Here is a 139,311-nt window from a genome sequence, read left to right as displayed (position 1 = left end):
CATGTTTTCACAGAAACTGTTAGTACAACTTGACTGGTGCGTGGCACGTAAAACCGTGTGCCGGTATATAGGATTGCTAGGGTTGTAAGTAAGACCATGGGCTATAATATTTCTGTTTGGAGGTGTCAGGAAGAGGACATTTGTGTCATATGATAACACACTTACACATTTTAAATGCTGATTCTGATATTTTGCTTTGATCAAATTGATTTTTTTAAACAAATGGAGAATATGTAAGAAGAGAATATGAAGTGCTGTGATTTTTAAAGTACACATTTTGCAGACACTGATGAAAGCCCCAAAACTGGGTTGTAAAAAAAAAAAAAAAAAAGAACTAAAAAACCAGCTTATGCTCATCGCTGGTTTTAGTTGTTTTTAGCTTATCAAAGATGGTCTTTGATGGCCCTGACCCAGTTCTTGCTGGTCTTTGATGCTTTAGCTGGGTGGGGCACCAGCTGGACATGCTGGTGTGACCAGACAGTCAAGCTGCACACATTTATCTTTATGCATATCCCATGACAGCAGACTTAACTGATTTGTGCCCTTTCCTTTTCATACTTCCCCCTCATGACACTGTTATTTCTCCGTGCTCAAAGGACATTGATTTGGTTTAAATTTTACTTATAGTGCTGAATTTTTCACCAGATTTAACATGTATTTGCAGTCGGCACAAAGCACAGGCCTGTCACTGCGCAGTAATGTTGACTTAAGGTGTGCTGAGTAGCAGCAGCAGAGGGTCTGCACGGATCTGCATCCTGATGCCACGTCAGGACTGCATACGTCGGTGGGTGCATCCTGACTGAAAGGCCGCTCGACCAATCAGAAGGCGCCATGGAGGACGGTGGTTGGCTGTGAGTCATCGAGGACCGGAGAGATGACGCTTATTTGACAGGCGTCCTCAGCTACCCGCGTAGCTGTAACTGGCAGCCAAACTGTAGACATGTGTGGTGAGTACTGAATAAATTCTACATGTATATCATCCGCGGGAAGAATATCGCATTCCTTACTCACCGAGACGGCAAAAAAAAATCAAATCTGAAATGCTGCTAGTATCGTTGGGCTACGTTAAATGCGCGAGTCAGTTGAAATTAGCTCAGGGTGGCTAACCTGAGTTAGCGAGCAGAGCCTGGTGCTGCTGATAAGCTAACCAAATATAAACCGACCGCTGTTTCATTTTATTGTGTATGCTCTCTGTGTGTTTGAAGTAAACAGTAGTCTAAAATGCTATCTGGGAGTAACGCTAAAATGTTTCTTCCTGCTAACGCATTCTACGTGATTTGCGGTCACGTTACGTCCATCACGTAACTTTCCACTAAACCTCTGTCACTCCCCTCTGTTTCTTGATTTAGCGTTAAATGTGTGAACGAACTATGAGTTAATATATGTAATTATGATTTAATTTGAGTTTTCAGAAACGTTTTGTGCTTAAAAATAAAAGCGTGACCTGGTTGGACGTAGCACTGGTGTGTTTCATGCTGCACTAATATTAAACATTTATTGAGAAAGTGCCCGGAAATGATTTGCCTTTGTCAGTTTGGGAAATGTAGTTGAGATATCATGTTGTCTTGTAGTTAAGATGTTTTTCTTGTACACGTCCCTGTCCTAAATTGTCCGTGACACCTGATAACTGATGCCTCTGTGTTCTTTCACTGTCACTGTAATCTCACCCATCAGACAAGATAGACAAGTTTGGTATTCTTAGGATATCAAATGCTTTTTTTATTCTATTATCTGTTGTCACAAGATGTCACTTTGCTGTTTGTTAAAAAGGTCACTTGTTTGCCTTCTTGCTTCAACTCTTTTCCTCTGTGATTTTTTCCCCCTCGCTGCCTCCCTCCATCACCTGCTCTTCTGAATGAATGCTCTGTTGACCCAGCCAGCCCCCTGGCTCTATATTTGCATTTATCTGTGAGTGCTTAGCTGTGTTATAGGGTGTTATTTCATGCCTCCCGTTTGGATAATTAAGGTGACACTCCTGTCAGTGTGAGTTATTCACTAAATAAAGATTGCACTGGTTGTGGTTGCCAAGTATCTGCAGGAAAAACTGCTGTTTATTCCCGAGATTCGTCATTGAAAGGCTTAAGTCTTGATTTATGTGGTTCTGTTATTGTGCAACAACAGTTTTGGGATTGTATACAGTCAAATCACAGTCAAATTTATGGAGTGACACTGTAGCCATCTTAAAATAATATGGGGGATCTTGATGATTTTAATGTGTAGTTGTACAAGTTTCTTGGACCAAGACCAAGACCAAAACCAAAACATCTTGAATGAGTTTTGATCTTTTGTTGTGACACTTACTCCTTCCCCCATCCAAGTCAAGAGATACCAGCTTGCGAAACGCCAAGTCTGTAGATGAATCCATTGTCTCTGAGCAGGTCCTGCAAGACTGGTTTCTAGTCTGGTACATAGTAGAGGCTGACATCATGAAGTAGTACATGTCCCACTTTGAATCTTTCTTAAGGAATCACATTACATTTTTCTTGGTTTCAGCAGCAGCCTTTACATATTTATTCTTGTCATTCATACAATCCATCAACTTCTGGTGGGATTGTATTGTGACAGTATCATTTAAAGCATGTTTGATTTAAAACATTCAGCTTTTGCTTATAGACAAAGTCAAGAGAAGTTTTTTCCTGATGTAATGAATTAGTATTTGATTATTTTCTGTTCTTTTCACACATTGGACAAATTGTGATTTATATTTTGTATCCACAATAATATTATAATATTGTCAGCCATATCACCCAGCCCCAGTCATTTTTGTTCCTAAAATCCATATGCAGTGGTCCAAACTCATTTGGGTGATACTAGAGGTGCAAGGCTGCAAACAGCATTAAGCACTTGAAGAATCAGCAGCAAAACAGCGCTGACTCGACAGCTAGCTAACACTTAAACATGGATACACCTCTCTGGACAGGCATTTCAGTCAATCTGTGCTTTCAGCTGCACTTGAAAGCATGCTTCTAAAGGAAGGGGTAATGAACAAAAATATATTTTAGAGGGCTGAAATGATTTACGTAGAAACCCAGTGCTTAAGTTTAACATTTAGTTCTTTCCTCTTCCCAGGAATCTTTGCTTATCTCAACTACCATGTGCCAAGGAATCGCCGGGATATCCTTGAGATCCTCCTCAAAGGTCTGCGCCGTCTGGAGTACAGAGGCTACGACTCAGCTGGTGAGAGAAAACACTTTTTTAAAATCAGGCCTTTTTCCTTCACTGTCTCCCCACTGTCTGCCTGCAAGACAGTTTTCTCTGAAAACGCCACCAAGTTTATAGTATTTCTAGTATTTCACAAATTACTGCCCCACGATTATGTGGGATATGTATGAATTTTGGTGCATTACTTTTGGTAGGGGAAATGCTCGCTTTATCTTTTTGCGCTTCATCTTTTTCTCCCTACGCTTCGTCTCCTCCTTCGTCAAAGCCCTTTGGCTGAAATCATATTTGAATAAAATTTGAATATGTTAAAGTAAACACTGAGCGAGTTTGGTAAACAACAGTTTGTTTTTTTAATTATGAGTCCTTGAAAAATACCGATAAAGTTTGGAAGTTTTGTCTGTGAGAATGTGTGAACTCTGTATAATATTTTTCATACTTAAGGGCCATTTCCTTTTTTTTTTATGATTATTATTTTGTTAGGTGTGGGCATTGATGGTGGCAATGGCAAAGACTGGGAGTCGAATGCCAAAACCATCCATCTGATCAAGCAACGTGGAAAAGTGAAGGCTCTTGATGAGGAGATCAACAGTAAGCCAAGTACCATGAGTCAGTCATTAACAAAGCCTTGTCCACCATGTCCAATATGTTGTCTTTGTTGATGTTTGTTTGACCTTCAGAGCAGCAGGATATTGACCTGGATGTGGAGTTTGATGTTCACCTCGGTATTGCTCACACCCGCTGGGCCACCCACGGTGTACCCAGCCCAGTTAATAGCCATCCACATAGATCTGACAAGAACAATGGTCAGTTGTGTTCAGAGATGAACATCATTTCACTCTCTTTTTTGGTTTAAGGTATCTGGATATCTTAAAGTTTTTGATAACCTTTCTGGTCTGCAGAGTTTATTGTCATTCACAATGGAATTATCACCAACTACAAAGACCTGAAGAAATTCCTGGTGAGCAATTATTTTTAATCAACTATTCTACATTTGTTTTCATCACTCCAACAGGAGACAGAACTAACTCTCGCTCACTCTCTGTCTCCATCACCACAGGAGAGCAAAGGCTACGAGTTTGAGTCAGAGACTGACACAGAGACCATCGCCAAGCTGGTGAAGTACATGTTTGACAACAGGGAGAGTGATGACATCAGTTTCGCCACACTGGTGGAGCGGGTGACCCAGCAGCTGGTAAGGACCTGCTCGTGCATGCAGCTGCTCCTGAAGTGATGAGCAGATAAGAGCCTGTCTGATGTCTGATGTGTTTGTTTTTGCAATGGACAGGAGGGAGCTTTTGCCCTTGTCTTCAAGAGTATCCACTACCCCGGAGAGGCAGTTGGCACAAGGTACCCTTCCACTGATGCTGTCAAACTGTTGTGAGTTATTGCAGATTGAAGTATTGTTGGCTCATAAAATTGTTGCTGTGCAGGAGGGGGAGTCCCTTGCTGATTGGAGTGAGGAGTGATCACAAGCTGTCCACTGATCATATTCCTGTGCTCTACCGCTCCTGTAAGTTTAAATTTCTGTATTTAGTCTTATTTGTCCTAAAGAGGTGTGAGTGAGGGACAATTTTTATTTATTTATTTATTTATTTTAAAGCTGCTAAAGACAAGAAGGGCTGCAGTACCCTACCTAGGATGGATCAGGACACCTGCCTGTTCCCTGTGGATGAAAAAGCTGTGGAGTACTACTTTGCTTCTGATGCAAGGTAAGCAGATACCCGTGTCCCTGCAGCCACCTTTTATAGGGTCCCAAGATTCCTCATGAAGCCTGCCATACGTCTCAGTTTTATCTGTGGAGTGTAAATCAAATGTTGGTGTTATTTTTTGGTTGGGCTGTACCTGTCTCAGAATTATGCCAGTCTAATTAAATTTGGCAGTTCAATACAAATAATCACAGATTTGTTTTGTTTTCCCTATAAAGTTTTAAAGTTTGAATCAAAGAGTTGCATGAAGTCAAGAGCGCTCACTCTGCAGCAAAGTCTGGGGACCAAAACATCCCCAGCAGTTGACTCCACTGTGATTAGAGAGAGAAAAAAAGGGTGCTGCAATTGAAGCAAGCTCAGTTGACTGAGGGATCGCCGACTGACTATTTGGATCTTCGACTTTAAAGGGGCAGCCCTAATTTTTGGTCTTTCTCTCTTTACAACAGTGCAGTAATTGAGCATACAAACCGAGTGATCTTCCTGGAGGACGATGATGTGGCTGCTGTCTGTGACGGCCGGCTGTCCATCCACAGGATAAAGCGTAGGGCCGGAGACTATCCAGCCCGCGCCATCCAGACCCTGCAGATGGAGCTACAGCAGATCATGAAGGGTGAGTGGCAGGTCAGCCTTTGTGCTGTTAATTTTCTCCCCACCATACATTCCCCCTGACCATATTTGCAAATAAATCATTGGTGAACTGCCTTGTAATTTTCTCCTGAACCCTGTTATTACTGTGTAAGTCTTAATAGGAGATTGGCTGCTTATATAGCTGAGCTGGTTGTAAACGTCCAGCCCTTAGGCCATCCTTGTTATCATCCAGCTAGTTACAACCCTGCTGGATCAGTTGAACCCTGAGGGAAGCCGCTGCCATTTAAATGAACCCTGAGTTCCAGGACTTCATCACCCTCACTCTCCCTCTCTGTGCCTTAGTTGAAATATAGTGCAGTATGTGTTGGCATTATTTAGTGATACAGTGAAGCTTTTTTTGGTTTGTTTTTAGCTTGTATACTAAGTATCGTATTTTGAATGCAAACAAATGTTAATGAGGTTTAAGTGTAAATTTCAGCTTTAATTTAAGAGTTTTTACATTTCTGTCAGATGAATGGTGAAGGGATTCTAGCACTTAGTAGTTCCCCTTCAACATTTAGTTCAACATTTGGGGAAATATGCTTCATTGCTTCGATGGTTGATTCTCGTGTTTAAAAAATTGGCATGGACCAGTATCTTCTCAGAGTCTCAGCTGATTACAGGGAAACTTTTTTCAGCCAAAAATTACTCTGGTACACAACCTCCCTTTTAAAGGCAAATTGACTTTTTTTTTTTCATGCAGATTAACAACAATATTACGTGTTAATTGGTGAGCTGAGAGGGCCAGGCTCGCTGTTCTTCTGTTTTCTGTCTTTGTGCTGAACTAAGTTAACTGGCTGTTAGCTGCAGCCCCATATTTACCCTACAGACATGAGAGCTGTATCAGTTCTCTCAATCTTGTAATGAAAGTGAATAAATGTATTTCCCAAAATGTCAGACTACTCCTTTTAAGGGGACCATGCTGCATTTGATTATTCTACTGTTTTCAATGTTAATTAATCTGTCAAATGTTTCCTTAAGACAATTAAGTCTTTAAAGGTGCAGTCAGCTGTGTTTGTGTGTGGTATGAATTTTTTTTTAGAGTTTATACAAAACTATGTTAATATAAATGGAGAAAAAAACAGAGTGGCACATACTGAGCTGTACATTATTTCAGCCACTTAACAACAGGGGGCGCTCGTGCAAAGGACAGGAGAAAGGTCATGAATTTATAAAGAGAGAGAGAGGAGCAAGAGGGAGGATAAATCTGGCAGGGGGAAGAAGGGAGGGAGGGGTGTATTTGTTGATATTCTGACTCAAAATCCAAACAATCTTTCTCCAAGAAAGATAGATAGAGCAAATCCTTATCTGAGAAGCTGTAACCAACAAATAGCTAATTGGTGCAGCTCTCAAATCGACCGAAATGCACTGATCAAATTAAAAATAGTTTGCATTGTCCTGTTATGTCCTTAAATTGGGGGACGTTGTATAAAACAAATGACATGCTTTGAACTGTTCATTTAATGTGGATGTAAACACTCAAAGCTGAAGGACAACACTTGAACCGTTTCATTGCCGTCAACACAATGATAAATGTGGATTTTTGTCTTTCCTTCTTGTCCTCCAACTCTTCCTCGATAATCCAGCAGAGGGCAGAGGTAAACTTATGTTGGCTGCGCTCGACATTCCTTTGTGGTCCTGTCATTACTCAGCCTCTCTCCTCCGTTTCAGTTTCTGGAGCCTTTCTGCTGAATAACCTAATTCGCATGACCCAAATTGCTGTCAGCGGCAGGCTGAAAAACGTTCGCATATTTCACTGTCACAGTATATTATCAATGGAAAAACACTATCTCCCTGATGCCTCATGTTTGTTTTCCTTCATTTTAAAGGATGATTTACTCTATGGCTCTGAACATGTTAATAAAACAACAAAAAGACAGCAACTCCCTACATTCCCAGGGAAGCCTAAATCATCACTAAAACACTGTAAAGATTTTCTTGCTCCTCCAGGAGCCTGTGGTTTGCGTTTTCAGGTACTTAATGTATGTCAACAAGACCCTTCTCAGACAGGCTCATGTGGGCTCACACTTTATAAAAGGTCCATCACTGTGTTCTTTAGAGGCATTTACCTTGTTGTTTTTTGTTTTTTTTTACTGGTGTTGGAAATGTTCTTCAAATATTCTGATCCTCCCACCACAGGCAACTACAGCTCCTTCATGCAGAAGGAGATCTTTGAGCAGCCAGAGTCTGTGGTCAACACCATGAGGGGGAGAATCAACTTCGACAACAACACAGGTTGGTTTTCTCAGTGGGCCATTGATGTAATAAAACACATATAAATGCTCTATTTTCCACTCTGTCCCCTCATGCATGCTGTTTAGACAAATGCTCATATGTCTTCTGTTAAGGATTTTGGAAAAGGAAAGCACATATAAACACATTCAGTTGCCTGAATTTCACTGCATGTCACGATAATCTTAGTTTTAAAGCATGGGGAGTCAAGTTTGTATCCAAGATAAAAATTGGTGCTTTTTCATGTAAAAGCAAAATGTGTGAAAGTAACTTTTCAATGGCTGTTTTCTTAAAACATTCTCTTGTGGGCTCTTTGTGGCACTTTGTAATGAGGTGGAAACTAATGGAGCAGAATGATGGATCAGCTGTTTTCTTTTCAGTGACACTGGGTGGACTGAAGGACCACATCAAAGAGATCCAGAGGTGTCGGCGACTTATCCTTATTGCCTGCGGCACCAGCTACCATGCTGGGGTAGCGGTGAGTGACCATTAACCAAATGCTTTTTTCTGCTTTGGTGGAAATGCACATAATGGAAACATGCCTGTGTTGCCATCCACGTTGAATCCATCAGACTAGTCAGAAATGTCTGTATTGTGGACACAGGTGTGAGGTCTGTGCGCTGCCACATTCTCCGCTCTGAGCTCCGTTGGCTTGTTTTAACAGAATGATGCTGAGCAGTGCTCTGTTGCTTTCTCAGACCCGCCAGGTCCTGGAGGAGCTCACCGAGCTGCCTGTCATGGTGGAGCTGGCCAGTGACTTCCTGGACAGGAACACTCCCGTCTTCCGAGACGATGTCTGCTTCTTCATCAGCCAGTCAGGTGGGGAGGCCGATGCCATCTGGACTTGATCTAATGCACATTCCCCGCTTGTCCACTTTCCGTCCCTGGGAGCCACTCTGGCTCATCTGGACTTATCTCCCTTTGTGCTCATCTTGGGTCAAATTGTCAGACTCATGCAGTACAGTAGAGTTTTTTGTGTCTGTTCTGCTCTGCTGTACTCTTCTGAATGAGTGTGTTTCTTTGTGTGATATTTGTGACTTTCTAAATGTGAGTGTGATATTTCTGTGGGGGTTTGCTGTAAAGCTGTTTCAAATCAGAGTCCTGCATGGTGCAAAAGCCATTTCCTAACTGACTAATAAATCAGCATTGTCAGAACTGTTACATTGCATAAACTGTTATGTTTTTCTATTCTTGCCAATTCTTCAGGCGAGACTGCTGACAGCCTCATGGCCCTGCGCTACTGTAAGGAGAGAGGAGCTCTGACTGTGGGCGTCACCAACACAGTGGGCAGCTCCATCTCCAGGGAGACAGACTGTGGAGTCCACATCAACGCCGGGCCTGAGATTGGTGTAGCCAGCACCAAGGTGAGACTGTTTTTATGTATTCCAACAAGCTGCAATATCAGGCAGATATGCAGTATGATACAGTATCTGTACAACTACAAACGTGCATTTGTCAGATAAAGGGTTTTTTTGCACAAACTTAATCTTTCCCAGACTGTTGCCATAAAATACATATAAATACACAACTCTTGTCTGATGTTATGACAGTTTTAGTTCAACTTAAAACAACAACATCAACTTAAAAACAAAGCAAAAAGTTTGGCAGTTTTAATGTGAAAAATGCATCAGTTCCTCTTTCTCAAATGTTAATTTGCTTGTTTCTTAGTCTTCTGCTATCATAACTGGCATATCTTTGTATTTTGAACTGTTTGCAACAAGAAAAGAACTTTGAAGACATCACCTCACCCACCCTGTAGGATTTTTTTTCTGGCCTCTTATTTACAAGCAAACAAAGTTTTAGGTCACTAAAACAAAGACTTTTGAAAACTGCTTCTTGGATGCAGATTTTTCAAAACCCCGGTGACTTCGAATGTGTGTTAACATGTTTAACAGGAGTGCTTTGGAAATGATAACGTCATGTCCTCACACATGCCAGTTGTTGCTTTGTGTGATGAGCATGTGCCAGAAACAACAGCAGCAATAGTGGTATACAGCTTTGTTTCAGTTTTATTTGCACTGTTAGGTCTAGTGACTTCTGCATATCCTAACTTAGTACTGCTGCACCACTTCAGTGGAGGCATCTGCTGCGCCCAATGTCATTTGGTTCACGTCAGTGTCCACAGAGACTAGGAAAATTATTGTTAGCCTTAGTTTTAATTGAAGTAAGCCTGCCAGTTGTCTAACTTTCCACTGAGGGATATTGCCGATGCTTTTGGACAAGACAGGTGACAACCCGAGTAGATGTATACAGCAAGCAGATGTTTATATGTAGACCTCCACATACTTGAACTTGTTGAACTTGCTCAGTTGAGGAAAACAATGTGTCCATTTTTCTCTGGTCATAAGCATCTGTCCATGAGAGCTGTCACGTTTTATTTTCAAAGTGTACCTCACATCAAATCAACCCCAAAATATTTGCACGTATATAGATGGCACTCAGGTTAGAAACATACTTAGATTTTGCGGTTAACTGACCTTTTTGTACCGAGTTTGAAGAAATTGTACACCACTTTGTTGCATCATCTCATAAATGAACTCAGCGCCCACTGACGCTGAATGAAACCCAGATGAAAACTCCATTGTGAGCCTGGCCCCGCCTCCTGGAAGCTGACATTTTCCTCCACTCTAAACCCTCGGGGAGTTGAGGAAGCCTGATATTCTCATCTAAACTCATGTAAAGCTAGGATCCTTGGTTTTCTGCCTCTTCCCCCCACCCACTTCTCAAAACCAAAAGGATTTGCCAGTTTGGATTCAGAGCAGAGCAAAGAAGTAGTGGAGCCCCGGCCCCAGCTAGCGAGGAGAGAGCGAGTGGAGCAGGTCCCTCCCTGCCCCAGCTCTTGGGCTTGGCTCAGGGAATCTTGCGCTGCTCCAAGACCCCAGAGCACGCCTCAGAGACGCCATCATTTACTGCTTGGCTGGCTGGGCCACACACCCACACCCAACTCCACCAAATGCTGCACAACCTAGCTCATCAAATCACTGGAGAACATGTATCGCACCCAACTGCTAAATGACCCAAAATCATCTACTTGGCCTCTATTTTCTGTGTCATGCTAATTTAAGTTTTCTTTTTTTTTTTTTGTTAAATGGAAAAAAGAAAAAAAGGGAAAGAGTTTTTTCCCAATCCCTATGATCATATTCAAGATTTATGGAATAAGCTGAGACGAAATACTTTGATGCTATCAAAAGGCAAATCCATCTGGCAGGACAACTGACTAAATGGAGGAAGAGTGGCTCTATGAATTACGCAGCAGTTTCTGTGGGGAATTTACAGGGTTACAAAGTTTGTTTTCTAGTCCACAAGTGTGTCTGTTTAATATAAATCTGTTCTAGTTTCAGCTTTATGTAAGGGTGGTCAACTTTGCAAGATAACGACTGACATTTCATGCATGAAAAACACTAAAAGTTGATGACATGAACACAGACAAACACAACAGTTTACTATGTGGATTAATATGTTGCCACATCTGACCCGCCTGCACAGACTGTCAGAGTTCTGAGGGACTGTGGTTAGCGTGCTGTCAGGAGGGGAAAAAAACAGTGTAAAAGGTTTTACAGCTATTTTCTTGGCCCTCGACACTGGCATCTCTGAGTCTGGAGGGTCCTATGAAATGACTTGGCTTCTCTTGAGCGCTGATTAAATTTCCCAAATGGGCATGGAAGGCTTCCAAACGTGCTCGGAGATGAGGGAACAGAAAGAGAGTGGGCGAGGATGACGGCAGGCATTAAGATGTGCTGGGGGTTTTGAGCGGTGACATTTCCAGAATGATCAGAGGGTGTGCTTCTGATGTGATGTTGTGTTGTGTTGTTCCCAAGTTTTCCAGGATGAGCAGCACTAGGTTTCGTGAGCTGAAGTGCATGCATTTTAATGCTGCTTGGCATTTACATAAACCCACCTCTCCTTCCATTTCTCATCTGGTGCAGATTATTAGCTGGAGACAGAGTACACTATCAAAACAGGGAGACAAGAAGCGCAGAGTCCAAGAACTATGCTGAAAGAGAGGCTCAAGTCAGGATCTGGTTGCTGCTTTATTCAAAATTGAGCTGCAAAACAGGAAGCTGCAATACTGCCTGTTGTGAGCTGATTTCTAAAAGTATAGTAATGTCCAGTGGTCCTTTTGTTACCATTTATATGTTCAAGCATGAGTCATCGGACAGCTGTTTTCTTTACAAATCTGTGGATGAGAAAAATGTGAAAATGTTACTAAGAAATTTGTAATATCATGCAAAAATTGACTCTCCTTTTCTTTGCTCTGCAGGCTTACACCAGCCAGTTTGTGGCCCTGATCATGTTTGCACTCTTGATGTGCGATGACAGGATTTCCATGCAGCCCAGGCGCCGAGAGATAATCCAGGGTCTGAGAGTGCTACCAGGTAAATTAAGCAGCAAATATAAATGTGTGAGCCAGGAAAAACCTGGTCACATTTAAGATTATAATATATAAGGATGGAAAACCAGCTCTCAGAGCGAAGATCAAGCACAGTACACCCAAAGCCTTTTTCACTTTCGTTGTTTGTTCAAACAATCTTCTCGGACGAGAGCGCTAAGTGATGAGTGGGATCAAAAGAACAGAGAGCTGTTGGATGTAGGCTCTCGCATGCTTCTCTGGATCTGAAGCATATGATGGCATGTCCCTAATGGTAAACTAATGAGGAATGTCTGGTCTCTCTGCTGCTCCCTGCCCAACATTATGAGTCCATATACTATCATGTGACAGCAGCAGCATGTTGACACGGTATTTTTGTTCAAGATTATGCAGGGTAGTTGTTTTTTTTGCACTTTTATGCCACTATTCAAAAAATCCTCAATCACATCTGTTTTTCTGTTCTGTGTGTGTTAGATCTGATTAAGGAGGTCCTCAGTTTGGATGATGAGATCCAGAAGTTGGCGCAAGAGCTGTACCAGCAGAAGAGTGTACTGATCATGGGCAGAGGCTACCATTATGCTACCTGCCTGGAAGGAGCTCTGGTGAGTACATACAACCTGTCATTTCCACTGGCTCCGTCTATTTTTTTTCCCCAATGTGAGCACTATTCAAACAGCCAGGCAGCTTTATTTATTTGACCTTCATTTGTACTGTGAGAAACCTAAAAGTTTGGATTTCTGTAGTGAGCTTTATTATACATGATTTTCTCTGATTGTACATCTCACTTCTTCTAGAATAATAAAACACTGAGCAAACCAGCTTTAAAATCTAAGAAAAATAGTGTCAGTAAAAAGATGGACTGACATGCTTTGAAATGTAAATCATGATACAAAAAAGGTTACATTTTCTTAACCTGTGGGTCTTTTTCATCCTGTGTAGAAAATCAAGGAGATCACGTACATGCATTCAGAGGGCATCCTGGCTGGAGAGCTGAAACATGGCCCCCTGGCTCTGGTGGATAAACTCATGCCAGTCATCATGATCATCATGAGAGATCACACCTACATCAAATGTCAGAACGCCTTGCAGCAAATTGTCGCCCGCCAGGTCAGAATCTATACACACCCCTAAAAATCTTATGTAATGAACATTTACCAAATATCGCTATACTTGTATTTAAAAAATATGAAGAAAAGATGCTGTCTTAAATACTGTTTGTAGCTTAACCCAGGTGACTGGTTCTGCAGATTGATTATTTACTCACTACATTGCTCAAGAAACACACTTCTGCACACACACACTTCAAAAGCTAACCTGCAATGCTTTACAACTGTGCAGCAATGCATTGTAGAGGCTAACTTAGGCCTGTGATATTTGCTAATCTGATCCACACCACATTTGGAGGGGTTTGAAATGTGATTCCAATTGAATTTCTACAGATACAACTGAGTCCAGACAAGTGTCTTTTTGCATCACTGCAACGGCACTTACACGATAACAACAATCCGAAAGTGATGGAAGTGAAGAGCAGATTCTGTGCTGCTACAACACACGGCGACTGCGGAAGTCTTAAAATGGTCTTAAATTCAGTTTTTTATAAATATTTGGCCTTGTAGGTCATTACATAGTCTTAAAGTTTACTTACTTTTTTATACTACGATAAAGAAGATTTATCATAAAATCAATCTTAAATTTGGTTAAAAATAATCTGAAAAGGTCTAAAAATTCATTTAATTCAAGTGCCTGATGCCTGTAGACACTTTGTTAGCAGAGCTCTTTGGGGAACAACAGTGTGGACTGATGCCAAAGGAGGAGTTCTGCACCGTGACTTTGCTGCGCAATTGTTTGGGGGTCAGAATGATGGACGTTCATTTCTGATGCTTCCGTGTTGGAAAGCCGTGTCGCCTGCGTAGCCACTGACGCCTACGTTGTTTCCACACCAACCCCTGAAAATACGTTGGTGTTATCAGTACACATAAATCTGATCTGATCACTTAAAGATCTGATTGGAGAAACAAATCTGATTTACTTGCAGTCTGAACATAGCGTTCGTCAACTCAGTACATACAAGTGTTCTTTTTTTTGTGCTGTCATTGAGTGCAGTTACATGGGCTTGAGTAACCTGTTTATGAGGCTTATCCTGGTTATGATCATATTCAGCATATGGTGTTTACATGAGCACAGATAAATCGGGTTATGCATAATCCTCATATACATCCCAGTTTCTTTTAGAGTTATATAGCTAGTATATTTGAGTTAGCCATAAACAGAATACGGTGTTTGCATGTTCAAACATAAACTGGATACTCCAAAAACCCAATCATAAATGGGTTATTCTTGTCGATGTAAGCACACACCTCGTGATTTATCTGGTCTGACGAGTCTACAGTTTTGCATTTAAATTTGAAACTCTCTTAACATTTGGTGACCAAAGCACATTTTGCATGTTAGGTTAATTTTCACAGTCCTGTCTGTGCCACACCTCTGATCCTTCACCTCAATAAATACAAGGGAGGGGTCGTTTCAGCATGACATCATTTCTGTTGGTAATCTGTTGCAGATGTGGGTTTAGGAGGTGTGAAAATCAACTGAGAAGTATTTTTCAGATCCAGGTTTAGGAGCACATTAACAGATGATTTGCCATGTATGATTTACAGGGCCGCCCCATTGTGATCTGTGACAAAGATGATTACGAGACAGTCAAGAACTCCAGCCGCACCATCAAAGTGCCTCACTGTGTGGACTGCCTGCAGGGCATTCTGAGCGTCATCCCGCTGCAGCTGCTGTCCTTCCACCTGGCTGTTCTCCGAGGTTACGACGTAAGTACTGTCCCTTCAGGCTCAGCAGTAACTGATAATCCCTGACCGCTTTACCAGATGAGATTTATTACCTCATCTGTCACAAAAATGCAGTAAAATATCAGTTTCTCAACTCCCACATCTCCACCATTTGCATCTGCAGTTGTCGTTCTGACTAAAATCTGTGGAAAATGTGAGCACAAGTTGATTAAGTGAAGTTAAGAACTATGATTTTGACATGTAGAGGTGAAATGTCTAAAAGAAGCTGCACCTCATTTTACGGGAGATGTGTCGTCACACTCGATGTGACCGTAAGCTCAGTGTCCCTGATTATCTGGCTGCGCATCCTATGACTGCTCTGATGGCACAGGTACTGAGAGCCGCAGCAGGAGAAGAACAACATGCAGTGTTTATACGTGCAGATCACAGTGTTCCTAACTCACTCAAACAAGTAACCTGATCTGCAGTTGAAGCATCCTAACTTCATTACTCAGAACACGGTGGTGAAGGTGATATTGAGTTTAGCTGCCAAATTGAAAGGATTGCAGCTACATGTAAACACCTCAATGTGTGCACAAATTAGGGCTTGTCATTGGTTCTTTTTTAAATTTTTTTAAAGATAATTTTTGGGGGGATTTTCCCTTCATTTGATCGGACAGATAGCATGAGAGAGGGGATGACATGCAGCAAAGGGATGAGGGAGGAATCGAACCCATGGCCGCTGCAGTAAGGACATAGTTGTGTTCATGCGTTCGTCAGCGAACTCCCATTTGTCTTATCTTGTCCCCCCTCTAAATACGGACATTTTTGCAGTATGTTGCGCAGGTTGAGTGCACTATAAGTTGTTCTTTTCCTCAGGTTCCTCGGTTAAGTTTCACATTCACTGTGCTGAACTGTGCTGAACGGTATATAAATATACTGTATATATAACGGTAGCACTCCTAATGAATGGTCCAGTTCCAAAAATATAAAAATCAGTACATGGTGGCAGATGTTTTAATTGTGGCAGGCCGCTACAACTAAATGAATTTGTGGAAAACCCTGCAACCAGGCAATAATATTACCTTTTGACTACAACTGTCGGCCACCAAAATAACTGCAAGCTAGTTTGCTGTTAACTGGAGAAACCGCTGCATTTTTTTTTTTGTTTGTTTTTTTTTTCCTTTTCAAAAGTTTGTTGGTTTCTCCTCTTTTGCTACGTAGCCAAGCAACCATTCCAAGAGCACACCTGCCACTCTCAAACTTCTGACCATTATGAGTATACCTTCCTGGTATTAATAGTGCAAGATATAAGTGTGAGCACACTTATGCATTCAAATTAGTACAGAAAAATGTGAACTAAGACACAGCACATTTTTAGCATTACTAGTATTATTGTTTCTTTTTCCATTTTTAGATGTTGCTTACTGTTTAAACAGCTGCTGTTGTATACTTCACTGGCTTTGCTGTATTGCAGGATTGCAAAGGTCAAAGTAAATAGCTTAACTGAAGTACAGCATGTTAATCCAGCCAGTGTTGATGCTGCTTTTAGAGCACTTCACTTCAGAGAGATTTCATGACAGCACTGCCCAGTTCGCTTTTGTTTTTACGTCAATAACCCTTCACAACCGCGCCAAAATACGCTGCTGTTTTTACGGAGAAGCAAACATTTATGTGCACACAGCTCTGTTGCACCCTCATCCTCCTTTTTTAAAGTATGTCCAAGTATCTTGTGTCTTAGTGATGAGAGGAGAGGATTTTGCAATTACAAGTCTGTCAAGCTGCCATATCACTGGCTGTTTTTGTTATGATTTCAGTCACTCGTACTTTATAGTTTGACAGTAACGTTTAGTCAACAGCGATAGCCCCGTGTTACTTGTTGTCCATTTATATGCTTCTTGTTTGTCATGTAATAAACAACCTCTTCTATTTAAATTCAGGTGGACTGTCCAAGAAACCTCGCCAAGTCTGTTACCGTCGAGTGAACAACGTCATTCATCACATAACAACAAAAGCCTGGCGGACGCACATTCAAACGCGTACAGACGGGGGGGAGCGTCTGTATGCACAAACAAAGAGAAGACAATGTCCCGTTTATGTGTCTCATATCACGGCCCCTTTTTAAATGCAATCTTTTACTCAACAGTTCTGTATCTCACTGTTGCATATTATCTGTATCTCACTGTTTATTTTCTCAGAAACCTTTTGGCATCGTAATTTTGTTAGAAGTTGTCGTGTCCGTGGTGGCGAGGTCTGGACTGGCACTGACATATCTTCCATTACTCTGGGTTTGAGAAGCCGTAGCAACTGACAGTGACTATTTAGGGTTTTTTCATATTTATGCTCAAAACTTGTTTATTTTTGCTGATTAGTCTCACTGGGAGCATCTTGGAGCTGCTGTTAGAGCATTGACTGACAGGAGTTGGGTTTTAAAGACCTCACTGGCTTTTTTTTTTTTCTTCAGTGCAATGATTTATAGTTTAGTTTGGATATTTTTCTTTGGCAGCTAATTATATGAAGTGTCTTTACTTTGGTTGAAGTAAATGATCGTCTTAAATCATTCCAAGCCACAGGTCATCGCTTCTTTATAATTGCAGCGCAGTTTGCCAGTTTTGACTCAGTTTTCTGTCTTGGACTTTCTTCTGAAGGACACATAACTTGCCGCAGGAGCAAGATCACATGTTAGATCACAAGATCACAGAGGATTTTGTGAATACACTGCTGTGTCAAATCTTATAGAGTAGGTTACAAAAGCTTGTTACTGTGCATAAATGTAGTGACTTTAAACTCTGGTCTTGGTGGGCCTCGTACGGCAGTGTGAGATTTCTTTAGTTGCCATTCACCGTTTCTGCTTTTACCGTTCTCGGTACATTATACTCTTAACACTATGTGTGCACATTTAGTGTTTGTTGTTCTATTAACCTCTGTTGCCTCTCTGCTCAAAAGAGGGATCTTTTTTGCTGCTTTAAGGTCTCCAGTTTACATTTAAACTCTAAACTGAAGTAATTCAAGTGAGATGAAGTTACTAACCTGAAATAGACGTTGCACCCCGTTGCCAGCCCACACCTTGCCACCACGACTACTGCAATATTGGGACCATTTGTAGCTATTCTTTCTGTTACTTTTGTTATATTTAATTTTTTTTAAAAGGAATTTTATATTATTGAAGTTACACTTTGATTTGAAATGTGAACTGTCATTTGAAATGTCCTGTCAAACCAAAAATCTCTACAATGGCGTTGACAGTTGTAAACCAAAACATATATATTTTATATGTTAATCCTATACTGTAGCCACACATGTACTGATGCTGGTAGATTATGTGGTATGAAGATGTTTCAAGGCCTAAAGGGGGCACATACACAGTCTCAAGGCAGTGTGTCATACTGTAGATGTTTATTTAGATAGAAAGTCAGATGCCAGCTGTGTGTGTGTGATTCCGAATGTCTTTGTTTCAAATGCCAAGGAAAGATTGTTGTACACACGCAATTGTGTAGTGAAGGAATAGGAGCTGCTTGTTTTCTTTTAAGTCCATCACATATTTTAGGTTTGAAAATATTTATCTTGCTTTTGCAATCAAGCCTTAACTTTTTGCATTTCTTTTCCCCTCAACATCGAGCTTCTCCTGAGCCAGTGAAAGGGTTTGAAAACTGGATGATGTTGTTAAATGTACTTTTTTTAACCCACTTACTGTACATGCTGTAAGCAGATTCAAATTTCTTGACTGGAGGCATCGAAAAAAGGGCACTGCACTGAATCCTAGCAACATCTGTTGGTTTACTGAGGGAGTGGGGCACTATTTATTAGTGGAACCGATGCAATAAAGTGTCAAGTACTTCCCTTTTTACGTGTCTGAGCTCATTCGATGAGGAGCTGCAGTTCAAGATGTGCATGCCTGTTATAGTAGACTGATGGTTTCTGGCACAACTAAACCTACTTCCAAGGTGCACAGAGAAGGGAAATATATTAAATGGGGTTGAAACTCCAGCAACACTCGTAGTATTTCGATCAAGTTTAATGCAAGATGAAACCTGAAATTTTGACCTCATGTCTGTTTTAGTCCCACATATCTTAAAATATTGAATAGTGTCAACTGCTCGATTATGTAAAAGATCATTTTGATCACACTAAGATCACTATTACTTAACACAATTACTCAACTAAATTACAATTAAATTAAATAAATAAATTACTACAATAAATCATGCATTTATTGGATTGTCTTGAATTTTTACTATAATTCAAGTAAAAAAAGGCTTAAAAAAATTTTAAATAAATTATATATGTATACATTTATATAAAATGCACTCAATCAAATTTAATGATCAGCTATGTTGTAATGTTTGTGCACTTTCACAACCTAATGAAAACGGAATGCGAAAATGTTTTTTTACTTTCTTTCATAATGGTTGGAAGCCAAATTGTAATCTAAAATAAAATGTGTTTTTTCTTGAAACTATTTTTAGTGTCATCTGACTCCTCCGAAATGCACAGATGCATCTGATCAGATGTCTATAAGCCAATCACAGTGTTCGACATCATTTAAAGTGGACTGCGGTAGAGACACGCCACCTTTTTTTGAACAAGCATGGCCGACCTTGAGGACAGACGGAAGCGTAAGGCACGTTTTAGTCTATTAATCATATTGCTAAAGTACCAGTGACAGATATTTGGCTGATTAGACTGGTCAACAAAGTCACAATTATTTTATTAGAATAAAAACAAGCAGTTTTAACCTTACATTTGAAAAGATTAAGTTAAAAGTCTATAAATCATTTGATTCATGTACATTATTTACAAAGAGTCTTTGAGACATTCAGGTGCTGCTTATGAGTGATGACAGATCCCAAACAATACCAAGTACATATATAGAGTAACCAGTCACAGTCTGTAAGGTGGACAGTAACGGTGTGATGCATCCACATAAAGTCACAATGGTGGAGACTCTGGGTCTGAAGTGACTGCACTGAGTCGACAGGGCCAAGATGGTCATGCATGCAGACAGTGAACATCGGCAGAGTGCAGGCATGGCACACAGCACAGACTTTAACCGCCTCACAGTTCTCCCTCCTCCAGGAGAGCAGCTGTTGTTTCTGAATGTCTCTGATGAAGCCCAGGCGGAGCAGCTCTGGTGTCCAGGTTGTCCCTCTTGTGAGAAGAGCACACCTGCCAGCGTTACTCTGAGAAATGTGTTCAGCGTCAGCATGGTGGAAAGGTAAAAAGCTAAACCGTTAGTGAAAACAAGTGCAGTTCTCAGAAGGATTTCATTGCACTGGCTAATCACAAAGATGGCTTCAAGAGCAGCTGCAGAGTAATTACAGAAGACAGACAAAGCGCTGAACAAATACAGCCTCCACTCTCCAACCACGGGGAGCATCATCTGAAGCATTTCAGGTAACATCCTCTGTGCTGCAGCCAAGTCCTCCTCCAGCACGCACAAACAAATCACAGCTGCTTCATGATGTGGGATTGATTGGATAACTGTTAGCAGCTGTTTTCACCACCTGAGATGGAGCTTGAGTGCAGTATTTATAATTTTTTTTGACACCACACATAAAGTACAGGTGTAACCAATAACACTTAATGATGGTTCTGTTGTTGAAAGGTGTCCCATTGATCCACCAGTAACAAAACCAAGAGCCTGAACTGGAGCACCTCAGTGGATCAGAGCCATTGTTTATGTGATGAACTACACCTGCGCTTTTCACCCTATTGTTAAGCCAAAATGTCGGCTGTGAAAATGGCTTTAGAGGAGGGAGAGATGTGTTTTGTTTCTTCCTCATTTTTGCCAGATATTTTTAGTATTTGCTCTCCATTTTTTTCCAGCAGACCTTTAGTTATTTTTAATTCTTTATTCTGTGATCATACAGGTATAATAAAAACAACATGTGGAATACATTTTAATCATAAGAAAAGAACGAGAACAAAAGTATATACATTAAATTAAAAGGAGGTTTTAGAGGCATTGTAGATGACCATGGGGCCTGATGGCTGCCACATTCGACAGTCCTTTTAAAAGCACAGTTTCATTTCATGCTTGGATTGGTAAATATTGGATTTCCTTTCAGACCATTTGCATTAATGGATATAAAACTTATAAATGAGAAGATTTAAAATGACCTCTGTCCAAATCTTTTTTCCCCATTTCCCTGTAGACAGAGAACAATTGTAAGCCTTTGACATCATCAGACTAATTAAAGCACTTTAATAAATGTTATGCTTTTTCTAAGTGAAACCCCAGTGTTTGTTTTTTAGGGGGCAGTTCACCCCGTGTATTTTCATTCTGATTTCTTGCTCAGTTGCCCCTGGCCTTTTCCCCATATATTTGAAAAACAAACAAACAAACAAACAAAAAAAACAAAAACAAGCAGGTATGTCTAGGTTTTAAAGGGTGAAAGTAGGAATGGGTGGTCGAGGCAAAAATGGCCTAAATTAAAGCTATGCCAAGGTGTGTACCTGCAGCAGCGCTCATACTTCGTGCCCCCCCCATCAGTCAGTGGGCCACCCCAGTATAAGAAAAAGGCTGGACACGCCACTGAAGACAATATACCTTTATTTGACCCTGCTGTGATGCATTGCGATGATCATGCAGCGAGTTTGCGCCTGAGGGACAGTCCAGGTGTTTGATTGGTTAAGACAGGTGCACCAGGCAGTCCAGGAAGAGGCGGACAGGAGAGTGATGAAGACAGTGAAGGGAGGTCATGCTGAGATGAGACATGGTGGGAGAGCTACATTAGCTTAAATTCAGGAGTAAAGTTTATAGTATTTTTCTTAAGCTATCAGCTCGAGAGGTGCAATGGGATTCACTATCTTCAGAGTCCGAAACGCGACACGAGGACTCTCAGCGCGAGGTTAGAAAAGTGTCGGACTGTGCGCATTTTAGTCCAACTTTGGGTAAAGTGTTAGCTTGCGTTTATTAGCACGACATGTTGACATTAGCTTTAGCTGTTTGGATTTGCTGAAACGTGACACTAAGAGCTAAAGCTAACAGGAGCTGGAGTATCATGTGGAGACCCGGGAGGCTGACGGAGGACTCCTCACAGCTGGACGTGTTTGAGCTCTGGAGGGGAGACAGTTTGCTGGAGGGCCCACCTGTCAGGACGTCTGCTACAGCAGGGGCTTGGTGGACCTTACATCACAATTGATGCTCAAGGTAAATTTGGATATTTATTTTTTCTCCTGAACAAGCAACCTGTGTTTTCATTTTGGGCCCCAAAGCATAAAATCAGGCCTGCATCAGGTACATTTTTGGTTTAGTAAACCCTTTGAAACCTAAGCAAAGTGGCTTGATTTCTCTCAATGAGCCTGAAATTGAAATTACCAGAAAAAAAGAAAGAAAGAAAAGAAAAACAAGTTTCAAGAAAATTACCTGAAAATTTGCAACAAATAAGAAAAGCAAAGAAAGTAAAAAAAACAAACAAACAAGGAAATGACATGAAAAAAATTCCATAAATGATAACTCTGTAGCATAATTTTAAATATATAATTATGATAATTATGAATATAGTTTTCTCTGGATTTTTCTTCTCTCCCTAGCATTTTTTCTCAGGCTTTTATAAAAATAAAAAAAATAAACTAATTTCCTGCATTTTTCAGACATTTCTTTCCAAGTTACTCATTGTTTTTTTTTCTCCATGTGTCTGAAAGAAATAATTGCTCAGAGTCCAAAGGTTTTAAATAGTTGTGAAAGTTGTCTGAAAGTACCACAAGAAAAGTGATGTCTATCCAGGTTGCAAAGAGTTAATATTACCAGCTTCCGATGATTAGAATGTGGTCCCACATACTACACTGTGCGTGTTATTTGTGTCATTTATACCAATGTTCATGGTAAAACACATGCTCCCGTTTTTCTGTCGCTTATGTGAACTGCTAATGAGCGTACTGAGTGTGTTTTAAAGGACTGGTCAAACTTTGTTTTTTAACATTGCCTTTATTGTTTTTATGCCATAACAAGCCCAGAGCTGAATCAACGAACAATGTACAAACATTAGCTCATATAAATGTATTCTGGTAGACAAAAACAGGTCATTCGTGAATTATCTTATATAACCTAGTTGTGATTTCTAGAAAGAGACATCGTTGTTGAGTCTAGTTCCATTATACTCAAGAAAAGACTGACATCTCTATAGCTGAGATCTCCAGCACTTGGCAACTCACACCAAAACAGTCTAGATTGATAAATAGTGCTTGAGGTATGAGGAAAACATTTTTTTTATACCTTTGCACCAGCGATAGCCGTGGCCAGAGGCATTATGTTTTTGGGCTGTCCGTCCATACATTCGTCCGTCCGCTGGTGGTCACAGGTCAAAGGCCACAGTAACCTTGAATTTATCTCATTTTTGGGATTGTTATATCTGAGGATGGCCTTTGTTTTAGTGTCCTTTTGACTACTTTGACTCAAGAATGACTCGATTGGTGGTCAAATATGAAGGTCACGGTGGCCTTGTACAACATGTTTCAGGCCATAACTCAAGAATTCATATGCTCAAATGTCTCATAGCATATAATGTTGAAGTTCTGACATTTTATATCCAAGAGGTCAAAGGTCTACTGTGACATCATAATGTTTTGCAGTAACACTTTTTGGCCTTTTTGTTTAATCCAGTCTACCATGCAAGCTGTATGTGGGCCAGACATCTGTAAATTTGGTTTTAACAGAAAGCCAGCCTCATTACTCAGTTTCTGAGAAATGTTTTTTTTTTTAAATGTCAGTCATTAATCAGGGTCTATGGTCTGTCTCAGATTTTAATCTTTTTAAACTGATGAAGAACTCCACCCAAAGTCTTCCTTAAAAGAAATTATATAAAGGGAGACAGCACCCAGCAACACAATAAGCCTATTGGTTTTGGGTTTTTATCATACGGGACAAGTCTGTGTAATGGCTATAATCTGTGAAGTAATGTTTATAAATGTATATGTCAGACGTCTGTGCTGTAATGATTAAGGCAGGATGGAAACAACAGTTGGCAATTGGCTCAAAGCATCTTGCACTGAGTTTGTCTGACATGGAAAAGTCACTGAAAACAGGCCGATATAAAACGTCCCTGCTCACTGTCAACTTAAATATCATAATCGAAGTCTCTTTGAGACATTCAGAAGCTGCAGCCCGTTGTTCCGCTCCGTCCCATCCACTGTCCCCAAATTATGTCACGCATGCTTCAGGACGCCTTTCCTGCAGCCTGTCCACATTTCCTGAGGATTAGATGGTGTCTAATATTTTCCAAGATAGCTCACTCCATTTGTGCATGTGACATAATGCAACATATGAACATCTGGGATTAGTTAGCCGTGCTCTGCATATTTTTTTTCCTCCTTTTTCCATGACAGGGAGTCAGTGAGGTGCTCTGTGCTTTTTGCAAATAGCCAATGTACACTGGGTGAACCCGGTGATCCCAGTGGCAATATCAGTTGGTCTAACTCACTGTGAAGTAAAAGAAAATGGAATTAAGAGTTCAATCAGAGTGATATAGAATATCTTAACGTACTGTAAAATAAATGACATGTGGGAGGCGTTCTGCTGAGTTTGGAAAAGGAGGAGCTGTGGATTAAAAGTGACTCCAGGAAATACGGGGAAAAACCCGTTAAATTCTTTACAGGCTTTTGATGAAAGCTTAGAGAGCAAAGTGGCTTTTTTTTACGTTGTCAGGAAGTAAATCAGGACGGTTTACAGGTCGATAATTGTATTTTAAGAGAAATACAGGAAGACAAAGAGTCCGATTTAAATTGTTTACTTTCATTTTGAATGAAACAAACAAAGGTGTCTACATACTGTACTGTACTGGTGGAAAGTTACATACAGTCTTTTTAGTTTTACTGTGACATTTATATAAGATGCATTGAGTGAAAGACTTTCTGACTGCTTAAGCCGAGCTTTAAGTCGTCACTGCTTTCTGCTGAGACTCATCTGATCACCACAGCTTCATATTAACCTCTAATCAGTCTACACTGAACTTTATTTGACCCATGAAACAGAATGCTTATATTAAAAGCACCTTGTACAGAAAAACAAAAAACTGGATCATTTTGTTTCAGTTGATTAAACTGGCAGTCATGAATATGAAGAGTAGACTTTCTTTTTTCCTTTTTGGCACACACACACATGCACGCACACACACACACACACACACACACACACACACACACAGAGATATCTGAACACACATGGTTATATCAAAATGTTTCATAAAGCCAACTTTAGCTAGAGGCCGTGGGTGGATGAGCAAGATGATGTGCAAAGCATTTCCCTGACTCTGACATACTTGTGTCCATGCAATGATAGACGGAGCATATGCTGTGATTGCAGTCATCTCGGCCAGGTCGGTTATAGTAATAGAGCTAATTTAGTGACTAAATCCCATTGTTCACAAAAATAGGCCAGCTGTGTCTCACATTAGGCTGGATTTATACATGTCACGGAAGTCAAACGCTTAACAAGTTCAGATTGTACGCTCACTGTACATGGGTTATCAGCGATCATTATTTTTATGATTTAAAAATGAAAACTGTGGTCCACTCATCAATAAAAATACAAATAAAAAATGCATTCGTGCTGTATAAAACAAGGTAGAAACGTTATAAAAAAAAAAGAACAACTCAAACACCATTGCATGCAATTGCTCAACATTCAAGAGTAAAAAATCAGGGATTTTCAGATTCTTCTAAATCATCCTGTGAGGAACATTTGTAACATGAGCCATTTGTCTCTTATCAGAAAAGATAGGAATGTTACACAGGCACATATTTTGGTGCCATGATCATTTTGAACATGACAGTGCTCCCTGTACAGAGGCATTAGTACAAGCTGCTGCTCCTCTGCTTGGTCAGGATTCATCCAATCTTGCGTGCTCTCGGAGGGGACGACGGGGCCTGAAGCAGCTCTGAGGAGCACGGAGGCAAATGTTTTAGAGCTGGCCGGCATGACCTCATTTGTAAGGAATGTCTGTGTAATTCAAGCATCAGAACAATTGCACTGTTGGGCTAAATGTGTACCAAAGTCATTGTAGACAAATAGCTGAAAACGAGTTCTCTCTGCTTTACTTCACAAGGCAGAAAAGCCACAGCCCACTGAGCGCAGCGCGAGGCACTCGCATGTCCTCGCAGGTACAATCAATGATGGTCATGTGCTGACTGTCGGTGCCTTTTTAAATCTTGGTAAACTCATCTGCTGCTCTCAGAGCCCTACAGGCCAGGGCGAGGAGGTGGGCGAGCAGGTGGAGGGGCTCGTCCCGGAGGAGGTCCCTGTGGAAGAGGAGGCAGGGAGCCGGTCGGGGAGGCAGAGGGTGGAGGGGTGGGTGGGGGTGCTGGCGGGGCAGGTATGTGCAGGTTAGCCGGAGGAAGAGCCCGATTGGGAGGTGGGGTGTAAGGGGGAGGTGTGATTGGTGGGGAGGGAGTGGTGCAGGTGGGAGGAGGTGTTGGAGGCAGCAGTGGAAGGGTGGAGAAGGAGAACGTTGGAGATGACGGAGCGCTGTTGGGGCTTGGTGGGAGGGTGCCCTGAGGCGGAGGTGGACTCCTGCTGGGAGGGTTGTAGATGGGAGATGCGTGGTGGTTGTAGTGTGGGTAGCGGGCAGAGGGAGACTTTGTGCGAGTGAAGTTCATACATCTGCCCTGAAATTTGAAAACAGACCAGATTTTAGAGGAACATAGTGACCGTAAATAACGCACTGTATAAACAACAACTATGTTTCACTTTTATGATCTCTAATAGGTTTTAGGCCTCTCAAAGACCTGTTTTTCCAAAGGCATGCAAAATTTTTCTTTTTTTCCTCACCACATTTCCACTTCTATAACGAGATGGGCATGTCCATTTATGTCCAGAGCAATGATTGGACGAGGGGTTTTTGTGTTGTGTGTGTGACACATGGTGGTGTGACATCAGTGGACTGTGCTGACTTAACTGAAAACACTGCGGCCAATTTAATGGCCAGTGTCCACAATGGTTTTGGGCATGCTACTCAGTGAATTTCCCCGAGTCAAAATGTATGCTGTGAAAAAGTGAACCTTTACATCTAGGCTATGAAAAGCAGCACATTGCTTTGTGGAATTATTAGAAGAAAGTAGAGAACATTATTTTTTTTACTTTACATTGTGGGGATTTTCAAGGGCACAATATAGTGAACCGTGTTTCCCCTAGAATTTTTTGCAGGCCTGGTGGTGCACACAGAGGAAACCCTTCACAGATGCAAACTTTTCTAAATCTGATTTCCTTGACAAAACACAACTTTCTTCTTTCGACAGCTGAATTAGTGTTAGATTAGTCCCTGTGCTTTCTGTTACAATCCTCATGGATCTGATGACTACAGCAGATGGTTCTGTGTCTTTCACTTTAAGAAGCCTCTCCTGTTGTCCACGCACACCTACATGACCGTTATAATGTCAACGTGCCTCTATAAACGCTGAAAGTCTCAATCACAGCTTTAGTTTGGGGCAATTATGCGTATGCTCCACTTAGCCTGACAAAATGACCTGCCACCACTCTCCCCCTGTCCAAAACAAAGTGAGGTCATGCAAGTGAGACTATCATATTCCAGAAACAAGCTACACCCCGAGAGCAGCTGCACTGAGGTGATCAGGGAGTTGCAGTGGACTGATAAGAGGTGACAGCGCTGCTCTGTGCCTCTCATTTACCAGCAGGGCGAGATGACCTCTGAGACAAAACCAGCCAAATTCTTACATACATATAAACCTTCAGCAAGGATGGAAAAATACAATTAATTATTTAATTATTATATTTTTTATTCGTTAAGTGCGGTGAGACAGTGACTATCAAGGATCTTTACGTCTCTTGGACTCCTGCACTGTATCATTGTTACAGTAAACTTACAAATCACTAAGAAAATATGTGATAGAAAAATGTTTTTTTTTAACCTGCTGTGTTATGCCCTGTTTTATTCCTTAATTACTAAAAACACACCGATGTTTAGAGGGTCAAAAATACATGACACGTTACAGGAACCTGACTCGGGTTTCTCTCAGGCAGGCAGGAGGATCAACTGGCCTCTTCCCTCCCACTGCTGCATTCATTTAAGGGAAGTTATAAAAGCAAGGCTTTGACAAGAGACTCCTAATTGCAACCAGAACAAGCTTGTTTACTGCAAATCATCAAGGATAGTAGAGCCGAGCTGTTTTTCCAGTGCACTAATGAAGAGCTTTATAGTGTGGAGGACTCACTCACACACGTCTAATTACAGAGTGGTGTGTTAGCTGTACTTACTGTACTGTGGGGGGAGAGCAAGGGGTGTAACCCTCTGTATAGCATGTCATAGTTTGACTGAACGTGTAGTAAAGTGAGGTTGAAGGTTGAATCCCCTGACCTCAAGGCTGATTGCTTTTCTTGTGTAGCATCACGTGCTTCGTTACATAAACCGATCATATTGCTACACTGCCAGTGCATTTCCTCAGTGTCTAACTCAATGTTACCAGGAAGCAAGATAAACTGGCATTGCTGACTCAATGGCAAATAAACAAGGATTCATTAGGTCGATAAAAAAAAGCCAAAGCTTAAAGGAGCTGTATGTGACATTTAGAGCATATCACATTAAAAGTCTGGGGCGGGATTGTCTGCACACTATTTTGAACACAGAGGAGCTGAACGTCAACTAGCAGCTAACTGTAGTAACTAATAGTAGTAACTAATATTGAAAGTTACCACATCAACAAATTAGCGCAAATTATATAAACCTAACTGCTGACCATTTGCCAAAGCATACCATACTATTTTACATTGTACTAAATTAAATTAGAAAATGAATAAGGGGCATGACTCCAAACCGAGCATGTAACACACATGCTAAAAGAAATCAGAACATGGTAAACATACATGAACGGTGTGTTGGAGACAATGTAGGAGCCAAATATGTGATCTCACTGAAATGAAATGGGTTTTGTTCCTTAAAATGTTTTTTAGCGCTGGGGTGGATTTTATGTTAGTGAAACGTGTGGTCAGCTGGTCCATAAAACATTTTAAAACGGACCCTTAAAAAGTCACTTCTTAAAAAACCCTGTAAGATTGTATGGCATTCTGTCAACTTGTTATCACAAGTACCACTTGTAGCTACGACACTTGTACTGCAGTTAAATATTTGTATTTTAATGTCTGTACCATCACATCAGATGGATACATTTTATTACATTTTTTTGTATTGTTTAATGCACAAGAAAGCTTGACAAATTGTGCTTAGTATCTTCAACACTTTTCAAATAAACCATGTAATATTACTTTTCTACCTTTATTCCTTTGGGTTGTAACCCCAGCACACAGCTTTCTACTCTTCCAAAGCTCTTCCCACACTAAAGGCCTGCAGCAGACTTGATTTTTTGTACATTCACAAGTGAAGCAGACCATATATACTTTAAATTCCACAAAAACAGCAAAGTAACCTTACACAAAATTAGGCTAAATACTTGTTAAAATGTGCAATAGGCAAAACAGTGGACTGAATCTGACTGTTTCTGGGGATTTTATCTCAATTTTAGGGTCCTGGCTGCTTTTTAGATCAACATTTCTTACTCGGGGAAAGATGAAGCATTACATAAACTCTTGCGGGTGAAGGATTATAATACAGACTTCCCTCAGACTTATTTTTTCAACACTTGTAGATCCCACAGTCTCAGACTACGTGTCAGCTGCCAACAGTAGAGGTCATCGCACTGTTATCCCCCTCCACTACAGCTGGCCTTTGAGGAATTACATTTGCCTTTTCATAATGACTTCCCCAGACGTCTTTACGTTGCAGTGCACTGTAGCCAGACGCTGCAGTCTAAATCCCAACTCACCGCAAGTTTTCCCATGAGCCTCTCTGCTGTGCACACTTCATTGCTAACAGCTGGTCTATTTTCTCAACATTTTCAGATGCAAAAGAATCTCCCTCTTTGCCAAATGCTAATTCACACCAAAGGCCTCATGTCAGTTGGTAATATGCAGGCTGATGAATGTTTTCATGCCTACCTGTGCGGCTTTTGAGTTACTCTTACCTTGTCACCTGGATGAGGTCTCATCACAGACACACGGTCATAGCCTTTTCTTAAAAGCACCCACAATGCATCCAGTTTACTCTATGGAAAGAGAAAAAAAATCAAACTTTGAAACCATCACAATAATCTTAAAATTTCTCTCCTTAAGTGTTATGGAAAGTTATTCAATATGAAAGTATTTGAATGTCATCATGTATAATAATATTATTTTTCTGGATGCACGATTCATCCATAGACATAGTATAGGTCCCTTTAAAGACTTTAGAGTCCCTTGCTGTCTACATGCATACATGTGAAGAGGCTCCAGGTTCCACACTGCGCAACTATCTCAAGCTGAAGCAAAATGACCCTTATTATCTAATTCTCACAGCCACTTCACAGTGACAAACTGATGTGGTTTCAGTTCTCTGTGAACTGACTTCATCGTTTTTAAACACAGCAAATACTTTGAGGATAAGAGCAGAAAATGCAGCTGTTTTCCCTCACAAAACTGCTGGCTGTGCAGCCCTGCTCCCTGGAGGTCAGTCCAACAGGAGTCTGGTTTATATTAGCAATCCCCTGCTGACTGCAGGCTTTGGACTGACTCCTTTAACCCCATGCTGGCCCTCGAGGAAGGGACTGGGTGCCAGTAGTCACCTAAGCATTATTACCTTAACACATCTCATGCTACTTTCACTACGGCATTTTAATAATGCTATTACTTACATATCCCCAGTCAGATTAACATGAAATAACTTGTAACAGATGTTGTGCTTCGTGCAGTACACATGCTACAGCTGACAAAAAAAAGCATCTGTCCTAGCAGTGCTATTAAACAATCACGAATGCTTTGATAAATTAAATGTAAGCCGAGCTATCTTTACAGCCTTTGTATTACAAATATCTCTCAAATCCTCCACCATTTATTATTTTCCATGTTGAGCTGATGAAACTAATCATTCCTAAATGTTCGCCATTATTAGTTATGTCAACATGAGACTTGAAAGAGCATCTGCAGACCAAACACGCCTTTTGCTGTCCACATTGTTGGTACTTTACCTTAATGGGTGAGTACCACTTGCGTGGCCCTGGGGGTTTATGCATGCCGTTGTTGAGGACCCGTGTGGGGCCCACCTCATACTCCTGCTCAGGCATCTTCACTTTGGCATTTTTGGCCTTTTCCAGCTTTGCTCCTTCTTCAGTGGAGCCTTTCTCCCCCCAGCGGACCTGATAACGGAGAGTATGGAGAGTCAGAGATTTATGATGGTGACACACACTGCCTTTAATGTTTTACATCTTTTGCAAATAGATGGCCAGGATTCTATTACTGTGAATATGTCTGACTCGAAATCCATAGATGAGATGCTTTGTTTCAACAAAGGGAGCTCTAGTGTTGCTTTTCTGTAATTGCTGTGGTCTTAAATTAATCAAACGTCCTTTGTTAGATATACTTTTTCAACAGTCTGACTCACTGCATGTAGACTATGGGTATAACCCTCCCATTCAGCGGGACTTCCTCTCCCCGTCCTCCATCTACGTGCTACTGATTTGCAAGGATAGCATCACTGCATCCTGGGCTCAGTGCCACCTAACACAGCTGTAATTGGTTAAGAGAAATACAAACAACCCAGAGTGCTTTTCTGCCTATATCAAACAATAATGAGTACTTCTCACAGCATGTATAAATAATGGATGTAGCTACTATGGATGTCCCCCACTGGTTTATTGCATTTCTGCTGTCACCATTTTGGTTTTCTAGAGCCAGAAGTGACCATATTTGGTTAAGAGATTGAAGCTGCAAAGGAGCGAGGGGTGGATCTGACTTATAGACTTTAACGTCACCTTGGATGTCAGTGAAGCAGCCTCACACTCTTTGTACCGGGCTGTACACGTTTATTTCTGCTTTTAATTTGTGCATTTTAACATGTGGGGTCTATGGGGATTGACCCACTCTTGTAGCCAGCCTCAAATGGCCTTTTTGAGGAACTGTAGTTTTTTTTTTTTTTCGATTTCCATATTGGCTTCATTTGAAGACCTAGACCAGTCTCAGCTGACACAGCACTGTGAAGACAGGTCTGGCTATGTGAGACTACCTTTTTTAAAACCACAGTGGGTAAACCTTTAGCATCTCAACAAGTTAAGTTAAGGTTTGATCTTTAATAAACACAACAGATTAGTTTAGATAACATGATATACTTGATCTCACCTCCATCCTTTTGATTCCCCCAACTCCTCTTCCTCCATAGTAGGAGGCGTCTACAGTTGGCCATTTCTTCTTAGGCGTTTCAAAGTCTTCATCATCCTGTGAGAGAGTGACAGGGAGTAAGTTATATTTTTTACATTAAATGAGACATTTGACAGGCCTATTAGCTACATTAAAGAATAATAAAAGGATAATAAAAAGGTAATTTAACTTTTCATTGTTTTACATGAATGGGTAGCTGGTATAAATGCCCTCTGTCCACCCTCCCCACTCCAAACCCAGATCTTTTTTTGGCCCCTCAGTACTGGTTGTGAGATCAGAGGAAATTATAAACCCACTGGCCAAACTTGTTATGTTTTAGCTCTTTAATACACCCTGTCTGACTCATAATCTATGAGGATGTCAGACAGAGGAAGCCATAATGAGGGCTGACATTTGTCTGTGAGGCCATGGTTGTCATTCGAGTATGATTTTTGGAAAAAATGTACCAGTAAAACCTAATTTTCAGTTTAACTGGTGCAAATAAATGCAGCCTGATGTGTTCCACAGTCGCATGTTAGCTTTCAGTTTGTGCATTGTGAGTTACAGCAGTCAAAATGCGTGTTAATACCATGAATTTGTTGATCAAATTATGTAAAAAAATAAAAGAAAAAAAAACAACTTGTTAGTCAGTATAATTTCTCATTATATTCAATGAAAGTCTAAAGAGCTCTACAGGAAGTAATTTGGAAAACATGACATGAAGTCACAAAAAGAAGAGAATAAAAAAAAACAGTAAAAATCAGGTTTTCATTGTTACTCTAAGAGGGCGTTAACTCACAATGGATGAATTACTAAATGAGTGAAATCAGAGTTTTAGGTCAAGAACCGAGTGAGTGACGCTGCATGGCCATTGAGGTTCAAAATGTCCGAAGAAAGTGAACAAATAGACGACCTAAACAGTGGCAGCTGTCTGAATCGTAAATGATGAGCTTTTCTTTGAAGTCATAAGAAAGAGACTGAGTGGTGGAGACGGTGCAGCTCCTACCGAACTCTCCTCCACAGCTGGAGGTGGGGGCTCATGGATGATCTGCAGGAGGAAAAAAAAGATTGCATGAGAGGAGAAGGAGGGAGGAAGTGTTGTTATACTTAGCAGAAAAAGTCACAAACACATGTATCGACAGTTATTTTCATATAATCTGCAAGTCACAGCAATGTGTCTGCTGTGTGCAACAAGATAGTTACACAACAACACATGGTTTAGGAATTGTTTTTTCCTCTAAGCCTCTATGACTTTACAAGAGCGATGCACTGACCTAGAAATCTGCTATCCAGATTTTTCGGCCAGAAGTTGCTGATTAGGAGAAGTGAAGAGTAACAGGTTTATAAATACTGCATTATTTGCTCTCACGTTTTGTATTGAGCAATGTTAAACAGAAAGTATTATAGTATTTATACTTTAACACCATGATTGCACATAGAAAGGATTTTTAAGCATCTCCAGTTTCAGTTCATGCATTGCTCTCCTCGTGTCTTTTCTCGTGACCACATGAGCTCAGTGTTTTTTTTTTTTCAACAGTATAATAAAGATAGTTTCTTCTATATTAAATGCACTCTGCAAATTAAATGATTCTGATTCTTATTTGTGATTTTCCTCCGCACTTCTCCAAATCCTGGAACGCAAAGTGATTCCCCATGGTAACCTCGCATCGCTTTCCTAAACAGACTCGCTGCACACAGACTTGAATTTTCAGCTTAATGGACAAGAACAGGAAAAAGTAAAGGGAGGGATAGCCATGTTGTAAAAGCTGACATCTCTCTCTGGCACTTCTCAACTTTCCTGTTTCCAGCGCTGGAAACATTGGAGTGGATTCTGAAGAGACACTTTGCAACTCATTTGAGAGGAGAAATACAGATCTTGACAGCGAGCAGCTGGTTACAAGAGAGTTTGCTGAAATACTGTGATGCTGGCAGTTGGGCCACTGTCTAAATAATGGCACAGGCATGTGTTTTTTCCAGGCGCATTTCCTCTTTTTAGTGTATCTAGAGCAGCTGACTGTCATGAAAATACTTTTCGTGAACTTTTCATTTCCTGTGATTTTCTTGCTTGTAAAACTTGCGTAGTAACAAAGATATCAACACAAAACAGCACATTGGAGCTGGAAATTTAAATTACTCAGCTCCGTAACCGATGGAAGAGTTTGCCTCAGCAGTTAAGATATCCCAGTTAGTATACTGAGGTAGAATTGAGAGGTGAGACTCGGAGGTCACATGCTGTGACCTGCGGAAACACAAATTATTTCAACAGCAGCATAATTACTTAAACACAAACGTTCACCCGGCTGTAGCCAAAATTCAGCTGCAGGGTTACAAAAAGGCCATATGCCTTTATTGACTCATAGACCCTAACCTTCTCACCATGGGAATGTTGTCTAGGTTAATAAGATGCCTCAGGGGGCGTTAGCCAGACAAAACAGATCTGGTAAAGACATTTCCATCCCCTTTATTGTCCGCAAGAAAAAAGTGTTTGAAGCCGTCTAAAATTTGAAAAGAGGAGACCATAAGCTATCTGTAAAGCAGCGTGTGTGCCTGTTATTATTGCACTACTGTTTTAAGAAAACTCACCACAGTGCAGCAGAGAGGCCAGAACCACCAGAGGAGAGCCAAGACCAGGAGCAGCATCAGGATGAGCAGAGCTATGGCCAGGATTGTCCCATCAGACTGTGACAGAGACAGACACGTCAGCACAGACTCCCTTAGTATGGAGAGCACTAAAAAAGAAGTAAACCATTCTAGGCTTAATGGGTTTTTCGGGAAAGAGGCTATTTTGGTTTAATCTTCCTTGGGATCAGTGCTTAAGGACTATGATTCAGCTGATGCTGAAATACTTCAATTAATTTGCATCCATTATTTTGACATCTTAAATTTGTTTTGCAATGTTTGAATTGTTTTGTTTTTTTTTTTGTCTATTGTTGGTGTTGGTTTTTCTCCTTTCTTTCTAACAGAATGCACCAAAGAGTGCTCCTGGGATGATGATTGTCTTTACAATGACAAAGAAGTTATCATTGCATGTTGCCTTTGTCAAAAAGCCTATGGGATTTCTTCATTGGATTTTGGATTACTGCAGAAAATAAGCTCTGTGGCAAACAAATATTTATGATACTTAACCTACACATTTTGTTCAGCAAGTTAATATTCACAAATGAAAAGCACTCTGGTCACATGACTTAACATCCTACTTGCTGATTGTTAGCAATAGCCTTTTTTAAGATGCCTAACAGCTCTAGTTCACGAATGGAGCACTTACTGATTCATTTTATGTTGTAGAATAAAATGTTAAAATCTCTTCTTTTACCAAAAACCCATCTAAACAACCCGCTGACTTTGAACTGATTTCCAGTTTTTAGGACTCACTTCTAGGATTTCTAAATCTGTGGCTACTTGTACAATGCAGCGTGATCCATTTTTTGAATTTTATGTCTGTCTATTTCCTGTCAGCTCCCAGTGATCAAAGTGCTTTTTCATCCCTAAGTTAGTTAACGCTACTTCACTGTTCACATTTAGCTTTGTACATATTGTTGATATTTACCATTCTCTTTTGTATGCCAGGTTTTTTTTTATAACTTTCATAATCACCACACTGTCTCAGATAATCATTAGCGGCATTAGCTAGTGTAGCCCCAGTGTTATCACGATAGACAGATCTTGGCTAATGATGGGTCGTTGCGGCTCATAAAGTGATTTGAAGAGTTTTACAAATATTAGAATGACTTACGTAGCTCTATACTGTTTGGCAAAAGTGAGCAGAAAAGCTATGTAGAGCTGATTGCGCTCACTTGACGGTGCTTGCTCGGTTAGCTGAGTTGCTGACCTGAAATACACTACATTAAAAAACAAACAGTTGGGTAACACTGGTAGCAGTAAAGCTTAGTGTGAAAAGTGAAGTACAGTGAAAAAGTACTTGATCATTAAGGCTGGAAGCAAAGGGAAAACGTTAGGCTACTTTAGAGTTGTCAGAAAGTTAACATAGATAAATGGATGTTCAGTGGTGTATTGGAGAGTATACAGGGTATACCCACCGCTTTTTCTGGCCATTTACAGAATAACCACCTATCAGCTAAAAAACCACTGGAAAGTAGAACAGTAATACCCATGTCCTCCTCTGTAACCTAACCATCTACAGGTACATGGTACTACACCGGCCTCATCAACTACCTTGACGCTACTAGATATGCGTCCCGCTCTATTGTGCGGATGGAGAAATGCAGTTACATTATATTGTACTCACACAGCCCACAGTGGTGATGGTGACCGAACTGGAGATGAAACTGAGACCTTCGTTCATACTGACATAAAGGTTTGCTGCCCTGGAAAAGAAAAACAAACGCCTCAGCTGCCATTTGTGCGGTAGAAAAACAGAGTGGATGGTGTCATATGAAACCACACATTTATTTAAATAAATTACTGGACTTACATCCCCTCATCTTGAAGCACTGGTGCGGGGCAGAGAAGATATGTATCTTCCACAACCAAAGGCTTTACCACTAGAGAAGGGGAGGAAAAGGGGTCATGAAAAAAAGAAGCAAACATTCCTGTCTTGTCTTGTGGTAATAGTCAGGAGTATTCACAGACAAATTAGGCTCCTGAACCAGTTTTACCTACTCATCCTGACCTTTCAGTTTATGTCATAGTTTAAATGGATTACAGTATAGTTCATTGACTGAATAATGCCTCATGACTTCATCGTAATTGAATAAGTATGCACATGTTAACAGAAGTTAAATGATGTCACATCTTTCACTGTAATTCGATCAACAAACTATTTGAGAGGAGTGTTTCGTCAAGACAAATGCTTTGTTGTCTGCAGTCTGCAGACATCTGTATAACTCTCAGAAACACCAGTACCACGACAGGTTTTGTTTTTCAGTCAAATCTAGGCCCTATCCCTGTCCAGCTGGCTTTTAGAAAAGCTGCTCCAACAAGCATCGTCGCCCAAGCCTGTCTGTTTATCCTGGCAGGGGGAGAGCATACCCCAGAACTGAGGAAATCAACACAAGCGACCGCATGAGTCGCGACTGCTCTTCTCTCGAAACACCATGCAGGATGAAGGGGAGGGGGGACGATCACCACTGCCAAAAACAGCTCAGAAACTGGGCCAGATTTGATCCCACTCAGAGTTCATCTCTGCACCCACCTCACACTCAGAATGGCCTCACGGTGTTAAAGCGTGACAAAAAGGCATGAGAGCCCTTTAAACAACAAATTACAGCAAAGTCAACGAAAGAGCTGATGAGACCTGATTCTGCAAATTTCCACTGTTTAAATCCTTTGGCAATAATAATACAGGCAAACGTCCGCAGTCCATGTCATAATGTTTTATTGGACAGTTTATTCCCCAAGCGTATAGAGAGGTCATGTTTTACCGTGAGGGGCAGGCAAGTGCCCAGAGTTCAACTTTAACCGTTATTTGGAATTACTGCTCACAGTCTTTGAGACTATTCACCGGTATGGACTGTCTGCAACAGGACTGTGTATTGGCAAGAATTTGGTGATACAGTACACCATACAAGGGTTACAAGTCAATATTGTAAGTATGTAAGTAATTCCATAGATTGTGATTTTTACAAATCTGACTTTAGGACAGACCCCCAGGAACGCTGCTTAGCGTTGTTTCTCATTGTTTCAAGTCACCACTTCGATATTGCTGCGAAAAAACTCCTTTGCGGCCCAAAAAGGATTTTCCTCACAGGCCACCATTGTTAAAGACACATCTGTAAAACTGTTGACAGGACACCTCAATCTGCAAACGAGCAATTGCAACTCTTCCTGTTATGAATTTTTGATCCATCTGGGCTTTATAATTGTAAAATTTTCCTCGAGCTGAGAAAAGTGATTTTAAAATCTGTGATGCCATCATGATGTGAGGTCTATGAACCGAGTGGGAACTCGTGATTTGGGCCATTGGTAGAAATGCAGCTGTGCATATTCAGTGGTCCGCATACAGTGGATGTAAACCCAGAAGTCTTTTGGTGTATGCACCAAGCAAGCAACTCCATTGTAATGAGTAGATGTCATCTTGCCATCCTGTATCTAGTTAATACTATACATCAATTGATTCATAAACCCATGATCTCTTTGTTACGATGGAGTGAAAGAGACAAATGACCGAAGATAGATGAGGCTTTGAAAATTACAAATTAATTAAAAATAAAGTCATTTTGAATAATCAATATAGTTTCACAATACTTAACATCACAATACTCAAGTGTTTCTATTTTCTTACATCTCTAGTTGGCAGCTTACAGACAGTTAAGGGACGACGGCAGCATCTTTGAGTTGTTAGAAATGCATGCATTTTAATTTATGAGGGGAGACCAACTGATGGGCTGTAGCTCCATATTTGCAGTACAGCGATATCAATCTTCTCATCTAATTATAAGCAAAAAAAAAAAAGCAAATAGGCCAAATAGTTGAACTGTATTCATTCAAATGCAAGGGCAGTCTGAAAAATTCAGATGATTTGTGTAAATTACCTAGCTCATTTAGCATAGCATATTTAGTAGGCTATGCAGACATGAGAGTGGTATCAAGAGTGGTTGTCAGACTTTGTGCCTTGCTCTCAGCAAAAAATGTGTTTCCCAAAATGTTTAACTATTTCTTTAAAGTAATTGCCTTCTATTTTTCACTTGAATATTGTCCATGGCAACATCTGTCACTAAAACATTGGACATGGATAGGACCTGCCAAATCCCAGCCTGCCTGACTGTATTTGCTGCTACTTTTTCCTGGAGACACAAAGTCAAACACTGATTCATCTGCTCAACACATGCAGTTACATATTGCTGCTTTCCCTTTTACTGTTCACTATATTTGCACAGTATGCAGTTTGCAGAGGGCTGAAGTGGGGGAATCAGGGGAGGGCAAGTTAAGATGCATTAGAAAGAAGAGAAATGATTTTCCTTATAGCCAATCACATTGCTCTCTGGGTGAGCTGGCCTAATTATGTATATTTAAAGTTTACCCCTGATGTGAGGTAAACAAGTTCCAGAAGATTGTGTGTAAACAATCCAGAGAAGTGAATGAATCTGGAGGAGGAGGATGCAAGTATAATGGGACTGACATAAGGAGATAATTTTACTCAAATTGTTTCCATGTCCGCTGTTTGTCTGCAGGAAGTTGGATGTTGTAGCACGCAGAAACAATTATGATTCCGAGGAATTGTTAACATTTGATTAATACGACTTTTTTTATTCTTTACTTTGTTACGAAAATTGATTTAAAGTGCAAGATGCCTGTGCTGAATGTTGATGGCGTCACCAAAGTAAATACTATTAAAAAGAAGAAAACAGCCTCTCTGGATAGCTAATAAGTTCTGCATGTGTGCTATCATGCATGCCCAATACAGTATAAACATGAGAAAGCAGAGAAGATGGTTAACCATCATGCAAAATGGTACTGAACTCCAAAACAGACCACTTGGATAGAATCAAGAAGAGCTGACAGCAGGAATTTTCCAGATAAAAAAAAAAGTTAATCCATTCCTTAATCAGAGTACATGAAAGACAGTGACCTCCAGTTGACTGATAAAGACTTAGGGATGCACCAACATGCTGTCAAGATAAAAAAGAAACACGCCTGCTCAACACCTCACCCTCACAGGAGCTGACAGTTTGTTTGAAACCTCATTGCTGGTAAATATCTTGCTTTGTAATTAGACCAACACCTCCTGCAACTACTGTGGCATGCCTGGTAGGAAGTGGTTTTAACAACCACCAGTAAAATGCGTGAGGAAACTGGTCGTATCCTAAAGGCCTTTTCCTCTTTCTGCTTCTTGTGTGGTACTTGTTACTCTCTTGTACTCTTCTTTAGGTTTTCTTTCCAGGCTGTAAAATTACACAATGTATTGTTTAAGAAAAAGACATGAGCCCAGTAACACCAGCATGGCTGCGTGTTTGATCACAGAAGATTCCAGCTGTGCGGCTGACTCGCTGTTCGACTTTTGGGAGGCCCAGTTAGGTGTAATTTAGGGGAGTTTTACATCATGTGTTTACTCCAACTGTTTTTACTACAAATGGACTGAGTGATCATCTCTGAGTCAATGTGTACTCAGATAAAACACTCATGTGTGATGAAATAGTGTGTGTAGTGTATCAGTGTGTTAATTCAACACTGAGGAGATGCTTCAGAGATGTTTTACTCACTCTTAGTGACAGTGTCGTTGATGCGGAAGCTACACAGGACCTTATCGACGTTTCGGGCGTGGAGGAATCCATTTCCTCTCACCACCACTTGAAAGGTCTCTAAAGCAAGGAGAGGAGGAATGAAGAATTGAAAATGAATTCATCATAAACTGGTTTTGTGGCTCAAAAACCCAAACATATCATCATGTTAGAGCATAATTTGAAAATAGCCACTACTGGCTTGTCACAGTGTTACTGACTTGAAAGGCCTTTGGTGAGAGAGAGAGAGAGAGTGAGAGTTGGTTGTCAGAGAGAAGTATTGACATATGGGTATAATACCTAACACATGAAAACAATAAAACTGTCTCACAATTACTAAAATGCTGTTGTATATTTAACGATATACTGACTAACATTAGACACAAGTTACAAACATACTGTAGCCATAGCCTATACTGGCATTATGTCATTATCAACCCTAATGTTCTGTTTGCAGCCCAGCTGTCAAACATAGTTAAATATAATAGATATTTATCATGTTTTATTTGCTCTGACTGATGTGTCTTGTGCGTAGAATTTTTTTTTTCCTAACACTCGAGACACACGACGTTAGCATTGCGGATCAATTTTTTTTTTTTTGTGGGGACCATGTTAACAGGTTTTAGCAGCCACACTGCCTGCGTGAGCAGCTCTTGCTGCTCTGGATTGGTGTGCCAGCCCATTTACAACTGTTTATCTGATATGAGGTGTGTTTGAGATAAAGACCACCAAGAGGAGCACTGTTGAGGCATTTTTGGGAACAACCAAGTGCCTCCTTCGCATCAGTATTGAAGAACTGGAGGGTATGTCTTTGCTAAAAGCATTACAATCAAATGCACTTAATTGTTTGCCATACTTCGGACAGGATGTGGCAAGTTATACTGACTCATAAAATACCAGTTAAACAGGCTGTAGTCTGATTACATTTTCCATGGCTCAGGGTTTAGTGTTTTGCTTTGTGTCAAGGCTCAGCCTAATGTGCTCAAATTGGCCATCTACCCCCGGCAGACCTGTCACCGGTCACTCAACGCTATGTCACATGTTTGATAATGCCCCTAAAAAACTGAAAATTAACTGATAGGTTCCAGACTTTCTGCATTTGTGATTTTGGTCTTGCAATGTCAGGCTATATTTGTAACTGGCGTGGACAGTTATTTTTATACAGCACAAACCTCTCACAGATTCAGTCAGAAAACTTGTTTATTGGAATTTCTGTTAATGTAGTTTGTTCAAGTAATCTGACAGGAAATTCAACCTCTCTGGGGTCTAATTAACCCAAAACATAGGTAATATTACCACATTTCTTTGTCTGTACGTGACTTTTAGGCAAATATTTGTTCCGTTATAGCCCACATAACAACATAAAAATCACAAAACATTTCCTTATTTCCTGTCTTATATATGATATATTAGCTTTTAATAAAGTCAGAAAAACAGGAAATATATTTAAAAGTATTGTAAGTTTTAAGCATACGAGAGGAAGCCAATGTCAATAAGGGTTAAATCATGTAGGGTCGACTAAGTTGTGCTACTGTCTGATTTAGTTAATGAAGTGGCCTCATGAGGATGAAAAGGAGGTAAATCTTCCTCGCCTTACCTCCTGCACAGATACTGGAGGGCTCTGCTGCCAGGATCTCGATACAGGACTTCTTCAGGATCTGAGAGAGATGAAGAGACATACAAATCTCAGATGTTGGACTTTTTTTCAACAGTCTCTATCAGATCGTGGTTATCCACTCTCTTCTAAACAGAGTGACTAGTTTTAGCCCCAGGCGTCACATTTATGTACCTATCAATTTACCTTGTTCCCCTGAGGTCTCTGGGTGGGATGTTTCCATCTATTCTCATTTGAGATGTGCAGATACTCCTGCTCTCTAGCAACATACCAACTCCTGAAGACAAGGAAGACTGACCCACTGCCTGGCTCACATGAATAAGAAGCAACAGTTTTGGGTTTGCTGTTAATCTAATCCAGATGACAGTCAGTTTGCCTGACCTTTAACTCTGCTCAACAAACCTCGTATCCCAGTAACAGCCCCTTCATGACAAACTGGTTTTCAGTTCTCGGGCTAACAAATTTAAAAATTTAAGTCAACACCATCGAGATGGGTCTTAAGAGATACAGCACACGCTTTGATCATGTTTGGCCAGAAGTCAGCTGTGATGATCAAAAGCAGGAAAGTCACAGTCACAGCAGGTTTTCCTGGAAGTCTGTCCCTGGCTGGGCTCTATGGGTAGAATAATTTATCGTGCTTTAAACCTGCTTTGTCTTGTTTGTGTGCTATTTGAGCAATGTGTTGATGGACTAAAGAAGAAATGATGGGGGAATATTTCGTAAATTAAAGCAAGATGATTTCCTGTGGACCTCAAAAACACGTTATTTTTCAACTGTCTATTGGCCCTCAATATAACTAGTCAGGCTGTTCTCATTCGTACGTTCTCCTACAAAAGTAGCACACCCAAAATTGTACATATTTCATGTATTTTGAAAGGCTGCAATCACTTGACGTATGTGCTGATGGGAGTACACATGGAGGCAGGTAGGGGTGATGGAAGGGTCACAGCATCCTCCCTTGGAGATGCGCGTTTTTGAACTGGGTGAACTTTGAGTGAACTTTGACGTCATTTTAAAGTATGTCATCACCATGTTCCTTTTTCTAAACCTAACCACATTAACTTTACTTGCCTAAACCCAAACTTTGTAACTTTCCCTAATTATGTAACAGTAGAATAAGAGTGTGAAGTCATTGTTGGGATGCTTATTTGTAGGATATGATAAGAAGTGTTGTGTTTGCATGTTTGTAGGATATCATACAAGTTCTATGAGGAACTGGTGCTGTTGGCAGTTTTGTTGGCAGAACTGAAATGCTTACCGAGTCGATGACCCCCTGCAGGGCCTCAAATCCATCATTCACTGGGAAGACGTGGTCCTTACTGTCAGCAATCTTAGCCAGCTGGTGAGGAAATCAGATATTACAACAGGCGACAAATGCACACTTGGTTAATAGAGTCACAGAATTAGTCAAAGTTAAACCATAATTGTTCACAGGAGTGGCTCATATGAACACATTCAACAATGTTACCCAATTTCCTTGCTTCAGAGGACACACTAAAAATATCCCACTACATAATTAAAAAAAAAGGGCTTCTTGACTCACCATGTAATCATAAGGCTAACAAACTGCTACAAGATTGCTTAGAGACATTTGATGTCCTTTTTGGATGTCAAACAAGTACCTGAGGGTAGTAAATAGGCTGAAAAATTGGCCCTATATGTGACTGACCACAAGTTTCATCCCCAAGTGGGCCCCAGATTAGATGCCCATTTTGGGCCCATACCCACTTGGTACCCAGGTAGCCCTAGCATAACCCACATGGGGCCCACTTGAATAAACCCACCCATGTGGGCAATTTGCATGGGGCCATTATGGGACTCATGGACAATCCCATATAGGGATTTTAAAATTTGGATGAGCTGTGCATGAATTTCAAAGCTTTAAATTTACACTCAAACTAGGGATTTCATCCCCTGAAGCTTAAATGCCGTGAGATGTTAAGGTACAGAATACAATTTAGTGAAAAAAACAAAACAAACACCTGTGTCTCATTGAAGTCCTTCACCCCGACGCAGTAAACAGAGGCACCCAGACTCCGTGAGCGGTTAGCCTGTCAAGTAGGGACAGATTCATGGCAAAAACAGGAAGAAGCTCAACACCTGGGTTCAATTACACCTCTGCATTGCATAATATCATCCACAACATTGTAAAAAGAAAGAAAAAAAAATTGTGTTTATCTGGCCTCTAATGAAATTTTACAAGAAGTTGGGCAACACCATGTTCCTGTTGAATAATATTATTCAGACGTCATATAACAGAAAACACAAGCCAAATACTTAGTTTAGGCATTCATGCCTGTGGCTTTTGGTGCTGAATCTGACAGTGACTGACAATTTAAGGCCTCCCACAGCCATCAAGTGGAACATTTCCATCTACTGGAAATGTCAGCTCCACATCATCCCTGCTGTCAACATATCTGTGGGCGCTCAAAGGGGATTAAAGTCTCAGACTGTCACACACCTTTACCTGAAGCCCCTGAATGGTTTGAGGAGCAAATAAATCCTTAGATCCCAGTGCAGATGTGAAGAAAACGACTGGGTTATATGGGATGTATAAATCTGACAGACATTCTGACCCCCATTTTTCCAGACTAAAGTAAGAGGATCAAAGTGGTGATGTATAGGGTGTCTGTTTGATGTGGTCCATCACATGCTCAGCTGGTTATAATTTGTGTGGCCCATTTGATCTCTCTTTGTCTCACTCACCTCTCTCTCAGCATAGTAGAAAAGATCCTCATGCAGCTCTCCATCTGTCAGAGCTATGATAACACTGGCAGTGCGATAACCTGCAGACAGTGAGAATTTGGTTATCCTTCCTGCAGTGTCACACTCTTATCCTCCATAGCAAATAACTATCCATCACTTTTAAGATTACTGCTATTTTGTAGTCATGCAAAAAATCACTTTTGATAGTATCTAAATCCTACAGTTATGAGTTCAGTTATGTCCCTGATGGTCTCCTGTTCAGGAATTAGTAAACTTTTTCACATAGGTAATTCCAAGTCAAGAAGCAAATCCAAAACCTCTCTTGTGCCAGGGTTTGTGATAACTGTAGGTCCGTCTCTGGAACTGATGCCCACCCGCCTCCTGGCAAAGTACTCTATATAGCAGCGGGGAGTGAGGCAGAGGGACCGCAGGGTGCACTAGCTAGCTAATTTTTGTCTCATTTGTGTTCTGATAAACAGAGAGGAAGCAAGAGCCTGACCTAGATGGGGCTGAGCGAATGCACTGTACAAAGCTCTACACTGAAATTTAATTAATTAGTGTATTGGAAATGAAGTGTGTGCATTTTTTTTCCTATTCCAAAAAACTGTCTACCCACGCTTTGCCCACCCGTTTACGATACGATACGATACGATGCAATACGATACGATACGATGCCATACAATACGATATACTTATTGTCCCTGCAGGGGAAATTTGTCTCTGACTCAGCACAGCACAGATAATGCCTCCACACTTACAATAAAAACAATAGTCACACCATTACATTAAAAACACATCAGTCTAAATAAAAACAACATCAGATGTACCGTGCAGATATTCTCAGTTACACTGAACACAGTATTGTGCACACATTGCACATAACACCGTTTTGGCTTGTGACACTTTGAAATGATCAAAAGTCAACTAAAAGCTCTTCATTCAAGATGTATATGTGACCTTGAACTGTGAGCACGTTGTTTAATTTGAGTAATTTGTAGGCGGGGACCAATCCAATTTTTTCAGATACTGAAAGACAAAACCTTTTCTCTGCTCCAATTTTGTGCAGGAATTTTACTGTTAGTATAGTTATTTTCCTCTAACATTTTAATCATCTTACAACCCCTCAGATAAATCTTGTGATGCCCAGGTAGGAACCACTGACCTAATACAAATACCCACAGAAATAAACAAAAACATACTTCTAATTAATCCAAATTACTTGTAAAAATTGGTTTATAGGCCAGAAACAATTTATTGTGTTTTCAGCATATAAAAGAAATACACACCTTCAGTGTTTCCATAATATATCTGCTCGCTGGCCTGTAGCAAAAAAGAAAAGCTGGTTTGAAATTATCTGTCTGGTAGCATGCGGTGCATAAAGGAACTGATCTGTGTTCTAACACAACAGCCGAGCCAGTATTGAGACAAGGCAGATGCCAGCTTGGAGTTTGGTTGTGTAGCGGCAGCTCACCCTCAGGATGCCTTCATGCATGAAGGTGTCTCCCCCTGGAAGAACCCTGTGGAGCTCCTCCAGACCTTTACGAATTTTTTCCCTGAACAGACAGAGGACGAGATAATCAACATTGCTGATAATCCAATATATTTGAAAATATTTATTTTGTCAGATTCACTTGTGAACATATTTTTGACAACAACCAGACTCTGCGAGGCGTGGTAACAGAATAATAGTTTCCACAAGGGCAGCATTTGCAGAAAATACCGGCAATGTGTAACAGATGAATGGATTGAAACAGCATTGGTTTGTATTGGCTCGAGTAACTCTCACACAGATAGACAGGAAATGAGCTCTTTGTTGAGGAAGATATGAGGGATGCAGTGAAACAGTGGAAATATTTTGTGACACGCAGCTGATGAAAGATTAGAGACATAAATTGCCCACAATGTGTCAAAAATCACATGATGAATTAGTTGTCCAGACTGGCGACACTAAAGAGGGATCACAGCAAGGGAAAGTATCTGTCTGGAATCTTCCTGGTTATGAAAATTCAGAGGGATCATAACTGTGTGGCATGTGTCCATTTCTGGCATTACACTTATTCCTCTCAGCTGCATGACAAAAAAACCTAAGAATTAAAATCTGTTTTGAGGGGATCTGCACCCACCTGTCTTCTGTCAGGCTCATTAAGATCCTTCCCTCGGTGGAGAACACAATGAAGGACATCCGCAACTGTGGACTGGTTCAAGGAGAAGATAAAAATGTTGCTCTGTTTAATCAGGGATCATTTCTTTTTACATACTTTCCCACAGACTCTTGATGACACAATGATGATTTTTTTTACCTTAAGAATTTATGGGCGAGATGTTCAACAAAGTTGTAGATTTCTGTCCAGTGATTCTGCACACTCCCAGATCTGAGAAGAGAAAAGACAAATTAATGAGGATTTTTTTGCAATCACTGCTTTGCATCTTAAGATACACGCCCCCTTCTCTGCACTGCTGTTGGAGCGTTGTCAAATTATCAATAGACCTTGTAGGGATTATGAGACAGTGGCCCTCACACATAGAAGCAGGAACCTAGAAGACAGTAAGAGACACAAAATAACTATAAATGATGCATATCTTTAAAGTTCTTTTTTGTTCCCTTTTTTCTCTTTATAGTTGTTTTGCATATGTTTTAAATTGTATGTCAATGTATAGTTATTGTGCATTTCTTGTAGATTTTTTGTGCCTGTTGTCTTTTTTGTCTCCTTGTGGTCATTTTGTCTCTTTGTAGTAGTTTGTGTCTCCTTGGGGTTATTTTTTATCTCTTTGCAGTCACTTTGAGTCTTTTTGCATCTCTTTGTAGTCACATAATGCCTCTATTTTAGTCTCTGTATTCATTCTGTTCCTTTCTGTAGTAATTTAATTGTTCTTTTTTAGTGTCTTTGTGGTCATTGTGTCCCCTTATAGTAGTTTTAGTCTCTTATCCATTTGTCTCTCTTTGTAGTCATTGTGTGTCTTTGAATTTGCTTTGCATCTTTTTGTAGTTTTACATCCCTTTGTAGTCCTATTGCATCCCTTAATAGTCAATTTATGCCCCTTTGTAGTTGTTTTATGCCTCTTTGTAGTTGTTTTATGTCTCTTTGTAGTCATTTTATATCTTGTAGTTTTGAGTCACTTTGTGGACTTTGAGTCCACTTGTAGAAGTTATACATCTCTGTGGTCTTTTTGTGTGTCTTTATAGTTACTTTCGGTTTATTTGCTTTGCATCTCTTTGTAGTTTTGTGTTTCTTTGTAGTCCTTTTGTATCCCTTTATAGTAATTTTAAGTCTTTTTGTAGTTGTTTTGTGTGTCTTTGTAGAAGCTGTTTCACCTGTCTTAGTAGTATCTTTGTGTATTTTTGTAATTGTTTTGCATATATTTATAGTTGTTTTACATATCTTTAGTATTTTTGTGCCTTAAGTCGTCATTTTGCATCTTTTTTGCCATCCTCACCCACTGACCCTTTCTGCCCCTGCGCCTGTGCTCGTTAGTAAACCATGCATGGTATAGACTTCGAAAGAAGGGAAAATAGAAAGAGCATGCAGAATAGTTCGGTTGAGTAAATGCTTTGGGCAGCACAGCTGGTTTTCTCTTAGTAGTTTTGATGTTGAGCTCCTCGGATTACTGCTAACATCTTTATAATGCACCTGCAATTATACCAGTGTTACTGGAGTCAGATGAATGTACCCTCATTAAGCCTTCATGCAACCAGCTCTGTAATCACAACTAGGTCACGGTGGATGTTAATCATCTTGCACTCTGTTCCCTGTATGCCAATGAACTCCTCACATTTTTACTTGATGTTTTCATTGGATTGTATAGCAATGGCCACAGAGCCCTCTGTATCCTGCTCTGTAAGGAAAGAATGATAAATGAGTAAAGATTTAAGGAGACTAGCTTCTTGATTATGTATCGTCTTATCTAATTATCTGATCATCTGTAGATATCAACATACGGTTGTCTCTGATCAGTAAAGAATAGATTGCGAGCTTGCATGTATCAGTGTCAATGCTTATCAAAATGTCTGTCATTTAAACTGTTTTTATAACCCCAAACCCCCCTGAAACATTTCTCAAAACACCTATTTTTTCCATTGTTACCATGACACAAGTCCCAGCACAAATATCCCAGCCAACAGGCTGAAACACTGGAACATCTGGATGTAATGGAGAAAGAGCAGTGCAGAAACAAAGAGGGGGATAGGAGAAGAAGGATCAGGAGGATAATGCAAAAGGTACAGTGAGGGCAGGTGGAGGACATCACTGCTAAATTGCAGCTGAGCGAGCTAAAATCTTACCTGAAGAAAAGGCAGTCGAATAAAAATAAAAAGAGCAGCAGCTGCATTGAACCCGTGCCAGTCAATGAATACTGACACATTACAAATTTAATATAAATCTGTGTTGTAAAAACATGGCTCATGCTCACAAATACTCTCTATTACACACGATTGCCTAATATCCCCCCAGAGAAATAGTGATGTGCCTGGAGGTGGCACCAGCATGTAATGTAGGACAACTGGAAAATCCATCACCATCTCTGAAGGGAGAGCTACAGAGAGAGGGAGACTGCAGTCCTCCAGATAAGAAAAATGAGGAGTTGGATGATGCATTTGTTGTTGACCTAGTTGGCAAACACTCTAACTTGTAATAAAAACAAGTAGTTTTAAGCCAGGTTTGCAAAACACAAATGTCATAAGGTAAGCACTCTGTTCCAGTCCAAAGGCAACAGCCTGGGTGAGTTAACTGTCGGTGTGTGTATTTATCTACAATATAGATTTATTTCTCTCGGAGTCCCAGTCAAAAGAAAATCATCTGAACAGTGCTTATATGTGACACTGACCCCTTTTGAGAAACTGTTTCCACTTGACTGGCTTTGTTGATGAGATTGCTCAGTTCTTGTTTAGCTAAATATGTAGAGCATGAAAAACGCACTAATGCATCGTGTGCCCCCCAGAAAACTGCAAGAACGATAAGAAATTAAAGGACGCATATTGTGCCCCATCAAAATGTTGCTGGTATGATCATGTTTTGATCAATGACGCATGGCTAAAAGGAAACACAGAGGTTACCAAAAAAAACAGGTTAGATAAACATGGAAACTGTTTCTTAATCAAAACCGATGTATCCAGCTTTGCAGGGAGAACAAACATCCTGTGCCCTACTTCAGGCACTCAAACTGCATTAGAAGTCCAAGAGGATAAGGAGATATTAGGATGCACTAGTGGCAGTTCTGGATAAAACCTGCCCACGTGGTTTATGTTATGTTAATAAGGATGAACACCAAACACAACAGTCTGCTAAAGTGCTTGCAGCCTGCAGCTGACTGATGAATGGGGGAACACCTAACACACCACTAACCATTACCATCTGTAATGTTAGACGAATCCAAGCTGAAATGTAGATCAAGGCCTATCAAAACAATGCATCACCGGCCCATTCATCCATTTTCCTGCATAACATGACACCAGGGGGCGTAACGATAACAGAATGACATCATGAAAACATTTTTGGCAGAACATGAGGGAAAAAGCACCAGAACAACATAAATTAATACACTTTCTCATTTCTTATCATGCATTAAATAACTCTTAAAGCTGTAAGCGGAGACAGGTGAGTGGAATATTTAAGTCAAGCTCAGTCAAATTATAAGATGAACAATGTTTAACATGAATTGTTTTTACTTCTAGCTATCCTATTAATCCATCCTATTAATACACCTTCTCTTAAGTGGTGTGTGTCAGGTAACTCACTTGTCCAACACAAAGTAGAGATCAAAGCCTCCAAAGCATGAGGAGGACGCAGCCTGCCTCCTGTCCTGGTTCGGTCCAGCATTGCCAGATGTAAGAACAACCAGCGCAGCACCAAACACCACTGGAAACCAGGAGCTTCTACTCCAGCACGGGGGCATTATTCCAGACGAATAAAATCTTATAAAACTGACTTCAAAGAAGAAAAAGTTGGTTTGAAAAAGTTGCAAAGTTAATCCTCCTTGCAGATTCTTCTGTCAATCCTCCATAGATGTCTTCAGCATTCAAAAAAAGAGAGAAAAAAGCAATAATCCAAAAGAGAGCAATGAGTGTAATTCAGAAGTAAAGAGGAGACCGAAAGCTTGAGTGCTGTGGGTCTCACTGCTGTTGGGACCCTCTCATCACTGGCTCCAACACAGCATGCACAAAGATGAGAAGAGCTCCACAACCTCCTACTGCTTTTTGTTAATGACAAGATCATGCAGCAGAGAGATCCTCAGACCCTGGATGTCTTACCCCAAGAGTCTTTGTAAAACTCTTTGTTTTTTGTCATCTCTCTCTGTCTCTCTCTCTCTCTCTCTCTCTGCAGAGGAAAAGAGTGATGAAGACAATACAGTGGAAACACCAGAATCTGTTGGCTTGTCCTGCCGCCTAGTGGTGGTAAGTGGCTGGTGGCTGCTTTTAAACCACCAGACAACTTACGATGTAAACTCTGTGACACCAAAATACTGTAAAACTGCAATAACTTTAACTTTTGTGAAGTCTGTAAAGCAGTGGCAGAAGGGGTGGCCAGTCGGGGCCACTGAAACTCTTCGACTGGCACACCAAAACAAAAAGCAATCACAAAATTTCGGGAATTCCATTATGCTGTTGTAGTATATCGGTGAGTTAAAAACTATGTCAGTATTAGAAAAAAAGAAATCGCTTAGTGATATACTTTGATTTCTTATTTAACAGTTAATATTAGTGATTATCTGATGTTTATAGAGTAATATTGGTACAGTTAACATTTTTAGTTCCACAACAATGCTGTTTTAATATGTTATGTATCTGTATAGTCTATTTATTGTTCAAATAGGCTTACTGTCATTTTCAAAAAAATCGTAATAATCATAGCTTAAATTTAAAGAAGTAAGTTGATTGTAAGCAGCAAAACATTTACTGGGAAAGGCCTTCTCGAGTTTGAGGGAGACTCAGCGGCACTCATCAGACCCACTGTCATATATGAAAGTGGCCCAGCAGTTATTCCTCTCAAACTTTGGAGCTTTATTTTGCCCTCCTCCTGACATGCTATGCCAACACGGTCAGCACCAATGGATGCCTTAGGTTGTCTTGTTTTACAAGATAACACTACGTTTTTAACATTACCTAGTTTAAAATGAATGCACCACCACCTCTTAAAGACAGTTGCGGTGTGCTCCAATTATTTTTACCAGGGGAAACCAATGGGGACGCAGAAGGTGTGGACATTTACTGCTAACTCACCTTGCACCGCTGAGCTTATTAACAGTTCATGAGTAGATACACGCTGCTTTCTGCTCAGTGATGCGGTTGCAGGTATGATTCAGTAAAGAAAATAGTTCCTACATGAAACTGCTCACAACAAGGTCATGATTTCTGGAAGAAAAACATTGCCGTTGAGTTTTTTCTTGTTTTTTCCCCAATTTATTTATTTATTTATTTATTTACACTTTGAGCACCACAAGCCGAGTGCCAACTAGTTCCATAATATTGAAGAGAAGGCGTACATCTTCACACCTAGTATTTCCACCACTCGGCAACTCACAACAAAACAATCTAGACTGATAAATAGCACTATAGGTCAAAGGAAAAATATGTACTTCTGATTTTAGGATGACCCGTCCCTTTAAAACAATACTCGTCCACTGAAAGTTATTGGTGGCTGGAAGCATTTATCCTAACCACAGAAGAAACTGGAACTTCTGTTTCTGTTCAAGCTTCTGCTCCAGGATAAGAAAACTTCATTTGAAATCTCATTGACCTCTGTAAATATGCTAGTGTAACTTAAAAACTCAACCTTGGAAGGACAACAGTATGTCGTGTGACTTGTTTTGTGTGCTTAGATAAGAAAGGACTAATTTTTTTATGTGAAAAACCATCTAATATTGTTTATTTAGTATTTATGTGTTTTAGCTGCTGCCTTAAACAACTTTTAATCATTTCCTATAAGCCCTAGTTGTCTGTGGGCTAAATGTCAGAGCTCGACAAAGGAGGTAAATCATTGATGATCAAGGTGAAGGGTCACAGAAGTTTTTGGTCAGTAGAGATTACAACAAGTTGAGCAAAATGTCTCAAGAAGAGCATTGCTGAGTTTTCTGTGGACAAAAATATGAGACATAAATTCTCGCGCTGCCATGCTATATGGGAGCTGTATTTTTTTCTGTTTTTCTTTCCTATACAACCAAATAAGGAGTAAATCATGAAGAATAGTATGGATAATAGTGTTTCCTGGTGAGAAGCCAGTTAGGGCTTGCATCTACATGCTCTTGCTCTCTAGTTCAACAACGACAAAAAAAAACAAAAAACGAATTCACACCTTTAGACCACTAAACACTGCAACTACATCAGCCTGCTTTACCACGAACTGGCCATAGTACGGATGGGTCGTCCTTCCTTAAACACATATGAATCAGTCTGCAGAGTGTTAACAGTGTCTTCAGCTTCACGAAGCTGTAACTAAAATTTTATATCAGCAATTTTAAAACTCACCATTGCGGCAGTCAAACTTGTCCAGTCTGAATAGCGTTTAGGTAAGAGGGTAAAATATATTGTATTTATAATGAAGGGCTGGTGTGTTTGTCTAACCTGTTGTATATCGGTGGAGTACCCCTTTAACATGATTTATGTTTTTCTATTTTAGAAATGTCCAACTTTCTCGTACAAACAAAAATATACACAAATAAGTCAAGAAAAAAATGTGTGATTTATTTATTTATTCATTTGAAATTTTATTTGAGTCAGTATTTCATTTTCAGTTTATGGCAGCTTTGCTTTCTGTTTGGTCGTGTGTTACAACCAATAAAACGTGAATTTCCTGGTGAGAAGAAACTGAGGGATCACATCTGTGTGCATCTCGCCCATGAAAGAACTTACAAGCATCAGACCACCAATCACTTCCCTACTGCACCATAAATAGGACACCGTACACTTGGGTCGTTCTTCTTGCGCACTATGTATTCACAGGCCTCTGAGTCGAAAACTGACTCACAGTCGGGAGGGAACTGTTTGGGGGTCGAATACCTGCAAATACACATTTAAATATGTAAATACAGAGAAAAATAAAACTTATCTCCATTTAAAAATGAAAATGGGTTCTGTAAACTTACGCAGAGCAACAACCACTGCAGGTACAGTCCATACAGTTACTGTTCCTCCATGAAGATCCGACAGCATGCCAGGTCTTATCCGTATCATCCTGACAATGGGTGCCTATATGTGGAATTAAAAACATAAATATTTTTCAGTATTTTGTAGTTTTATATATGTCTGTATGCTATGTATGTTTTTTTCTTTTACCTGATGTCTCAGGTTTGCTGTAGCATTGTGGGCTTGTCAGTGGAACCAGAGCACAGAGCAGAGTAGCCAGAGCCAAAAGTTTCTTCACAGAAAAACAGAAACAAACATTTTTATAACTGCTCACTTCACCTCCATTATTGACATTACTTTACACTGTCTAGAAAAAAAATCAACTTCCACCAAACAGTTTTCACCAAAATGTTATAGCTCAACAATTTTAAAACTTACCATAGTGGCAGTCAAACTTATCCGATTTGAAAAGTGTTTAGGTAATAAGATAAAATCGATTGTATTTTTAATGACAGGCTTTGACTTTTAAACAGTGTGTCCGCAGGTACCTTTGGAATTATATAAGGGGAGTGAAGGGGTGGTCCTTTCAGAGAAAGAGGTCACCACTGTTTGTGTACATCTAACGCAACATAGGGAAAAAAAAGAACATCCAGTTTAAAAGTCTTTTTTAAATTACACTATTTATCAGAGCTAGAAAATTTGTTTTCTTCTTTTATGGTGAAGGAAGGGTCATCCCCTCACTCACATTCAGGGACTCTGATGGAAAACCTTTTGTATCTCTGTATCTCTTTATATTAAATAAATAAATTTAAAAAACATAACAACAACAACAAAAAAACAACGTGACACCCTAGTCATCCCCCAAATCAGAAAAAAACAGATCTTCACTAACAGACTTACGCAATCGATAATTAGATTAATTATTTTAAGGTAGTAAACACTGAGTATTTTTGCAGAGGGAGTAAATGATCCAGACTCAGCAATTTTAAAACTCACCATTGTGGCGGTCAAACTTGTCCAGTCTGAATAGCGTTTAGGAAAGAGGGTAAAATATATTGTATTTATAATGAAGGGCTGTTTGTTTTCAACAGTGTCTGCAGGGACCTTTGGAATTAAATAAGAGGGTTGAAGGGGTGGTCACTTCACTAAAGGAGGGAAGCACCATTTGTATTTCTCTGAACAAATAAAAATGAAAAAAATAGGACATTCAGTAAAACACGTTTTAAATCATTTAAAGATCTGACACAATCTTCTCAGAGGCATGTATTTTTATATGTAAGTGTTTTGGAGTCAAAATGTTTCAATCCTTTGATGCCATTGGAAATTCTGTCCAGCTACACTGGGACTAAACTGATTTTAGCTGAAGTGCCACGTGACCTGAGGTGACTCTGAAGTCTGAGTCTCTGTTTTAGTTCTCTCCAAAATGAGGCTAATTCAGTTTGGTGTTTGTTTTTTTAACTGCATTTTGAGACACAAACTAAAGTATTATCAGTCCTGGACATCTGTTGGTTAAAATACACGCCTTTAAACGCACTAACTCATCATGACACATAACGAGAGCCAGGACATATTGACAAGCCTCTCCTTTCAAGGCTGTTTTTGGTAATTACCATTTTTACAGATGTCGATTAGAAATTAAGTTTTCTTACTTCTGGAAAAGAACCCAGACGCTCTCTACACAACTGTTTACACAGTCAGAGGTGAACTCCTCAGGAACAGCATGATGAAGAGCAAAATTGATGGAGTGCCAACATGGTTTGTGTTTTGTATTATTTCTTCATTCATTTAAAATTTTGAAATTTTTTTATTTTTGTTTTTATTTCGAACATGTAACAAAGAAAAGTGATCATACAAACAATCAAAAAGAAAACAGAGTAATAGTTTCAAGCAGTGAAATAATAAATCATGGATAAATCAGTTTACATGTCCGAAAAGGAGCGGGAAGAAGTATAAACTGAAATTGTATTAGTGTGATTTCTAGCAGCTTTGCTTATTGCACTAACAGCCAAAAAAAGAAAAACTTCAGACTGTAAAGGGACAGTTCACCCCAAATCAAAACTACGTATTTTCCCCCTCACCTGTAGTGCTAATTATCCATCAAGATTGTTTTGGTGTGAGTTGCAGAGTTTTGGAGATATTGGCCAGAGATGTCTGCCTTCTCGTAGAAATAATGGAACTAGCTTTCGGCTTTGGAGCTCAAAGCTTAGTTGTTTCTTTGGCGTGGTGCAGTGAGTTCCTTGAATCTTGTAACCTTTGGCTGTAGCTAGGCTACCTGTTCGCTCCCACATTTTATGCACAATTTCAGAAAGTAAAATCGAGGGAAATTCAACAAGTCTCTGCATTACAATGCATATTGAAACTGGAACTGACTTTTCTTCTAAATGGTTAAGTGGAATTAGAAATGATTTTTTATGTGCACTGCACTGGATCCATTGAAATGTGAGGACTTTTACATGAACTACATGAAGGTTGTATAAACCTTTGTTTATGAAAATAAACAATATAGGCTTCTTTAAAAAACAAAAACAAAAAAACAGGTTATAGCCCCAAATTATTTAAGAAGCAACAATAAGAAGACTTGTCAGTACCAAATGATGGTCAGATAGAAACATAAAACAGTCTGTCTGAATGGGGGTGATCTGTCTTACCTGCCTGGAACTTCCAGTAAATGAGGGTTAAATTATGTTTGTGCCACAAACAGATGAGCCACCATAGGTCATCTATCAATCAATCAGTCCACCACAGTGGCCTGAAACGTCTCAACTTTGATTGATTGCCAGGAAATTCTGTATAAACATTAATGCCTCCTAGAACATGTATTGTACTTGATGATCCCTTAACTTTCTCTTGTTTGTCCCCTTGATGCATTTGCTGCCCAATGTACTCCTTCAAATAAAGCTATAGGCTATGTTTGTCTCTTTAAGAAAAAAGGACACCTAGACTATTTGAAGAACAATCACCTGTGTTGTCCTTGTTGGATGCAAACCTTGTATCTCCACATTTCACTATCTTCAGTTTTTATCAGTGGTTTTTACCATTTCTCAGCCAATGAAATGTATTTAAAAGAGCTTGTGACTAAACATCCTGTCTTCACTGGACCTTTCTAAAAACACAGTGATTTTTCTAATTCCTGAAAAATTTTGGAGATAGGATGTTTGCACCAGACAGCAGCGATATTTAAACAAAATTGTTGTGGAATTCAAAATGTTAACTGTGCCGATAGTAGTCTATGCACATAAGATTATTTCTAAATATTAGCTGTGAACCAAAGTATGTCAGTGTCCGATTCTTTAACTCTCTAAATTGACATTGTTCTCAACTTGCCTTTACTTCAACAGCATAATCCATTTCCAGAGTTTCAGTTATTAGCTTAGGTTTTTGGTGTGCCATCCAACTGAACTGTTGTATCAGTGGAGTACCCCTTTAACATGGTATATGTTTTTCTGTTTTAGAAATGTCCAATTTCACATACAAACAAAAATATGATAAAAATCATATGATTTATTTATTTATTCATTTGAAATTTTATTTGAGTCAGTATTTCATTTTCAGTTTATGGCAGCTTTGCTTTCTGTTTGGTCATGTGTTACAACTAGTAAAACGTGAATTTTCTGGTGAGAAGAAACTGAGGGATCACATCTGTGTGCATCTCGCCCATGAAAGAACTTACGAGCATCAGACCACCAATCACTTCCCTACTGCACCATAAATAGGACACAGTACACTTGGGTCGTTCTTCTTGCGCACTATGTATTCACAGGCCTCTGAGTCGAAAACTGACTCACAGTCGGGAGGGAACTGTTTGGGGATCGAATACCTGCAAATACACATTTAAATATGTAAATACAGAGAAAAATAAAACTTATCCCCATTTAAAAATGAAAATGGGTTCTGTAAACTTACGCAGAGCAACATCTACTGCAGGTACAGTCCATACAGTTACTGTTCCTCCATGAAGATCCGACAGCATGCCATGTCTTATCCGCATAATCCTGACAATGGGTGCCTATATGTGGAATTAAAAACATAAATATTTTTCAAGATTTTTGTAGTTTTATATATGTCTGTATGCTATGTATGTTTTTTTCTTTTACCTGATGTCTCAGGTTTGCCGTAGCAATGTGGGCTTATCAGTGGAACCAGAGCACAGAGCAGAGTAGCCAGGGCCAAAAGTTTCTTCACAGAAAAACAGAAACAAACATTTTTATAACTGCTCACTTCACCTCCATTATTGACATTACTTTACACTGTCTAGAAAAAAAATCAACTTCCACCAAACAGTTTTCACCAAAATGTTATAGCTCAACAATTTTAAAACTTACCATAGTGGCAGTCAAACTTATCCGATTTGAAAAGTGTTTAGGTAATAAGATAAAATCGATTGTATTTTTAATGACAGGCTTTGACTCTTAAACAGTGTGTCCGCAGGTACCTTTGGAATTATGTAAGGGGAGTGAAGGGGTGGTCCTTTCAGAGAAAGAGGTCACCACTGTTTGTGTACATCTAACGCAACATAGGGAAAAAAAGAACATCCAGTTTAAAAGTCAAGCGTCAGGCACTCAGTCAGTCATTCAGGGACTCTGAAGGAAAACTATCACTAACGTGACACCCTAGTCATCCCCCAACTCAGAGAAAAACAGACCTTAACTAACGTAATTATCAACCAAGGCACAAGGTACTTCAGTAAAGTAAAAAAAGATCATTTTAAACAGCAGCAGACTCACGCATTTGATAATTAGATTAATTACTTTAAGGTAGTAAACATTGAGTATTTTTGCAGAGGGCGTAAATGATCCAGACTCTGCTGTAATCCAGTCCACGTTTTGCGTCACTCAATGACGCGCCACAAACTGGGTTGCCAGTTTTGTTGAAATGAAGTCCTGAATGTCGTAGTTGTTTCTACTGCTCAGAAAAGGAGGGATGTCAACACAAACATGGCAACAAATCGTACAACAAAAGGAAGTGAGGCTTGTGCGCACTGAATATTTGTGTTTTATATAACCTCTAGAATTAATACAGAAATACGTCTTTCTTTGGTGTTATTTGGTTCAAACGAAGAGTTTAAACCATCTCGACCAACATGGAGTAACAAGGCGGAAAGGTGAGCAGCTAACTCAGCGATGGCGCTATTTGTTAGCCTTTAGCTTGCTATGCTAACGTTAGCATGCCAGACAAGCCCACAATCCTCTGTCCCCACACAGCGTTGAGATTAATTATTAATATTGAGCTCGTATTCACGTAAAATTACCATAGTTAACCGACGTGTTAATGGTTGAGAAGGTCAGTTTAAGGTAATTATACCCAGCACGTATGTGATAATAATGGGTGGTGCTCACCGTGGACTAAACAACTGCATGTTTGAATGTCAGATTATGTTGGGGCTGTTAAAAAGGATTCCCTTTGGTTAGTCCTTTATTAAATACATCAAGAAAATTGTTGAATGATGTCCATCATTTGCTCAGCGGCCAAAGTGTCACCTTTAAATGTCTTTTGCTGATCAACAGTTCAAAACTTAAAGATACGCTGTTTACAGTAGAATTAAACAAAGCTGTATATATTCACATTTAAGATCAGATCTAAGATAACGCTAGTTTGGTTATGGTCATTTATTTTGGTTTTAACAATTTTCCAAGAATGCACATAAAAATGGTATGATAACCTCAAGGTATTAAATTAACAGGAAAATGCAAAAGGAAAACAAACAATATAGACTGGAAAGATGAAGGCTGAAGCTATTTTTTTCTTTTTCTTGTAACTTTTTAAGTCTGATGAGTAACTCATTTACTACTTAGTTAACAGTATTATTGCAATTGGTAAAATGATCATTTTTTTGTGAAATAAGACTGCAATTTTATGTTATATATATATATTATATTAAGCTCCTCAGTGGAGGGCAAAGGGAAAAAAATTCTACTATCTCCTTTCTTAGGTACATTTTGGTTTCTCTTTCCCAGATTGGTCTGAATCCACACAAGTTGTTGAGCCCTTCACGGGCCCTTTGGGGCCCAAGAAGAGGATGCATCGTGGTGGGGATAAAGACTTCCAGATATCAGCACGGAAGATGGGCACGTCCTTGCTTTTCCAGCTGTCAGCTCACGAAAGAGAACTAGATTTGGTCTTTTTGGACCACAGCTATGCCAAACCATGGAATGCCCACCCAGATGCCAGCAGTGCCCGGCCCACAAGGACGCTGTTCGTTACCCCTCGCCGTCAGCCTGAAGCTTTGTCGTGAGTCAAAAAGCCCATAATCTACAGTTTGGAATTGTCATCTGCTTCCAAATCTATTTCTTAGCCCTAGTATCCCCTATTGATCAATTTGACCACAGCTGTCTCCTGCCTTACAGGGACTTAATATTCTTTTTTATGTTATTTTTTTGTCTGCAGAGACTCTGACTCTGTGTTAGATGTGGAGACAGTCACACCGACACCCATTCCTCTGTATGATAATCAGAAAGCTCTTAGTGTGATGAAGGAGTGTGAGCGGCATGTTCTGTTCGCTCGCACGGTTGCTGAGAGCCCTCCACCCCCAGATGACTGGGAGGAACATGTAATCAAGTAAGCAAACATCTGCAGTGAGCCACTGTTCATTTATTGTCTAGTTAACATTCATATTCTTTGAGAAGTTATGATTGAAAGTGTCTCAGTTACAGTGTGTTCTTTTGACATGATTTTAAATCTGTTTCAGGACTGGATGGTCAGTTGCTCAGAACAAACTGTTTAATAAAGTCCTTAAAGCTCTACAAGCTGAGAGACTGGCTCGGCTGGCCAATGAAAATGTAAGTTGTGCTCATTTAATCTAATTCTGTTTTCAAGAGCTTTAAATATAAGACATTGTTTAAGTTCTTCAACACTGTTTGTGAGTGCTAGATTAAAACAGCTATTGCTCTCTGAAACCAGCAGTTAATTGTACAGTGTATGTATGTACAATGCTTACTTTTATTTGCAACAGTGTGATTGCTTTTCCCCTTGTTTGATGACAAAGGCACTGTTAAACAAAATATATAGTGCACTGATAACTGTTTGGACTGTTTAGGGTTTATGTGGTTTACGTCACTGCTTTATTGGATTGTCATTATCGATGTGAATGATTTTCATCAGTCGTACACTCAGCAAATCAATGCGACCAATCTCGAAGGCTGTTGCAGAACAGTGCCCTCTTTTAGGAGTATTGTTTTACCAGAGGAAAAAAACTTGCTCAGCACAGTATGTTTTGGACCAAAAGCACAAGGTTTAAGTGTCCAAACACTGCTGGGTTTTGAGTCTTGTGACAACCCCTCAACTAAGAAGGAGATAAAAAACTGATATTATAAGAGGATTACATCCTCTTTATTAGTAGCCGAAATCAGTTTTGCGATCTGCATTTTGATGCAAATAGGTGTTTTTAACTATTGATTTTATTTATTCAGGTCAAATGCTAAACTTTAAATAAATGAAACGTGGAGGTCATTGATAAATCACCATGTATCGTCATTTAAAAGGCATCTGTCCAGTTTTTTTTAGTTTCATGTTTTCAAAGTTAAAGGGAAACTTTTTTAACCTGGAACCTATCTTCCCATGTTTTTGTATGTAAGTGACTGATCAAGACAACAGTTTTTTAAATTTGGTCCAGTGTTGACAGTCAGCGCTGCAGCCAGAGTCGTGGAACATGCTGCAAATGTAAACACTCAGGGCAATAACACAGTGTCAGTGTACGTCCTCTAAAAGTGCTTGTTTTGCCACTGACAAGCTCAGATTGTTATTTCAAGTGTATGGCAACATTATGGAAATGTTCTCTACAAAGAATTCTTAAATTTCTCTTGACCTGTCTGTTGTGTGTATACACGTCTCGATCAAGGATACGTTGCATCCTGAAATCTTGGAAGAAGTGACTTATTGCTGAAAGACAACTATGAAATGTTGAGAGTTGGAAAGAGACGTGTTGGGAGTTAGAAAGCCATTTGTAAATTGGCATTATTGACATGACAAAACTAAGTTTAGTGTTTCGTAGATTGAATCAAAGTATGAGATTTGGCTGTGAATTATTTTAAATCATTAGATTAGAACGTTTTGAAATATTACTGGGTCTCTTGTGTGATCTTGATTCCCTCAGGCTTCCAATGAGCCAATTTTGCGGAGGATAGCCGTGGACAAGTGCGCCAGGAAGGTGCGGCATGCATTAGCCAGTGTGAACTGGGACACCAAACTGACGCAATGGTTACACACCACCATGATTGAATCTTTAAGCCTCGCTATGCTTGCTGCTTACCTGGATGTGTTGCAGACTCTCAAAAGCAAGGTAAGTAAGACTAAGTTCCTGTCTGATGTCTGCATCAGTATCTGCAAGATCCTGGACTCCTGAGTCATTATTGTTGCTCTCTGTGTTTTGGAAGTTGCCATTGCTGATTGACAGAATGTTGCTAACGACGGCAAAGACTGGTGCTCCAAGTGCGGAGGCCCTGTCACTGCTACTGAAACGGCCCTGGGACCCAGCTGTTGGAGTCCTGTCTCAAAATAAACCGGTAACACTTAAACATTGTAAAAGAAAGCATTCTTATTTGATTCTTCACAATCTGTCTCAGTTAAAGACCAGATTTCTGACTGCTTTCAAACATTTTTTTTTTTAGAGCAAGCTTCCTGGATCCCCACTCATCCTAATTGCACCATCAAGCCCAACCAATCCTGCCCTCTCTACCTCCCGGCGAATGAGATTCTGGCAGTCGCAGCTGTCTTGTTTGGGAAAGGTCATTCATCTCACTCTGTTAAATGTATGTGAAACCAAGATGTTTTTTTCTTTCTAGAACGGTGCCTATAATAGCTGTTTCTTTGTCAGGTCATTCCAGTGCACACCCACGTAAACAGCGGAGCCAATATTGGCATCACACAGTGTTTAGAGCACATGCTGGGCACTGTCCGAGCCAAGGTCATGGAGGTAAGATGTTCTGTTGTTTTTTTTGCAACCTATGTGTCAGTAGTTGCTGCATAATGGTGATGTTGTTTGTAAAATCCACGAGGTTGAGTTTTTTTAAATGTGCACATTCAAAAAAAACAACCATTGCACGAAAGACAGTCATATACTGACAACGTAAATAAAACTACTTTCACATTTCTTAACCCTTGCAGAGTGCACTTTTTCTGTGATTTATTAACTGGCAGTGCTTGTTACATGCACATTAAACCACACACTGACCCACGAGACACATTGTGTTTAAATGCCTCTTTCTGAAATTATTTACCCCACAAATGATCTCATCTCTGTTGTTTCTTTTAACACGTTAGTGATCATGCCTGTGAGGTCAAAATGGGGAAAAAAGACCCATGCAGCATACAGCCTCTGTTTTGTTTTATGTGTGATTTTGTATATGACTGGTCTGTAGCTGTATTAATAATGTGTTATAAATTTAATCACCAGGTTCACAGTCACTTTCCCCACAAACCCATTATCCTGGTAGGCTGGAATGCCGGTGCTCTCATCGCGTGTCATGTAAGACTTCTTATAACATATCATTGTGATATAATGTGAGGCTAAGTGTTTTTTACCTGTGAAAGAACGCAAATGATTTTTGTTTTCTTTAAAGCATTATTAGGTAATTGAATACTGATTATTTTTCAGGTATCCCTTATGGAGTATCTGACCGCTGTAGTGTGTCTTGGCTTCCCGCTGCTAACAGTCAACGGACCAAGAGGGGTAAGACCTTGGACATCTTTGTTGCTAAGAAAAACATAGCTCTGGCATCAAGTCAGTAGCTCTAATGGAAGTTAATGTGCTACTGGTTTGCAGGATGTTGATGACCCGCTGCTTGACATGAAGACCCCGGTGTTGTTTGTGGTTGGCCAGAACGCTCTGCAGTGCAGCATCGAGGGCATGGAGGAGTTCAGAGAGAAGCTGAGGGCAGACAACAGCATGGTGGTGGTGGGAGGATCGGACGACAACCTCAGGTCAGTCGCAACCTCTAATTGGCTGTTTAAGCAGCAAGAAGTATAAGAATATGATATTCTTTTTCGCATATCTCTTTTCTTGTAGCTTTCTAGAGTAGGAGGAATGTCATATTCAGTGGTTTTAGTAAAACTGAATGGTCTCCCTCCACAGAATCAATTCAGCGAAGATGAAATCAGAGGGCCTGACACAGACCATGGTGGACCGCTGCATTCAGGTTGGTTCCTTTAACTGGAGGATTACAAGGTTTTCTCTGGAGTTTTTCTTCCCTATGACTGTGATGTTGATGTTCTTTCATGACTAATCTGCAGGATGAGATCGCTGACTTCTTGTCAGGCGTCCTCACACGGGCAGAGGGCCACAGCCATGGATCAGGGGAGATGAGGGACCTGGACACAGAGAAGAAGAAAAGACCTCGGCGGGAGCTTCCCTTTGACATGGAGAGAGGACGACCTGCCTCCCCTGCGCTTAGAGTTCCCATCTCACCATCAGGTTCAGAGGTCAGTGAACAGAAGTTACCAACTTTTTTCAAATGACCCAAAGTGTCTCTTATTTATAGCCTTTCAATGATTAAACAGGGCTGCATTTGATGAAAATTTTACTAAAGAATACTTTAGATAGTAATGCAAATATTTCTATTTCTTGGAAAAATGATGAATGACCACAGTTGCATCACATGTACTGTAGAGTGGGGGAAAAATCAAATCTTATATCTTATCTCTTCTCTTCTTGAAAGATTATGCCTTGATGCTGAAAAGTCATTCTGAAATTTAAAACCAAGTTCTTGAAATTGTTAAGAGTGACTAGCATCCCTACGACCATCACCAGATACAAGTTGGGCAATGTTTTTAAAAAAAGGAGGTATTTTAGATTGTGTTTCAAATGCTTGAAGCGGTTTACGCCTGTCCATCTTTGTTTTTTTTGGGAACTTGCTTTTATTGCACATAATGTACCGAGTTAAATTACCAACAAAACACAATAAAAACTGTTGCACTGAGCTTCTTAGCACAATAATTGGGGAACACTACAGAGAAGAGAAACTATATCATGTATAGAGATAAAAATGTTATGGCATCAAGGTTCATGAATATGTTTTTAAATTGCATTGTAACCATTTGAATCTGAATTAAATCGTAAGGGGCCTAGAGATTCCCATCCTTGAATAGATTGCTTTGTTTCATTTCTATTTTCAAAATTTGGTACATTTGGGAATAACTGTCCAGTCATGGAAAAATCATGAGAGAAATGGTAGTGTTTTGAGAGTCATCCTGTTTATGTGCATTTTTTCAGTTTAGAGGACTGAAAAAATACTGGATAATGTGAAATTATAATGCCAGACCGTGTTAAAGTTGGAAAATTTTTAATGATGGTTTTTCACCTCCTCAACTCACTTGAATTACAGAATTCAGGATTTCAGGATTGGTTTTCATTTATAATCTTCTAACATTTTGACCTCATTTGAGCTGGCTGCAACTATTTTCAGTTAAAGAAATATATCTATGGAATACTGAGAGCAATAGGTTTACATGCTCGGTGACTGACATTAATGAGTCGTTGCTCATCAGGTGTTCCTCCTCTCCACTGTTTTTTCAGGATCTGTCTAGCGTCTGCAGCAGTCCTACTTCAAGTCCCAAACCCAAGACGTCTGGTCTGTCTCCAGCACAGAAGTCCAGTCTGATCACAGCCACGCAGCTCCTCAAGACACACATGCAGCGCTCTGGCACAGTACTCACTCACAAGCAGGCTCAAGGTTAGTTCACCACCTCACTCGACTCTGGATTCATTGAAAACACAGTATGCAGTCACGTTCACCTACACGTGCGCAGTGATCCTCGGTACCTGTGCGTACACAGCTCTCACTTTCGCCCCCACTTGTTTATGTAAACTTGTTACAATGAGTCATTCACCTCAACTTCTGCTGAGCTGAGCAGGGTGGCGTGTGAGATGTAAAATGACTGCAAGTTAAGCGTTTAAGAGATTATCAGGCCACTGCTTGAAATGGGGTGAGATAGAACGTGACTGAAATACTCTCCTCTCATCCTCTGTCTCTTCCTACAACTTTCTTTTCCGGCTTTCTTTCCAATTCATTCCAGCTCAGTTTGCTGCTTTTATGAAACAAAACATGCTTGTGAGGAAAAATCTTCCTCCTGGCACCCCTCCTTGTATTTTTGGTAAGTGTCTATCCCTCTTCCTTTCTCTATCCTCTGTATCTTTTCACTTCTTTCCTTATTTCAATCAAGGAAAGTGTAAAAGAAGGAAAGGTCTTGAGTCAGTGACAATGTTTGACAAGCCAGACTTAAGTTGCAGTTCAATAAGCATCACATGAATGTGTGTGTGTGTGTGTGTGTGTGTGTGTGTGTGTGTGTGTGTGTGTGTGTGTGTGATGTCATGACCTTTCCTTCTTTTATATTTTCCTTGGTTTCCATCGCTTTAGTTTTATATGAATGCCACCTTCTGATATACCGCACTGGCTCCTCAATAAACACCAGTGTCATACTTTGAATTTTACATTTCTTGAACTCAGAACAGCACATTTTGTACTGCTGAACCATTTTCAAAGCAGGTTTATATTGCAGACAGATAGGATTTTATTTTAATAGTGGGGTGACAAAGGGATTTAACAGCCCAAGTTAAAGTCCCCTCAGCAGTCTGGTCAATATTTGTGGTTATGTGTGTGTGTGTGTGTGTTTGTTTGGTGCAGTGCCAGTGACCAGTGATCACATGGAGGGCCTGGACAGAGAGGAACTGAGATCCCATGGCAAGAGGAGGCAGACGCCTAGTCCCACGCCAAGCAAAGCCTCCAAGAGAGCCAAGATCAAGGTCACCATTGTTTCCCAGAGCGAATCAGCAGGGGTCACCATCAGCCCCGCTTCACAGGAAGGTACAAAACCCTCTGTCCTTACTTCAGTAAGCACATATGAGAAGCAGTAGTTAGCCAAAGGCCTGAACGATTTTGAAAAAAATATTAAAGCGACATTATTTTGACTGATACTGTAATATGATATTTAACATTGGTATTCTCCTTTTCATTTTAAAAACATTAAAATGTTTATGGTGTTTAACAGGGAACTGTACCAAACAAAAATGTTTTTTGAAGGTATACTGTGTACTGTTAATAAACAGTATCAAAAGTAAAAGTGAAAGCCAAGCCCAGATTCAAACCACTTAGTATTTCGCGTGGCTACATTCGTGTTTTTCTGCGCCGTGACCATGATTTTTGTAGCTTTCTCTTGGATGTGTGCCGCTTACAGTCTGGCACCTGGTCATCACCTTTTTACAAAGTCCCGACCTCACCTGTGGGCTGTGCCCAGGAACATCCTGAACACAGCAAAATAAGAATCAAATTTGAAAACACAGGCAGAGAGCAGACTCTTTGCAGATAAATACACTGCCACATACTTTTAGTGGGTCATAAGTAATGATTGAGGGGGATTACTGTTGTGTGATTTTATACATTGTTTTTGAGGAAAATCCTACATATGACAGTATTTCTTTTAGGTCTGTAGAATATGTTGTGTAGGCCAGGACATCTCTGCAGCACAACAATTTTTGATTGGTAATGTCTTTATATAAGTAATTTAAAATAATTTAAATCATTTGAAATAATGTTGACACACATTTCGCCTTAAAATTACTTTGCCTCCTGGGATTTGACAAGTAGGCCATGTGACATTTTTGATGGCATTTCAAATTTTTGTTCAGTCCTAGTTTGATATATGCTTTATACTATACTACCTAACAGATACTGTTGTTAGTGGTCTAGTGCATTAATAAAATCAGTAGTGGCCTGGATGGGTAGAAACTCACCTTTATACAGATCCAGTGTTTGTCACAGATTGAGAGTTTGTGTGCACAGCGCAGGCGGAGCTCTCCATAAGATTCTCTTCCTCAGCAGCAGTTTGTGACTCAGAGTGGAAAGTTGATCTGTTCAGAGTTGATCAGATCATATCAAAAAGATATGATAGAAAAAAGGAGCAGCTGCTGCATGTGAAAGCAAACTTAAAGACCCAGCAGAATGAATGGTTAAGTCTGACTTTTAACGCACGTGACCTTGTGCTGCTCCATTTGTGCCACGAATGTGTTCTGTGCGCCGAGAGTGTGCCATGAATAACCAAACGGTTTATATATTTTAACAGTGCTCCTAGTGATCAGTCCAGTTCCAAAAATAGAAAATCTATTGGTGGCGGTAGAGTAGATGTTTTTATTGTAGCCGCCACACATAAATGAATATGTGGGGAAACCCTGAGATTTCTAGATAGAAGGAGAAATGTGTTTTTGTTCAGTGTACAGTTTTGCTAAAGTAAAATAGGGCTTTTGAAAACCATTTACTCTTGAAAATGTAAAGTATGGCACTTGTAATGCACTACTACCTAGCTTGATCATTCTTTCATCCTGTTTCTAATGAACAGTTGACCATCATGATGTGATCCGTTTTTTTCTGCAGTGGGTGTCTCTGGAAAGCCTTTAACGGTGACAGTGGGGCAGACTGTGGCTGGAGCCAAGGAGCTCTCTGGACTTCTCACAGGCCAGCGGTAAGCTCGCCTGCCCTGCTTCACACAGGCACATTCAGTATAGAGCGCTTAAACCCCTAATCATGCCTACACCCATGGCCACACCCCCACCTTTTTTGGACAAAAGTGTGTCTGGTGCAGAGGGATTGATGAGTGGTGTAGTCTGGGAGCTGAGTGATGGCCAAACATCACTTGCTGGGGTAGCTCCTGAGTAGATTGGTGGTTATGTGTGTCACTGCAGGTCTGGTAGTCTCTCAGAGGTATCTGGTGCCCTGTCCCCAGGCTCCAGCTCATTCAACAGCGTGCAGCCTTGCATGGTGTCAGGGTCCTCCACACCAGTCCAGGCGCAAGCTCCGGCTACTGCCCAAGGTATCTCTGTCCTGTCCTGCCCTGCACGCCTGTTTGCATTCGCAGCTGTGCAGCTAATCAGAGCACAGTAACCTCAACACACAGTGCAGCTCTAACCACTTTGTAGAGGGAGATCTTGGACACTGGATGAGAACAGTGTGTTAGGACAACATATTCAAGCAAACATCATCATTGATTACCTCTTGCGCCATCGCTGTCTGTCGCTGTCCCGAACCTTACCCTTTGGACATTACATTCATATGTTCTCTTTGTGTGTGTGTTTGTGTGTCCATCTAGTTTAGGCCTGTGTAAAAGTAGTTGTTGTGATAATATATCACCCAAAGTTCAGCTCCATTGATTCACTGTCTTTGTGTTTCCGTGCAGCAGCTTCCGCCAGCAGTCTGCTACAAGGCCTAAGTTTCAGTCTTCAGGAGATCGTCACCAAAGCTCCTAGCTTACCCACCACAGCCGCCAACACAGGCAGCACCCAGGTACGGCTTGGTTATATAATGACATAAAAGCTTGAACGGTCACGATGGAAGTTTTGCTTGTTTCAAGTTCAGTCACAGGGAATTATGTGCACCTCTGACAACAATTTTCCAAAGTATTAAATATGCACAAATTTGCAGTCAGCAAGGCATGCTAATAAGCCGGGGGCAAGTAAAATGTTACACCAAGCTAGTAAATTTAGCAACTTACTTGCCCTATCAGGCAAAAAAAGGAGAAATATACTGTGGGGTTTTTCCTTAGCTGATGAAGAAGTAGCCAAGGAGAGAGCCATTTCCATACTTGACTATTAAGCCAACCCCAACTGAGCAATTGAAAAAAACATAACCTTGAATCCTGGTTAGTTGGCTAAAATATGGGAAAAAAAACTACCACTTCAAGCCTGTAAATACTGTGTTTGGGTGAGAGGTTAAATTTCAACAGCAGAGCATAGATTTAGTGTATATATATAAATATCGATATATATATATATATATATATATATATATATATATATATATATATATATAAATATCGATATATATATACACACTAGTTAAAATGGAGGGTTTTTCTTCTTTCTCAGGTTGTACAGGATATATAGTGTTACACTCAGTTGCCAGTTCATTAGGTCCAACTAGTTAAAACTAATGCAACAGTATGATTCAGTATCACCAGAACATTGATATATTTTAACATTTTTATGTTACACCTCTATTTTGAAATTCCCATGGCATGTTTGTGTCACCATTTCCGTTCAAGTACACCTTCCTAAATATTCAAACTGAGCGAGCGGCCTTGTGCCAGGCAGACAGTGACAAGCAGCCAAGAAAAAGACAATGAGGATATTTACTTCCCTCTCTGGCATTAATCAGCAGTTTGGAAATATTTTGGATTTCTGAGAAAAGACGGGTCAACAGACAAAAGCACATGCCATTTGCAAACAATACCATTGCAAGATAGATTGCTCATGAAACTCCTAATGTTTTAGTTTTATTTGGTAAGCTGATATAAATGTAACTGATTGTGGGAAATGGGCATATATCAATTACAGGCCCCTGAACTGATTCAAAATTGTGTCATGGCAGACTGTAATATCAGCAAATATTGTATCATTGTTGTAAAAATGAAACTTGTGATGTACACCCTTAAGTAAATCCTACCTTCATGTTTGTGATAATGTCTAGTTTTTGTTAAAACGGTTTTAAAAAGATATTGATTCCGACTGATTTTCATTTTCGAGGTTATAGTTTGTGGTGGTGTTGTCATACTGAGAGTGCTATCAAATATTTTGTTAAGCTTATTTATATAAAACTATACTATACATGATTGTCAGTTACTGTTTGTAAACACGCTCTCCAAAAAAAACCCCCACAAATTCACTCTGGCTTGGTGTTTTGCCTTGTAATTTTTTTTTGTCTCTCTGCTAATGGTCTGGCACCTGGCCACTACCTTATTATTAAGCCCCGACTTCACTGGAGCGCTGTGGGTGTACATGCCCATTAACGTCATGAGCACAGAAAATAAGAAATATAGACAGAGGGCAGAGTCTCTGTGACTAAATACACCGCCACACACTTCTAGTGGGTCATAAGTGATGATTGAGAGGAATTACTTCTACATTAGATACTTTTTTAAAGGAAAATCCTGGGTTGCATTTGTTTAATAAGGGTTGAATAAGTGCACATTTCGGTTTTATCTTAATGCACCCATTTAAATGGCAACTGAATGTCAATTGAATGAATGACAACCTTTATTGCCCCTAGGGGAAGTGGTTTTGCACCAAAAGCATAAAAAACCATAAATGACAAAAGACATCAACATCCATACTGGACAGCACATAATAACATAAAAAAAATTATCAAAATAACATCACTTAAAAAAAATTATTAGAGCATTGCATGATTACATGAAAGAATGTCAAATAGCGAGCGCAGAAAAGCGCACGGTGCTGAGTTCATACTGTATTATCAGACCTGATTAAGCAGCTGAGTGCTCTGTGGTAAAAACGATGTGATGCCTCTTTTTGTCCTCATCCTGGGCACCCTGTACCTACGCCCTGAGGTTAAGAGTTCATACTCACTCCAAAGGGGGCGCAGTGGGTATTTGACAGATTCAGAGTGTACCGGTCTGTCAGATAAGAAGTGTGTATACACACAACAGGAAAACTCTTAGCAAGGATTACTAATGGAGTTAAAATATGAAGCTCATCCTCAGTTTATTGTCTTTGTTTATGACGAGACCATAAACTATTTGTTCGTCTTCTTCTCCTCCGTCCTCAGGCGGCGTGTGGCAAGCCCCAGGGTCAGGTCCTAAGCTCCATCGGTACCAGCAGCAGTACTCTGCTCCGGGCGTTGCCTGTGGTCACCACAGGAGGAGTGGCTAAAACCACCGCTATCCACCAGCTGCTCACTAATGGCGGGCTGGCCAAATTGGCGAGCAGCTTGCCCGGCTTGGCGCACATCACCAATCAAACCGCTGGTATGTCTCGAACTGCCAAAACACGACGGCCACGTTGAATGCTCAGAGTTCAATCATCCTTTGTTTTGGAAACACTAGTTCAGGACGTCTGTAGGCCAGGGAGGCGTGCCACAGTGGAGGACCGTAGAGGACAGCTCTGTCGTCGTGTGTGTAGATAGTTTGCCTGGAAGAACCTGACGGTTAAAAGGTTTGCAGAGTCAGGTGTGCAGCAGATGTACAGCATCAGCGGGCAGATCAGTGGGGTCAAAACAAGTTTTGTTTTCATGTTCAGAAAGAGCCATATGGAAAATGCGAGGTCAGAATTTCGAGTTCCCAGCTAATGTTTGACACATAATGTTCATGAAGAAAAGGATGGAAATGTAAAATAAATATAACAGTATGAAACCATTTGAGGCGGAGGAATTGTGAATAATGTGGGTATTATTGACCAAATTTTAAAAGTTCAATCAGGACTGCTTTGTTTGTTCGAGCTGTCATTTCCTGTTTGTGTTTATTTTGCTTGGCTCTTCATGTAGTAACATTTTGTAAACTCTTCCATTAAATCACCTGCTGATAATATTCACATGTATGAATGCTGACCTTTGACAGACATGTTGAAAAGCAATAACATAGTCACGCGGCATTACCCAAACCTCTGTTTTTGTTGTTACAATAAAGACTGGAATCAAACTCATGTTTTCATTGCTCCTGTTTCTTTTCTTTTTCTTTTGGTGTAAGTCAGTCGTGTTTCTCACCCCTCTCGCCTAACTAAAGATTTACATTTACCTCCCATTATGTCCACATTGTCCAACAACCTGCTGTTTTTTTTAATTTGCTGACTTGACCACAAAGCAAAACGGTCATTCTTACGGCTTCCATCGCAACAATGTTTGACATCTGTGGCAAAGTCAGACGCTCTGATCCAGTTTTACTCGTAGTGTATTCTGTGCTTTAGCATGTCTAGCTGTTAGTGCTGAGCAGTTTTGTTTGTGTGTCAGTAGGGCAGAAAGCCCCCACTTCCATAACGGTGACCCTGCGAGGAGCACAGACGAGTAGAGTGGGATCTGTCAGCCAAGCTGGCGAGGTGACGCCGACTCGCAACCTTGAGCCTAAGGTGTGTCTCATTTAAAGATCTAATGGCTCCCGATATCTCCTCACTCTGCTTGGAGCGCTTAATATAGCTTATTCTTTCCAACGTAATACTATATGTTGGCTTTCTGTTTGTTGATTCATGCAACATTGCCTTTTTTTGCTTTCTCACTGCCCACATTGTCTGTTATCCACACAACCCAAGGCAGTTTATCTCTTTACAAATATCTTCACAATACGGTGAATTTTGTCAACCACAGCTGTTTATTAAAGTGATAGCGGATTAATTAATTATTAATACGCTGCACTAAACAGTAATCATTGAACAAATTTATCATGCTATTGTGTAGTTTAATGTGCATTTTAAGTCACTCACAAAACAGTAAATGCACATACTGAGGTTTTAAGAGTATAAACAAAGGAACACTGATATGGTTCGTTATTATTTGAGATGATGCCGCTTAGTAGGTTTAGCTTTTACTTTGCTAAATCAAAGCTCTTTTTTATAGAACAGCTGTTTTCACAGATGCCCCCTTATACTAGACATGAGTACTGTGACTGTGATATTCACATATATTTTGACTACAGTGGTTATAGGAAGTTACATAAAAATCTGCCATGACTGCAGAGTGAGAACGACTTCATCAGCTAAGTATTATCTTAATCCATCTAAATAGGAGGCTGTGCACAAAAGGGAGCTGCACTGCTGATAACATTCTTGCATTATTACTGAAGACGCTATGTGAACTCAAATGTTGTCAGTCAGTTCTAGAGCCAAATAAATGTCTTTTTTCTTGCTTTATCCTTAAGACATCAATACAGGCTTATTTTTTTTAGCCTGAGTTCATTAATTCCACTGTGCCTTTTTACAGCAGTGAAAGCTTTCCATGTGGTGTTACACCTGACATAAGCTGGTGCTGTGCCAGAGGCATCTAGGAGCCGCAGCCTGCTGATGAGACTGTACCCTCCCTGAAATGATGAACACGCCACCCCACAACATTCAGAACACCTGCCTCACGTCCTCCAGAGAGCTCCCCTGTCGAGATGGTAGTGAAAGGCCACGCAGTCACTCACTGTCGGACGTGGCTGAGCTGCTACATTGTTTAACCTCTGTGCACAGATGGCCACCGCTGACTCGCTGAGCACTGCAGTGGTGGTCCACATGCTACAGTCTGTGCTCTGTCGTTACACCTTTAACATCGTGACAGCCAGGTATAAAAAATGATCACACCTTATGCTCAAGGGAGGAAATTATATCATGTGAGGATGAACTGCAACCTACCTTGACTGTGATAAAACTGCTGTACAACCTACAAAAAGATGGTCTTGGTCTTGGTGAACACCATATGCCTACTTTAAAAAAAAGATATAAAAAAATATTTTTTCTGAGTGCATGTTAAGTCTTTTGCCATCATCTCTTTTGCATTGATCATATAGGTGTGGACATGTATGATCAACAGGAAAGTCAGCTTTTGTGTGAAGCATTTTGATGATTTGATAAATATATCCGTATTTGTAAAATAACTATATTTAAATGTTAGTCGTGGCATATTACTTGTCAACGTAACTATATTCACATCATTACAGTATTTCATCATAATAATTGCTTTCTGTGCAGCAGTTTTCTTTCACCATAACAAACAACTTCACCAGATAATAGGCTTATAGATGTAGTAAGAACTAAACCTCAACGCTAATAAATGTCAGTGTTGGTGATAACAGTACAGTATATTAACAAAGACAATGTGGGGCTGAATGTGCACCTGTTCAATGCTCACTTTGAATAATACAAACTATGCACTCAAAATGCTGCGTTACATGAAAGGTCATGTTTGTCTGTGTTTACGATTTACAGCAGTTGTTTAATTTGTTTCCAGTAAACTACTGTATAAGGCAATATTTTTCATCTGCACTGCCATCACTTCCCTGTATATAGACATTTTGGTTCTAAACTCCCACATTAAAAAAAACTGATTTGCCTGAAAAGACTCAACTGTGTTCCCTGTCTCCTTATCTAAATATTTGTAACTGTGTTCAACACTTGTATTGAGGAAGCCGAGAAACTCCTCGTATTCAAAATATAAATGAAGGCACTTGCATGATAGTTATACTGCTGTGTTTACAGCAACAGCATAAATACAGCCCACTCCTCTCAGCTGACATCCTGTCTTAAATTCCTCACATAGGCAGCAGTTAGATAAGATAAAGAGCAGAGCGTGTCTCCTCCCTCTTATATAAGCCGGGCTTTGTGTGAAATAGGCAGGGACAGGATAACTGATGCCAGTCAGACAGAGAACAACAGAGCTGCTGGCATATAGCCTCCCATCATCATCAGCAGCAGCAGTGGATATTCAAGCAATCCATCTGAGGTCTCTCCATCCAGTCTCTAGCACACTTCTGTTATTTTCTAAAGCAGTGAGGTTGATGTGAGTGGAAACTAGAGAGACAGTAATTCAGTTTAGTGATGCAATCTTCTCTGATTAATGGCAGTGACTAATTAATAGAAGATTAGAAGAAGAAGAAAAAGACATGCTTTATTAGTCCCAGAGGGTTAATGCAAGTATTTCACTCTGTTGTTAATTACATGTGACAAACACACAGGCCTGAAATACACACACATGCATTAAATGGAGAGATGTTAGAGCAAGGGGGCTGCCCATAGACAAGCGCCACGAGCAGTTGGGGTTTGGTGCCTCGCTCAAGGGTCTCCAGTTCCTAAGCCAAATCCCTATGGACTAAGCTACTGCTGCCTAAGAGCAAGTAATTGGCTATTGGCTTTCTGAATACATTTTTAGTTGATGTTTACCTCAGTTAGAATTAAGTAGATTCAAATTTGAACGGAGTCTGAAAATAAGACCATGACCTTTAACGCTTATGTGTACTGAATATGCACAAACCAGTTTTGATACCGCTAATTTACTTTACATTAGTAGTACAAGTCAGAAAAAAAAGTGCAGGATTGTCCTTGTGCCTTGAACTATAACTAACTACATAGAATATATTTATACACACAGGCACAGGTAGATAATAAGAAAATAATAGCAACACTTTGACTTGTCATATACACCCATATACAGTACTACATCTGTATCTGTTTAGATATACATGTTTGTCTAGAGGTTCTCAAAATAATACAAAATACAAAAACAGATGGTACCGGAAAGATGAATAACAAATTAATCAGAATTACAGATGTGATTAATTAAATGTATAGAAAAAGGTAGGCTTAAAGTCCAGTTAAGCTCTCAGTGGTTATATGAGGTACCTACAGCCTTACTGCCAGAAAAGCTCCTGTTCCAATTAATAAATGAATAAAACTACAAATTTCCTGCCTTGTGTGTTTATTTACATTTGACTTCACTATGTCGTCGTGTAGTGTTCCGTAAATCACCAACGGGTGGCGCTCTAATCACTTCAATTTGCTCGCGACTCCTTCTATGCGAGTATTGCAGAAAGGTCAAGCTCAGTCTGCTTGTTTGTGAGTGTGCGCGCGTGTGATAGCGCGAGGTGGCGACTGGAGCGCACGTGATTGTGCGTGCGTAAATTTAGTGCGCGTTTCTGCTAGGTAGTCTCGTGCGCAATGTGTGTAAAAGGGGGTAAAAAAGGGGACAGCGAAGAATGGAGTTTGCGTGTAAACAACTTTAATTAAGCTGCAAAGAGATACAGAAATAAGTATGACAAATATGACATGTAAGTACAGTTTAAATTGTACTTTTATTGACAACATGAAAGCCAACATTGAACGCCACGAGGTCATTTTTTTTTAAACAAGCTCTTGCCCTAGGAAACTAATATCTTTACTTTGGTACATTAAATATTGAATTAAACTCAGTGGATATAAACAACAAGACTGTTGAGACAGCACAGGGGAAACTGTCACCTCAATATTCATCCTTCACAAAGAGATAATACGTAGTGAAGCAAATTATAGTCGTTCATATGCTCTTCAAGGACCCCTGATGGAGCGACTAGGGAGCAATAAAAATACACAGGGGCATCACCGAGTAGTAGGGCATTTTCACCGCCCCTGTGGAGCTGCCAGATCATCAAAGTTTCTCCGGCAGTCTACTCTGCACTCGGAGGAGAGAAATCACTGCCCCCAGAGCCAAGAAGACACCGGTGAGAGGCTGGATTTAAAACCCGCCCTCCAGAGGGATCTCGTTTCCCCCCAAAACCTCCCATTTTCTCTCTCTCTCTTTCTCTCACTCACTCTTCTGTCTCTCTCTCTCTCCCCCTCTGTCCCTCTCTCTTCCTTTACCTTTATCCTCGCCTTTCGCCGTTTCCCCCACCACAATAATGGATCTCACGGCGAGATGTTTGTGTCTCCTCTCCTGTCTCGGCGTGATATTGGCGATCGATTTGGAAGCGATTGATCCAGGCTACTATGTGGAGCCCACTGCCACATCAGAGGCGATCGACTATAAGGATCCCTGTAAAGCTGGTGAGATTTTTCCCCTTTTTTTCCCTGTTGTGCGGCTGTGTGATTCACCTTTTTGTATGTGGAGGTAGAAACATGCCACGAATCTGTTTGTGAGAACAGATCGACCGGAGAGACGCTTTTTGGAGAGATGACAGTGCTGGATGTAGTTTTTAAAAGGCTTGAGAGAACATTATGTGCATTTGTTTTGTACCGAGTGACATAGTTTGTGCAGTTTGAAACATTTTTTGAAGCACACACACTGAGTCGCCTGGGATAACCCAGCTCGGAGAGTGGTTGCAAAGATTGAGAGAATGAAAATAAAACGGTGTCTGAATGCATTTCTTGAGACTCGAAAAGTTTGGGCTTAAGTGCTCGTTGAAAAAGTTACAGCCTGCTGTTTGCGGCAAATGCGCTTTTATTTTTGAAAATGTGATCATGTATTTCCTGCAGGCGGTCTGCTGTGTATTAGTGAAAAAGCCCGAGTTGGTGGGCAAAACGAAGGATTTCTGCACTTTGATTTTAAAGACTTCTGCTCCCTTTCTGGTTGGTTTTTGTCACTGCACAAATAGTGTGTTTTTTTTTCTTTTTTCCACCGGCTGTTCACACGGCCACTAAAACAAAGTGGAGGAGGGGAGAGTACAGTGGAGCTTAGGAATTATGCACACATAATTCTGCTGGCTATTGTCTCATGGCTCAAGGTATAAACATGTCTGCTTCTTCTCTGCTGTGGTGAGACGTGTGCATTTTTACCATAATTTGGCAAAATCACACTTGTCATTGTAATCTTTGTGTGTGTGTTTGTGTATGTGTACACTGTGAGCTCACTGTCTTGCCAAATCCCTTTGGGGGAGTTTGAACAGATTGTGTTTTCCATCTGGTGAAAGTATTCAGGTTACAGATACAGAGAGTTGGCTTCACTCGGAGTGACCTCTAAAGTCCTGGAAGTGCTTACCGATTTGGCATTTGACAATATCTGATGTGGCAGTAAAGTATAAAACACATTCAGCCTTTCAACTCTCAGCCACCCAGGTATCTGTTTTCTTCATCTTTCCCCCCGAGAGGACGAGTAAGTGTATCGAGGGAGATGTAAAGATTGTGCTTTAGAGGGCTTGACATTAACACGACAGAGGTGGAGCTTTAGAAGAACCACGTCAGATGAACGAGTCAGTGAAGATGCTGCTTCCTGTTTAATTTGAGTCATACCAAGTTGTTTTGCATCACTTGTATGAAGTAATGGACATTGACGCAGTGTTCAGCTGACTCCTTTTGGACTCAAGGGTAAATGAACTAAAGGTCTATGATACCGTGTTTATATTTTGAGTCATTTTTTTCTTTGTTTCAGAGAAATGGTTGATATTTCTCAGAAATGTCTCATCAGGGACATTCCCACTTGATAATCTTCCAATCAGGTTTGGTGTTTGCCTTGTTTGTGAGGATGTTATCATTACCAGTAATCCAGTTTTAAGTGTCAATTGGATGGAGTGCAGTTTTGTTTATGGTTTCCTCTGGGCACGTCTGCAGACAGGTGGTTGGGAGACGGTCACAACTCCCACACTCTGAACCCTCCCAGTCTCCAGCTCGTCCAACACCCACCTGCTTTTCTCTTTCCCACTAAGCAGAAAAATGCCTAAGATGTCTCATCTCTCCCTTTTTCTTTTCCCTCAGTTGATACAAAGAGATTTTTCACTATAGTCAACTCCATACTAGTCCACGTTGATTCTTGGATTATTGATTTTCTCTCTTTTTCCCTCATTTTTCAAGCACATCACTGCACTGAGTCTATTTGATCGCTTTCTGTGGCCTCAGGGTCAGCATTTTTATGTCATGCTGCTTCCGCTCAGGAAAACGCTTACGGCTGTGTGAAGTTTCTAATGCTCAGCGAGGAGTGCATTTCTTTCATGTCCTCTGCGTGGCTGTCCTTGGTTAACACTGCTCTTCAATGTCAGGACTGACTGGGGCATACATGTGTGAAATTGTTCTCCTATTGTCCTCTTGGAATTGGATGCAGTCATGACGTTTAAGGACTCCATCCAGGTGTTTCAAAAAAGATGACACATTGTGGCATAGGTGTAGATTTCAGAAGGTATGCAGAGGGCATGTGTGTTTGTCAATAAAAAAGTAGCAGAAGACTTTTATTTTGATGATAATTACAGCAAAATTTCACCAGAGTGCAGGAAATTAAGTGTTTGATGCTCAGAATTTCCCTTGGAGGACCCCCAAACAGCCAGTGTCATATTTGCCCCCCCAAAACAAAACCTATGCCTCTGCATTGTTGTTATATTCAGCAAATATGTAATGGCTGCTCAGTTGACTTATTGACCAAGTTGTGACCATTTATTTTGATTTCCTCTGATTGTTTAAAATGCAACAAGTTAGTTCCTCTTCTGTGCCACTCCTTCCCAGCTAAGCCCCCCAAAATCCCTCAAAAATGTTCACATTTGCAAAGGATTAAATAACTCATCGCTCTACCAGACATGATAGAGATGTGCATTGATTGAAGCGAGCAGTGCAATAACACTGAAGTAATGCCATCTATTTAGGAAGTTAACCAGTGGAAAATTCCTTAGTTTGCAGAACTCCAAACTTGGCAGCATCCCAGGAAGTCATTTAAGACTCTAACAACCCTCTGAGATTAGATCCACTCATTTTCAAAATGAAAAATGGATGAGAACCAGTCACGCTCATTGTCTGCTCTGCTTAAATGATAATCGAGAACGCAGCGACTGGTTTGACGTGTACGTATGCATTCATTTATGAAGCAAACATCTTAATCCACCAAAGACTCCGTTGACAGCATTGTTTGTCTTTGTTGTCTGTTGTTTGAACTTTGGATACTTTTTTTAGCTGCTTTTGAGCTCCTGTGGCCTCAGCTGCAGACAGGGCAACCTGAGCACCCCCCGTGTTCTCTTGTCCTCTCTTACGCAAGTGGTTTTCTGGTCTATCTGGGCACCCGGCTCTCTCCTATAACTGGCTCAAGCACTTCACACACAGACTGTAGGTCATTCACCCCGTGCCAAGGGAAAGCACGGCGGGAAGGTGGAGGGCAGGCCAGCCACACGGTGCCACACCAGCCCAGGTGAGGTGAGTGCAGGCCATTCACGAGGGGGCTTGGTAGATTTCCTCTTGCTACTCGATGTCGGGTTTTTACTATGATTTGGTCTTTTAAAATCCTACAGATGGATTCTTTTTCATATTGTTTTAGAGCTTTGACTCTATGAGAAATCTGTTTTTATTCATTAAAATGTCAAGCAGTTGCGGTTAAGAGCCTCTGTGACCTTCGACATAATATTTTTTTATAAGTCACCGGGGTATCCTAAGTACCATGAGGTATTGACACTTCTCCAGTTAAACAATACCTGCTTTTGATCCTTTTTGTGCCCAGATGTCAGGGAAAAACACAAACTCTTTTTATAGTTTTTCTTGCAACCAATCACTGCAAGCCTTAGATTTAATGTGATGTCAGATTGGTACACTCCCGCAGCAGCTATAACTCATTCAGTCTGCGGTGTGATGAAGTTGAGCACCATGTATTTGAAAGAGTTGGTAATCCAGCATGCCTAGATGCCACCAAAATATTTGAAAATATGGCCAAATGACATACCTGTGGTGTCTGGTAGCATTTTATGCAACTGAATGCTTCCATGCAAAAAAAAAGTAGAATATAAAGGTATCGACTGAAGTGCTCTATTGGTAAAGGTAAAGGCCCCACCCCAAAACTGACATTAGCCAAAAAGTTGCACATGAACACACTGCAAAGACTACAACCAACAGACAAGTAGCATGTGTGAGAGGAAATAAATCTCCAACCAGCAGACAGTCTGTAATCACCATTCAAAAAGAGAAACTGGAAGACCATCATGATGCTAGTCAGCCATTCAGCACCTTAACAACACAATCCAGTGTTGACAGAACAAAGGGCATTTACCAGCTGCACAAACCTGCAGGAACATTTCTGTTAAAAAGCTCAATGGATCACGAAAAACAACCTTACCTTATATCTCTTAACTTAACTCTTTGTTTATTCCTTTGTTTACTGCTGAGCTGAGCTGCCAATCAGAGTGATTTAATTCAACAACAGGCTCTGCCATCTCAGTCGCTGATTCAACATATTAAATCCAAAGCCAATGAGGGCTGGTGAGGGTCAACCGTGCAGGATGCACCACAGCGACAAGGGCAACAGCTGCTTCCCATCAGCCTGGTGTTTCAGGGCCTTAATATGATGTGTGATTGGCTCACTACCACAGCAGCTACAACCCGTTCACTCTGTGTTATGGTGAAGTCGAACATGGTGTTTTTGGCAGCTCAACTGGCTGAGATGCCACCAAAACGATAGAAAGTATAGAGGCATTTTAAGCAACTTATTGGTATCAAATTAAATAGAAAAAAGGGTTTCAAATAAAGTACTCTGTTGATATCAGTAACACTTTAAGGGTGCTGGTATTGGTACTGGTATCGACATTATTTAAATGATACCCAGTCCTGTTTGAATAGCCTAAAAAAATGTGTATAATGTTTAGATGTATAACAATCTGCGGCTAAAAAACCCCACCATCATGACCAAGACCAGGGTTGTGTTTGTCATTTTTCAATGAATTTTACAAAATTGTTAAGTTTGATTTGTATTTGAGGATTTTGTTCATCTGAAAATGTCAGATAAAAACGGATGACACTCATTACCCAATCTCTCTCCCTAGGTTGTGCCCTGGCCGTGAGTTGGGGCCGCCTGTTAAACTTTGTGATTGGGCCTTTAAGCAACACTTAGGCAGATGCTTTTCTTTTATCATGGAATGCAGGCTGTATGGCCGAGCCCACACTGGGTGTTTTTTTTTACATTACAGGACCCCTGCCACTTCTCCCTCCGCAGGGTTCAGGTGATTAGGGAGCCGATCTATTGCCGCGATCTCGGTGCATTAGTCGGAACAATATGTTTGCTGTCAGAGTTAAGTAATAACTACTCTTGCATTACATTAATACTAAGTCTGGGTTCGGAGTCTAACAACAACTGCTGTGGGAGAGCTCATTTAAATGGCTTGAATGATCCCCAATTAGCCTGCCATAATGAGCAGCTTAGCAGGCACTTCTTCATTATTCACAGTTTGTTTTTTCAAAATAATTCAGTGGTGCTGTTTTGCTGTTCAGATGGAGGAATTGTTTTTCTGTCTCCTCCACCTGTGGTGCAATATAGATAGCGCTTATTTATGGAAAGTGTTGCGGGTTGATTCCAGATTTAGTTAATCCACAAACCCATTTTCACTTTGCTTTGGAAATCTGTCCTGAGAAAACCTGCTCTTTCCTCACACCAGTATATGTTATTCTGCTGTCTAAGCCACAAATATGAAGTCTGGATGGCCAAAATAGGTTTTGTCAAAGGTGAAAATCCCTGCCGTGTGGCAATGAATTATTCATCTGTAAGGAGCTCAAATGCTGTGTGTCGTTGACATTAAAAAAGACAAATGGCTTGCGAGCTGATGAGTCATTAGAGGGGCTTCGACGGCAGTAGGGTATATCAGTAATCAGTGGCAGGGATGAGCTGGGAAATCCAATCTGCTAATGGGCTTGATGGAGTGTGAAATGTTAAAGGGGAGGTAGTCTCTTGCTGTGTGCCCTTTGCAGCTGAAGTCGCTCTCATTTCGCCAGTAAGATTGAAACCGCAGCGTGGTGACAGTAACGCAGTAACTTGATGTCAGCTGTGGCTATGATGAGACTTCAGGCTTTTAATGGGAAATAATTACTCCAATCTTAGACTGTAGCTTGAGACTCGGCCAGAATCTCTCTTCTAATCATACCTTAGTTAACTTTCTGAAATGAGCAGAGTGCAGATAAGTGGACTTTTTTTCCCTTCTCAGCCTTGGGCTCAAATTGCAGTGTTAGGAAATGTCAAGGTAAGCATTTGGCCAAAGAAATAACAGCTGGTGTTGTTTTTACAGTGGAGAGAGGGACCATATTTACACGACAACAAGCCTGCATAATGCAATCCATCATTCCTTAGTTAGGATGCTGTTTTTTCACCTTAGAGACAGTTTGTCACAATACTCTTGTTACACAGGCTTTGCTACTTTCTACTTTTTTGGTACAGTTTGAAACACAGTGTTTGGAGGGACAGCGGGTAGCATTTAGCAGAAAGGGCTGGTACAGAAAGAAACCTGAAAAGTGATACTTATAATGTCATCAGATGGTAATCACCTTAACGCAATACACTATTGGCCTCCATTGGAATTCAAATACAGCGTTTGTCACCAAACACAGGCTGTGAAAGGCGGTGCCAGGGTATTGTGATGCATTCCAGGCTTACATATTGGCCAGGCTTTTACATCCCTCATCAGTAGGTCTTGTATAGGGAAAAGACTGTATAAACATCTCTGTAAGCACAGAAAGTAGTAAACCGTAGTGTTGCAGTGGAGCTGGCCTTCTAAATATAGGCTGGTGTTAGTGTCCGTACAGGCTTAGTATTGATGTTTGAGCAGGTTTCAGTGGCAGATGTCGTGGTCTGGTATTCACGGAAGGAGATTTATGGGAATAGTCGTGGAGTATCTGACACCGCAGAGGTCGAGACTAGGGCATAACACGAATCAATGGGATTAATTTGATTGAGATCTGATGTATAATCTGACTGGATGTGCTGATTGATGGGGGCAGTCTGCGATGAGTAGGATTAGGATGGTTTAGATTAACTAAAATAATTCAGTGGATTTGGACTTCATCAGAATGTTCAACACAACATTTCATTAAAGGTCTTTGTTATTTTGGTCTCAGTAGTTTGTGAAAGATACGCATCAGGGCTTTCATTGTTATTAATCAGTCAATTATTTTCTTTATTGATCCATGAGTTGTTTGTTGTGTATAAAATGTCAGAAAATGTTGAAAAATGCCATTCAGTGTTTCCCAAAGCCCCATATGATGTCCTTAAATTTCTTGTTTTGGCCCCAACTCAAAGATATTCAGCTTACTGTCATAAAGAAGTAAGGAATCAAGAAAATATGCACATTTAAGAAGCTAGAAACTGAGAATATGGGATTTGAAAAAAAAAGACTGAACTGATTAAAAGACTATCAAATTAGTTGGCAATTAATTTGGTAGTTAACAACTTATTGATTAATCATTGCATCTCTAAAACAGATTTTGTTTTTAAACCTAAATGGCCACTTTGTTTTGTTGTGTCTGATTGAAAATTGGCATCTAAATGAGAACAGCAGCTAAAAACCCTTCTACTATTACCTAACTCTTCTGCACAGATATTAGTATTGCAGCTGCAGCTGTTGTCATTTAGGTAATGAATAATGTTTGGAAAGAGATGCCGCACTGTACTCTGCGGTGATCACCTGCCATCTGCCACATTCACTGCGTTTTAATCTACAGTACAACACACGAGTCTCTCAGTGTTTGTACTCCGTAGAATTACAGTGCTCCGTATCTCGATGAGTTTATCACCTTTCTCCATAGCCTGTCCTCAATCCCAGCCTCGAGTTGTGTACAAAAGATTCCCTAAAACCGTGCGTCTGTGGATAATTAAAGCCAGGAGACAAGGGGATTAATTCACAATCCCTGAGAGTCTTTCCATAAACCTGCAACAGCGTCTCCAGGACGACTGCTGTGCCCGGGGGAAATGAGTCCTAATGCCGCCGGGCCGTGCATTTGCTCACTTCAATCTCCACTGTTGTCTGAGAACAATGACACTGCGGATTAACCGGCCTGTCTCCGGCACGGTGGTGGATGATTGGGCAGAGAGCACAGCCCTCTGTGAACCTCATGGGGGTGGGAGAAAGCTTGCACCTCGTTATTTGGTCCCAGTCTGAACATAACACTGCTAGTATGGTGCTAGTTGACAAAAGAAACAACCTCCCATTTACTTTTTTCTCTAGTGAAACGTGAGTCAAAAAGAGTTTCATAGAATTGTTTTGAATACTTCTCAGTGGCCTTATATGACAGCAACTTAGATTGAAGCACTGCCCGTTCTTTTCAGTGTTCAGCCAGTTCTGGGAATCAAACAAAAATGTGAAGATAAAAGAGAAAAATTTCTTTCTGTAGTCAGCCTATCCATCCTTTACTGTGTGACATCTGGTAGCTCCCCCTTATCGGTGGTGTTTTTGGCAACGTGTCAGTATGAGCGCTGAATGCAAGTATCTGTTTTGTGTCTCAGGAATAAGTTTGAGGGTTCTTTTTTTCGCAAGCTCAAATTAGAGGATCCTTTTGACCTCTGGAATTTAAACCTGTCATCTGTGCATGCCCAGTCTTGCAGGTCTTGATCTACACCTTTTCCTTATTGCTGTCATTAGCCTCTAATCCCAAACACCGTCATTCTGCTGTGCATCCTCCACGTCCTGCAGGGTGGAAGACAATCCTGTATCTACCAAAGCCAGCTCCAGATTGTTTCAATAATACTCTGGTGAATGCGAGCCAAGTGTTTTTTGTCTTTGTTTCTGTTGTGCTTTTCAGCCTCTGTCTCTCTTGTCTCCGAACTCTGACAAACTTTTATAGGAGAGTAGGAGATAAAAGATCTCTCGTGTGGGTGTTTTATTTTTTTGCATGCTAAAAGGAAAAAAAAGCCATGCGCTGCGTTGAAACGATAAAATCAAGTTGATCTACACATGATGAATTTTCTCTCACAGTAAGCTTTTATCATGGTGACACATTGAAGATTTACAGATCCAAACTTTTGACAAACACAACTACTGTAAATCACTCCTTCTTACCCCTCCGGGCCCCCCCTCCACCACACTAACCTCCAAACACACATGCAGAAGGCTGTCATTTTCTCTCTGCTCCACATCTGCCTTCCCTATTCAGAGCTGCGGTGTGGGCAGGGAGGATATTCCTTCTTCCTCTCTCCTTCCTTCCCCTCTCGTTGTCATCTCCTGTTCAGACAACGGATTACAGTGCCACCCCTTTGCCCTTTTCTCCCCCTCGGCTTCTCCTGAAAAAACCCATCACCCCCACCCTCCCCCCAACTCCTGCATACAAGCTGGGCCATAAATTCTAGAGACGTGCTGGTGTTAAAAGCCTGTTAAAGTGAGCGCCCTGTCTCTGCGGAGAGGACTCCTATAGCTTACCCTCCACAGAAATGGGGCATTTAGCAAGGAATCCCATAAAGCACATTCCTCATAAAGTGGGACTGTTTGGTTATTTTTCCCTCTCCTTGGCCTCATTAAAGAGCTATTACTTGTTCAAGGTGCCCTATATTATGCCATCTAGGCAGTGTCTCGCTGTATCATATCTGATAACTCCATCAATGGAAGCCGAAGCACACAGTGTGAATTTTGTTGTTTGGTAACATCTGGACTCAATTCGGCTCAGTTAATCATGTCATTGGTCAGGTTGCTGAGTTCATTCTCTCTCTTTGTTGCATGAATCTCCACGAGCCACGTGCAATACGTTGCTTACGTTTCTGTCCTATAATTTGGAGCCCAGACAAGGTGGACTTCCTGTTATCCAAACAAACATACCGCTGTTTCACAACTCTATGTCTATTTCAATGTAAGGAGAAGGTAAACAGAGCAGAGTCAAGAAAGGAATGATGTTTTTATATTTATGTGTTACATGCTCGAGGCCTTCCACGAGTGCTTTGACGGGGCCTCCATGCAGCCTACTCTGTCTGAGCACCAGGAAAAGCTTGAGGCAACTCTGCGGCTCTGACCAATGCTCCATATTGTGCAGTCGCCTCGCAATTGTCTGACATGTGCCATCTGTGTTTGTCTGTTTCAGTTGCCTTTCTGGGAGACATCGCTCTTGATGAGGAGGACCTGCGATCGTTTAAAGTGGACAGAATAATAGATATGGCTCAGAGAAGTGTCCAGATTGTTAATCACACAGACACGGGTAAGGACAACAGAAACTGAAAAACTTCAAAGATTGCAACTCAAGGTGAAAACCCCTTTTCAGTGCACTGAGGGAAAGTATTTTGGATTGGCACTCTGGATAAAATGAAACTGCAGAAAAACACCTGAATCAAACATGGTTCCCACATTCGGTTTCTCATTGAGGAATAATTCTACACAAGGGCATTTTACTCTCTAACTTTACAAGTGTCAAACCACTCAGGTCCTCTCCTCATGAGTGCTGGCAGCAGCACCTGTCAGATAGCAGTTTTTTGTTTTTCATGAGCTCCTTTAAATGTTCATGCCTACAATTGTCCTGTTTTCACTACACATTGCTACACATGTATCACCATGTTTGACAGTTATTGCAAGGCTCTGCCTGGTTAAATGTTGCTCTTAAAACAAAAAGCAGTATTTAAGAAACAGCTGTGAGTCAGCAGGGACCAATAGGCTTCACAATCCTATAAACTATAGGTGAGCATGAGCCAGCAAGTACATGCATGCCGCCGTTTGTTCACGCTGTCAGTTTGCTGTTTTTCTCTCCAGTTAATGAGTATGCTGAGGGAAAGAGACAAATTTGCAGGATTCAAAATAGATTTCAACAGCTCTCAAAATACCCAGTGGTAAAGATTGATTTATAGAGTAAATGATGACCCCTAAGGCAAGGAGTTAAGAGGAGACACAGCTCAGGACTGTAACAGAGACAGACTGTTTACTCTCATATCTGAATATCCATTTGTCCACTTGAGCAGGGTAGTCACTGCACATCTAATTGTTGTGTAGTGGAAAGGACACTCTCGTGTTGATAAATGAAAAACACTGTCAGTGATGTTGCATGAGAGTGCTCTTTAAAAACACAACATGTATTCACACTAGTGTTTTGTGTCGTCCTTCATCAGGCTGTACAATCTGTCATTTCAGTACATAAACTGGATTAGGGTTGATCATTGTAGTAATATAATGTCAATATCCTTATATGAGAGGAGATATCCTAGATGTTGGATATTGTTAGTTTTGACTTGTACCTGGTTTTAAAGGCCGCATTGCTGTAAATTGATATAATTTGCTGAACATATCCAACTGTTCTAGCTGTTCTGTTATTCTTTCTTACTTACACTTAGTCATTGTATCTACATTATGGATATTTATTTATCAAAAATCTCATTGTTACAATATCATTGCAATATCGATCTCTAGGTATTAGGTAAAAATATCCCTTTTTCCATATCGCCCATCACTATATCAGATCACTGTACACAGCCGTGGATCTTTATTAGTAGTCAAGATGACCTTTATACACTTGCGTTTCTACAGAATTGGGCTACCACAGGGGTCCTCCTAAAGGGAAAGTTCATCCCAACATCAAAAATACTTATTTTTTTCTGTAACCTGGAGTGCTATTTATCAATCTAGATTGTTTTGGTGTGAGTTGCCGAGTGTTGGAGATATCGGCAGAAGAGATGTCTTCCCTCTCCCAAGTGTAATGGAACTAGATGGCACTCGGCTTGTGGTGCTTAAAGTGTCTATACAGTTCCTATATAAAACTGCTTACAACAAGGTCTGTGGATTATTGTGAGTAACTGGGTCTTGACTTCTAGAAAGAGACATTGCTGTTGAGTTTTTCCAAATGTATTTTTGGCGCTTTGAGCACCACAAGCTGAGCGTCACCTAAATCTATTATATTTGAGAGAAGGCGGACATCTCTTCGGCCGATATCTCCAACACTCGGCAACCCACACCAAAACAATCTTGATTGATAAATAGCACTACAGGGAAGAGAAAAAAAATATATTTTTGATCTTGTGATGAACTGTCTCTTTAAATCCATATTACATACAAATCAAATCAATCTTAAAGGGTAAAACATTTTATTTATGTATTATGTAGTTATGCATGAACACACTAGAGATCCTAGGGACAGTCAGTGTTCTTAACATTTCAGTGCCAAAAGTAATCAATTTTTAGTATTCTTCACTCTCTTTTTCGCGATTATTTCTCGGTGTATGTGCACATCATTCAAAAGCATTAATTATCAAACAAGCTATCCAATATTTCAGGACACAAGACAAATTATAACTTTAATTTGTTCCTCACGGTGTCTATGAATTCAATTTGTGGTTTTGAAACATTTCTCAGTGCTGTCTCAGTCTGTCACCTCACCTCAGTGGACTATGAAATTACTTCTCATAACCTGAACAGAGCAGCTTCCTTCTTTTCCACAGGTGTGGTCAGATCTCTCCACCTCAACTTTAATCCTTCTCAGCACTTTGTTGTCTGCCTGACACAAGTCAGAGAGCAGGGACATTTGGTTGACCAAATAACACAATCAGAATAACCAGTAATGAAGCCTTTGGCCGAAACACTCTCACTTTCTAACTATGAATGGAATTAGTAGATTTAATCATTTTATTGTAATTAACATATTTTCCACAGTTTTGTCTCCCCAGCACTCTTTCTTATCAGTTAACTGAGCAGATTTGGCTGTTATCAGACTTTTCCTCAACACATGCACAAGTGTATGTGCTAATTGATCTCGGCAGGCTGCTAAGATTTACTCTTGCAGACTGAGATTCAACAGAACACATTGTTCCAGCAAGTAAAAAAAAAAAAAGAAAAAGAAATGTGCAAACTGTGGCTCGCATGTTAATCAAATTTAGACAGAAAAGATGAGGGCTCGGAGTCTTACAGCTTCAAGTATTGTTATGGAACAACCACCATGTGCAGGATGTACTCAAACCAGATGTTCATGTCTGTGTTTCTACAGCGAGACTTATAGTATAAAGAACAACTCTATTCTGAGAACGGCATGTTTCAGCCTGCAGCCTTCATCAGGGTCATTTAGGTGATGTCTCACTAAAAAGTTGTTCTTTACACGGTTCTGGAGTTTTGACCTCCTCAGTCTATTTCCCTTTTCCACGCACCACTGAGAAATGTGTACTCTAATGTTTCTGCAGTGATCTCATAAAACTCCTCACTGAATAGAGGTCAATGTGTTAATTAATCGTTTTAATAAATGTTAAATTAATTATTCATTAACTCCTGAACCATGGACAGGCAACAGTGTACCATGGGGATTTTTCACGTTTTCCTTTAATTGAAACACTGACAGATTTCAACCCAAATATTAGAAGCTGAGTGAAAGCAGCTGTTGGAACCTTTTTTTGGAAAGAAAACCAGTAGTGTCCAAGACCTCTAAAGCATATCAACGTTATCCATCCATAAACATTTTGTTCAAAGAAAAAAAAAAAGACAGGATAATATGTAAGGGATAATGTACAACAAGTGGATTATTGTGGGATGCATGACCTTTAGGAGAAGCAGAGGGGTCTTGAAACACCCTGAGGGTTTTAATTTTGCAATTATGACACGCTCGCTGCACATTATCCTGCTTATTACATGGCTGCTAACTAAATAAATCAGTCATTTTTACAGAAAATATCGATTAAAAATGATTTTATTGATTAGAAAATGTTTTTTATTGCTTCCACCAAGTGTGTAATTAGAACTGATGTAACTACCGAGTGTTGTAATTTGCAACAGAATTCAGTATTTAACAAAGTCTTGAAATAAAAAGGTATGACAGCACATTGTCTTTTTTTTTTTTTATATAAATGCTAATTGCATGGGTTAAAATCATGACTTCTTCCCAACACATCCATTAAATTCCTGCACTGTGTGAATCTAAATGTCTGTAGTTCTCTGCCTCAGTGATGAGAAATATAATACCCTATACACATTCACTAGTTTAATCTTTAACAAGGATATATATATATATATGTATATATATATATATATATCTCCTTGTTTTTTGTTTTTCTTATAAGTTGCAGCAAAAAACCCCAAACAATACTTTGAGGCATCACCTGATGTAATGCAGTCCTAAATTAATGAATTGTCTAGAATTAACATAAATGCTTGTTTGCCATTTTAGCTTGAGTCAAATAATGAGAATGCACCAGTGTGACTTCTGTTTGTTTAGATTATTTTATGTCTTATCATAACAAAGCAATGCGGAACATTAAATGCCTATTTAAACCAAATCATTTCAGTGGATATTTTGCCACTAGATGATAGCTGTAATATTTGCTTTAATACAAGTAACACCTGTTTTGCAGCATAATGAAGTACAGTAGGGAGATTGTGCTGTAGTTGATTCACATGTGGATGTTCCTTATTATAATCCCCAGGTTTAGGTGGGAGCTTAGTTGCCATGGTTACTCTACATCTGTGTGCATTTGAGTGACATAAAGTGGTGAAATTAATTTGAAAGAAAAAAGCTTCAATAAAATCCATTTGTGCAAAATGAAAAGAACAATGTTATTTGGGCAAATGTCTGTTTAAAGGACTAAATGTAATTTCCTAAATGAGAAAAAATAATTATAGCTTCTGAATGCCTTCAGTAATGTCGTGCAGTTTTAGGATAAAAAGTCTCTTTTGTTATTGGAGTAACAAGTCCAGGGTAAAACATATTTGCTCTCTATGAAAAAGTTTGAGAAATGTTATTTATATTTTTGTTGTCTTTTATGTGAAATCTTCAGGATCAACCAATCAGAGTAGCCAAAATAGACAAAGCTCACGCCGCAGGAAAAGAGCGGCCACCTCCAGACCTGAACGGGTTTGGCCTGAAGGTGTTATCCCCTATGTCATCAGTGGAAACTTCAGTGGTAAGTAACAATGATTTATTGAACCCCTTAAACAAAGAATATATTTATGTTCATGATGTGATGTAATGTTGCTGCAGAAAATAAAATATTGAGACATCATGTTTAACTGAGAATAATTTCTTAAAATGAATAAGAAATGTACTGCTGCAGAGGTGGGAGTAAGTCACACGTGAGCAAGTCTCAAGTATTTACCTTTAAGTCTCAAGTTACTGTGGTGAGAATCAATCCAGTCAAGTTGAGTCACAAGTCAAGTCATGAAATTCTGATGATCACCAGCCAATAAGTTAATAAATGAGCTAAAACAACACATTTGCGTACCTTTCTTTGTCAGTTTTCTATTGATGAATGAAGCTGGATGTTGTGGTGATTGTGTTTTTTTGAACTGCAGACCTTGAATACCACTCTACTCTTCCTACTACCACCATCGACAACATAATTCTCAAATCCAAATTTTATTATTTTTAGACTATTCCCCTCCATGATAGCTATCTTGTGCAATGAGACATGTATGTAAAAGTATTTCCCCACAAGCCACCATTATGAGACACCTCTGTAAAAGTGGTGACAGGACACCTTGAACTGCAGACAAGGTCAACTCAGACTCCTTTCCATTATGAATTTTTGAGCCGTGGATGTTTTATATTTGCAAAACTTTCCTTGAGCTGAGAAAACCGATAAAAAAATCTGTGACGTCATCAAAACATAAAGTCTGCGAGACAAGCGGGAACTCGCAGATGGGGCTGGAAAAAAACAATGTGGGCTGCATACCGCTGAAGTAAAAGTGAAAGCTAGAAAACTTTTTTGTGTGTGTGCCAGGTGAGCATCAAGGAATGAAAAGACGCCATCAGAGCATACAGTTAAAATCTATGACAAGGGATGCATGCTTCTGGATTTTTTGCTGATATAACAGATATCAGATCCAACAGATACTGATACCAATATATCCACTTTTTTCTCCACCTTATTTTGGTGATAATCTCTGATGTAGTGGAATTAACATCATATTATGCATACTCCTATTATGATGGAACCCCAGCATATGGAGACATAATATACAATGCTTTTCACCGTATGTAATATTAATTCATTGAGCAAAATAGGAAATATGACACAAGTCCCCCACCTCTGCACTGCTGTAACATGTCCTCTAGTCATGGCACTTTGGTAAAGTTTATATAATGGTAGTTGTGTTGGATAATTGTTACAAAGCTGAATAAATAAAACAAGAGTGTAAAACTTTATTAGACATCATTAAAAATAGAAAAGTTGGCATTAAGACATCTCTATCCAACTCTACATCTTAAAGCTGTTTCTAGCTGCCTTGGTTTCTATTCATTTCTCCTCTTCTATAAAATGTGTGTGCTTTTGTCAGCTCCACTGATCTCATCCTCTCTGTCATCCTATTCAGGCAGCCAGCGGGCGATATTCCGCCAAGCCATGCGGCACTGGGAGAAGCACACCTGTGTGACCTTTATTGAGAGAACGCAGGAGGAGAGCTATATTGTCTTCACCTACCGACCATGTGGGTGAGTCAGTGGGGTTTTTAGCTCCCACATGAAGCAAGCGAACAATGGTCGGCCTCTGTTGAGCCTTCGTTATCTACAGCTAATTATTTAGTGCCTAAGCACTTTCCCTTGCTTCCTCCTCAGCAGCCTTTCACCATTGTTCTTCCTCTCTGTTCGCAGTTTCTGTGTAAGTTGTTATTTCAGCCTCCTACCAGTCCTGAGAGAGTCGGCTATTCAGTGGCCAGGAATGTTTCCCGTGCCTCATCATCGCACTGCATCAGTCACTGAGCACTTGTGTCAAACATGGCATACTGAACTGCATCCAAGGGAGAGACTTCCTCCTGTTTACTGCTCTCCACTAAAGTTAGGCTCAGTGTCCACTCAGCGTTTCCTCTTTAACAGATACTCAGGGGACGTGCTGGTTGTGGCTCTTGTTGTTGCTAAGCGACTATTGACAACCTGTTTGGACGTGCCAGGCTCTTTTATTTAATGATGAAATATTTTTTAATTAAAGCACTTGCTGCTGATGGGAACACAAACTGGTGCAACCTATTAATTTGAGATTTGGAGGGAAAAGAGGCCATAGCTGTTGGGAGACATATTAGAGAGGCTCCCAGGGGACACACAAACCTAAAATGTTCCCATGTTTCAATCTCACACAGATTTAAACCACAAGCTGGAACCATTATGTCATTACACACAGTGTACCTCTCCCACTGATATGCATCACTCAACACAAACTGCCTAACAGAAAGCGGATGCAGCTCATGAAACTGAGCTTTTTCCAGCCAACTGTTGATAGCCATTTTTAGCCTGGTTACTGGCCTCCTGAGCAACAGGGATGACATTATCCACGCAGGCGGCAGCGGTTAGCAGTGGGAATGCTTGACTCTGCTGCATATTCAGCAGGCCCCCATCTGTCCTGTGCAAAGTTCAAGGCGTGTCTCAGGAGAGCCTGGCCTGGCTCGCAGTAATTAGAGAGCGGCTGTCTGGCCCACAGGGCCGTGATGTGTGCCCGTCCTCCCAGACTCCCACACTGAACCTTTCATGTCACGCTGAGATGGAGCGCTGCAGCCGGCCAGCTTCCACCGTCACTCTGAGCATTTGCATTGGCAGACGCATGAATGAATGTCACTGCTGTATGTGTGGATGACGGGTCGCCTCGTACAGCACTCTCATAAAACAGACCAGAGGTTGTTGAGATGATGTTGTTCTCTTTACAAGCTTCATTATATATGCACAGAACATGTTAAAGTATAGGAGCAAGTAGACGTTATAGAGCCAGAGACGCATTCCTTCTTCCTCTCTCCAGGGAAACATGAATTTTTTGGGCTCCCTCCCTGTATTTCCCACTTGCTTGTGAGTGTTTTTTTTTTGTAATTTACTAAAACATCGAATCGAGAGTTTGTAAACGCTGCCTCTCTGTGTGTGTCTGCGTCTGGCTGTTGGTTCATAGGTGCTGCTCCTATGTGGGTCGGCGTGGAGGGGGCCCTCAGGCCATATCCATTGGGAAAAACTGTGACAAGTTTGGCATTGTGGTGCACGAGTTGGGTCACGTGATCGGATTCTGGCACGAACACACGCGGCCTGACCGAGACGAACACGTCAGCATCATCAGGGACAACATTCAACCAGGTAGGAGTCTCAAGAATCCCTCAGCAATAATGTAAGAGATACGCAGCGAGAGGCAAAATAATAAAAGTTTGCACACACAGAAAATCTGAGCTGAGATGGTAAAAACCAAAAAAAAGGCTCATCTTCGGCCTGAAAATGTTTATAAAACTGGTCAACAGCATATAAACAGCTGACAGTCAGTATCCAGGCCAGCTTTTTAAAATTCTTGTCTGTGAAATATCACATTTTACAACCATTATCTCCTTAAAAACATGAAATATTACTGTGATTTATCAGCTGTGTCTTGTAGCCTTATTTTATGATACATTTTCGGGAAGAGAAGAACTGTATTCACCTTTGACATACATCCATAAGGTTGCACAGTATGACTCAGCTTCATATTTCAACTGTGCTTTTCCATTTTTCCTTCCGCAGGACAAGAGTATAACTTCTTGAAGATGGAGCCGGGGGAGGTGGACTCTCTGGGAGAAGTCTATGACTTTGACAGTATCATGCACTATGCCAGGAATACATTCTCCAGGTAGGAGCCGAGCCAAGTTCCACTCCATACGCCCCAGACATGAAACTAGCCTTAGATCAAGTCAGGCCAAGCTGTTTCCCCACTCTACTGCAACCTTTTAAACCATTATCTTTATTTTCCATCCCTGCTCTTAGAGTTTTATGAGTATATAGATCTTTAATGCACCAGATCTGTGTCTATGGGCTGCTGCTGAGTAATGTGGCAGGATTCCCAAAGACAAGAATGAAACACTTAATTCTCCCCAATAATAACTCACTAGAAAACCAGCATGTAGCCTGAGGACATCGAGTTCAGAAAAGGCTCACTGTACTTTGAGTGTCTGTCTTGGATCTGAATTGTTCCCTCGCTGTTTTGAGTTCATGTGCAAAGAGATAGAAACTGGTTTCTTGGGAGAAGGTGGGTCTTTAGTGGATATTTATAAAGTAGCTCCTACAAAAAGCTTCTATTTTCAACTAAGGACTCTTTTGGCTCCACTTTTTTTTTTCAACAATTGGTGTTCATATTACACGGGTCTTTGGGGAGACTGGAGGAGCACAAATGCGATTTATGTAATATTTGGAAAAGATTAAGTTGCTTATTGCTGTAATGGAAATACTGAGGGTCAAAGAATAATACATGTGATGCAAGTTGTAGCAAGAAATCTGACGGGTCTTTTTCCATTTAGCTTCTTTCTTTTGGACCCAGAGTGGATCAGACTAGATTTGTCAGTTTCACATCTAGCGTACACTTTCAGTGTCATTGTGGCTTCTGCAGCATTAGCAGTTCTGAGCAGTGGTTCAAAATGATTAAAATACAACATCTCTGAAAGACGTAAAAATTGTTCATATTATCTATTTTCCTGCAGATTGAAAGCCAAATCTTTGTAGCCATAGTGAAAGTGTTTGTCTGGGACGTGCCAGCTCCTTCCCACAGCCTGTTCAAATTAAGACTCCTCTCCTCTGTCGGTTCCTGCTGCTTTTGCAGCAGTAGCAGCCCCAGTAAAGCAGCATCGGTCCTGGGGCTGAGCTAACGCAGCAGCAGTAGCCTTGCTTCATCATGACAAAATTTCCGTGCACCACTTTCAAGGCTATGTGGAGCTTCTTGTAAAATGTGTGCTTTTACATCATGAACCACCTCATTATGCTCCTTAGGGCTCTTTGAAGAGGCTTTGGTGATTAGCAGCATGATGTTTACTCTACACGACTGCAGGGACTCCGAGAGCAAAGCCCTTCAGCACCTCCATAGCACTCAGGTGTTATAATACAAGCCTTGCTACTAAATGTCGTCTGCACTGCTTGCACAATTAGGGTCAACCGCTAATAATCACCTACATATGGTAAGGGAATGGAAGACTGGAAATTTTATTGTCTCAATTAATGTTTCCCTTGTGTTTTCCCTCATAAAGGAAACTTTCTGCCAACTTTCTAAAGCTCTCCAGGCTCAGTAAATAACTTCACGTGACTTTAAATCTTTGGACAGTGGGAAAAAAACTGATGAACAGGCACAAATGGCTAAACTGTGAGGACACAGATGAAACCAAATTTGTTGATGAATTAGCTGAATAGTGGAAACATGCTGCATAGACAAAGTTCTGTTTGTAAAAGCAGAAGTGTAAATGTGTCACGCTTACTTAACACTAAATTTTGCCACCAGCTGACCTCATTCCTTGCTCCCTGTTAGATGCTACAGGAAGCTGCTCCAGATGTTGTGCTGCCATTCAGCTCTACATAGGGGTGTTGCGGCGTCATAGGAAAGGTCTTACCAGAAAAAGGCCCACGACAAATACAAATACTTACTCTAGCCATCCGAAGCTGCGGTTGATTTGAAGTCTTTTTTACCAGCTGGGTGACTGCAGAAGCCAAAATAGACCTCTTGGGAGAAATTGACTCAGATTCAGCTTGTGAGTCATCATTGTAATTACAAAAGCATCACTACGCTCACAGCAAAGTGGCTTTTTGACAACCTGTCCATGTACATTAAATTATTTTGTAAGCTCTGACAGCCAAACTTTACATAGAGTTGTGTAAATGTTATGGTTACCTCCTACAGCAATTTGCAGGATATGACTTCAGTTTTGTGTGTGAAAACTGCATTTCGCCCCTCGCCTCTAGTGCATAGATAAACAGATCTGGGAACCTTTCAGACAGCTGCAGAAACAGTCACTTCAATTATGCAGTGCTCTACCTACAGTAGGAGTAGTTTTGACAGCCTTCAGTGAGCAAGAGTGGGTGTAATGTGATCTATGGGCAGCAGAAAATGAGGTAACCCAGACTATGATCATTACTACCTTACTCTGATATGAGAACCAGCTGCTGGCTGTCCTTTTGTTCTTACCTGGTGCTCTATGACCACGGTATATATACATTTCTCTTCATCCTCCCCACCACCCGCTCTCCCATGCCCTCTGTTACTCTCTTAGCGTATGGGCCTCTTCCCAAGTCAACTGCCATGCTCTTGCGGCAAACAGATTCTGGGAAGGAGAGAGGGAATCTTTGTCTAAACGGAGGCTGCGGCTGGGTGTAGGCCAATGTACAGAAATGCCTGTCTGACCCTGTGCATCTAAAGTGTAGGTCAAAAAAGCAGTTAACACAGAATGGAGCTGAAACATTGCACAATCTTTGGCATAATTTGATTTTGTTAGGTTTAGTGTTTAGTACTTTGCAGGAAAATGAGGGAAGAGAGAGGCATAGAATAACATCTGGTATGATATAACGTGAAACATTATCCTCCAAACTCCTTTTATCAACACAACCTTTTCTCTCTAGTGGGCTCTTAAGTCACAGGATCCTTTTGTGAACTGAACAAAGTCCACTGCAGCTGATAAATTGTTGCACTTTTCAAAAAAAGAGAGGTGTTTTTAGAGGACGGTTTTATCTCATATTGGATTTCCGTCGGCTCAGCTCTTAAAAACAGGATATTTATCCAGTTGCTGTCACTCTTACGTTAAGATTTGGGCTTAACCTCATGATCCTCTAAATTTGTGGTATGCACTACAGCCTGCTGCACAATGGAAGCAGCCCTGCCCTAAAGTATGTTTATGCCGGGTAATCCGCCCTGTTCTGTTTTCACTCCAGCACTCGCCTCTGCTGCTATCCGAATTCGTGGAACTGTGTTGATCAATAGACTGTTTAGACACAAGAGAGGAACGGCTGCCACTGCCGGGGAATATTTCACAGAGCTGTATTAGCAGACAAGGGGCTCCTGTTAGCTTTTCACAAGTCATTCCAAGCACTTCTTCTTGAGCGCTGATTGGCTGATTTACCTGTGCCAGTGTCGCTCTTTGTTACGCCATTATTAACCAGGGTGTTTGCTCGGTGTTTTACAGTAAATCACCGTGGGAAGCCAGGGCCTTTGCTGCGGGTGTTCGGAAGATTTCATGGCTTGTCTTGATGTTGTGCCGTGTCTCCTGGGGACAAGCAGGGCTGATCCCCATGCTTTTTGTCTGGGGTGTGTTACCCGACCCCACAACTGTGCCTGTCCCCCCCTGTCCTTTGCTCCAGAGATATTTTTCGGGACTGCTGGATGGAGCAGTGCCAACTCAAATAGAGACCTGCCAGTGTGCCCTTTGTCTGCTCTGACACTGGCTGGAGTGGCGTTTTTCACCGACAGCCAGCATACGGGCTCCTGGAAGCTCACAGACAGGCAGGCAGAGTCTAAACTGTTAGCTCAGGCTGCTCTGTTTGCACATGCCTGGCGTTGATAGGCATGTCACCATGGGAACAGCCACGGAGCCAGGCCGTTGCTCGCCAGTACTTGGAGGAAAAATGGAGATGATAAACTAGCAAAGTGTCAAGTGAGACAGCAGTGTGAAAAGAGTTTTTCTGTCCTTACTGTTCTATTCTGCCATTTTTTTAAAGCTACGTGGATGCTTTACCTGATCATTTTTTACAGTTTTCATTTTGGACTGTGTTCGCGTCCCTACTTTTGCAGATTATGCTATTTATTTTGATCACACAGTACCTCTGGAAAAGCGTTTAAGCTTTTAGTTTGGGTCCATCTGCAGGGCAGACGTGTGTGAGTGTGAAGAATGATGTCACTGTTAACCTCAGAAGCAGAGTGTGTGACCCCGACCTCAAAGGAAGACTTTGATAAGTTACTGCAACTGCCCATCTGTTGCACTTTTAGCCAGAGACGATTAGATTTAAAAGAATCAGAAAGTAAACATCATGGATTTAAATAAATAAATAAACAAAACACACACTTGTACATTCATATGTGTCGCTGTCTCGATCATATGTGTCGCTGTCTCGATCATATGTGTTGATTGAAAAAACATTTCAAAAAATAGTTGAAATAATAATTTTTTTAAAATAAGATAACACAGTGGCTCTAATTTGCCTCATTAGAATGTGATGATGGGCCAAGTGGAAAAGTGTATCAGCCACTTCCCGATTGGTTACTCATTAAAAGAGTGTTTATTTGTAGATAAGAGGTGTTGTTAATGTTTTAATTGTGTAAAGTTTATTACAGTACAAGCAGCAGCCGGGACAGGATCATGATAATACTCGTGTCCACATAGGTGTGGGTGTGCATGCTCATGCAGCGACAGCAATAGAACGCTTCATGCTGCCAAATTTAACTGGTGCCACATCTCATTACAAGCAGCCTGTTAGCATTTTATCTTTTAAGTGGAAGAAATATTGAAACATTTCACGAGATTCAGGTTTTACAACAGAAATCTCAACTGTATTTCATCATTTTCTGAAAGCAAACGGATATCGGTGTTTGAGTTACTGGGTTTAAATCTCTGTTTAAAAGCTTATCCAAAGTGAAAATGAAAATGAGCTCTCCATGCCCCTCTTGTCTGTTGGATTTCAAATTTTTTCTACGAAACAACCACATTTTGTTTGGCTCAGTCAAGAATGGCAGTACTCATTTTCGCTGTGGTATTTAGAAGACTCAATCCTTTAGAAACCGTTAATAATAACGCTGACAGTGATTGAACTGCACTGTTCGATGGTAAGTCACTTAATCCTTGAGCAAACGTGTTTTGTGGCGTGCATGCATGTTGGAGTAGTTATCAGGATTGTGTGCATGCCGTGTGGGTTTCATGCGACATTAACATTGGTCCCTCCTGCTGAATTACAGAGGCATCTTCCTGGACACCATCCTGCCACGCTACGATGTGAACGGAGTGCGACCACCCATTGGCCAGAGAACCAGACTGAGCAAAGGGGATATCGCACAGGCACGCAAACTCTACAAATGCTCCAGTAAGACCAAAATGACAGATGCTGTCTGCTATGGGTTTTTCCTGTCTATTTTTGCATGTGTGTGTAACATAGCCCTGAGAGACAGAGAGAGGTCTGCAGCTCCTCCTGCCTTCCTGCCTGGATGCAGCTCACACTGGGTGGAAATAGCCAAGCATCCACTATTGATGTGGTGTGATTCCTTGGCTACAGTGTCCGAGACTCCCAAGCTGGGCGGAGTGTAAACACTACCCAGGGACAGGAAGTTTGTCATCACTCTGTCCCAGATGGACGCAGAAGAACAGCTGGTCTAAAATGATTGTTGGGAACAACCCTGGTGTCCGCACATCACAACATGTGCATTTTAAACTGTGAGGCTATACACTAAGGAGAGTTACATAAGCCTGGCACTTTTCCGAACCACTCACTTTGTTTATGATTCAAGAGAGAAAGGATGCTGTAGAAGTAAACATTTTATAGATGTTTAACAGATGTACATTGAGCTAAGCCGTCTGCTGAATAGATTTGATGTCAGACAGTTAATTGTAGGTCAGGCTAGGATGGCTGAGCTGTCAGCCTCACATTGAAGCTCAATGAATAAACAAAGTGATGGTCACAAGAGCTGGACCAGCCGATGCGGTTTAGCATAGAACTGGAAATCCGAACCTCAGATCCATATGTGTCTGTGCAAGCGTTTTGTCTCTTTCTTCACGACAATTCCTGTCTCGTGATTAAGAAACGGACTGAATGATGTGACGCACGTTGTGGGGGATAAGGTGCTGAGTCTCCACATGTTCTTGGAAAAAAAACATTCTTAAAGAGCCACGGATCTCCCATTCATGCAGCATTCCTGGGAGCGTTTGTCATCCCCGGTGTGTGCCTGAGAGCTTGTTAATGGTTTAGTACTGGCAAACCTCTGCCAAGCATTATTACACAACTCGTAGCCCAGGGCTCCTCGTTTTATTGCTTACACACAAACCTCTAGGGGAGCCATGAACGTGAAGAGTCGGGGAGGGGGAGATGTTTTCATTGCTTCTTCAAAATGCAACCCGAGGTAAAGATAACACAGAGTAATAATGAATTCATGCACAGTCCTCAAGATGGACAACTGAAGATACGATCTACTCTCTGTCATTTCCTCTCTGTCTTAATTAAACGCATCTTTCCCCCACTTGGCATGAACCTCCCTCAGCCGCTCCGCAAGGCCGTGCACGGTGTTTGGAATCAGTCCTTGCACACTTGCACACTTTAGTTTTGCCAGTCAAACTGAAGGGTGCTTTTTCACTGGCAAGGCGTACATAATGCATCACATCCTCCAGAGGGCTGGGTTATTTATAGTGGGCCAGGTTTATTTTCAGAGGATGCTCAGAGAAAGCGTCTCACACTCTTCTACTCCTTTGTGTGATCATCATCTGGAGTAGGTGGGGAGGGGTGAGGCGTGGGGTTGTGGGTGAATATTATCAGCAGATGTGCCTTTGAACATAAAAGAGCTGCCCTTTACTTCACATTCGGTGTTATAATTCCAGCATCAAGCATCTGTCTCTGCAGCGACGTTTCAGGGGATTTACTTCAGAGCTGATGTGTGTTTATAGCTTGAATTAGTGGCTTAGGTGTTTTCGGGCACAAACTAATTGGCAGTGCATCATGCTCACGGCTCAGGCCTTACATGTGGAAGTGTGTATTTGTGCACAGGATGCGGGGACAGTTTGCAGGACAGCAGCGGCAACTTCTCCTCTCCTGGCTTCCCCAATGGATACTCAGCCTACATGCACTGCATCTGGAGAATATCAGTCACACCAGGGGAAAAGGTATGAGCATAATGGAAAGTACCACATAGACAGTCTGTTTACATGGATGAGGTGTCTCTGTTACTTCTTATTTATCTTGACAGTGTCAGTAATCATGCTTTCTTGGTTTTTAAGATCATTCTGAACTTCACCTCCATGGATCTGTATAGGAGCCACTTGTGTTGGTACGACCATGTGGAAATCCGAGATGGGTACTGGAGGAAGGCCCCTCTCAAAGGTCAGTTTTAATGGAAGAATGTTTCACTGGGCACACAACGCTTTAAGGAATACTTCATCCCCAAAATGTCCATTTGTATATCAACTGCTCACCCCATGTTATGTTAAATTCATGAAGAAAACTTTTCTCGCACTACACTACACCCTAGAAGAATCCAAAAGCTGAGAAAATTCCTGATGAAATAAAGTGCGAAGGGGCCGCATTCACATAACTATATCAAAACATCCATTTACAAACTCTCACACAACTAATGCAGTATAATCCAAGTCACATTTATCCACTTGCTCAGTACTTCCCAAACAGCCCTTTCCAACTAAACTAGAAGCAAAACTTGCCTATGCACACTTCCAGACCTCTCCATTGACAGAAACAGTAATTTTACCTCACTGAACACAGGAGCTGCTGGTTCACTGTTGTCTCGATCAGTTAATTTGTTTTATTGTGACTTTGTTAAATCCAAACTAACTCTTAAAAATACCAAGTCACAAAATAACAAAAGCAAAATATCTGATCAAGGAAGCGGTAGACCAGCCTGTGTTCAGCATGGTAAAATGACTGTTTTTGTCAGTGGTGTCTGGCTGGATAAATGAGACTTTGATTATTTTGCACGAGTTGTGTAAGTGTTTAAACACATGTTTTGTATAGTTTTGCTGTTGTTATGTGTAGCCCCCCATAGTTTCAGTTTGTCAAAACTTTTCTCAGTTTTGAATTCTTTGTTCACTGTGGTAGCATCCAAAAAACAAAGTTTTCTTCACAATTTTTAATGCACAAGTTGAGCAATTGATACAAAAACAATAATTTAAGCGGATTAAGTATTTCTTTAATTTCATCATGAACTATGAAGAAAAAATAGGGAATGCTGTAGTGTGTCAAGAAACTTGTTAATGATGTTGAAGAAAAGAACAAATTGTATTATCATTTAATCTGATGGTAATTTTCTTGATTTAATTTACCACAAAATACATATATACTGCATATATATACACTACTGTGCAAAAGTCTTTGCTCTGACATTTTTGGTGTTTAAATGCATTGTTACATATCTAGAAGAATATGATTAAAACCTATCAATTCTTCAACGCGTTTTAGCGTCCAGCCTTCTTCAGTTCACTTCCGCTACCTTTTTTTGTTTGTATCTTAATAAAGTGATATATATATATATTCTCTCACATTGTGTGACTCTATGAAATGAAAAGCTGTGCAGAGGGAATTTCAGAGCTATCACAGGTGTCATGATAATCAAATCTTTGTGTGTGTCTTCACCTGTGACCCAGGTCGTTTCTGTGGTGATAAGCTGCCTGAGCCAATCATTTCCACCGACAGCCGACTGTGGATTGAATTCCGCAGCAGCAGTAACTGGGTGGGAAAAGGTTTCTCCGCCGTTTATGAGGGTAAGCACCCATTCCACGACCTCCGTGCACCCCATTCCAGCACGCCGCTCAGCTGACTGAACGCATGGCCAGTCACACATCCAACAATGTGCCTAGAGGCTGCAGTAATATCCACAGTTTTTGGCTCCCCTACTGCTGATGTGTCAGGCACTTTACGCTGCATTAATCAGATTTTGGCCAGCCTTCACACTCGGCTCCATTGTTTCCAGACTGTGCAAAGGGACGATGTGTGTTAGTGTGTGCAGGAGCTGGTGGTGGAGGCATTTCAGCTAATCCACATTGCGTAAATCAGAACAGAGAGCACACGTTTTGTTATGTTTTCTTCAGAGGCATGTGCTGATGATATTGCTATCGAGGGAGCTCAGTATCGTTTTTTTATTGTTTTTACTGTCACATGCAGCCATCTGTGGTGGGGAGGTGAAGAAAGACAACGGCCAGATCCAGTCCCCCAACTACCCTGATGACTACAGGCCCAACAAAGTGTGTGTGTGGAAGATTACTGTCGCTCAGGGCTACCACGTAGGCCTTACCTTCCAGTCTTTTGAGGTAAAACCCCAGTCCTTTTTTTCTTATAAATTTTGTGAATTTTATAACAGATTTGGAGTTTTTTTTTCTGATGTTTAATCTCAAACCCTCTTACCTTCCTCAGATTGAGAGACATGACAGTTGTGCCTATGACTACCTGGAGGTGCGTGATGGAAACTCTGAAAACAGTCCCCTATTGGGCCGCTTCTGCGGTTACGACAAGCCAGATGACATCAAAACCAGCTCCAACCAGCTGTGGATGAAATTTGTTTCAGATGGCTCTGTCAACAAGGCTGGCTTTGCTGCCAACTTCTTCAAAGGTCAGAGGTTATGGGTTGTAAATTCTTAAGAAAGTCAGCATCTGTTTATCTGACATGCTACAGAAATACTTCTGCCTTTATCTTTTATCCATTTTAAGTTAATTTTGGATATTTTTGTTTCCCCGTTGGGTTCTGTGTGACCCTCTCTGCCTGGCTCTGCTGTTGTTTTGGGTTTGTGTTTTTTGCTTGTAAGCCGCCGAGCCGGGGGGCCGGCAAAAAGGGTCCTAACATATCTTTGTGTTTTCAGAGATGGATGAGTGCTCCAAGCCGGACAACGGTCGCTGTGAGCAACGCTGTGTCAACACACTAGGCAGCTACAAGTGTGCCTGTGACCCGGGCTATGAGCTGGCTGCTGACAAGCGCAGCTGCGAGGGTAAGTACAGGGAGAAAAGTCACCAGCCCTGCTCACCATGTAATTTACATGCTAAAGCACTTTACACAGTTAGCCACCCAAATACAATAAGTACAGTCATGCCTTAAAGCCAGTAAAGATGCCAACAACGATGCTTGTGGTGGTCGGGCACTAGCTGTTAAAGATCTGAGTCACAACAATGCAAGCATTATTTTTATCTCAAATTACATGTTGTTTAAGAGCTAACTACTAGTACACAAGCTGTACAATATTTGGTTGACCACTTAGCCACTCTCTGCACCTATGAATCACAGCTATCACTACAACTTTGCTACATGCACCAATATTCAACTCATGCTTTATATCTTTTTGCTTTTGTAATAAATATAGAGCAGAAAAAAATAATTAGATAAAATAATTAGACTGAAGATTCATGAAAAGAAAGAGTATAAGGTTGAATACGGTAAGTCTTATGCATTAAGGATAAATGAATGCATTGCAATTTCAAAAACTATGATGATATATGCACTGCAAGTAGGAATCTCTTGGCACATCATGATCCAGATTATTAGAGCTATGATGCAATTATAAAACAATTGTCGATACATAGTGATGCATCAAAATTTTTGATATCCACACAATTCATTTTTTTCCTCACGTTTGGGCTATTTGCTACTTTTAAAACAAAGTGTATTTGTCATGATTTATAATTAAAATGCAACCCCAATTCCAAATAAGTTGTAACAATGAAAATAAATACAAAACGGAAATATTTGGTAATCCTTTTCGACATACAATGAGGCAAACAAGCATTCAACATGCAAATATATTTTCATTCCATATTTTTTCACTGCAGCTGTTCACATAAAATTTAGACCAGACATTGGCATTAACTCAATAAAACTACACTGAAAAAGAAAACATAACATTTCAGTCCACAAAAATTATGTGCAATAAAGTGCACTTACACAAGAAAAACGTATTGAACACACAAAGTGAAATTTATTTCACTTAGTTGGAGAAGCCGTTTGCAATGCCAGCCTCAAGACGTCTCCTGATGAAGACATTCATCTCGCAAAGCATTCAGATGGGATTTTGGCCCATTCCTCCACACAGTCTTTAAATCTTGAAGATTTTTGGGAAATTCATGTATGAATCTTGAGTAGAAACCTCTGTCACAACCTTTTTTGGAAAGTTTGTCATTTTTGAACATTAAATATCTTTTACTGTATTTAGTTGAATAAGTGCCAAAAAAGGATTTGAAAATCGTTGCATTCTTTCTTTATTTATGTTTTGCACAGATTTCCCAAGTTTTTGTGTTCAGGTTGTAAATAGATTAATTTACCCGCAGTCGGATTTTATATATCGGTGGTTACTCACGCTCAGCCGATTCTCACTTGATCTCAAAAAGCAGCCTAGCTTAGATTTAAGACAAAATGCACATGTTTATGACTGTTACGTTTCACCATATAATTGGTTCTGCCATAAGCCTAGTCTTAACAAAATTGTTACATAATGTCGAGAGCTGAGACGTAATCTTTCAAGAGAGATCACTATGCATCTAAGAATCCATTTTTCGCCCACCCCTAAAAAGCTCTCACATAAACAGTCCAATAGAAAAATAGATTATGACAGCTAGCATTTGCATATTTTCCTCATTCTCACACCAACATTGCAGTCAGCTCTGCTTTGTACAAAATTGTGCAGTCAAGAAAATTGCATGTTAAAATAAGAAAGAAAGTAGTATTTCACAGTTATACCACCATTTACATTCAGAAAAAAACAAAAACATGATAGAAACTGGTGCCTGTCATATGTACAACACATAAAAATAACCAAGTATCGCAACTTCCACCACTCCAACATTTCACAAATATCAGCATCTAATAACTCTACAATCCATGTATCAACACAACATCTATTGCAGTTGGAGAGGATCAACACTGCATGTTATGTTTAGCTAAAAATAGCCAGGTGAGGAGCAACACCAGTTGTTGTAACGTGTGTATTGCATAACTGATACAAAGCCTCAGAGTCCTCACGGGCAGGTCAGGCAGTAATCGGGTTTATTCTCGACACAAGGGGATATTTCAGAGGGCTTTCACTTTAGCTGTATGGTTTGCGGCAAAACATTTGGAACGTGTCCTGTTGTAACATTTGGTCATGCAATTTGTTTTCTCTCTACACATCTGTATCAAGCTCTAAACTATTTGTCCTTGTCTCTTCCTGTGTTGTGTTTTCTGTCCAGCTGCATGTGGAGGCTTCATCACCAAGCTGAACGGGTCAATCACCAGCCCGGGTTGGCCCAGAGAGTACCCGCCAAACAAGAACTGCATCTGGCAGCTAGTTGCCCCCACGCAGTATCGCATCACTCTGCTCTTTGACGTCTTCGAGACTGAGGGCAATGACGTGAGCACTGGGGTTATTATGAATCGGCACTGGGTGGGTTTGTTCTGTGTTTGCTCTCTCTGTCACTGCAAAAGCCTCCCTGTCTTCTTCGTCTTTCATAATTAAAGCCAAATAAAGTGTCTCAGCCTCTTCACATTCTCTGTTTCTCTGCTCAGGTTTGTAAGTATGACTATGTGGAGGTGCGCAGTGGGCTGTCAGCAGACTCGAGGCTACATGGGAAGTTCTGTGGGGCAGAGAAACCAGAGGCTATCACCTCCCAGTATAACAACATGCGCATTGAGTTCAAATCAGACAATACAGTGTCCAAAAAGGGCTTTAAGGCGCAGTTCTTCTCAGGTGAGTTCTCTGACAGTGATGTGCAAGGCATCACAAGTATTTTTTAGTTGGTCACTTTATCAGCTTTGAAAGGAACAAGTCACCAAGGTTGTGTCCTCCGTGCCTCTTCAGACAAAGATGAGTGCTCTAAGGAGAATGGTGGCTGTCAACATGAGTGTGTCAACACCTTCGGGAGCTACAGCTGTCAGTGCAGGAGCGGCTTTGTGCTGCATGAGAACAAACATGACTGTAAAGAAGGTATTTCACCTCAAAGTCTCTTATATGGTCTCTCATTTATCCTTGTTCCTGACTTATATTTTGCAGCTGGTGATCGCATGCTTACTTAACACTTTGAGTCTGTTCCACATTAGCATGATACAGAGGTCTGCATTGACTCAGTCATGTCTTTTTACAGCTGGCTGCGATCACACTGTGAATAGTGTGAGTGGTGTCATCACCAGCCCCAATTGGCCGGATAAATACCCCAGCAAGAAGGCCTGCACCTGGGCACTCACCACCACTCCCGGCCACCGCATCAAAATCGTATGTGTCACTTCCTCCTGCTCTCTGGATAATTTCACTTGTCAGTCATGTATTTATGTATGTGCAGCTTATTTGTGTAACTGAATTGGTAAATCCAATGAGGACATCTGTGTTTACTGTGCTGCTGTCAGAAACTGTTATGTCATTCCCAAAAATGATGTGTGGCTCCCTCTTCTGTTATTATCGGTATGTTTTGTTGACTGTGTCACTGACATAAAGTAGATAATTTAATCAAAGTAAAACAGTCACCAACTTATAATATAGGAGTATGTGCACACCTCTGTGTCTAAATAATGATGCAAAAAATTGGAGATCATCGGAGACATCATTTAGTTATATATTTTATGTTAAGCTCTAGTTTACCTCTGCACTGAGAGAATGACAGTTTCCTCCACTCAGCTCATATAACTGTCAAGAGAATGTAATTTGCTTACAAAAAGATGACAGTACAAACCAAAATCAAAAATACATATTTTTCCTCTTCTCTGCAGTGCCATTTATCAGTCTAGATTGTTTTAGTGTGAGGTGCAGTGTTTGAGATATTGGCCGTAGAGATGTCTGCCTTCTCTTGAGTATAAAAAAATTCTCTCAGCACTTGGCTTGTGGTGCTCAAAGTGCCAAAAAATACATTTGAACAACTCAACAAGCAATGACCTGGTTAATCGCCAAACCTTGTTGTGAGCAGTTTTATTTTGAACTGTTTTCTTGCTCCTGAATTACACCCACCAGCCATGTCAACACATAGAAGGAAGCGTGCATCTACTCATGGACGAGAAGCTTCTGCTTGTGACAGTGCAAGATGAAAACACTAATGGCGTCCACCTCAGCTGAGGTGTAACATTAGCTTGGTCAGAGGTGCTTGGGAAGGAAGCAGTAGATGCATGTTTCCTTTCTGCATGGTGATACGGTTTGTGGGTGTATTTACAACTAGCAACAAGGTCAGTGATTAACCTTGAGTAACTAGGTCAGGATTTCTGGAAAGAGACATTAATGTTGAGTTTTTTGGTGCTTGGAGCACCTCAAGCCAAGCGCCTTCTAGTTTCATTATATTGGATAGGAGGCAGACATCTCTACGGCTAAAATCTCCAACAATGAGCAACTCACACCAAAACAATATAGACTGATAAATAGCACCAAAGGTAAGAGTAAAAGCATGGATTTTTTATTTTAGGGTGAACTGTCCCTTTTAAAATACTCAAAGTTTGATGTCACCCTTTTGTATTTGTAACACAATTCATCAAACATCTTGTTTTGTTGCAGGCCTTCAATGAGATCGACATGGAGGCCCACCTGGAATGTGCTTATGACCACATTGAGATTTATGACGGGCGAGATGGAAAAGCTCCAAGTCTTGGTCGCTTCTGTGGCACCAAAGAGCCTCCACCCATCACATCAAGTGCCAACAAGCTCTTCATCCGCTTCTTCTCTGATAACTCTGTGCAGAAGAAAGGCTTCGAGGCTTCCCACACTGCAGGTAAGAATAGACGCCGGTTACTCCGTTTCTCTTCCTGCTTGAGAAAAAAACACATAATAGATGGAATCCTTTTATTAAATTAATTAGACACATTTCAGGTCAGTTACTCACATATCAAACCTAATTTTTGTGTGTAATGCTTACAGTATTTAGTTAACCACCCTGTCGGAGAATGATCATGACTCATATCTAACTACAGAGCATATTAAAGAATCCTTTGTATCTCTATGACTGTGAAACCACAAATGAGCCAGAGAACATGTTCAGCAGCTATACTACAAAATATCTAACTCAGCTTTTTTTTCGGGATTATCTCTTTTATGTTCTTTCTTTCTTGCTTGCTTTCTTTATTTTATTGAAGTGAGACATCTGCTTTGCTGAGACTGCTGACTGAGACAGCTGAGACTACTAGGGATGTAACGATCCATCGATGTGCATGGATGTATTGATTCAATGAGCAATGATCATATAACATCCATGCAAAGTGTAAACATCGATCCATGTCATCCTCTTTCAGGCGTGCCCTTATTTTGAAAGTCTGTGTCACGTTACACAGCATCCGGCAGATGATGGCGAGCACTTAAGCAGCCAAGAGAAAGATGATGAGGATATATTACTATTATTCACTTGGGAATAAATCATCAGTGTGGAAATGATTTGTTTTCGGAGAAACTGCGAGTTAACAGACAGCGCACGTCATATGTAAACAAAAGCTGTACTGAGGAAAGAGGAAGTACCTGCAGGGCCACTTCACCCACTTCTTGCTAACATCCTGTTAGCTGACCTGTTTGAACAATGTTGACTGAAAAACGTGCATGTAGACTGAAAGTCATCTGCGCTGTTCTGTCGGGAGGTGCAGGGACTTAAACCAGCGGTGAGTAAGACAAAGCATAAATAATAGTAAACTGGTTACATTATGAGTAGAGGAAAAGTCTGCTAGCCGCTAAGCTAATTTATGCAATGTAAAAATGCCATAGGCTTATGCTAATATCGTTAGCATGTTGTGTATGTGGAGGAAATGTGTCCTACAAAAGACAGTTGTTTTTTTCTGTGATCCTTGACAGTTATTATTGAGTTTTATACATTAGTGAAAAGATCTTGTTGTTAATCCAGGTTTTGAGGATGCTGGGAGAAGTTTATCTTCAAGTCAGACAGCCTGAAGTTTTAGGAAAAAGATCATGGTTTGAATTACAATGAAAATGTTTTTTCCAGAAAGCGTTTTCAAACAGAATGAACCAGTTTTAATGATTTCCGGTTATGTATATGTTGTTTTTATCTTTTTCCTGTAACAGACTGTTTGAAATGAGCAGATAATATCGGTTCATATTGATCGCAGGCCCCTTAATCGAATCGAAATTAAATCATATCACGATAGACTTTGTAATATCGGCAAATATCATATTGTTGTCCAAATTATTGATATGATATTGTAACGTGATGCAACATGAGATGTGACTCAACACACTGGGTGACATGACGAGATTACAGACAACAGAAACAAGGAAAACCAAAAAAGCCTCCCCCAAAAACCATAATTGTAGATCTCGTGGTGTATGATATTTGTATCATCATCATTTTATTCACACGTCAAAGAAATAGTGATACAGAATAAATTACAGCCATAATACAAATGAAAAAACGTGAAAATGGGACACCCAAAATAAGCTACCTAAAGCTATTAACAAGAGCAGTCTGCTGTTTAGGGTCACTGTGTATTTGTGAATGTGTATGCAAGTGCAATGGAGAGAATCAGGGTTTTTTTTCTGGCTGGGCTGTGTGATGATATCCCATGTTCCAATCATTTTGTGATTTTTTTTTTTTAAAAGTCTTCAAATGTGTTTTGTTTTTCATTTTTTTCCCATGTTGGTAGTATTTTTATGCCTCTGTGCCAGCACTGTGTTTAGCAGTTGTCTGGGCTCTGAGACATACAACTGTGACGCGGTAATTCTGGTTGTTTATTCTGTGTGAGGCAGTGGGTACCCCCTTTAGTCACCTCCAGACCTTGGGGAGGAAGCTGGCTGTAGGGGGTTGTACTTGCCTATTGCACCATCACCCATCCTTAACAGCCCCTCAGACTTATCAGGCAAGTGTCTGTTCATATTGGCAGAGTAATTTTATTTTTTGTTTTATTCAACTTTTCTGTTCGCAGAGTGTGGAGGTCGCCTAAAGGCTGAGGTCAAAACCAAGGACCTGTTCTCCCATGCCCAGTTCGGAGACAACAACTACCCCGGAGCCTCCGACTGCCAGTGGGTGATCTCAGCGGAGAAAGGCTATGGCGTGGAGCTTATCTTCCAGACCTTTGAGATTGAGGAGGAGGCGGACTGCGGCTATGACTACATGGAGCTCTTCGATGGAGCTGACACCAAGTCCCCACGACTGGGACGTTACTGTGGCTCAGGGGTGGGAACATTTCCTTAACAATCGCTACTCTCCAAAATGTCATTTTCTGACTTATCGCAGCACTTTTTCCAGTTTTTTGTAGCAGCAGCAGTATTCTGACAATTGGTCCTGAATTAGAGCTGCTGTTGAATAACCTTTGCCAGCAGTTTGTAAGAGGGTGACTTTGTGAACTACCCCGGGGCTTTTGATTCCAGTCCATACTCCGGCTTTAATCACTTTGTTAAAGTTGATGTGTTGCTCTGGGTTTGGGAGTGTTGCTGTGGAGGCGGTTGTAGGTCGACACAAGCCATCACTCCCTGGGTGCCGATAGCCTATCAGAGTCTCTGGCATCGAGTTGTAACAGCCAATTAATCAGCCATTGCTGAGGCTGCAGTCTGAGTCTGGAACAATGAGGCCGGCAGGGAATAGAAACACAAGTTTCCTCAGGTCAGAGAACAGCTTGATTTCATTTACACACTTCAATAATAAGCTCTGGCCTTTTACTCACGCCTATTCCTGTGAATCATTTGCTGCAGGGGACATAACACCCGCAGAACCCCGGGGAGCGGCTCCTCAATCAAGTTTCCTTTTATAAAACAGGTCGAAATAAACTGACACAATTCAGTCCAAAGTAGGGTGAAAACTCATTATAGTGCGGGGAGGCTTTCTTTTAGCCCAAGGGCTTTTCTCAGTTATATAGCAGATGACATTTCGCTGGGTGTACAATAAAATGTAGAGGCTGCTTTCTTCTTGTGTTTTAAATCCTTTTCCCAGTAAACTAAGACTTATGGGCTATTGTAGATATGTTATTCACATTATGAATGACAGCTTTAATCAGCAGCCCGGTGTTTTACAATTGGTTGCACAAGCTTTGCCTGCTCTGACATCGCAGTGCTTGCTTTTGTTGTTGCCACGGAGCACCGCAAAACATCTAATTATTATCCATTATGATGTTCCGAATTAATATTCATGTGATAGCACTATTCTGACAAGCAGCTAGATCAAGTGTTGCATATTTTCTGTGCACACATAATGGAGTTAATCCATTGTTTTATTTCATTGGAATCAGTTTGGCCGGCTTTATACTCAAGACAGTAGAAATACATGAAGTGCTGCTCAGTATATGGTTTTGTTCAGGGAAGAAATGAGCTCTGTGGAGCAGTGCACCTGGAACTAATCATCGGAGTATATTTTATCCTCACTTCAATAGCAGCCAAAGCCTTAATCAGAATGAAGCTGGAAAGGGCCAGTGTTGGTCCCAGACCCTTCACGTGGCCCCTGGCTGTTACAGAACTAACAGTCCTCTGCAGTCAGAAGCCATTCGTCATGGTCACTGATTTGACTTCAGTTTCAGCATGTGAGAAGTCTTTAGTTTTAATTGAAGTGCAGTCAAAGAAGCAGAAAGCAGCAGTGACAGCACAAATGAATCTGTTGTTTTGTCCCTCCTGACAGCCTCCAGAGGAGATCTACTCGGCCGGTGACTCCATTGTGATCAAGTTCCGCTCTGACGATACAATCAACAAAAAAGGATTCCACGTCCGCTACACCAGCACCAAGTTCCAGGACACACTGCACTCACGCAAGTGACCAGCGGGGGCCGGAAGGGGCCGTGCGGGGCAAAGGGGCAAACGGAGGGGCCCCCAGGGGAGGCGCCAGCCTGACGCTCGGAAACCTTCGGCCACCAAGATGAATCAGACACGACAGAACAGCCGCAAGACCACCAACCGCACCTCAGCTCCTAGGGGCTCTAGCTCCCCCCACAGACTGTGAGGAGTAAAGCCATTCTGCAGTACACCTTGTTTTTACCTTTTTATGGTTAGGTTTGGGGTGGGAGGATGAACGTCCGCCTTAGGTGGACAGTAGGGGAAAAGTTATTGACCCAGACCCCTCCAGATGTTTTTTTGTTTCTTCTTTTTTTTAAAAACGTGCCTCTTTATGAGAGGCACAAAGGAAAACAGTGGATTCTCAGGACCTGTAGGAAGGCAGGCATCAGCTGGACAGATCCCTGCTTTTGTCGGGCCAGCCCACCACATCCAGGGGGAGGAGAGGAAGAGGAAGAGGAGTAAGGGAAGGTCTCCTGCACTCCTCAATAATTGCTCTCCTCTCCTCATACTCTCATCCCTTTGGTTCAAGGATTCCTATCTGTAAGAGGATTAGAAGGACTTGACTTGAGATTTTTGATGCTGTATGTCAGTCAATTGCATGTAATTACACGGGGAGAAGGAAAACTGTACAGTGACAACACCAGCATTTGTAATTGGCATTGTCCTGGCAACCAGTGGCAAGTTTCTCGTTGTTACCATTAACAAGGAAATTAAGGAAGCAGTTATCTTATTAAAGGACTAATTCATGAATTGTGGTCCATGTCTTCTGGTTGGTAATAGCTTGCCTGATGACTGGCTATTACTGTACCTCCATGTATAAAGTAATGTGTATGATCTTTCAAAGGGAACATGTGCTTTTTTCAGCTCAAACCAGTTAGCACTTTACGGTGAATTGTTCCAAAATCATGAGCTTATGAATTTTTGTGAAATGCAATGCCAGTTCACTTATTTTTAATGCATTTTATCTCTCTTATTCTTCATTGTTTTTTTGTTGTTTTTTTTAATTGCTCCATTTAGTTCCTCGGGCATACTTGAACATTGTGTGTGCCCTGTAACACGGGGTAATAAAGATATGACTTATGTTTCAGTGTTGATTTACAGTCCTGATGTAAAATAATTTCTCTCCAGAGAAAATGCCTTTTCTTGGTACAATGAAGTATTTCTCAAGAACCAAATGAGCCTGGGTATTTATTGTTATAGTAATTACATATATAATGTAAAGGTGGAAAGGTACTGTTGAAATTAGCCCTATAATTGCCTTCTAATGTATAGCCTTTGGTCTATTGTTGAATATACTATGTTGCTCACTCATTCCTTTTCTCCATTTATTTCTCACTCAACATGATGAGAATAATGTTGTGTAGCATTGCAGCAGTTTGACACATCTGTGTGATGTCTGACCTTTGTGCACAATATTAACGTATAACTGAAAATCTGTTTTGTGCCATTTCAGTTAAACTAAATTGCACTGGAAGAGCTGCTGGTTGAGTGGAATCCAGGACACGTGAGTAGGAGTAATACACAGCCGAGGACTTAAATGGCACACTGTTCTGTGTATGAAATAACTTTCTGACACTGAGCAAACAAAAAACCAAAAAAGCCAAATATAAATACCCCTTATTCTTATCTTTTATTTATATATAGATGGAGTTTGTCATTTCAGACTACAGAAGGAAAGCATCTAATTATCTGCCTTTTTAAATATTTATTCCCCTACATATAACCTAACTCCCCCTCAATAATTATTATATTACTATTCTGCCATGCCTTGTTTATACAGGCATATAACAGGCACAACTGATATTTGCCCCGTCACTCTACTACAATAAGTGCTGCAAAATAGATGCAGATACAACTCATACTACTACAAGTCATGGAAATTGGGTGAAATACCATGGAAAAATATCGGAAAGGTTTTGAAAATTAGTTCGTGATTGAACCCACAAGCTGCATTTATTGTGGTCAAAGCAGATTGCATGCATTTGAGAACTTATTTTTTTAATTGACAGGAAGCAAAACTCTTGATGTTTTTAAAATTATTCATGATGCTGATGCTCTTTTGACGTATATAAATCTACTGTCAGAAACATGACATGTTTCATGTGACTACATTTGTATTGAATTTGTATTTGTGAAGATCTGTAAAGTATCCCATGTCCCTTAAATTATACACAAATTGTGCTACTGTGTGAAAAGTATCATAAAATATTGTGGAATATACAAAGATTCCAACTGCCTGCAGGATGGCGCAAGCAAATTTCAACTCTAAACCTTTGTATTGAAATGGCAACCACCTTACCATTCAACTGATAAACAAATTAGCTTAGAGTTGTTGGTCATAGGTTTTGACAGGATTAATTATGATTTGAATGAAGTTCTTCGGTACTTTAATATATTGGATATTTGAGATTTGCCACTGGAGATTGGGAATTTTAGTTTTAAAATGAATAAAGTAGCAGGATATGGCATGTCAACAAAGGGTTCATAACAGATTGCCTGAAATAGATCTAACCTAACTACTGCAGTTAGTTTCCTTACAACCTCTCTGACCCCACCCACCAGGCATTTTCACTGTTGGGAACACAATCCTGAGAGAATCACACATTAACCTTATGGTTTGTGGTGTAGTGTGTAGGACTTAATTGAAAGTTCAGAAAGTGTAAACCTTCGACTCAGTATCCATAAAGCAGGTAATATATGTCCACTGTGCCACAAGTAAGACATGGCTTTGCCACCAACACGTTCTCATCCCACATGCCTTCGTTAGATAGTGTTTAACTGTACACACAACGTTTTCTGTTTCATCTAATTTTTAACCAAATGTCACCAAAATATTTGACAATACACCTTCAAAACAGCAGATCGATGTCTTCTTTTTCCCAGAATTTAATCACCAACATTTTGAGTGTTTTAAGCCTAACACACACACATTATTGCCTCAACTTGTCAGAAGGTGTCATAATATATTAGTCATAGCACATTATGTAGGAAAGAAAAAAGTCACGACATAACATGTTGAAAAAAAAGTCAGTATAGCATGTGGAAAAAAAACTGAAAAAAAGTTGTGCAGCATATTGAAGAAAATGAAAAAAAGTCATGCTATACAATGGAAAAAAAGGTCATATTATAACATTTGGCAAAGCCACAGTATTGCATTTCCAAAAAAACTGAAAAATATGAAAGTATAGCATATAAAAAAAATGGGAAAAAAATTCATTATATAGCATGTCGAAAAACGTCATCATAAATTATGTTGAAAAAAACCCCTGAAAAAAGTCATACTGTAGTATGTCCAAAATAGCACAAAACATTCTAGTATTATAGGTTGTCCAAAATGGCACAAAAAGTTTTACTATAACGCATAGTCCAAAATAGCAGAAAAATATCATACTATTGTATGTCATCCAAAATTGCACCAAAAAGTCTTACTATATTATGTCCTCCAAAACACGACAAAAAAGTCATACTGTAGCATGTCATTCAAAATTGCACAAAAAAGTCATACTATAGTATGTTGTCCATTATAGCATAAAAATGTCATACTATAGTATGTCTTCCACAAAAGCATAAAAATGTCATAGTATAGTAATAACTTTATATAGCACCTTTAAAAACACTTTTTTTCCAAAATGCTTTGACAGATAAAGCAAAGGTAGAATCTCAGGGAATAATGAGATAAACATCAGTAAACATGCTAAACAGAGGAAGGGCTAAAACAGTCAAACTGTAAGGCATAGACAAAAATCAACACGATTACAGCAATAAAAGGAATAAATGTATGTTGTACAGTTTAGTATGTTGTCTAGTCTAGTATGCTGTCCATAACAGCAGAAAAATGTCATACTTTTGTATTGTCGTCCAAAATAACACAAAAAAGTTGTACTAAAGTATGTCTTCTAAAATAGCACAAAATCTTTACACTATTGTATGTCGTCCAAAACAGCACAAACAAGTCAAACGATACTATGTCATCCAAAATGGCCAAAAAAATTCATACTGTAGTATATCGTCCGAAATACCACAAAAAAGTCAAACTATACTATGTCGTCCAAAATAGCACAAAAAAACTCATATTATGGTATACTACAAAATATTATAAAAAGTCATACTATAGTATGTCGTTCAAAATAGCGCAAAAGCATGTTGAAAAACGGTCCGACCTTTCAAAACGTCATAGTATATCGTATCGAAAAATGCCATTGTATAGCATGTTGAAAAATGGCCCCAAAAACTCTACCTTTACGACCTCAAAAAATGTCATACAATAGGATATCAAAACACGGCATAATATAGCATGTTGAAAAAACAGTCCAAAAAGGTCTACCTTTTTGACCTAAAAAAATGTAATACTATAGCATGTTGAAACACGCCATAGTATAACAGGCCTTTTCTTGGCCCTTTTTTCAACATGCTATGCTAAGGTGTGTCTCTATGAGCTATTATAAGTGGTTTTCAGCCATTTTTGGGACATGTCAAACTTTGAGATTTTTGCCATACTATAGTATGCGATTTTGGCCATTTTTTCAATATGCTATTTTTTGGCATTTTGGCTTTTTTAGGCCCTTTTTTTCAACATGCTATGCTATGGCGCATCTGTATGAGCTATAATAAGCAGTTTCCAGCCATTTTTGGGACATGTCAAACTTTGAGATTTTTGCCATACTATATTATGCGATTTTTGGCCATTTTTTTCAACATGCTATATTATGGCATTTTCGACCTTTTTTGGCCCTTTTTTCAACATGCTATGACATGGCCTATCTCTATGAGCTAGAATAAACGGTTTACCTCCTTTTTTTTTACGTCAAAATTTGAGATTTTTGCCATACTATACTGTGCGATTTTTGGCCATTTTTTCAACATGCTATGCTATGGCATGTCTCTATGAGCTAGAATAAACGCTTTCCCTCCATTTTTGGGACATGTCAAAATTAGAGATTTTTTTCCACACTAAACTATGCGATTTACGGCCATTTTTTTCAACATGCTATGCTATGGCCTCTTCGCAGGCTATTCTTTGTTGTTTCCAGCTGTTTTGAGCTGTTTGACATGTCAAATTATGACATTGTTGCCTTTCTATAGTCTTGTATTTTATTCATTTTTTCGACATGCCAAATTACGTTTTTTTTGTTTTGTTTTGTTTTTTTTTTCATTTTTGCAACTTTCTATGCCATGGCTCGATTCAGTGACAACTTTAAACAGTCGGAAGAATGGTGGTGGCGCTGTAATGGCGACAGGTTGAGAGCGTCTGGCTGTGCGTTAAGTCCGTCAAAGTCTGTCAAAGTCTGTCAAAGTGAATGAGTGGCAACACAATGTTTCGTTAATGCTTTTTATGCCTGGTGGCGATTGTAGTGTGACTGGTACTTTGCAAAGAGCACTGTTTTTTTCGATGAGGAAGCTCGTGCTGCTGTTGCTCTGGACAGCTGAATCGCTCATGGCGTCTGGGAGATATGGAGGCGATATTCTGTGGTACTCCCGGAGTGATCTCCTGCTTTTCCATCATATGGATTACCCTGCTCCTACCCTGGACAGCTGTGGGGAGCTCTTACTGAGACAACTTGGATCGAGCAGAGACTGCTACCGAACAGGTACAGAGTGGAAGCGGGGAAGGAGGGGAACGTGAGGCAGAGGCTAAAGAGACTCAGCGCTATCGTAAAAACTACAATACTCCAAATGTCCTTGCAAATGTCCGTTCCTTGATGACTTGATGAACTACATGCAAACATATCCTGCAACCGATATACAAAGATGCAAGCCTGATCTACCTCACAGAAACCTGACTTGACAACACGATACCAGACTCGGAACTCCGCTCAGATTGGACCGGGACACTGTGAGTAGCCTGAAGAAACATGGCGGGGGGGCTGTGTGAGCATTTTAACAAAGAATGGAGTAGGTCTGCTGATGTGAAATACTCCTGCTGCACACCCGACGTAGAGATCCTTTCTGTGTTGTTTAAACCGAAGTATCTCCCCCGGAAGTTTGGTCAGCTGTCTGTAGTGCTTGTTTACGTTCCTCCCTCTGGCAACGTCACACGCGCGTCAGAGGCCATCACTGCGTGTGTTCACCTATAATACACCCATGGTGTTCACCAATACATCCATGGTGTTCACCAATACATCCATGGTGTTCACCAGATTGAAAGTGCATCACCAGCCTCCCCTGTCCTCATCTTGGGGGATTTTAACTGTTGCAGGTTAGACAAGTCTCTTATATCAGCAGTATGTTACTTGCTACACCAGAGGTGATAAAACTATAGACCTCTGCTACGGAAATGTAAGGAACGCATATCTGCTGATCATAATGTTGTACATCTTATAACTGCATATCACATACTGCAAAGAGAGGGTGTGGTTAAGAAAAGAGCTTACAAGCACTAAAGTCGATAAGCTTTTCCTTGAGGGCAAAGCCAGGGATGTCTGGCGAGGCGTGAACACACTGGCTGGCCTTCCCAACAGAACATCTTACCACATCTAAGGATGGGGCAAAAGAAAGTGTTGAAATGGCAGAGAGTTTGAATCAGTTTTACGGTAGATTTGACCAGTTGGACTACTCATGGGAGTGACAGGAGCTAATAACTGAACTCACTCCATTGACTCTCTCCCATGGAAACTTGGAGCTACAGCAAGTGGATGTTGAAAACGTTTTGAGAAGGATAAAAACAAATAAAGCACCAGGACCCGATCAGATCAGTGGACGCTTACTTAAAGTCTGCTGCAGTCAGTTGTCCGGTGTTTTCTGCTCTCTCTTTAACTGCTCCCTGGCTGAACACTCTGTCCCATCATTCTGGAAATCTGCTATTGTCTGTCCAGTAGCCAAGAAGACCAATCCAACATGTAATAATGATTATCGACCTGTGGTATTAATATCGCTGGTTATGAAGAGCTTTGAGAAGCTTGTTCTTCCCCAGCTTCAGAGGCAGGTCAGCATGTGGGCAGACCCCCTTCAGTTTGCTTACAAGCGGCATAGGGGTGTGGATGATGCTGTTCTCACCTTGCTGCATGAAACCCTCACACATCTTGAGAAGCCCAAGTCCCTAATCAGACTGGTCTTTGTGGACTTTTCCAGTGCATTTTATTACGTGCATCAACCCCACTTGATGGGTAGGAAACTGTTGCAACTGGACACCAATCCACACCTGATCCTCTGGGTCCTCTCATTTTTAACAGACAGATGCCAAAGGGTTCGAGTCAACAGTCACTTCAGTTCAACTAAGTCACTTTCCACGGGAGCCCCTCAAGGCTCTGTTATCTCACCAGTACTTTACACACTATACACAAATGACTGTAGGAGCACAAGCCCCGGCATAGCATAGATTAAATACTCTGAGGATACTGTTATTTTAGACACCATCAACTCAGAGGGTCAGCTGCAGGCTGAGATGAACATTTTTGCAGAGTGGTGCAGGCAGAACTGTCTGGACCTCAACACTACCAAGACTAAGGAACTGGTTGTTGACTTCTGGAGAGGTCCATCCAACATCCCCACGCTGTCTGTAAACAATCAGCCCATAGAGAGGGTAGACTCATACAGATATTTAGGGACAATAACTGACCACTAGCTCACCTTCCAACCCAACACTGAATCCACTTTTTCAAAGTGCCAGCAACGCCTCTTCTTCTCAGAAAACTATGCAAACTTCAAGTCCACCAATCAGTCTTGAAAGCATTTACAAATGTTTCATTGAATCAGTCTTGAACATAACAGGTCTCTTTGTCTAACATTCACCGCAATCCATTAAACAAAATCATTACACTGAGCAGTAAAATAATTGGACAGGAACAGCAATCACTGAACAGCATCTACAACAGAAGGACTAAACGAAAGGGACAACAAATAGCCTCAGACATCACACAAACACTTCACAGCCAATATAAGCTTTTCCCGTCATCTCACAGATACAGATCACTCACATTCAGGACAAACTGAGCCATGTTGAGATTTGTGCCCTCATCCATCAGACTCATAAATGCACCTCTGCTTTTAAACAATTCCTCTAATCTTTGCCGTTAATGTATTTATTATATGCTGAACGTTGGGACTTATATTTTTATATTTTCCTATTTTATCTATGTTTAGCCTTATTTATTATCTGTATTGCAGTTTTTATCATGGCTTATAGCCATGAAGACTAAGCATGTGTGACTGCCCCTAGGGATGTTTTTACATTGTTGTGTGGTTTGTTCTTGTGTTGAGCTGTGATATATGTTAACTGTATACGCACTGATGCTTTAACACAAATGAAGTTCCAAACAGATAAATAAAGTTATTTGAATTGAAGTGAATTTGAATTGAATGGAAATTGAGCTGTTTTTGGCACATGTCAAATTTTGACATTTTCGCCTTACTATAGTCTTGGATTTTTGGTCATTTTTGCAACATGCAAATTTATGGTGTTTTTTTTCCAGTTTTGCAACTTTCTATGCTGTGGCTTGTCTTGGCATGCTACGCTAACTGGTTTCCAGTGGTTTTGAGTTGTTTTTGGGACATGTCAAATTTTGACATTTTTGCCTTACTATAGTCTTGGATTTTGGACATTTTGTCGACCTGCCAAATTATGGTGTTTTTGTCCATTTTTGCAATTTTCCATGCTTTGGAGTGTTGTAGCAGGTTATTCTAAGTTGTTTCCAGCTCTTTTGAGCAGTTTTTGGGACATATCAAATATTGACATTTTCACCTTACCTTGTTCTTGTGTTGAGCTGTGATATATGTTAACTGTATACGCACTGATGCTTTAACACAAATGAAGTTCCAAACAGATAAATAAAGTTATTTGAATTGAAGTGAATTTGAATTGAATGGAAATTGAGCAGTTTTTGGGACATATCAAATATTGACATTTTCACCTTACTATAGTCTTGGATTTCTGGTAATTTTTTCAACATGCAAATTTATGGTGTTTTTGTCAAATGATTTTGTGATTTTGACAAATTATGGTTGTTTTTTTTTAGGTTTTGTAACTTTCTATGCTATGGCGTATATTGGCAGGTTATTCTAATTTGTTCCCAATGGTTTTGAGGTGTTTTTGGGACATGTCAAATTTTGACATTTTCGCCTTACTATAATCTTGGCTTTTGAACCTTTTTTCGACATGCAAATTTATAGTGTTTTTTTCCATTTTTGTAACTTTCTGTGCTATGGCGCGTCTTGGCAGGCTACGCTAAGTGGTTTCCAGTGATATTGAGTTATTTTTGGGACGTCAACTTTTGACATTTTCGCCTTACAACTTAGCATAGCCTGCCAATACACGCCATAGCATAGAAAGTTGCAAAAATGGCCAAAAACACCATAGTTTGGCACGTCGAAAAAATGACCAAAGATCCAAGACTATAGTAAGGCGAAAATGGCCATTTTTGCAACTTTCAATGCTATGGCGTGTATTGGCAGGCTATTCTTATTTGTTTCCATTGGTTTCGAGTTGTTTTTGGGACATGTCAAATTTTGACATTTTCGCCTTACTATAGTCTTGGATTTTTGGCCTTTTTTTCGACATGCCAGATTATGGCGTTTTCTGCCATTTTTGTAACTTTCTATGCTATGGCGTGTATTGGCAGGCTATTCTAATTTGTTTCCATTGGTTTTGAGTTGTTTTTGGGACATGTCAAATTTTGACATTTTTACCTTACTATAGTCTTGGATTTCTGGTCATTTTTTCAATATGCCAAATTTTGGTGTTTTCTGCCATTTTTGCAACTTTCTATGCGATGGTGCTTCTTGGCAGGCTGCGATAAGTTGTTTTCAGTGGTTTTGAGTTGTTTTTGGGACATGTCAAATTTTGACATTTTCGCCTTACTATAGTCTTGGATTTTTGGTCATTTTTTCGACATGCCAAACTATGGTGTTTTCTGTCATTTTTGTAACTTTCTATGCTATGACGCGTCTTGGCAGGCTATTCTAATTTGTTTCCATTGGTTTTGAGTGGTTTTTGGGACATGTCAAATTTTGACATTTTTGCCTTACTATAGTCTTGCATTTTTGGCCATTTTTTCAACATGCCAAATTTTGGTGTTTTCCTCCATTTTTGCAACTTTCTATGCTATGGCGCATCTTGGCAGGCTATCTAATTTGTTTCCATTGGTTTTGAGTTGTTTTTGGGACGTGTCAAATTTTGACATTTTTGCCTTACTATAGTCTTGGATTTTTGGCCATTTTTTCAACATGCCAAACTATGGTGTTTTCTGCCATTTTTATAACTTTCTATGCTATGGCGTGTATTAGCAGGCTATTCTAATTTGTTTCCATTGGTTTTGAGTTGTTTTTGGGACATGTCAAATTTTGACATTTTCGCCTTACTATAGTCTTGGATTTTTGGCCATTTTTTCAACATGCTTAATTATGGTGTTTTCTGCCATTTTTGTTACTTTCTATGCTATGGCGTGTATTGGCAGGCTATTCTAATTTGTTTCCAGTGGTTTTGAGTTGTTTTTGGGACATGTCAAATTTTGACATTTTTGCCTTACTATAGTCTTGGATTTCTGGTCATTTTTTGGACATGCAAATTTATGCTATTTTCTGCCATTTTTGTAACTTTCTATGCTATGGCGCGTCTTGGCAGGCTACGCTAAGTTGTTTCCAGTGTTTTTGAGTTGTTTTCAGGACATGTCAAATTTTGACATTTTCGCCTTACTATAGTCTTGGATTTTTGGCGATTTTTTCGACATGCTTAATTATGGTGTTTTCTGCCATTTTTGCAACTTTCTATGCTATGGCGTGTATTGGCAGGCTATTCTAATTTGTTTCCATTGGTTTTGAGTTGTTTTTGGGACATGTCAAATTTTGACATTTTCGCCTTACTATAGTCTTGGATTTTTGGCCATTTTTTCAACATGCCAAATTTTGGTGTTTTCCTCCATTTTTGCAACTTTCTATGCTATGGCGTGTATTGGCAGGCTATTCTAATTTGTTTCCATTGGTTTTGAGTTGTTTTTGGGACATGTCAAATTTTGACATTTTCGCCTTACTATAGTCTTGGATTTTTGGTCATTTTTTCGACGTGCCAAACTATGGTGTTTTCTGCCATTTTTGCAACTTTCTATGCTATGGCGTGTATTGGCAGGCTATTCTAATTTGTTTCCATTGGTTTTGAGTTGTTTTTGGGACATGTCAAATTTTGACATTTTCGCCTTACTATAGTCTTGGATTTTTGGTCATTTTTTCGACGTGCCAAACTATGGTGTTTTTGGCCATTTTTGCAACTTTCTATGCTATGGCGTGTATTGGCAGGCTATTCTTATTTGTTTCCAGTGGTTTCGAGTTGTTTTTGGGACATGTCAAATTTTGACATTTTCGCCTTACTATAGTCTTGGATTTTTGGCCATTTTTTCAACATGCCAATTATGGTGTTTTCTGCCATTTTGCAACTTTCTATGCTATGGCGTGTATTGGCAGGCTATTCTAATTTGTTTCCAGTGGTTTTGAGTTGTTTTTGGGACATGTCAAATTTTGACATTTTGCCTTACTATAGTCTTGGATTTTTGATCATTTTTCGACGTGCCAAACTATGGTGTTTTCTGCCATTTTTGTAACTTTCTATGCTATGGCGTGTCTTGGCAGGCTATTCTAATTTGTTTCCATTGGTTTTGAGTGGTTTTTGGGACATGTCAAATTTTGACATTTTTGCCTTACTATAGTCTTGGATTTTTGGTCATTTTTTCAACGTGCCAAACTATGGTGTTTTCTTCCTTTTTTGCAACTTTCTATGCTATGGCGCATCTTGGCAGGCTATCTAATTTGTTTCCATTGGTTTTGAGTTGTTTTTGGGACATGTCAAATTTTGACATTTTTGCCTTACTATAGTCTTGGATTTTTGGCCATTTTTTCAACATACCAAACTATGGTGTTTTCTGCCATTTTTATAACTTTCTATGCTATGGCGTGTATTAGCAGGCTATTCTAATTTGTTTCCATTGGTTTTGAGTTGTTTTTGGGACATGTCAAATTTTGACATTTTCGCCTTACTATAGTCTTGGATTTTTGGTCATTTTTTCGACATGCCAAACTATGGTGTTTTCTGTCATTTTTGTAACTTTCTATGCTATGGCGTGTCTTGGCAGGCTACGCTAAGTTGTTTCCAGTGGTTTAGAGTTGTTTTTGGGACATGTCAAATTTTGACATTTTCGCCTTACTATAGTCTTGGATTTTTGATCATTTTTTCGACGTGCCAAATCATGGCGTTTTCTTGCATTTTTGAAACTTCCTATGCTATGGCGTGTATTGGCAGGCTATTCTAATTTGTTTCCATTGGTTTTGAGTTGTTTTTGGGACATGTCAAATTTTGACATTTTTGCCTTACTATAGTCTTGGATTTTTGATCATTTTTTCGACATACCAAATTATGGCGTTTTCTGCCATTTTTGTAACTTTCTATGCTATGGCGCATCTTGGCAGGCTACGCTAAGTTGTTTCCAGTGGTTTTGAGTTGTTTTTGGGACATGTCAAATTTTGACATTTTCGCCTTACTATAGTCTTGGATTTTTAGCCATTTTTTCGACATGCCAAATTATGGTGTTTTCTGCCATTTTTGTAACTTTCTATGCTATGGCGTGTCTTGGCAGGCTATTCTAATTTGTTTCCATTGGTTTTGAGTTGTTTTTGGGACATGTCAAATTTTGACATTTTTGCCTTACTATAGTCTTGGATTTTTGGTCATTTTTTCAACGTGCCAAACTATGGTGTTTTCTGCCATTTTTGTAACTTTCTATGCTATGGCGTGTCTTGGCAGGCTATTCTAATTTGTTTCCATTGGTTTTGAGTTGTTTTTGGGACATGTCAAATTTTGACATTTTTGCCTTACTATAGTCTTGGATTTTTGATCATTTTTTCGACATACCAAATTATGGTGTTTTCTGCCATTTTTGCAACTTTCTATGCTATGGCGTGTATTAGCAGGCTATTCTAATTTGTTTCCAGTGGTTTAGAGTTGTTTTTGGGACATGTCAAATTTTGACATTTTCGCCTTACTATAGTCTTGGATTTTTGATCATTTTTTCGACATGCCAAATCATGGCGTTTTCTGCCATTTTTGTAACTTTCTATGCTATGGCGTGTATTGGCAGGCTATTCTAATTTGTTTCCATTGGTTTTGAGTTGTTTTTGGGACATGTCAAATTTTGACATTTTTGCCTTACTATAGTCTTGGATTTCTGGTCATTTTTTGGACATGCAAATTTATGCTATTTTCTGCCATTTTTGTAACTTTCTATGCTATGGCGCGTCTTGGCAGGCTACGCTAAGTTGTTTCCAGTGTTTTTGAGTTGTTTTCAGGACATGTCAAATTTTGACATTTTCGCCTTACTATAGTCTTGGATTTTTGGCGATTTTTTCGACATGCTTAATTATGGTGTTTTCTGCCATTTTTGCAACTTTCTATGCTATGGCGTGTATTGGCAGGCTATTCTAATTTGTTTCCATTGGTTTTGAGTTGTTTTTGGGACATGTCAAATTTTGACATTTTCGCCTTACTATAGTCTTGGATTTTTAGCCATTTTTTCGACATGCCAAATTATGGTGTTTTCTGCCATTTTTGTAACTTTCTATGCTATGGCGTGTATTGGCAGGCTATTCTAATTTGTTTCCATTGGTTTTGAGTTGTTTTTGGGACATGTCAAATTTTAACATTTTTGCCTTACTATAGTCTTGGATTTTTGGTCATTTTTTCAACGTGCCAAACTATGGTGTTTTCTGCCATTTTTGTAACTTTCTATGCTATGGCGTGTCTTGGCAGGCTACGCTAAGTTGTTTCCATTGGTTTTGAGTTGTTTTTGGGACATGTCAAATTTTAACATTTTTGCCTTACTATAGTCTTGGATTTTTGGTCATTTTTTCGACGTGCCAAACTATGGTGTTTTCTGCCATTTTTGTAACTTTCTATGCTATGGCGCGTCTTGGCAGGCTATTCTAATTTGTTTCCAGTGGTTTTGAGTTGTTTTTGGGACATGTCAAATTTTGACATTTTCGCCTTACTATAGTCTTGGATTTTTGGCGATTTTTTCGACATGCTTAATTATGGTGTTTTCTGCCATTTTTGCAACTTTCTATGCTATGGCGTGTATTGGCAGGCTATTCTAATTTGTTTCCATTGGTTTTGAGTTGTTTTTGGGACATGTCAAATTTTGACATTTTTGCCTTACTATAGTCTTGGATTTTTGGTCATTTTTTCGACATGCCAAATTATGGTGTTTTCTGCCATTTTTGTAACTTTCTATGCTATGGCGTGTCTTGGCAGGCTATTCTAATTTGTTTCCATTGGTTTTGAGTTGTTTTTGGGACATGTCAAATTTTAACATTTTTGCCTTACTATAGTCTTGGATTTTTGGTCATTTTTTCAACGTGCCAAACTATGGTGTTTTCTGCCATTTTTGTAACTTTCTATGCTATGGCGCGTCTTGGCAGGCTATTCTAATTTGTTTCCATTGGTTTTGAGTTGTTTTTGGGACATGTCAAATTTTGACACTTTGCCTTACTATAGTCTTGGATTTTTGGTCATTTTTGACATGCCAAACTATGGTGTTTTCTGCCATTTTTGTAACTTTCTATGCTATGGCGCGTCTTGGCAGGCTATTCTAATTTGTTTCCATTGGTTTTGAGTGGTTTTTGGGACATGTCAAATTTTGACATTTTTGCCTTACTATAGTCTTGGATTTTTGGTCATTTTTTCGACGTGCCAAACTATGGTGTTTTCTGCCATTTTTGTAACTTTCTATGCTATGGCGCGTCTTGGCAGGCTATTCTAATTTGTTTCCAGTGGTTTTGAGTTGTTTTTGGGACATGTCAAATTTTGACATTTTCGCCTTACTATAGTCTTGGATTTTTGATCATTTTTTCGACATACCAAATTATGGTGTTTTCTGCCATTTTTGCAACTTTCTATGCTATGGCGTGTATTAGCAGGCTATTCTAATTTGTTTCCATTGGTTTTGAGTTGTTTTTGGGACATGTCAAATTTTGACATTTTCGCCTTACTATAGTCTTGGATTTTTGGCGATTTTTTCGACATGCTTAATTATGGTGTTTTCTGCCATTTTTGCAACTTTCTATGCTATGGCGTGTATTGGCAGGCTATTCTAATTTGTTTCCATTGGTTTTGAGTTGTTTTTGGGACATGTCAAATTTTGACATTTTCGCCTTACTATAGTCTTGGATTTTTGGCGATTTTTTCGACATGCTTAATTATGGTGTTTTCTGCCATTTTTGCAACTTTCTATGCTATGGCGTGTATTGGCAGGCTATTCTAATTTGTTTCCATTGGTTTTGAGTTGTTTTTGGGACATGTCAAATTTTGACATTTTCGCCTTACTATAGTCTTGGATTTTTGGCTATTTTTCTACATGCTTAATTATGGTGTTTTCTGCCATTTTTGCAACTTTCTATGCTATGGCGTGTATTGGCAGGCTATTCTAATTTGTTTCCATTGGTTTTGAGTTGTTTTTGGGACATGTCAAATTTTGACATTTTCGCCTTACTATAGTCTTGGATTTTTGGTCATTTTTTCGACATGCCAAACTATGGTGTTTTCTGTCATTTTTGTAACTTTCTATGCTATGGCGTGTCTTGGCAGGCTACGCTAAGTTGTTTCCAGTGGTTTAGAGTTGTTTTTGGGACATGTCAAATTTTGACATTTTCGCCTTACTATAGTCTTGGATTTTTGATCATTTTTTCGACGTGCCAAATCATGGCGTTTTCTTGCATTTTTGAAACTTCCTATGCTATGGCGTGTATTGGCAGGCTATTCTAATTTGTTTCCATTGGTTTTGAGTTGTTTTTGGGACATGTCAAATTTTGACATTTTTGCCTTACTATAGTCTTGGATTTTTGATCATTTTTTCGACATACCAAATTATGGCGTTTTCTGCCATTTTTGTAACTTTCTATGCTATGGCGCGTCTTGGCAGGCTACGCTAAGTTGTTTCCAGTGGTTTTGAGTTGTTTTTGGGACATGTCAAATTTTGACATTTTTGCCTTACTATAGTCTTGGATTTTTAGCCATTTTTTCGACATGCCAAATTATGGTGTTTTCTGCCATTTTTGTAACTTTCTATGCTATGGCGTGTCTTGGCAGGCTATTCTAATTTGTTTCCATTGGTTTTGAGTTGTTTTTGGGACATGTCAAATTTTAACATTTTTGCCTTACTATAGTCTTGGATTTTTGGTCATTTTTTCAACGTGCCAAACTATGGTGTTTTCTGCCATTTTTGTAACTTTCTATGCTATGGCGCGTCTTGGCAGGCTACGCTAAGTTGTTTCCAGTGTTTTTGAGTTGTTTTCAGGACATGTCAAATTTTGACATTTTCGCCTTACTATAGTCTTGGATTTTTGGCGATTTTTTCGACATGCTTAATTATGGTGTTTTCTGCCATTTTTGCAACTTTCTATGCTATGGCGTGTATTGGCAGGCTATTCTAATTTGTTTCCATTGGTTTTGAGTTGTTTTTGGGACATGTCAAATTTTGACATTTTCGCCTTACTATAGTCTTGGATTTTTAGCCATTTTTTCGACATGCCAAATTATGGTGTTTTCTGCCATTTTTGTAACTTTCTATGCTATGGCGTGTATTGGCAGGCTATTCTAATTTGTTTCCATTGGTTTTGAGTTGTTTTTGGGACATGTCAAATTTTGACATTTTTGCCTTACTATAGTCTTGGATTTTTGGTCATTTTTTCAACGTGCCAAACTATGGTGTTTTCTGCCATTTTTGTAACTTTCTATGCTATGGCGTGTCTTGGCAGGCTACGCTAAGTTGTTTCCATTGGTTTTGAGTTGTTTTTGGGACATGTCAAATTTTAACATTTTTGCCTTACTATAGTCTTGGATTTTTGGTCATTTTTTCGACGTGCCAAACTATGGTGTTTTCTGCCATTTTTGTAACTTTCTATGCTATGGCGCGTCTTGGCAGGCTATTCTAATTTGTTTCCAGTGGTTTTGAGTTGTTTTTGGGACATGTCAAATTTTGACATTTTCGCCTTACTATAGTCTTGGATTTTTGATCATTTTTTCGACATACCAAATTATGGTGTTTTCTGCCATTTTTGCAACTTTCTATGCTATGGCGTGTATTGGCAGGCTATTCTAATTTGTTTCCATTGGTTTTGAGTTGTTTTTGGGACATGTCAAATTTTGACATTTTCGCCTTACTATAGTCTTGGATTTTTGGCGATTTTTTCGACATGCTTAATTATGGTGTTTTCTGCCATTTTTGCAACTTTCTATGCTATGGCGTGTATTGGCAGGCTATTCTAATTTGTTTCCATTGGTTTTGAGTTGTTTTTGGGACATGTCAAATTTTGACATTTTCGCCTTACTATAGTCTTGGATTTTTGATCATTTTTTCGACATGCTTAATTATGGTGTTTTCTGCCATTTTTGCAACTTTCTATGCTATGGCGTGTATTGGCAGGCTATTCTAATTTGTTTCCATTGGTTTTGAGTTGTTTTTGGGACATGTCAAATTTTGACATTTTCGCCTTACTATAGTCTTGGATTTTTGGTCATTTTTTCGACATGCCAAACTATGGTGTTTTCTGCCATTTTTGTAACTTTCTATGCTATGGCGTGTCTTGGCAGGCTATTCTAATTTGTTTCCATTGGTTTTGAGTTGTTTTTGGGACATGTCAAATTTTGACATTTTCGCCTTACTATAGTCTTGGATTTTTGATCATTTTTTCGACGTGCCAAATCATGGCGTTTTCTTGCATTTTTGAAACTTCCTATGCTATGGCGTGTCTTGGCAGGCTATTCTAATTTGTTTCCATTGGTTTTGAGTTGTTTTTGGGACATGTCAAATTTTGACATTTTTGCCTTACTATAGTCTTGGATTTTTGATCATTTTTTCGACATACCAAATTATGGCGTTTTCTGCCATTTTTGTAACTTTCTATGCTATGGCGCATCTTGGCAGGCTACGCTAAGTTGTTTCCAGTGGTTTTGAGTTGTTTTTGGGACATGTCAAATTTTGACATTTTTGCCTTACTATAGTCTTGGATTTTTAGCCATTTTTTCGACATGCCAAATTATGGTGTTTTCTGCCATTTTTGTAACTTTCTATGCTATGGCGTGTCTTGGCAGGCTATTCTAATTTGTTTCCATTGGTTTTGAGTTGTTTTTGGGACATGTCAAATTTTGACATTTTCGCCTTACTATAGTCTTGGATTTTTGATCATTTTTTCGACATACCAAATTATGGCGTTTTCTGCCATTTTTGTAACTTTCTATGCTATGGCGTGTCTTGGCAGGCTATTCTAATTTGTTTCCATTGGTTTTGAGTGGTTTTTGGGACATGTCAAATTTGACATTTTTGCCTTACTATAGTCTTGGATTTTTGGTCATTTTTTCGACGTGCCAAACTATGGTGTTTTCTGCCATTTTTGTAACTTTCTATGCTATGGCGCGTCTTGGCAGGCTACGCTAAGTTGTTTCCAGTGGTTTTGAGTTGTTTTTGGGACATGTCAAATTTTGACATTTTCGCCTTACTATAGTCTTGGATTTTTGGTCATTTTTTCAACATGCCAAACTATGGTGTTTTCTGCCATTTTTGTTACTTTCTATGCTATGGCGCGTCTTGGCAGGCTATTCTAATTTGTTTCCATTGGTTTTGAGTGGTTTTTGGGACATGTCAAATTTTGACATTTTTGCCTTACTATAGTCTTGGATTTTTGGTCATTTTTTCGACGTGCCAAACTATGGTGTTTTCTGCCATTTTTGTAACTTTCTATGCTATGGCGTGTCTTGGCAGGCTACGCTAAGTTGTTTCCAGTGGTTTTGAGTTGTTTTTGGGACATGTCAAATTTTGACATTTTCGCCTTACTATAGTCTTGGATTTTTGGTCATTTTTTCGACATGCCAAACTATGGTGTTTTCTGCCATTTTTGTTACTTTCTATGCTATGGCGCGTCTTGGCAGGCTATTCTAATTTGTTTCCATTGGTTTTGAGTGGTTTTTGGGACATGTCAAATTTTGACATTTTTGCCTTACTATAGTCTTGGATTTTTGGCCATTTTTTCAACATGCCAAATGTTGGTGTTTTCTGCCATTTTTGTAACTTTCTATGCTATGGCGCATCTTGGCAGGCTACGCTAAGTTGTTTCCAGTGGTTTTGAGTTGTTTTTGGGACATGTCAAATTTTCACAATTTCGCCTTACTATAGTCTTGGATTTCTGGTCATTTTTTCGACATGCCAAATCATGGCGTTTTCTTGCATTTTTGAAACTTCCTATGCTATGGCGTGTCTTGGCAGGCTATTCTAATTTGTTTCCATTGGTTTTGAGTTGTTTTTGGGACATGTCAAATTTTGACATTTTTGCCTTACTATAGTCTTGGATTTTTGGTCATTTTTTCGACGTGCCAAACTATGGTGTTTTCTGCCATTTTTGTAACTTTCTATGCTATGGCGTGTCTTGGCAGGCTACGCTAAGTTGTTTCCAGTGGTTTTGAGTTGTTTTTGGGACATGTCAAATTTTTACATTTTCGCCTTACTATAGTCTTGGATGTTTGATCATTTTTTCGACATACCAAATTATGGTGTTTTCTGCCATTTTTGCAACTTTCTATGCTATGGCGTGTATTTGCAGGCTATTCTAATTTGTTTCTATTGGTTTTGAGTGTTTTTTGGGACATGTCAAATTTTGACATTTTTGCCTTACTATAGTCTTGGATTTTTAGCCATTTTTTCGACATGCCAAATTATGGTGTTTTCTGCCATTTTTGTGACTTTCTATGCTATGGCGTGTCTTGGCAGGCTATTCTAATTTGTTTCCATTGGTTTTGAGTTGTTTTTGGGACATGTCAAATTTTGACATTTTTGCCTTACTATAGTCTTGGATTTTTGGTCAGTTTTTTCGACGTGCCAAACTATGGTGTTTTCTGCCATTTTTGTTACTTTCTATGCTATGGCGCGTCTTGGCAGGCTATTCTAATTTGTTTCCATTGGTTTTGAGTTGTTTTTGGGACATGTCAAATTTTGACATTTTCACCTTACTATAGTCTTGGATGTTTGGCCATTTTTTCAACATGCCAAATGTTGGTGTTTTCTGCCATTTTTGTTACTTTCTATGCTATGGCGCATTTTGGCAGGCTACGCTAAGTTGTTTCCAGTGGTTTTGAGTTGTTTTTGGGACATGTCAAATTTTCACAATTTCGCCTTACTATAGTCTTGGATTTCTGGTCATTTTTTCGACATGCCAAATCATGGTGTTTTCTTGCATTTTTGAAACTTCCTATGCTATGGCGTGTCTTGGCAGGCTATTCTAATTTGTTTCCATTGGTTTTGAGTTGTTTTTGGGACATGTCAAATTTTGACATTTTCGCCTTACTATAGTCTTGGATTTTTGGTCATTTTTTCGACATGCCAAACTATGGTGTTTTCTGCCATTTTTGTAACTTTCTATGCTATGGCGTGTCTTGGCAGGCTATGCTAAGTTGTTTCCAGTGGTTTTGAGTTGTTTTTGGGACATGTCAAATTTTGACATTTTCACCTTACTATAGTCTTGGATTTTTGGTCATTTTTTCGACATGCCAAACTATGGTGTTTTCTGCCATTTTTGCATTTTTCTATGCTGCGGCGTGTCTTAGGAGGCCATTCGTTATGCCCTGTCTAGGGGCGACCAGGACATTACATGATGAAAACCATTTCCCTCAAGTCCCAAGCAGCCACGAGGACAAGTTTGTTGAGATTTAAGACATGATTTATTTTACAACATGTGATTTAATCTAACAACACCAGAACAAAAGGAATATAACGAAACTGAAGTTTGCCTTTGTATAATCAAACATCACCCAAAAATAAATCTAACTAAACACAAGCTCTTAAACCAGGGGAAGCGTGGCGCGACTGGTTGGGAGAGGAGAGAGATGGGGTTCCCCCTGGGTTGCGGCGACGTCATTGAGTTCGTTAAATAGGGTTAGACCTCCGTCACCATCTATCACTTGTCGACGTGGGAATTCGATCCACCAATCAGCTCCGAGCGATGAGGCACCTGAATTAACATATACACACAAGCAGGCTAGGAGCAAAACACACACATCCAGCACAGCCATGCCACAAAGAAAATACAACAAATAATAAAGACAACAACCTCAGTCGTAACACGATTCTAAGCTGTTTCCATTGGTTTTGAGTTGTTTTTGGGACATGTCAAATTTTGACATTTTCGCCTTACTATAGTCTTGGATTTTTGGTCATTTTTTCGACATGCCAAACTATGGTGTTTTCTGCCATTTTTGTTACTTTCTATGCTATGGTGCGTCTTGGCAGGCTATTCTAATTTGTTTCCATTGGTTTTGAGTGGTTTTTGGGACATGTCAAATTTTGACATTTTTGCCTTACTATAGTCTTGGATTTTTGGCCATTTTTTCAACATGCCAAATGTTGGTGTTTTCTGCCATTTTTGTAACTTTCTATGCTATGGCGCATCTTGGCAGGCTACGCTAAGTTGTTTCCAGTGGTTTTGAGTTGTTTTTGGGACATGTCAAATTTTCACAATTTCGCCTTACTATAGTCTTGGATTTCTGGTCATTTTTTCGACATGCCAAATCATGGCGTTTTCTTGCATTTTTGAAACTTCCTATGCTATGGCGTGTATTGGCAGGCTATTCTAATTTGTTTCCATTGGTTTTGAGTTGTTTTTGGGACATGTCAAATTTTGACATTTTTGCCTTACTATAGTCTTGGATTTTTGGTCATTTTTTCGACGTGCCAAACTATGGTGTTTTCTGCCATTTTTGTAACTTTCTATGCTATGGCGTGTCTTGGCAGGCTACGCTAAGTTGTTTCCAGTGGTTTTGAGTTGTTTTTGGGACATGTCAAATTTTTACATTTTCGCCTTACTATAGTCTTGGATGTTTGATCATTTTTTCGACATACCAAATTATGGTGTTTTCTGCCATTTTTGCAACTTTCTATGCTATGGCGTGTATTTGCAGGCTATTCTAATTTGTTTCTATTGGTTTTGAGTGTTTTTTGGGACATGTCAAATTTTGACATTTTTGCCTTACTATAGTCTTGGATTTTTGATCATTTTTTCGACATGCCAAATCATGGCGTTTTCTTGCATTTTTGAAACTTCCTATGCCATGGCGTGTATTGGCAGGCTATTCTAATTTGTTTCCATTGGTTTTGAGATGTTTTTGGGACATGTCAAATTTTGACATTTTTGCCTTACTATAGTCTTGGATTTTTAGCCATTTTTTCGACATGCCAAATTATGGTGTTTTCTGCCATTTTTGTGACTTTCTATGCTATGGCGTGTCTTGGCAGGCTATTCTAATTTGTTTCCATTGGTTTTGAGTTGTTTTTGGGACATGTCAAATTTTGACATTTTCGCCTTACTATAGTCTTGGATTTTTGGCCATTTTTTCAACATGCCAAATTTGTTTTTTTTCTGCCATTTTTGCAACTTTCTATGCTATGGCATGTATTGGCAGGCTACGCTAAGTTGTTTCCAGTGTGTTTGAGTTGTTTTTGGGACATATCAAATTTTGACATTTTCGCCTTACTATAGTCTTGGATTTTTGGCCATTTTTTCGACATGCTTAATTATGGTGTTTTTGTCCATTTTTGTTACTTTCTATGCTATGGCGTGTCTTGGCAGGCTACGCTAAGTTGTTTCCAGTGGTTTTGAGTTGTTTTTGGGACATGTCAAATTTTGACATTTTCGCCTTACTATAGTCTTGGATTTTTGGCCATTTTTTCGACATGCCAAATTTTGGTGTTTTCTGCCATTTTTGTGACTTTCTATGCTATGGCGTGTCTTGGCAGGCTATTCTAATTTGTTTCCATTGGTTTTGAGTGGTTTTTGGGACATGTCAAATTTGACATTTTTGCCTTACTATAGTCTTGGATTTTTGGTCATTTTTTCGACGTGCCAAACTATGGTGTTTTCTGCCATTTTTGTAACTTTCTATGCTATGGCGTGTCTTAGCAGGCTACGCTAAGTTGTTTCCAGTGGTTTTGAGTTGTTTTTCGGACATGTCAAATTTTGACATTTTCGCCTTACTATAGTCTTGGATTTTTGATCATTTTTTCGACATACCAAATTATGGTGTTTTCTGCCATTTTTGCAACTTTCTATGCTATGGCGTGTATTAGCAGGCTATTCTAATTTGTTTCCAGTGGTTTTGAGTTGTTTTTGGGACATGTCAAATTTTGACATTTTCGCCTTACTATAGTCTTGGATTTTTGGTCATTTTTTCGACGTGTCAAACTATGGTGTTTTCTGCCATTTTTGTAACTTTCTATGCTATGGCGCGTCTTGGCAGGCTACACTAAGTTGTTTCCAGTGGTTTTGAGTTGTTTTTGGGACATGTCAAATTTTGACATTTTTGCCTTACTATAGTCTTGGATTTTTGATCATTTTTTCGACATGCCAAATCATGGCGTTTTCTTGCATTTTTGAAACTTCCTATGCTATGGCGTGTATTGGCAGGCTATTCTAATTTGTTTCCATTGGTTTTGAGTTGTTTTTGGGACATGTCAAATTTTGACATTTTCGCCTTACTATAGTCTTGGATTTTTGGTCATTTTTTCGACGTGCCAAACTATGGTGTTTTCTGCCATTTTTGTAACTTTCTATGCTATGGCGTGTCTTGGCAGGCTATTCAAATTTGTTTCCATTGGTTTTGAGTTGTTTTTGGGACATGTCAAATTTTGACATTTTCGCCTTACTATAGTCTTGGATTTTTGATCATTTTTTCGACATACCAAATTATGGTGTTTTCTGCCATTTTTGCAACTTTCTATGCTATGGCGTGTATTTGCAGGCTATTCTAATTTGTTTCTATTGGTTTTGAGTGTTTTTTGGGACATGTCAAATTTTGACATTTTTGCCTTACTATAGTCTTGGATTTTTGGCCATTTTTTCGACATGCCAAATCATGGCGTTTTCTTGCATTTTTGTGACTTTCTATGCCATGGCGTGTATTGGCAGGCTATTCTAATTTGTTTCCATTGGTTTTGAGTTGTTTTTGGGACATGTCAAATTTTGACATTTTCGCCTTACTATAGTCTTGGATTTTTGGTCATTTTTTCGACATGCCAAACTATGGTGTTTTCTGCCATTTTTGTTACTTTCTATGCTATGGCGCGTCTTGGCAGGCTATTCTAATTTGTTTCCATTGGTTTTGAGTGGTTTTTGGGACATGTCAAATTTTGACATTTTTGCCTTACTATAGTCTTGGATTTTTGGTCATTTTTTCGACGTGCCAAACTATGGTGTTTTCTGCCATTTTTGTAACTTTCTATGCTATGGCGTGTCTTGGCAGGCTACGCTAAGTTGTTTCCAGTGGTTTTGAGTTGTTTTTCGGACATGTCAAATTTTGACATTTTTGCCTTACTATAGTCTTGGATTTTTGATCATTTTTTCGACATACCAAATTATGGTGTTTTCTGCCATTTTTGTAACTTTCTATGCTATGGCGTGTCTTGGCAGGCTACGCTAAGTTGTTTCCAGTGGTTTTGAGTTGTTTTTGGGACATGTCAAATTTTGACATTTTCGCCTTACTATAGTCTTGGATTTTTGATCATTTTTTCGACATACCAAATTATGGTGTTTTCTGCCATTTTTGCAACTTTCTATGCTATGGCGTGTATTAGCAGGCTATTCTAATTTGTTTCCAGTGGTTTTTAGTTGTTTTTGGGACATGTCAAATTTTCACAATTTCGCCTTACTATAGTCTTGGATCTTTGGTCATTTTTTCGACGTGTCAAACTATGGTGTTTTCTGCCATTTTTGTAACTTTCTATGCTATGGCGCGTCTTGGCAGGCTACGCTAAGTTGTTTCCAGTGGTTTTGAGTTGTTTTTGGGACATGTCAAATTTTGACATTTTTGCCTTACTATAGTCTTGGATTTTTGATCATTTTTTCGACATGCCAAATCATGGCGTTTTCTTGCATTTTTGAAACTTCCTATGCTATGGCGTGTATTGGCAGGCTATTCTAATTTGTTTCCATTGGTTTTGAGATGTTTTTGGGACATGTCAAATTTTGACATTTTTGCCTTACTATAGTCTTGGATTTTTAGCCATTTTTTCGACATGCCAAATTATGGTGTTTTCTGCCATTTTTGTTACTTTCTATGCTATGGCGTGTCTTGGCAGGCTACGCTAAGTTGTTTCCAGTGGTTTTGAGTTGTTTTTGGGACATGTCAAATTTTGACATTTTCGCCTTACTATAGTCTTGGATTTTTGATCATTTTTTCGACATACCAAATTATGGCGTTTTCTGCCATTTTTGCAACTTTCTATGCTATGGCGTGTATTAGCAGGCTATTCTAATTTGTTTCCAGTGGTTTTTAGTTGTTTTTGGGACATGTCAAATTTTGACATTTTCGCCTTACTATAGTCTTGGATTTTTGGTCATTTTTTCGACGTGTCAAACTATGGTGTTTTCTGCCATTTTTGTAACTTTCTATGCTATGGCGTGTATTAGCAGGCTATTCTAATTTGTTTCCAGTGGTTTTTAGTTGTTTTTGGGACATGTCAAATTTTGACATTTTCGCCTTACTATAGTCTTGGATTTTTGGTCATTTTTTTCGACGTGTCAAACTATGGTGTTTTCTGCCATTTTTGTAACTTTCTATGCTATGGCGCGTCTTGGCAGGCTACGCTAAGTTGTTTCCAGTGGTTTTGAGTTGTTTTTGGGACATGTCAAATTTTGACATTTTTGCCTTACTATAGTCTTGGATTTTTGATCATTTTTTCGACATGCCAAATCATGGCGTTTTCTTGCATTTTTGAAACTTCCTATGCTATGGCGTGTATTGGCAGGCTATTCTAATTTGTTTCCATTGGTTTTGAGTTGTTTTTGGGACATGTCAAATTTTGACATTTTCGCCTTACTATAGTCTTGGATTTTTG

The 139,311-nt window shown here is 40.0% G+C and overlaps 5 protein-coding genes across 8 annotated transcripts; 3 read left to right on the top strand and 2 right to left on the bottom strand.

Annotated features, from left to right (window-relative positions):
* The first annotated feature begins 825 nt into the window (after positions 1 to 825).
* Positions 826 to 18,716, top strand: LOC121944283 (glutamine--fructose-6-phosphate aminotransferase [isomerizing] 1). Its single transcript, XM_042488021.2, has 19 exons — positions 826 to 947; positions 3,070 to 3,177; positions 3,643 to 3,750; positions 3,840 to 3,965; positions 4,062 to 4,120; positions 4,220 to 4,354; positions 4,448 to 4,509; positions 4,593 to 4,672; positions 4,763 to 4,871; positions 5,315 to 5,478; positions 7,635 to 7,730; positions 8,108 to 8,205; positions 8,426 to 8,546; positions 8,934 to 9,091; positions 11,989 to 12,103; positions 12,571 to 12,698; positions 13,036 to 13,203; positions 14,754 to 14,915; positions 16,814 to 18,716. Exons 1-19 carry the CDS (start codon positions 941 to 943, stop codon positions 16,856 to 16,858), a joined length of 2,049 nt encoding a protein of 682 aa, XP_042343955.1. The 5' UTR covers positions 826 to 940; the 3' UTR covers positions 16,859 to 18,716.
* Positions 18,717 to 21,609: 2,893 nt separating this feature from the next.
* kansl3 (KAT8 regulatory NSL complex subunit 3) lies at positions 21,610 to 74,399 on the top strand. Of its 3 annotated transcripts, XM_088076942.1 has the most exons (23): positions 21,610 to 22,026; positions 50,862 to 50,932; positions 59,554 to 59,827; positions 59,984 to 60,154; positions 60,285 to 60,375; positions 61,689 to 61,874; positions 61,969 to 62,097; positions 62,203 to 62,319; positions 62,409 to 62,507; positions 62,988 to 63,059; positions 63,189 to 63,263; positions 63,357 to 63,514; positions 63,666 to 63,729; positions 63,824 to 64,012; positions 65,106 to 65,262; positions 65,606 to 65,683; positions 66,214 to 66,393; positions 67,957 to 68,044; positions 68,265 to 68,392; positions 68,756 to 68,862; positions 71,140 to 71,338; positions 72,316 to 72,431; positions 73,279 to 74,399. In XM_088076942.1, exons 3-23 carry the CDS (start codon positions 59,616 to 59,618, stop codon positions 73,282 to 73,284), a joined length of 2,622 nt encoding a protein of 873 aa, XP_087933068.1. In that variant the 5' UTR covers positions 21,610 to 22,026; positions 50,862 to 50,932; positions 59,554 to 59,615; the 3' UTR covers positions 73,285 to 74,399. The 3 variants fall into 3 exon arrangements, with proteins under 3 accessions (XP_087933068.1, XP_087933066.1, XP_087933067.1); XM_088076941.1 differs by lacking the exons at positions 21,610 to 22,026; positions 50,862 to 50,932 and adding an exon at positions 58,512 to 58,700; XM_088076940.1 differs by lacking the exons at positions 21,610 to 22,026; positions 50,862 to 50,932; positions 72,316 to 72,431; positions 73,279 to 74,399 and adding an exon at positions 57,699 to 57,776 and having other exon boundaries at positions 59,551 to 59,827; positions 71,140 to 72,011.
* LOC121944267 (anthrax toxin receptor 1-like) lies at positions 24,586 to 50,836 on the bottom strand. The gene is made up of 18 exons (XM_042488008.2): positions 50,276 to 50,836; positions 46,845 to 46,916; positions 46,668 to 46,739; positions 46,016 to 46,097; positions 45,831 to 45,864; positions 44,545 to 44,624; positions 43,821 to 43,889; positions 43,097 to 43,177; positions 41,821 to 41,881; positions 40,206 to 40,304; positions 36,479 to 36,548; positions 36,293 to 36,371; positions 34,630 to 34,725; positions 33,053 to 33,094; positions 32,029 to 32,124; positions 30,882 to 31,049; positions 29,844 to 29,924; positions 24,586 to 26,477 (listed from the first exon to the last, which is right to left on the bottom strand). Exons 1-18 carry the CDS (start codon positions 50,431 to 50,433, stop codon positions 26,052 to 26,054), a joined length of 1,866 nt encoding a protein of 621 aa, XP_042343942.2. The 5' UTR covers positions 50,434 to 50,836; the 3' UTR covers positions 24,586 to 26,051.
* Positions 53,198 to 54,735, bottom strand: msmbl (microseminoprotein, beta-like). 2 transcript variants are annotated; one of them, XM_042488810.2, is made up of 4 exons: positions 54,596 to 54,735; positions 53,810 to 53,891; positions 53,620 to 53,722; positions 53,198 to 53,533 (listed from the first exon to the last, which is right to left on the bottom strand). In XM_042488810.2, the coding sequence occupies exons 1-4, from the start codon at positions 54,596 to 54,598 to the stop codon at positions 53,404 to 53,406; spliced, it is 318 nt and encodes a 105-aa protein (XP_042344744.2). In that variant the 5' UTR covers positions 54,599 to 54,735; the 3' UTR covers positions 53,198 to 53,403. The 2 variants fall into 2 exon arrangements, with proteins under 2 accessions (XP_042344744.2, XP_042344745.2); XM_042488811.2 differs by lacking the exon at positions 54,596 to 54,735 and adding an exon at positions 54,038 to 54,203.
* A 2,157-nt stretch (positions 74,400 to 76,556) lies between the features above and the next one.
* bmp1a (bone morphogenetic protein 1a) lies at positions 76,557 to 114,778 on the top strand. Its single transcript, XM_042489010.2, has 20 exons — positions 76,557 to 76,847; positions 86,526 to 86,639; positions 91,177 to 91,302; positions 92,711 to 92,828; positions 94,264 to 94,442; positions 94,857 to 94,962; positions 100,030 to 100,154; positions 101,823 to 101,938; positions 102,053 to 102,155; positions 103,430 to 103,546; positions 103,947 to 104,092; positions 104,196 to 104,391; positions 104,639 to 104,764; positions 106,992 to 107,152; positions 107,308 to 107,488; positions 107,600 to 107,725; positions 107,883 to 108,010; positions 109,271 to 109,484; positions 111,634 to 111,884; positions 113,316 to 114,778. Exons 1-20 carry the CDS (start codon positions 76,703 to 76,705, stop codon positions 113,448 to 113,450), a joined length of 2,913 nt encoding a protein of 970 aa, XP_042344944.1. The 5' UTR covers positions 76,557 to 76,702; the 3' UTR covers positions 113,451 to 114,778.
* Positions 114,779 to 139,311: the final 24,533 nt, after the last annotated feature.

This window comes from Plectropomus leopardus, chromosome 4 (genome assembly GCF_026936395.1).
Source record: "Plectropomus leopardus strain MGB_pleo_1.0 chromosome 4, ASM2693639v1, whole genome shotgun sequence".
Taxonomy (NCBI): Eukaryota; Metazoa; Chordata; class Actinopteri; order Perciformes; family Serranidae; genus Plectropomus; species Plectropomus leopardus.
This window is presented reverse-complemented; position numbering and strand designations above follow the sequence as displayed.

Bases quoted from the DNA above. Each gene is read 5' to 3' on its own strand.
- LOC121944283 (XM_042488021.2), top strand. The intron at 4,121-4,219 runs GTGAGCAATTAT...CCATCACCACAG, and splicing joins AAGACCTGAAGAAATTCCTG to GAGAGCAAAGGCTACGAGTT. The intron at 4,872-5,314 runs GTAAGCAGATAC...TCTTTACAACAG, and splicing joins TACTTTGCTTCTGATGCAAG to TGCAGTAATTGAGCATACAA.
- LOC121944267 (XM_042488008.2), bottom strand. From the start codon at position 50,433: ATGCCCCCGTGCTGGAGTAGAAGCTCCTGGTTTCCAGTGGTGTTTGGT. The intron at 34,726-36,292 runs GTGAGTACAATA...TCTCTGTCACAG, and splicing joins CCATCACCACTGTGGGCTGT to TCTGATGGGACAATCCTGGC. The intron at 32,125-33,052 runs GTAGGAGCTGCA...ACTCTCTCACAG, and splicing joins CAGCTGTGGAGGAGAGTTCG to GATGATGAAGACTTTGAAAC.
- msmbl (XM_042488810.2), bottom strand. The intron at 53,723-53,809 runs GTAAAAGAAAAA...TTCCACATATAG, and splicing joins CAGCAAACCTGAGACATCAG to GCACCCATTGTCAGGATGAT. The intron at 53,534-53,619 runs GTAAGTTTACAG...GTGTATTTGCAG, and splicing joins TGCAGTGGTTGTTGCTCTGC to GTATTCGACCCCCAAACAGT.
- kansl3 (XM_088076940.1), top strand. From the start codon at position 57,719: ATGTGGGCTTATCAGTGGAACCAGAGCACAGAGCAGAGTAGCCAGGGC. The intron at 62,320-62,408 runs GTCATTCATCTC...TTTCTTTGTCAG, and splicing joins AGCTGTCTTGTTTGGGAAAG to GTCATTCCAGTGCACACCCA. The intron at 64,013-65,105 runs GTCAGTGAACAG...CTGTTTTTTCAG, and splicing joins TCTCACCATCAGGTTCAGAG to GATCTGTCTAGCGTCTGCAG.
- bmp1a (XM_042489010.2), top strand. From the start codon at position 76,703: ATGGATCTCACGGCGAGATGTTTGTGTCTCCTCTCCTGTCTCGGCGTG. The intron at 104,093-104,195 runs GTAAAACCCCAG...TACCTTCCTCAG, and splicing joins TTACCTTCCAGTCTTTTGAG to ATTGAGAGACATGACAGTTG. The intron at 104,765-106,991 runs GTAAGTACAGGG...TTTTCTGTCCAG, and splicing joins TGACAAGCGCAGCTGCGAGG to CTGCATGTGGAGGCTTCATC.